Source organism: Rhinoderma darwinii, chromosome 4 (genome assembly GCF_050947455.1).
Source record: "Rhinoderma darwinii isolate aRhiDar2 chromosome 4, aRhiDar2.hap1, whole genome shotgun sequence".
Taxonomy (NCBI): domain Eukaryota; kingdom Metazoa; phylum Chordata; class Amphibia; order Anura; family Rhinodermatidae; genus Rhinoderma; species Rhinoderma darwinii.
The window spans coordinates 273,675,344-273,819,522 of NC_134690.1; the positions used below are offsets into that span (position 1 = coordinate 273,675,344).

Here is a 144,179-nt window from a genome sequence, read left to right on the forward strand (position 1 = left end):
ATTTTGCATTCCTTTCAACTGTGGGAAGCTTTCCTATCCACATTGGCCAATATTTCTGCTGACAAATTTGAACACCTAGTGGAATCTATGCACCAATCAATTGCTGTGGTTCTGAAGACCAAAGGAGGTCCAACGTGCTACTAGATGGGGGGTCTTTAATAAAATGGCCATTCAGTATACGTATATATCTAAATCATATAAAAAACTGATAATGACATGATCGCTACATTTTGCCATCTATTTGAGTCCCATAGGAATGACAAGTTATCTGCATTATTTTTAAATAAATACAAAACATAGTAAAAAAAACAAAAAATAAATAGTGTGAACTCAGCCTCCGTCATTTTCTAAACTTAAAGCAGTTGATTGCTAGGTAGGCAACCAGTACCTCAAAATCTACGGCTAGACTTTTTTTTTTTTTTTTTTTTAAACTCGTTTTATTGAGAACTGTTGCATAAACCTTTCTTGACTGTAGAATAAATCACATGGATATACAAATGTATACATACATAATGTCAAATTATCAAAGTACTTTAGATTACATTCCACCTTGCCAATGAGATGTATGAATATAAAAACATCAGTGGTTGTAATTGTTTACAAGGAAGTATAAACGATCTTGAACAGAAATAATTAAAAAAAAAAGGACCCAGATATTCGACAAGCAGCAGAGAAAGTAAGTAGAATAATAAGTATACTAAAGGATATAGTAAATGTATGGTTCATTTTCACTTTTACACCATAATATCTAGTGGATCAGTGGAGGAGTTGACTGTCAAAGGGAAAGTATTCCAAATATCCCATACCTTAGAAAACTTGGCGTTACAACCACGATTCTGATAGACAATCTTTTCAAAGGGTATCAGAATTTACCAAGCCTTTCCAATGACTAATGGATGGGAGTCGATCATTCATCCAATGTTGTACTATAGTTTTTCTTGCTAAAAATAAAGTATCTCTTAAAAAGATTGTAGTGTGGTGTCTCCATTTCTCCTCATCCAATATACCAAACAAACAAATCTTAGGACAGAAAGGGACATTTTCATGCAACATGGAAGATAACGGATATTATTTCAAGCCAAAAATCCCGGATGAAGTGACATGCCCATATCATGTGCCAAAAATCTGCTTTTGGAGCATGACATCGTAAACAATCTGTAGAGGGCAATTTTCCCATTTTAAATATCCTAACGGGTTAAATATGCCTGGTGTATTATACATAACTATCATTTTATTGTTTGTGGAAGGAGAAACATGTATGTGGGACTCTAAAATATCTCTCGATTCATCTGGTTGAATGTCAGGGATCCATTGGTGCCATCTACTCTCCACAATAAGCGGTGATGAATTTACCGTTCTAGATAATAAGTGAGTATACAGAGTATAGATCAGTCCTTGTGTACCCTGTGATTTAAGAATTCCTATAAGTGGGAAAGAAGAGATTGTTAATTTGTTCCCAAAGCGTTGAAATTGGGTTTGTAGGGTATGACGTATCTGTAAGTACCGATGAAAATGGGTACGTGGTATTTCATATTTAGTCTGTATTTGAGTAAATTAAAGTAGGACATTATTATCATACAGGTCCCCTATAGTCTCAATACTTGGAGATAAAAGTAGTGGCATTGAAGGAAAGTAGGGAGTATTGTGCCATAAAGGCATCTCGGTTATAACACTATCATAACCCAATTGTGTTTTGGCCTGCCTCCAAACAACACGAGCTAGCTTGTGTAAGGGCAAGGGTCTAATAGAGGTACTTAAAGTAGTCACTTCGAGGGAACCAAGCAAACTCTGACTACCAATGACGTGCCAAATGATGTTCCGAATTGGGAAGAGCCTCTCCTGGCATCCACTGACACGTATCCCTCTGGAGAGCAAATCATGGGGAGAACATATTATTCATTAAAACTTTAGCTCGAGGTGAAGCATATATTGTTTGAATCCATTTACTAAAGGCAGGGCCAAAACCAAATTTCCCAAGGCAAGCAAAGCGAAAAGGCCATTTAATTGAATCAAAAGCCTTTGTCACATCTAAAGACGCCAAAGCCCAGTTATTGTCTTGCAATGTACTACACTGAACTATCGTCTGTACTCTCCTAATACTTATAGATGTACTTTTACCTGGATTGAACCCGGTTTGGTCAGGGTGTACCAAGTCAAGGATGAAACCATTTAGTCTTGTAGCAAGAATTTTGGTCAATATCTTCTAATCCTCATTCACCAAAGATATGGGGCGGTAAGAACCGCAGTCCATAGGATCTTTTTCGAGTTTAAGGAGAACTACTATTGTGGCGTCATAGAACATGGGTGGCAATATTCCAGAGGTTGCGGCAGATAACAAGACCTTCTGCAGATGAGGGACTAGGTGGTCACTATAGTTACGATAAATTTCTATAGGGAGGTCATCCGGACGTGGAGCCTTACACTTAGCCATATTTCTAATGGCAAGGTTAGTTTAATCTACAGTTATATCCGCATCTAAAAGTGCACGTTGAGCATCCGTGAGTTGCGGGAAAAATAAGTCTTAAAGATATGCTGATGTATTCACATAGGTTACCTCCAATTTGGTTTCATATAAGGATGTATAATATTTATAAAAGCAATGAGTTAGAAGCTCAGCCTCCGCCAGTATGTCTCCCGAGGGTGCCTTAAGTTTCAAAATCACATTTGAGGTAGAGTATTGCTTCACCCATAAATGCCAATAACTTGCTAGATTGATTTCCGAGTTCAAAATATGATTGTCTAGAGAAAAACAATTTACGTTTAGATTTGACATGCTGGTGGTGTGTGTGTGTGTGTGTGTGTGTGTGTGTGTGTGTGTATAGTCTCTGAAAGCTTAACCAGTCAGTCCTGTGAGCATCACTAGGATCAGATATATAGGTTTGTTCTGCAGATTTCAACCTAGAGGCTAGAATCTCCTCATCCTGGGCAGATATACGCTTTATATATGAAATGGCAGAAGATAAACACCCATGCAAGTATGCTTTAAGAGTGTTACGGCTAGACATTTGAGAGAGTCTACATAGACTGAAACAGAAAAAAAAATTATATAAATGTAAAGCACTCCTGTTTGAATGTCCTAAGGTAGAAATATTAACCAGGGATGTAAGTACAAACTTATAAGGTGTAGGGTTGGTTAGACCTCAATCACTACCATGATATTAAGCGAGGCCACGCAAATCCACAGTAGGGATAAATTGGTCAATCCACACGGAGTTAGGGACTTCCCACAACCATATCCTAGAAACACGTAAATGTTTCGAGAAAGGAAAAGAGTAGAGAATTTAGGCGTAAAAACCAGCAGCTTCAAACTGGGGTTCCTTCGGTCAAGCAGAGGCCTACAATCAAACTGTATGGAAGATACAGTGTGCATGTCCACTTTTATTTACATAGTAAACTTTCTATCTTCTGCTGGACCTTTTAAGTTACATATTGTGTTACGAACTACAGCACTGACCGTGCAATCAGGATAGTGGCCGTATTACACAGCCGCTATCCCACTGTAACCTTGGAGATTGTAGAAACTTCCAATCTCTGTCGTTTAATCCCTTTTAAACAGGATGTAAACTGTGGTGTTCAACAATATAAGAATATAAGGCCGGGCTTCACAGTTGCAATGATATGAAGAGACAATGGATTGATGGTAATTATATCAAAGAGAGTCAAATTCTGCTCTAGATACAATATTTTTTTTGTTCTTTTTTTTTTTGTCCTTGTTTTGAAATCTTCTATGGTTTAATTTGATTAATTTATATAGCCTACAGATTTCAGAGCACTCCGCATGAAATGTACTGCCGTTACTGCCAGACCTCACTGCACTAGGTTTATATCAAGCATTTTCATCAGTTTTGTCTGTAGCATTCAATTCAGTTATTCTCGGGATAAATGTGTGGTCGCAGTCTATGAGCATATACCTTTTTTACCTGACCCAAATGAAGCACCGGTAACCGAGGAGGAAGCTTTGGCTCTTATGAACAGAAACATAGATGTTTTGGAAAATGCAATAGTAACAGCAGCACAGAAGGTAACATTACTGTTTCTGGTAATAATATATATACTCCTATCTATCCTATCTATCTATCCTATCTATCCTATCTATCCTATCTATCTATCTATCTATCTATCTATCTATCTATCTATCTATCTATCTATCTATCTATCTATCTATCTATCTATCTATCGCATATATAAGTAGCCCCTTCGAACATATTTCTATTTTTAAATGATCGATGTTACAATTCATGAAAGGATGAAGCTATATAATTTATTAAACATATACTTAACATAGAAAGACAATTTATTAATATCTGTAAAACATTTGATTTTGTTTTTGGTTTTTTTCTTCTGAATTCGTATTCTATTATGTTTCTTAAGATTCAAACCCTCATGTTATTTCCATTTCTCCAAAATCCTGGAGTGGCCTAACGCTCCTTATTTATTTAGGCCCCTTATACTTGAGTTTTGCAAACAAGATCTAAGCAAGGAAAGGAACAGTGTCCTTGCACCATATGCAATCTTGGCTGTTTTTAACCCATTCCCGCTATGTGACGTAATAGTACGTCACAGGAGTTGTCCTGTTAACGCAAACTGATGGACTATTACGTCAAAGCATTAACAGGGCACTGTGTTGGCAGACACCGTTTTAAAGCAGTGATAGCTTAACACTATCACTGCTTCAAGGCCAGGACCAGAGCTAGCCTCCGATTCGGACGATTAACCCCTTAGATGCAGGCCTCAAAACCGAGAGCTGCATCTATGGTGTTTACAAGCCGATCGGAACCCTGCAATGAAATCCCACAGACGGGACCTAATAGGCTTGCTGTCAGTGAATGACTGACAGCTCTAATGCATTGCACTACGTGGGTAGTGCAATGCATTAGCGTAATCTCAAGTAAGTCTGCTAGTGGGACAAAAAAAAAAAGTTGAAAAAAGTTAATGAAAAAGTTTCAAGTTAATAAAAACAAACACTGCCTTTTTTTCCTATAATAAGCCTTATTATTGGAGAAAAGTGAAAATGTTAAAACCAGTACACATATTTGGTATCGGCACGTCCGTAACGACCCAAACTATAAAACTATAATGTTATTTTTCCTGCACGGTAAACGCCGCAAAAAAAACTTTTTTTTATCATCGCCCATAACAGAACATGGAATAAAAAGTGATCATAAAGTCGCATGTACCCCAAAATGGTACCAATAAAAACTACAACCCGTCCCGCAAAAAATACGCCCTTACACAGCTTTTTTGACTGAAAAATAAGAAAAAGTTCTGGCTCTCAGAATATAGCGACACATAATGTGCAGAGTGTCAAAAAGCGGATATCGTCTGGCCCTGTTTATCAGTGCGACATCGGCCACATATCTGAAATATTATTTATTTACCGCATTATTATACCCTCTTATTATTCCCTGATGTACTAGGCACAGCTTACATATGCCCCCACATTACAAACGGAAATACCAGCAAAACCCCAAACAGAACAACTGCCAAGCAAAATCTGCGCTCCAAAAACCAAATGCTGCTCCCTCCGTTTTGAATCCTACAGCGTGCCCAAAAAGCAGTTTACGTCCACATATATGGCATCGCCATACCCGGGGGAACCAGCTTAGCAGTTTACGAGATGTGTGTCTTTGGTGGCACAAACAAGGCACAACATATTGTGCACTAAAATGGCATATCAGCGGAAAATTGCAATTTTGACTTTGCACCATCTGCTGCGCATTAATTACTGATGGAAAAACACCTGTGGGGGCAAAATGCTCACTACACCCCTTAAAATGCCTCAAGGGGTGTTGTTTCCAAAATAGGGGTCACTACTTGGGGGTTTGTTTTGTTATTTGACCTTAGGGCCCTGCAATTGTGGGCCAATGCTGTGAAAATCACCAAAATGGACATCAAATGCGGATGATGCTCTTCACTTCTGAGCTCTGTCACATATCCAGGCAAACACTAAATGCCTTAAGGGGTGTAGTTTCCAAAATGGGGCCACTTCTTGGGGGCTTCTACTGTACTCTGGTACCTCAGGGTTTTGCAAATGTGACATGGCGCCCAAAAACCAAGCCAGCAAAATCTGCATGCCAAATAGCACTCCTGCCTTTCTGGGCCTTGCCGTGTGTCCAAACAGCAGTTTATTACCACATATGTGGTATTGCCGTACTCGGGAGAAATTGCTTTATAAATGTTGGGGTGCTTTTTCCCCTTTATCCCTTGTGAAAATGAAAAAATGCAACTTTTTAGTAGAAAAACTGCTGATATAAATTTTTACGGCCCAATTCCAATAAATTTTGCAAAAGACCAGTGGGGTCTAAATGCTTACTATACCTCTAGATAGATTCCTTAAGGGGTGTAGTTTCCAAAATGGGGTCACTTTTGGGTGATTCCTACTGTTTTGGTCCGGCAAGCACTTAGCAAATGTGACATGGCACCCGAAAACAATTCCAGCTAAATTTGAGCTCCAAATGGTTCTCCTTCCCTTTTGACCCCTGCTGTGTGTCCAAGCAGCAGTTTATGACCACTTATGGGGTATTGCCGTTATCGCGAAAAATTGTTTTTCAAATGTTGGGGTGCTTTTTCTCCTTTATGCCTTGTAAAAAGAAAAAATGTAAACTTATTAGAAAAAAATGTAGATTTTCATTTTCACAGCCTAATTCCACTAAAATCAGCAAAAAACCTGTGGGGTCAAAATTCTCACTATACCCCTCGATAAATTCCTTGAGGGGTGTAGTTTCCAAAATGGGGTCACTTTTGGGGGATTTCCACTGTTTTGACACCACAAGACCTCTTCAAACCTGACATGGTGCCTAAAATATATTCTAAAAAAAGGAGGCCCCAAAATCTACTAGGTGTTCCTTTGCTTCTGAGGCCTGTGTTTCAGTCCAAGAGGACACTAGGGCCACATGTGGGATATTTCTAAAAACTGTAGAATCAGGGTAATAAATATGGAGTTGCAATTCTTGGCTAAAACCTTCTGTGGTACTATTTTGATTTAATTCCTGTGAAACGCCTAAAGGGTTAAAGTGTAGCTAAACGTTTGACAAACTTCTGATGTCATAGTGACATGTCAGAAGTTTTGTATTTGTGGGGGTCCGAGCATGGAGACCCCCACCAATCGCTAAAACGAAGCAGCTGTAGAGTTTGTGTGAGTGCTCAGCTGCTTCGTTCCTGTTTGGCTTTTTCCGAAAATAAATGTATCGTGTACGGACTCAATAGAAAGTCTGAGCCCGTACACCGATACATTGGCTTTCTGGAAAAAGCCGAACAGACACGAAGCTGCTGAGCACTCACACAAAGGCTTCAGCTGCCTTGTTCTAGCGTTTTGTGGGAGTCTCTGTGCTCGGACCCCCACCAATACAAACTTCTGGCATGTCACTATATATATATATATATATATATATATATATATATATATACAGTGAAGGAAATAAGTATTTGATCCCTTGCTGATTTTGTAAGTTTGCCCACTGTCAAAGACATGAACAGTCTAGAATTTTTAGGTTAGGTTAATTTTACCAGTGAGAGATAGATTATATTTAAAAAAAAAAACAGAAAATCACATTTTCAAAATTTATATATATTTATTTGCATTGTGCACAGAGAAATAAGTGTTTGATCCCTTTGGCAAACAAGACTTAATACTTGGTGGCAAAACCCTTGTCGACAAGCACAGCAGTCAGACGTTTTTTTGTATTTGATGATGAGGTTAGCACACATGTTAGATGGAATTTTGGCCCACTCCTCTTTGCAGATCATCTGTAAATCATTAAGATTTTGAGGCTGTCGCTTGGCAACTCGGATCTTCAGCTCCCTCCATAAGTTTTCGATGGGATTAAGGTCTGTAGACTGGCTAGGCCACTCTATGACCTTAATCTGCTTCTTTTTGAGCCACTCCTTTGTTGCCTTGGCTGTATGTTTCGGGTCATTGTCATGCTGGAAGACCCAGCCACGAGCCATTTTTAATGTCCTTGTGGAGGGAAGGAGGTTGTCACTCAGGATTTGACGGTACATGGCTCCATCCATTCTCCCATTGATGCGGTGAAGTAGTCCTGTGCCCTTAGCAGAGAAATACCCCCAAAACATAATGTTTCCACCTCCATGCTTGACAGTGGGGACGGTGTTCTTTGGGTCATAGGCAGCATTTCTCTTCCTCCAAACACAGCGAGTTGAGTTAATGCCAAAGAGCTCAATTTTAGTCTCATCTGACCACAGCACCTTCTCCCAATCACTCTCAGAATCATCCAGATGTTCATTTGCAAACTTCAGACGGGCTTGTACATGTGCCTTCTTGAGCAGCGAGACCTTGCTGGCACTGCAGGATTTTAATCCATTACGGCGTAATGTGTTACCAATGGTTTTCTTGGTGACTGTGGTCTCAGCTGCCTTGAGATCATTGACAAGTTCCCCCGTGTAGTTTTCGGCTGAGCTCTCACCTTCCTCAGGATCAAGGATACCCCACGAGGTGAGATTTTGCATGGAGCCCCAGATCGATGTCGATTGACAGTCATTTTGTATGTCTTCCATTTTCTTACTATTGCATCAACAGTTGTCTCCTTCTCACCCAGCGTCTTACTTATGGTTTTGTAGCCCATTCCAGCCTTGTGCAGGTCTATGATCTTGTCCCTGACATCCTTAGAAAGCTCTTTGGTCTTGCCCATGTTGTAGAGGTTAGAGTCAGACTGATTAATTGAGTCTGTGGACAGGAGTCTTTTATACAGGTGACCATTTAAGACAGCTGTCTTTAATGCAGGCACCAAGTTGATTTGGAGCGTGAACTGGTCTGGAGGAGGCTGAACTCTTAAGGTTGGTAGGGGATCAAATACTTATTTCTCTGTGTACAATGCAAATAAATATATATAATTTTGCCAATGTGATTTTCTGTTTTTATTTTAATATAATCTATCTCTCACTGGTAAAATTAACCTAGCCTAAAAATTCTAGACTGTTCATGACTTTGACAGTGGGCAAGCTTACAAAATCAGCAAGGGATCAAATACTTATTTCCTTCACTGTGTATATATGTATATATATATATATATATATATATATATATATATATATATATATATATATATATATACTACTTTTAAAAAGAAAAAACCTTTTTGTTAAAAAATAGAAGTTTTGGTTTCACCAAATTCTGAGAGCCAAAACTTTTTTCTTTTTCCTTGGATGTGAGGGCTTATTTTTTGCAGGACGAGCTGTAGTTTTTATTGGTACCATTTTTTGGTACGTACAACATTTTGATCACTTTTTATTTGTTTTTTTGCAAGCAATGGTTATTGTAATAGTTCAGACTTTTACGGACACAGCGATACCAATTTTGTTTATTTTTTTTACAGTTAGAGGAAAAATTGGAAAAGGGTTTGTTTTTTTTTAACTTTTAATATATATATTTTTTTTCACTACTAATAACTGTATTAAACTTTTTTTTTTACACCATTTACTAGTCCCCCTAAGGGACTTAAACCAGAGATCGTTAAATCGCTGGTACAATATACTGCAATACTAATGTATTGGAGTATATCGTTATTTTTACAGGCTTCTGTTAAGCCATGCCAGAGACACGGCTTAAGGCCTTATTCACACGAACGTGTGCGTTTTGCGCTCGCAAATAACACTGCATTTTTTGCGCGTTGCAGTTCCATGTGTCATAAGTGTTTGCTGCGTGATTTTCACGCATATGCCAACCTTATGACTGGCGGTTTTGATGTTTAGAAAAAGAAATGAAGGAAGCGGTTCCATTTTTGCCTTAATTTCTTGATCTACTGTTGCGCAAATCACGCTTCCGTGTGCTGCGCATGATTTTCATGCACCCAATCACTTCAATGGGTGCGTGATGTGCGAAAAACTGCCAAGTATAGGACATGTGAGTTTTACGCAGCGGACACACGCTGCGTGAAAATCACGGAATGTCTGAACAGCCCCATTGACTAACATAAGTCCGTGCTACGTTAAACACGTTCATGTAAATAAGACCTAACTGAGGCAGACAAAAGGGGGCCCTCATTAGGCCCCCGGCAGTGTGGGGGCGCCGATGAGCTGTCGGAGGGGGGCGCCCCCTCTCTAACGCCTCAGATGCTGCAGTTGCGATTGACAGCTGCATTTGAGGGGTTAAATTGCCAGGAACAGTGCGATCGCTGTTCCCGGCAGTTAGTCTGGGCTGTCAGCTGTACAACACAGCTGACACCCGTAGGGTATGGAGGGCGCTCAGCCCGTGAGCACCCTCCATACCTCCCTTTGACACTTATCATGTGCATGTACGTGATAATGCGTCAAGGGGTTAATAGATCAGTGATAAAGTTTATTTAACCCCTTTAGGACGCAGCCTGTTTTGGCCTTGTGGGACAGCCGATTTTTTCAAATCTGACGTGTCACTTTATGTGGTAATAATTCCGGAATGCTTTTACCTGTCCAAGCGATTCTGAGATTGTTTTCGCGTGACATATTGTACTTTGTGTTAGTGGAAAAATTTGGACGATAAATTCAATATTTGATCGTGAAAAACACCAAAATTTAGAGAAAATTTGCAAAAATGTGCATTTTTCTAAATTTAAATGTATCTGCTTGTAAAACAGATGGTAACTAGTGACTATTTTGCATAGCATTACTATTTCCCATATGTCTACTTTATATTTGCATCGTTTTTTGAACATCCTTTTATTTATTTATATGAAAATGCACCCCAACATTTGTAAAGCATCTTCTCCCGATTACGGAAATACCCCATATGTGGTAATAAACTGCTGTTTGGACCCATGGCAGCACTCAGAAGGGAGGGAGCGCCATTTGGATTTTGGAGCGCAGATTTTGCTGGATTGTTTTTTAGTGCCATGTTGCGATTGCAACGCCCTGGAGGGAACAAAACAGTGGAAACACCCCAAAAGTGACCCCATTTGGGAAACTACTCCCCTCAAGGAATTTTTCTAGGGGTATAGTAAGCATTTATACCATACAGGTTTTTGCAGAATTTAGTAGAATTAGGCCGTAAAAATGAATATCAACATTTTTGTCCACTAAAATGTTGCATTTTTTCATTTTCACAAGGGATAAAGGAGAAAAAGTCGCCCTAAGTTTGTAACACAATCTCTCCCGAGTATGACAATATCCCACATGTGGTAATAATTAATTTCATGCAACTTTTTGATTACCTTTTATTACATTTTATTTAGAGCTTTGGTGACCAAAAACAGTGATTTTGGCGTTTTAAATTCTTTATTTCTTACGGCGTTCATAATGCGCTATAAATGACAATTTTACTTTATTCTGCGGGTCCATATGATTACGGCGATACCAGATGTATATTGCTTTTTTTATGTTTTGTAGCGTTTGCACAATAAAATCACTTCTTTATAAAATAATTTATTTTCTGTGTCACCATATTCTGAGAGCCGTAACTTTTTTATTTTTCCAGTAAAAAAAAAGCTCTGGGAGGTCTTGTTTTTTGCGGGACGGGTTGTAGTTTTTATTGGTACTATTTCCGGGTACATGCGACTTTTTGATCACTTTTTATTCTATATTTTGGGAGGGGTGGTGACCAAAAAATAGTGATTCTGGCATTCTTTTTAGTTTGTTTTTTTTTTGCAGCGTTCACTGTGCGGTAAAAATAACGTTATACTTTTATAGATTGGGCCGTTACGAACGCGTTGATAACTAATATGTGTACTGCTTTTTAACGGTTTAAATTTTTCCCTATAATAAGAGACTTATTATAGGAAAAGAAAATCTTTTATTTTTACACTTTTGTAAAACATGTTTATTAAAAAAGTAAAAAAAAAGTTCTTTACTTTTTACACTTTCTTTTTTTACCTGCAGCTCTGATCGCTGCTAGAATATATTACACTACCTAGGTAGTGTAACGTATTCCAACTGTCAGTGTGACGTTACAGTCACTCTGACCGTTAGTCTAAGAAGACCAGCAAGAGGCTGATCCTCATAGGCTTCCATACATGGCAGACCTGGGGCCGTTGTCTGGCCCCCGGGTGCCATCACGTGCATCAGCAGCCCCCACAATTGCTGATGTGCTACAAACCCACTACATGCGGAAATCGCAATCGAGCCCAGCATGTAACGGGTTAATTGCCGAAATCAGCGGCAATGAGCCGCTGATCGGCAACAGTGGAGTGTCAGCTGTCAGGGACAGCTGACCTCCCGGTTCCCGATGCACACTGTTACCGACACTGTCACAGACACGGTCGCCGACAGTGTGCATCGCGAATGACAGTGACGTTCTGTCACTCTGACAGGAAGTCTATCATGAGGCTGATCCTGATAGGCTTCCGTACATGGCAGACACGGAGGCCATTAGTTGGCCTCCGATCGTCATGCTAGCCATCTGCAAATCTCACGATTTCATTGTGAGGTCTGCCGATGTGCTAGAAACCCCTGAATGCAGTGATTGCAATCGATCACCGCAATTAAGGGGTTAATTGCTGAAATCAGCGGAAATAAGCGGCTGATCGGCATACAGTGGAGTGTCAGCTGTCAGGGACAGCTGGCCTCCCGGTTCCTGGTGCACACTGTTGCCGACAGTGTGCACCGGGAACCACGCAGTAACTGTACGTCCCTGTGCCTTAAGACTCTGGCCACATGGACGTACAGTTGCGTCGTGGTGCGCCTAGGGGTTAATTTGTTTATGCCGGTAATACAGAAATTCTCCACCAGGTGGCAGGCAGTCCATGCTTCTCCTATTTATTCACTATTCAGCTATAACAAAACCACTGACAGGTGAAGTGAATAACATTGATTATCTCATTACAATGGCCCCTGTCATAGGGTGGGATATATTAGGCAGCGAGGGAACAGTCAGTTATTTAAGTTGATTTTTTGGAAGCAGGAAAACCTCTGAAAAGCGTAAAGGACCTGAGTGACAAGGGACAAATTGTGATGGGTTCTCATTGATGCGAGTGGTGAGTGAAGGCTGGTCCGATTCCTCAGTGGAGTTCCTGTAGCACAAATTGTTGAAAAAGTAAATGCTGGCTATGATAGAAAGGTGTCCGAATACACAGTGCATCACAATTTGACCGGTCTGCGGCTTTGCAGCCTCAAACACAGCAGAGTGCCCCTGCTTACCCCTGTCCATTGCCGAAAACTCCCACAATGGGCACGTGAGCATCAGAACTGGACCATGGTGCCAATGGCGGATTATAATATGGGCGTTTCGGGCGGTCGCCCAGGGCCCGAGGCTGCCAGGGGGCCCATCGGGGCCCGAGGCTGCCAGGGGGCCCATCGCGGCTCAAACCGCCCATCGCGGCCTGAACCGCGCTGCCCGCTTCCAACTGAATCTGCATCTGCAGGACGCAGATTCAGTTGGGTTGAATGCTGGAGCCTCGCTCCAGCATTCACTCTGTCGTGAGCGGGCAGGCGCGATGTAGTGACGTCATCGCGCCTGACTGCACGGCGTCACTCACAGCACAGTGCAGAGGAGGAGAAGCATCGCATCCCCCACCGTCGTGGGAACCGGGATAGGTAAGTAATTATGTTTTCTTTTTTATTAGGTACGCACATATGGGGCATTATGCTGTGTCAGCTATGGGGCATTATGCTGTGTCAACTATGGGGCATTATGCTGTGTCTTCTATGGGGCATTATGCTGTGTCTTCTATGGGGCATTATACTGTGTCAGCTATGGAGGCATTATGCTGTGTCAGCTATGGGGCATTATACTGTGTCAGCTATGGGGCATTATACTGTGTCAGCTATGGGGCATTATACTGTCAGCTATGGGGCATTATACTGTGTCAGCTATGGGGCATTATACTGTGTCAGCTATGGGGCATTATACTGTTTCACCTCTATGGGGCATTATACTGTGTCAGCTATGGGGCATTATACTGTGTCAGCTATGGGGCATTATACTGTGTCAGCTATGGGGCATTATACTGTGTCAGCTATGGGGCATTATACTGTGTCAGCTATGGGGCATTCTACTGTGTCACCTCTATGGGGCATTATACTGTGTCACCTCTATGGGGAATTATACTGTGTCAGCTATGGGGCATTATACTGTGTCAGCTATGGTGCATTATACTGTGTCAGCTATGGGGCATTATACTGTGTCAGCTATGGGGCATTATGCTGTGTCAGCTATGGGGCATTATGCTGTGTCAGCTATGGGGCATTATGCTGTGTCAGCTATGGGGCATTATACTGTGTCAGCTATGGGGCATTATACTGTGTCAGCTATGGGGCATTATACTGTGTCAGCTATGGGGCATTATACTGTGTCAGCTATGGGGCATTATACTGTGTCACCTCTATGGGGCATTATACTGTGTCAGCTATGGGGCATTAGGGTATGTTCACATGGCGGGGGTCCGTAACGGCTGAAATTACGGGGATGTTTCAGCCTGAAAACATCCCCGTAATTTCAGCCGTAGCGGCATGTGCAGGCGCTTGAACGCCGCGTCAATTACGGCCGTAATTAGCGCTGCTATTCATTGGAGTCAATGAATAGCGGCTCCAATTACGGCCAAAGAAGTGACAGGTCACTTCTTCTACGCGGGCGTCTATTTACGCGCCGTCATTTGACAGCGGCGCGTAAATATACGCCTCGTGTGAACAGACAAACGTCTGCCCATTGCTTTCAATGGGCAGATGTTTGTCAGCGCTATTGAGGCGCTATTTTCAGACGTAATTCGGGGCAAAAACGCCCGAATTACGTCCGTAAATAGGCCGTGTGAACATACCCTTATACTGTGTCAGCTATGGGGCATTAGGGTATGTTCACACGGCCAAATTTCAGACGTATACGAGGCGTATTATGCCTCGTTTTACGTCTGAAAATATGGCTCCAATACGTCGGCAAACATCTGCCCATTCATTTGAATGGGTTTGCCGACGTACTGTGCAGACGACCTGTTATTTACGCATCGTCGTTTGACAGCTGTCAAACGACGACTCGTAAAAATACAGCCTCGTCAAAAGAAGTGCAGGACACTTCTTTCAGACGTTTTTGGAGCTGTTTTCTCATAGACTCCAATGAAAACAGCTCCAAAAACGGCCGTAAAAAACGCAGCGAAAACGGCGCGAAAAACGCCGCGAAAAATGCGAGTTGGTAAAAAAACGTCTGAAAAGCAGGGTCTGTTTTCCCTTGAAAACAGCTCTGGATTTTCAGACGTTTTGGTTGACTACGTGTGAACATACCCTTATGCTGTGTCAGCTATGGGGCATTATACTGTGTCAGCTATGGGGCATTATGCTGTGTCAGCTATGGGGCATTATACTGTGTCAGCTATGGGGCATTATACTGTGTCAGCTATGGGGCATTATACTGTGTCAGCTATGGGGCATTATACTGTGTCAGCTAACGGGGCATTATACTGTGTCAGCTAACGGGGCATTATACTGTGTCAGCTATGGGGCATTATACTGTGTCAGCTATGGGGCATTATACTGTGTTGCAGCTATAGGGGCATTATGCTGTGTCAGCTATGGGGCATTATACTGTGTCCGCTATGGGGCATTATACTGTGTCAGCTATGGGGCATTATACTGTGTCAGCTATGGGGCATTATGCTGTGTCAGCTATGGGGCATTATGCTGTGTCAGCTATGGGGCATTATACTGTGTCAGCTATGGGGCATTATACTGTGTCAGCTATGGGGCATTATGCTGTGTCAGCTATGGGGCATTATGCTGTGTCAGCTATGGGGCATTATGCTGTGTCAGCTATGGGGCATTATGCTGTGTCAGCTATGGGGCATTATGCTGTGTCAGCTATGGGGCATTATGCTGTGTCAGCTATGGGGCATTATACTGTGTCAGCTATGGGGCATTATACTGTGTCAGCTATGGGGCATTCTACTGTGTCAACTCTATGGGGCATTCTACTGTGTCACCTCTATGGGGCATTCTACTGTGTCAGCTATGGGGCATTATACTGTGTCAGCTATGGTGCATTATACTGTGTCAGCTATAGGGCATTATGCTGTGTCAGCTATGGGGCATTATGCTGTGTCAGCTATGGGGCATTATACTGTGTCAGCTATGGGGCATTATACTGTGTCAGCTATGGGGCATTATGCTGTGTCAGCTATGGGGCATTATACTGTGTCAGCTATGGGGCATTATACTGTGTCAGCTATGGGGCATTATACTGTGTCAACTATGGGGCATTATGCTGTGTCAGCTATGGGGCATTATGCTGTGTCAGCTATGGGGCATTATACTGTGTCAGCTATGGGGCATTATACTGTGTCAGCTATGGGGCATTATACTGTGTCAGCTATGGGGCATTATACTGTGTCAGCTATGGGGCATTATACTGTGTCAGCTATGGGGCATTATACTGTGTCAGCTATGGGGCATTATACTGTGTTGCAGCTATAGGGGCATTATGCTGTGTCAGCTATGGGGCATTATACTGTGTCCGCTATGGGGCATTATACTGTGTCAGCTATGGGGCATTATACTGTGTCAGCTATGGGGCATTATGCTGTGTCAGCTATGGGGCATTATGCTGTGTCAGCTATGGGGCATTATGCTGTGTCAGCTATGGGGCATTATGCTGTGTCAGCTATGGGGCATTATGCTGTGTCAGCTATGGGGCATTATGCTGTGTCAGCTATGGGGCATTCTACTGTGTCAGCTATGGGGCATTCTACTGTGTCAACTCTATGGGGCATTCTACTGTGTCACCTCTATGGGGCATTATACTGTGTCAGCTATGGGGCATTATACTGTGTCAGCTATGGTGCATTATACTGTGTCAGCTATAGGGCATTATGCTGTGTCAGCTATGGGGCATTATGCTGTGTCAGCTATGGGGCATTATACTGTGTCAGCTATGGGGCATTATACTGTGTCAGCTATGGGGCATTATGCTGTGTCAGCTATGGGGCATTATACTGTGTCAGCTATGGGGCATTATACTGTGTCAGCTATGGGGCATTATACTGTGTCAACTATGGGGCATTATGCTGTGTCAGCTATGGGGCATTATACTGTGTCAGCTATGGGGCATTATACTGTGTCAGCTATGGGGCATTATACTGTGTCAGCTATGGGGCATTATACTGTGTCAGCTATGGGGCATTATACTGTGTCAGCTATGGGGCATTATACTGTGTCAGCTATGGGGCATTATACTGTGTCAGCTATGGGGCATTATACTGTGTCAGCTATGGGGCATTATACTGTGTTGCAGCTATAGGGGCATTATGCTGTGTCAGCTATGGGGCATTATACTGTGTCCGCTATGGGGCATTATACTGTGTCAGCTATGGGGCATTATACTGTGTCAGCTATGGGGCATTATGCTGTGTCAGCTATGGGGCATTATGCTGTGTCAGCTATGGGGCATTATACTGTGTCAGCTATGGGGCATTATACTGTGTCAGCTATGGGGCATTATACTGTGTCAACTATGGGGCATTAGGGTATGTTCACACGGCCAAATTTCAGACGTATACGAGGCGTATTATGCCTCGTTTTACGTCTGAAAATACGGCTCCAATACGTCGGCAAACATCTGCCCATTCATTTGAATGGGTTTGCCGACGTACTGTGCAGACGACCTGTTATTTACGCGTCGTCGTTTGACAGCTGTCAAACGACGACTCGTAAAAATACAGCCTCGTCAAAAGAAGTGCAGGACATTTCTTTCAGACGTTTTTGGAGCTGTTTTCTCATAGACTCCAATGAAAACAGCTCCAAAAACGGACGTAAAAAACGCTGCGAAAACGGCGCGAAAAACGCCGCGAAAAATGCAAGTTGGTAAAAAAAACGTCTGAAAAGCAGGGTCTGTTTTCCCTTGAAAACAGCTCTGGATTTTCAGACGTTTTGGTTGACTACGTGTGAACATACCCTTACGTCCGTTTTTGGAGCTGTTTTCATTGGAGTCTATGAGAAAACAGCTCCAAAAACGTCCAAAGAAGTGTCCTGCACTTCTTTTGACGAGGCTGTATTTTTACGCGTCGTCGTTTGACAGCTGTCAAACGACGACGCGTAAATAACAGGTCGTCTGCACAGTACGTCGGCAAACCCATTCAAATGAATGGGCAGATGTTTGCCGACGTATTGGAGCCGTATTTTCAGACGTAAAACGAGTCATAATACGCCTCGTATACGTCTGAAATTTGGCCGTGTGAACATACCCTTATACTGTCACCTCTATGGGGCATTATACTGTGTCAGCTATGGGGCATTATACTTTGTCGCAGCTATAGGGGCATTATACTGTGTCAACTATGGGGCATTATACTGTGTCAACTATGGGGCATTATACTGTGTCAGCTATGGGGCATTATACTGTGTCAGCTATGGGGCATTATACTGTGTCGCAGCTATAGGGGCATTATACTGTGTCACAGCTATAGGGGCATTATACTGTGTCACAGCTATAGGGGCATTATACTGTGTCGCAGCTATGGGGGCATTATACTGTGTCGCAGCTATGGAGGCATTATACTGTGTTGCAGCTATGGGGCATTATACTGTGTCGCAGCTATGGAGGCATTATACTGTGTCGCAGCTATAGGGGCATTATACTGTGTCGCAGCTATAGGGGCATTATACTGTGTCGCAGCTATGGGGCATTATACTGTGTCACAGCTATGGAGGCATTATACTGTGTCACAGCTATGGGGGCATTATACTGTGTCGCAGCTATGGAGGCATTATACTGTGTCGCAGCTATGGAGGCATTATACTGTGTCGCAGCTATGGGGGCATTATACTGTGTCGCAGCTATGGGGGCATTATACTGTGTCGCAGCTATGGGGGCATTATACAGTGTCACATCTATGGGGCATTATACTGTGTAGAGGCAGCTATGAAGGGCATTATACTGTGGGGGCAGCTATGGGTGGCAATATACTGTGGGGGCAGCTACGGGGGACATTATACTGAGCAATTACAAGAGCTTCAGGTCCAAGGGGGGAGACGCTGTGTAGCACTGTATAGAAGGGAGCGCTGTGTATCACTATATCTAAGGGGGATTGCTGTGTAGCACTATATACAAGAGGGGGAGGGCTATGTGACGCTATTTACAGAGGGGGAGGACTGTGTAGCGCTATTTACAGGGGGCTGTGTGTGGTGCTATCTACAGTGTTTGACACAATTATATTCAGGGGCGCAGTCTATGGTGCTATAATATTTAGGGGCACAGTGTTTGTACTATTTTATTCAGGGGCGCAGTGTTTGGTGCTATTATATTTAGGGGCACAGTGTGTGGCACCATGATAATATTATCTTTGTTTATAGGTGTGGAAATGTTGGAAAAGTGAGGAGCCAAAGACATCTGAGTGGCAAATTCTGCAGAAATGGGTCATGGCCGGGAAAAGTCGTCATGAAGTCTGGACTGGATGGAGAAGAGGAAAAAAACTACGTCGTCACCTGTGAGTCACTAGATTTATAGAGAATCTGTCACCTCTCCTGACATGTTTGTTATAGGAAATCCTTGTATTTCACAAAAAGTCTTTCTGCAGTCCAGGACTGATAGACAATTCCCCTTGTCAGGAGGATGTGTCCCTGCACAGTGTGATACTGTCAGTATGTAGGGACACAGCCCTGTGACAAGGGGAATCGTAACACTGTTAATGCTTGCCCAAAAAAGTAGTGTTAAAAATAGTTATGGTGCGGCAGGGGGGCCCAAGTTTGGGTAACAGCCCAGGGCCCATGGTCTACTTAATCCGCCACTGCATGGTGCCATGAAAGGAGGTGGCTTGGTCCGATGAATCAAATTTTGTTTTGCGTCATGTGGCTGGCCGGATACGTACGTACACAGGCACGCACGCACGCATCGCTGACCTGTGTAATAGCTGGCACTAGGATACACTATGAGAAGAAGGAAAGCCAGCTGAAGTGGTGTGAGGCTCTGGGCAATGTTCTGCTGCAAAACCGTAAACGGCCGAAAAATCGGAAGCCGAATGTCTCCAAATATCTGAAAACGGCGTTCTGTTCCGATGGGTCATTTTTTGAAAAACAGCCTCATACAAAAACGGCCGTGAAAAAGAAGTCTGTGTCATTTCTACAGCCGTTTTTGGAATCGTTTTTCAATAGGCTCTATAGAAAAATAGATCCAAAAACGCAGCGAAAAATGTGAGTGGCTTAACCCCTTCCCACCGCAGCCCTTTTTCAGATTTTAGTTTTCGTTTTTTCCTCCCCACCTTCCAAAAGCCATAACTTCTTTATTTTCCCCTCTATATAGTACTATGAGGGATTGATTTTTGCGGGACGAGTTGTAGTTTTTCGTAGCAGCATTTATTTTGCCATATAATGTACTAGGAAATGGGAAAAAAATTATTTGTGGGGTAGAAAATGAAAAAAAATCAGCGATTCCTCCATGGCTTTTTGCGTGCCGTTTTTACGGAATTCACTGTGCGATTAAACCAACATGTTAACTTTATTCTGTGGGTCAATACGATTATGGCGATACCAAATATATATCGTTTTTTCTATATTTTACTACTTTTACAAGTAAAACCCTAAGTGTAAAAAAGAAAATTAATTTTGTGTCGCCAAATTCCGAGAGCCATACGTTTTTTATTTTTCCGTCTTATTTTTTGCGGGATAAGCTGTAGTTTTTAATACTATTTTGGTGTACATGCAACGGTTTGATCACTTTTTATTTAATTTTTTGTAGGAGATTAGGTGACCAAAAAATTGAGATTCTGGCATTTACAATTTATTTTTTTACGGCGTTCACCGTGCGGGTTAAATAATGATATATTGTAATAGTTCAGACTTTTACGGACGCGGCGATACCAATTATGTCTATTTATTTTTTTACTATGCTCTAGGAGGGAAATGGGAAAAAGGTTTTTTTTTAAACTTTTAATTTGTTTTTTTTTACACAAAAAAAACAACTTTATTTAACTAATTTTTACTTTTTTTTTTATTAGTCCCCCTAGGGGACTTCAACCAGCGATCGTTAGATCGCTTGCACGATATACTGCAATACTAATGTATTGCAGTATATCGTGATTCTGACAGGCACCTATTAAGCCCTGCCGGAGGTGCACAAAGTAGGTGGACCTGGGGGCCTTCATTAAGCCCCCAGGCAGCCATAGCAACCATCGCCCCCCCCCCCGCGATTGCTTTGCAGGGGGCACGATGAGCTGTTAGAGGGGGTCGCCCCCCTCTTTCGAACAAATTGACCGCAGCATTTAACGAGTGTAACATACAGCCGACACCCGCATCGTATGGAGTGGGTTCACTCCGTGAGCCTGCTCCATACTTCCCCTACCTGACTTTGGCATATGGATATGTCAAATGTCGGGAGGGGGTTGAAAAAAAGTCTGAAAATCAGGATCTGTTTTCACTTGAAAACAGCTCCGTATTTTCAGACGTTTTTGATTTTGTTTGTGCACATACCCTAAGGGTATGTTCACTTGCGTAGCTATAGGGGTCGCAGCGGTCGCAATTGCGACCAGGCCCCGAAGCCAGGGGGGCCCATAGGCCCCCGCACCACATCAATAAAAAGTTACTATAGTAACTCGGGCCACGGGCACCTGTTACTATAGTAACAGACTGTACTTACCTTCCTGGTTCCGGATCGCAGCGGATATCCTGACGTCAAGCGCTGTGCGCAGCGCATGACGTCACAGCGCTATGCGCCGCGCACAGCATCGAGACGACAGAACTTCCGCCGCGGCTGAAGAGGAAGGTAAGATTAGCCCTGACTGGCGGGGTCCGACTCCCGGGACCCGCCAATCAGCTGTTTTGAAGGGGCCGCAGCGTATCCTGTGGATAGGCCATCAATGTTTAGGGACTGGACAACCCGTAAGCCTACGATGTAGCAGATTGTGTGATCCTGTCTGCTGGGCCCTGTATCTAAGCCAATCACATGGTAGGCTTAGATACATGGCCCATGTGTGATCCTGTCTGATGGGCCCTGTATCTAAGCCAATCACATGGTAGGCTTAGATACATGGCCCATGTGTGATCCTGTCTGATGGGCCCTGTATCTAAGCCAATCACATGGTAGGCTTAGGGTATGTGCACACACACTAATTACGTCCGTAATTGACGGACGTATTTCGGCCGCAAGTAGTGGACCGAACGCAGTGCAGGGAGCCGGGCTCCTAGCATCATACTTATGTACGATGCTAGGAGTCCCTGCATCTCCGTGGAACTACTGTCCCGTACTAAAAACATGATTACAGTACGGGACAGTTGTCCTGCAGCGAGGCAGGGACTCCTAGCATCGTACATAAGTATGATGCTAGGAGCCCGGCTCCCTGCACTGTGTTCGGTCCGGGACTTGCGGCCGAAAATACGTCCGTCAATTACGGACGTAATTAGTGTGTGTGCACATACCCTTAGATACATGGCCCATGTGTGATCCTGTCTGATGGGCCCTGTATCGAAGCCAATCACATGGTAGGCTTAGATACATGGCCCATGTGTGATCCTGTCTGATGGGCCCTGTATCGAAGCCAATCACATGGTAGGCTTAGATACATGGCCCATGTGTGATCCTGTCTGATGGGCCCTGTATATAAGCCTACCACACTGTAGGTTTAGATACAGGGTCCAGCACACAGTAATCTTATACAGTATTAGATTACTGTCTGCTGGACCCTGTATCTAAGCCTACCTTGTGGTAGGCTTAGATACAGGGTCCCACAGACAGTATCACACATGGGCCCTGTATCTAAGCCTAACACATGTATTACTAATCGTTTTTCTTGTGTGTTTTCTTACAGGTTCGGTCGTTGGACTACGGCGGATTCCAGGACTACTTCGATGACGGCTTTTTTTAAATTATCAATAAAATGGTTAATGAGGGTCGTGTGGGTTTTCTTTTATTTCAATAAAATATTTTTTTCTGTCTTTGTTTTTTTTTTAAACTATATTACTACCGCCTTAGTAATGTCTGCCGGCTGATTGACAGCATCCATTCCTAAGGCGGGGCTTAGTGTTAGCCGGTGCAGAGGCTAACACTAACCCCCTTTATTACCCCGGTACCCACCGCCACCAGGGGTGCTGGGAAGAGCCGGATACGATCCAGTACCCGATCATCTGTAGTGATGGTCGGCCACTGGGGCGGCCGCAGGCTGGGATTATCAGGAGGGGAAAAGCCAGATACAGTGGCCCTTCCCACCCTGGTAATGCTAGGCTGCTGCTGCTTTATTGTATCTGGGTGGTTATGAAAAATGGGGGAGACCCCACGTCATTTAAAAAATAAATGGAAAGAACGATGTGGGGTCCCCCCCCCAATATTCATAACCAGCCAGATACAACACAGCAGCAGGCAGCATTACCAGGGTGGTAGGTGCCACTGTTTTTGGCCTTCCCCAGCCTAATACTACCAGACTGCGGCCACCCCGCTGCCTGCCCGTCACTACAGATGGACGGGTACTGGTTCGTACCCGGCTCTTCCCAGTACCCCTGGTGGCGGTGGGTACCGGGGTAATAATGGGGGTTAGTGTTGGACTTTGCACCGGCTAACATTAAGCCCCGCCTTAGTAATGGAGGTTGTCAATCAGCCAGCGGCCATTACTAAGGTGGTGATAATAAAGTTTAAAAAGATACAAGCGCATAGAAAAAATGTTTTATCTAAATAAAAAAACACAACCCCCATTAACCATTTTATTGAGAATTAAAAAAACACCGTCATTGAAATCCTCGTATCCGAAGTCCAACAACTGAACCTGTAAAAAAACACAAACACACAAAAATAATCAGTAACAAATAAAGAAGCAGAATTAGGCTGGGTTCACACGAGCACATCAACGTCCGTAATGGACGGACGTATTTCGGCCGGAAGTCCCGGGCAGGAAGCCGGGCTCCTAGCATCGTAGTTATGTACGACGCTAGGAGTCCCTGCCTCTCCGTGGAACTACTGTCCCGTACTGAAAACATGATTACAGTACGGGACAGTTGTCCTGCAGAGAGGCAGGGACTCCTAGCATCGTACATAACTATGATGATAGGAGCCCGGCTCCCTGCACTGAGTTCGGTCCGGGACTTCCGGCCGAAATACGTCCGTCCATTACGGACGTTAATGTGCTCGTGTGAACCCAGCCTTATTTATACCTCTCCTGGGTCCAGCGCTGGGGCCGCAATGTCAGCGAGCTGTGTATCTAATCCTATCATGTGTGATACTGTCTGCTGGGCCCTATATCTAATCCAATCATGTGTGATACTGTCTGCTGAGTCGTGTATCTAATCCTATCATGTGTGATACTGTCTGCTGAGCCACTGTATCTAATTCTATCATGTGTGATACTGCTTTCCGAGCCACCGTATCTAATCCGATCATGTGTGATACGGTCTGCTCAGCCACTGTATCTAATCATATCATGTGTAATACTGTCTGCTGAGCTGTGTATCTAATCCTATCATGTGTGATACTATCTGCTGAGCCAATGTATCTAATCCTATCCATAGTTTATAGGGTCGTAGTGCTATAGATATGCTATGCTGTCTCCTATACACACATCTTTTTTTGGGCGGACACATATGTATTGGGGCTATTTCCCCTGACATTTTAAGCCCTGCGGTTATGTTCACACGGCAGCGTCCGTTACGGCTGAAATTACGGTGCTGTTTTCAGGAGAAAACAGCACTGTAATTTCAGCCGTAATGGCATGTGCAGGCGTCTTTCGCTGCGTCCATTACGGACGTAATTGGAGCTGTTTTTCCATGGAGTCCATGGAAAACGGCTCCATTTACGTCTGAAGAAGTGACAGGCACTTCTTTGACGCGGGCGTCTTTTTTACGCCCCGCCTTTTGACAGCGGCGCGTAAAGAAAATGACCGTCGGCACAGAACATCGTAAGACCCATTCAAATGAATGGGCAGATGTTTGCCAACGCTTTTGAGCCGCATTTTCGGACATAATTCAATGCTAAAACGCCCGAATTCCGTCCCTAAATAGGGTGTGTGAACCCAGCCTTAGTGACGCCCCGGCTGCTAGTGCTGCATTGTTGGGTCACTTAGGAGACCCAGCGATGCAGCTGAAAGCTGCGGACCGTCGGCAATTAGGAGTTTGCGGGGGGGGGGGCAATAAGAACTTTTGCATCGGGGCCCATGAGCCTTTAGCTACGCCCCTGGGTATGTTCACACGCAGTGACCAGAAACGTCTGAAAATACGGAGCTGTTTTCAGGCGAAAACAGCTCCTGATTTTCAGAAGTTTTTTAAGCCACTCACGATTTTCGCTGCCTTTTTTTTACGCCCGTTTTTGGAGTTTTTTTCAATGGAGTCAATGAAAAACGTCCCAAGAAGTGTCCTGCACTTCATTTGATGAGCGGTCATTTTACGCGCCGTATTTTGACAGCGACACGTAAAATAAAGGCACGTGGGAACAGAACATCGTAATTCCCATTGTAAGCAATGGGCAGATGTTTGTAGGCGTATTAGAGGCGTTTTTTCAGGTGTAATTAGAGGCGTAAAACGCCCAAATTACGTCTGAAAACAGTGCGTGTGAACTTACCCTAAGGGTATGTGCACACGCTAGCTGGCTTTTACGTCTGAAATGACAGACTGTTTTCAGGAGAAAACCGCTCCATCGTTTCAGACGTAAATACTCCTTGCATTTTGCGAGGCGTCATTGACGCCCTTAATCTTGAGCTGTTCTTCATTGAATTCAATGAAAGACGGCTCAAATTACGTGACGAGGCAAATGACGAGGCAGTCATTTTACGCGTCGTCGTTTGACAGCTGGGTTCACACGACCTATTTTCAGACGTAAACGAGGTGTATTATGCCTCGTTTTACGGCTGAAAATAGGGCTACAGTACGTCGGCAAACATCTGTCCATTCATTTGAATGGGTTTGCCGACGTACTGTGCAGACAACCTGTCATTTACGCGTCGTCGTTTGACAGCTGTCAAACTACGACGCTTAAAAATACAGCCTTGTCAAAAGAAGTGCAGGACACTTCTTTCAGACGTAATTTGAGCCGTTCTTCATTGAAGTCAATGAAGCACAGCTCAAAATTTACGGCTGTCAGAGAAGCCTCGCAAAATGCGAGGAGGAGCAATTACGTCTGAAACGAGGCAGCTGTTTTCTCCTGAAAACAGTCTGTCTTTTCAGACGTAAAAGCCTGCTACCGTGTGCACATACCCTAAGAGTTCAAGGTGTTAACCTGGCCTCCAAATTCTCACATATCATTCTGATCGAGCATCTGTGGGATATGCTGGAAAAACTAGTCCAATCCACGGAAGCCCCACCTCGCATCTTACTGGACTTAAAGAGGTTGGCCGCTTTGCCAAGAATATATTTAATAAAAAATCTATTAATATTTTATGTATGAAAATAATATTATATTTATAAATATAAACTTACCTATATAGCTTATGTTTCAATTCTAGAGCACTTCATGCTTACCTTTGCTGACAAGCTTTATGGAGATGCTGATTTAATTTTCCAGCAGGACTTAGCACCTGTCCACATTGCAAAAAGTACCGATACCTGGTTTAATAACCACGGTATCACTGCGCTTGATTGGCCAGCAAACCCGCCTGACCTAAACCCCCATAGATAATTTATGGGATATTGTCAAGAGGAAGATGAGACACCAGACCCAACAATGCAGACGAGCTGAAGGCCAGTATCAAAGCAACCTGGGCTTCCATAACACCTCAGCAGTGCCACAGGCTGATCGCCTCCATGCCACATTGATGCAGTAATTCATGCAAAAGGAGCCCCAACCAAGTACTAAGTGCATATATGGTACCTATATTTCAGTAGGCCAACATTTCGGTATTAAAAATAATTTTACAAATTTGGCTTATATTATATTCTAATTTTCTGGACACTAAATTTTGGGTTTTCATTAAGGGCTTATTCAGACGAAAGTATAATACGTCCGTGCTACGCGCGTTATTTTCACGCGCGTCGCACGGACCTATGTTAGTCAATGGGGTCGTTCAGACTGTCAGTGATTTTCATGCAGCGTATGTCCGCTGCGTAAAACTCACGACATGTCCTATATTTGCCCGTTTTTCACGCATCACGCAACCATTAAAGTCAATGGGTGCGCGAAAACCGCGCACAGCACACGGACGCACTTCCGTGTGCCCCGCGTTATGCGCGCTACAGTAGTCAAAACTATTAATGAAAACAGAAAAGCACCACCAATATGGAATTCAGTTTTGGGCTCCACATTGTAAAAAGGACATAGGGGAACTGGAGAGGTTTCAAAGGCGGGCAACTAGATTATTAAATGGGATGGGAGGTGTCACTTTCAATGAAAGGCTAGAAAAATTGGGCTTGTTCAGCATCGAAAAAAGACGTCTTAGAGGTGATCTCATTAACCCCTTCCCACAAAATCATGTAAGTGAAGGAGATGGAGCTAGCTCAGGAGCTGAGCCAGTGCCATCACCGCCGGGTGCCAGCTGTATGTTACAGCTGGCACCCTGATGTAATGGCCAGGACCGGAGCTAGCCTCCGATCCGACCGATTAACCCCTCAGATGCTGCATTCAATAGGGATCGCAGCATGTGAGGAGTTTTTAGCCACCGGCACCCCAGCAACATGATCGCTGGGTTGCCGGTGACTGCAATGGCAACGGGAAGCCTAATACTGGCCTCCTGGTCTGCCAACAACGGAAGCTTCCTATGCCCCACTGCGATAGCAAGGCTGACGACTGCTACTACGGCAATAGGAGGCCTAACAATGGCCTGTCTGCCATTACGGAAGCCGATTAGGCCCCGCCCAGAGGCGGAGCCTGATGGGCTTGCTGTCCATGAACAACTGACCGTTCTAATACAGTTGGAGCTCAAGTCCCCTAGTGGGACTAAAGAAAACTGTAAAAAAAAAGTGGTAAAAAAATACAATAAAAATTTCAAGTAATAAAGGGAAAAAGGGCGGTTGTTTTATTTTATCAAGTCATTTATTATTGAAAAAAATAATAAAGCCATACATATTTGGTATTGCAGCGACCATAACGACCTGAACTATAAAAATATTATGTTATTTATCCCGCGCAGTGAACGCCGTAAAAAAAACCTAATAAATACTGCCATAATTGCTGTTTTTTTTGGTCACTTTCTCTTCCAAAAATTTTAATAAAAAGTGATCAAAAAGGTGCATGTATCCAAAAATGGTACCTATAAAAACTAGAACTCATCTTGCAAAAAATAAGCCCCGCATACAGCTCAGTCGACGAAAAAATTAAAACGTTATGGCTCTCACAACATGGCGACAGAAAAAATACATTCTCTTTACAAAAGTAATTTTATTGTGCAAAAAGTTGTAAAACATAAAAAAGTGCTATAAATTAGGTATCACCAGAATCGGACTGACCCGCAGAATAAAGTTAACATGTAATTTATTATGCGTGGTGAACAAAAAAAATGCCAGAATTGCTGTGTTTTTGTCAATTTGCATCCCAAAAAAAAAGGGATAAAAAGTGATCAAAAAGTTGCATGTACCCCAAAATGGTACCAATAATAACTACAGCTCGTCCCATGAAAAAAAAACAGCCCTCATACCACTACGTCTATGAAAATATAAAATAAGTTAAGGCTCCAATAAGTCCGGAAATTAAAATATCCAGTTGTGCCGACCCGAGGGGAACATTTCTTGTATTTCAAGAGGCGAATTATCAAGGCACTAAAATTAGGAAACTAGGAAGGGGAGGGCCCAAACATATCTGCTGGAAGTGAGGTATTATACCAGGACAACACTTCCCAGTAAAATTCCCCAAACTGCAAATGTGCAGAGTGTGGAACAAAAGGGGGATAAGTAAGGAAATGTATCAGTGCGACACCGGCCTGTGCAGAAAGCATTGTGTCACATAACCGTAAGAATCCAAACAAGACTGCATGTATACCATAACCCTTAGATAACATAGCTAGGGATAGCCTAATAGTAAATTGACACAGGACAACATGAACGTTCCTTTAACGTGGGTTGACTCGGGGTCGGCCACAGCTTTTATTATAAATATAACAAATATAATTTAACATTTTTTAAGGTAAACACCCGTATGCCGGCCTACCGACATAGGTGGGCATGTAGGTAATTCACCTTACCAAACCGCCAGCTGTGACAAAACAACATTTCACCCATGAACAGAACATAAATGAATAAACACAAGATGCAAAATACCACTCAATAAAATTGTAGAAAAACCCCCGCTCTGAAGGCAGTGCCATCTGCCACTTTGAAGTATTGCTAACCGCAAGGCAAACCAGCTATCCTGCACCTACGAATGCCTGTGCTGGTACAAATATTATTATTATTTTTTTTTTTATTAATTATTTTTTTTTAAATGTATTAATTTATTATTATTTTCTATTTTTTTTTATATAACACCGAATATTAATTTTCAAAAGGGGCGGGAGGGAGGGAGATTGCAATGTAACGGCCAAAAGAGGCAGAGACCCGGAAGACAGCTCCTTAAATCCACTAGGAAGGAGGGAGAAAGGAGAAGGACCATAACCCCTTCCCCCGGATGGAGGGGGCTAAGAGCAGCAGCCAGAGGTAAGAAACTTATTAACCCCTACCCTTGCTGGGCATACAACAAATAGCTGAATCCCTAGCTGGGGCCCTATTAGTTTTTCACCCACATTACCTGCAGTCAAAGACCCAGCGGTTAGACACCTATGGGTCTACTAAACTACTGCCAAGCAAAATCCACGCTCAAAAAGCCAAATGGCGCTACCTCCCTTCTGAAACCTACAGCATGCCCAAACAGCAGTTTACTTCCACATATATGGCATCGCCATACCTGGGAGAACCCTTTTAACTATTTTTGGGGTGTGTGTCTCCAGTGGCACAAGCTGGGCACGACATATTTGTCACTGAAATGGAGTAAATGAATGGAGAGGAGTGCATGATGCTGATTGGTCACTGATTTGTCAGCATCATACACTTCTATTCACAACGCCCAGTTAGTAAAACAAGTGAACACGCACAGTTAAAAACACAATACACGCCCAGTTGTCCATTTCAAAGCTCATTTGCATATATATAAAATAGCTCATAACTTGGCCAAAAATGAAAGTTTTTAACAAAAAAAAAAAACGTTACTGTTATCTACATTGCAGCGCCGATCACATGCAATAGGAGATTTAAGAATCTGGTGACTGAGCCTCTTTGAAGACACAGCCTGTTTTGGCCTTCAGGACACAGCCAATTTTTTCAAATCTGACATGTTTCACTTTATGTGGTAATAACTTCGGAATGCTTTTACCTATCCAAGCGATTCTGAGATTGTTTTCTCGTGACACATTGGACTTTATGTTACTGGCAAAATTTGCTCGATACATTAAGTATTTAATTGTGAAAAACACCAAAATTTAGCGAAAAATTGCAAAAATTGGAATTTTTCTAAATTTATATGTATCTGCTTGTAAGACAGATAGTAATACCACACAAAATTGTTGCTAATTAACATCACCCATATGTCTACTTTAGATTGCCATTGTTTTTAGAACATCCTTTTATTTTTATATGACATCACAAGGCTTAGAACTTTAGCAGCAATTTCTCACATTTTCAAGAAAATTTCAAAAGGCTATTTTTACAGGGGCCAGTTCAGTTGTGAAGTGGATTTTAGGACCTTATATATTACAAACCCACAATAAGTCACCCCATTTTAAAGACTTCACCCCTTAAAGTATTCAAAACAGCATTTAGAAAGTTTCTTAACCCTTTAGATGTTTCACAGGAATTAAAGCAAAGTAGATGTGATATTTTCAAATTTCTTTTTTTTTTGTTGCAGAAATTCATTTTTCATCTATTTTTTTTGTAACACAGAAAGTTTACCAGAGAAACACAACTCAATATCTATTGCCCAGATTCTGAAGTTTTTAGAAATACCCCACATGTGGCCCTAGTGCACTTATTGACTGAAGCACAGGCCTCAGAAACAAAGGAACACCTAGAGGATTTTGGGGCCTCCTTTTTATTAGAAAATATTTTAGGCACCATGTCGGGTCTGAAAGGCTCTTGCGGCGCCAAAACAGTGGAAATCCCCCAAAAGTGACCCCATTTTGGAAACTATACCCCTTGAGGGTATAGTGAGCATTTTGACCCCGCAGGTTTTTTGCAGAAATTATTGGAAGTAGGCCGTGAAAATGAAAATCTACATTCTTTCAAAGAAAATGTAGGTTTAGCTAATTTTTTCTAATTTCCACAAGGACTAAAAGGAGAAAATGCACCACTACTTTTGTAAAGCAATTTCTTCCGAGTAAAACAATACCCCACATGTGGTCATAAACGGCTGTTTGGGCACACGGCAGAGCTTAGAAGGGAAAGAGCGCCATTTGGCTTTTGGAGCTCAAATTTAGCAGGAATGGTTTGCAGAGACCACATCGCATTTGCAAAGCCCCTAAGGGACCAAAACAGTGAATTCACCAAAAAAGTGACTCCATTTAGGAAACTACACCCCTTGAAGAATCCATCTAGGGGTGTAGTGAGCATTTTGAACCCACAGGGGTTTCATATATTTTATTAGAATTGGGCAGTGAAGATAAAAAAAAAATCCTTTTTTTCCAATAAGACGTAGCTTTAGCTCAAAACTTTTCATTTTCTCAACAAATAAAGGAACCCCAACATTTGTAAAAACTTCTCTGGAGTACGGCAATACCCCATAAACTGCTGTTTGGGCATAGAGTAGGGCTCAGAAGGGAAGGAGCGCCATTTGGCTTTTGGAGTACAGATTTTGCTGGATTGGTTTCTGGGCGCTATGTCGCATTTGCAAAGTCCCTGTGGGACCAAAACAGTGGATCCCCCCCCAGAAGTGACCCCATTTTGGAAACTACACCCCTCAAAGTATTCACCTAGGGGTGTATTGTGCATATTAACCCCACAGGTGATTGGAGAGAAATTGGTGTGCACTTGATGTTGCAGAGTGAAAATGGGATTTTTTCCATAGATATGCCAATATGTGGCGCCCAGCTTGTGCCACTGGAGACACACACCCCAAAAATTGTTAAAAGGGTTCTCCCGGGTATGCCGATGCCATATATGTGGAAGTAAACTGCTGTTTGGGCACAATGTAGGGTTCAGAAGGGAGGTAGCGCCATTTGGCTTTTGGAGCGTGGATTTTGCTTGTAGTAGTTTTGTTTGGAGTCTTACTGGTGTTTCCGTTTATAATGTGGGGGTACATGTAAGCCGGGCGGAGTATATAAGGGGCATAGTCAGGTGGTATAATAATGGGGTAAAAAAAAACAATAAAATAATCCATAGATGTGTGTTACGCTGTGACACAATCCTTTCTGCACAGGCCGGTGTTGCACTAATAAATGGTCTTTACTTATTCCCCTTTTGGTCCACACTCGGGATCTTTGCAGTTTGAGGAATTTTGCTGGGAAGTGTTGTCCTGGTATAATACGGGCACTCTCGCTTTCAGCAGATATGTTTGGGCCCTCCCCTTCCTGGTTCCCTAATTTTGCAGGTAAGTAGCTACATCGATTTACCTGCAAACGCCGATGCTGCTGCAGAATCAACTGTAGCCTCTGGTGCCGATGTGGCCGACACGATGCAGGACCTGTGAGTGACGTCACAGATCTGCACTGCCAGAAGCTGGGCGTTCTGAAGAGAAGTGGATGATACTTCTCTTCAGAGCGCCCAGCTAGTAAAAGTATTAAAAACGCCCCGATGTACGCACATAATACACGCCCACTTGGACTTTTACTTTTAAACACACCCACTTGGACTTTTGCAAGCCTCATTTGCATAACTACAAAAATCGTCATAACTTGGCCAAAAATGCTCGTTTTTAAAAAATAAAAACTTTACTCTTATCTACATTGCAGCGCCTATCTGCTGCAATAGCAGATAGGGGTTGCAAAATCTGGTGACAGAGCCTCTTTAATTTCCCTTGTGGTGCTGCTGCAGGAGAATTGAACACTTAGTGAACACTTAGTGCCTGGTTTCCCCCACAGATGACAGTTGATTGCTAGGGGTCCCAGTAGAGGGATACTTTGAAGGTTCCCTTTGCAATAACCAGATCAGAAACAAGTAGAGATTGTCTGAAGCAGACAACCTATTTAAGAAAATCTAAGCTATTACAAGGTCTATGTTGCCCCCAAACATAGATATTAACCTATATTCCAAACTACGGATGTAGCCATCTTTAACTCGATTCTGATAACTTGCTGCAGCGTGATATCACACACCAAAAGCCATTGAAAAGTCATTGAAAAAGTCAAGATAAGAGACCTAGTCAGTATTTATTTAATGCGTTGACAGGTTCCCGACCGCTGGCTGTATTTTTACGGCCAGCGGTCAGGGTCTCTGAAGTCCGCCGTATAGACTAATTATGGCGGCACTTCAGAGAGTGTACACGCGCGATCGTGTGCACACAACAGCCCCAGCCCTGGGCACTGGGCAGAGTGTCAGGGTGCCAACCTTTTGGTCCCTGAACATGTGATCGCTGTGACAACCAATCACAGCGATCACATGCATTTCAATGGAAAATATAGTGTTCATGCAATCGCGTGCACACAGCCCTGTGCCCACGCTGTTACCATCAGCTCTGGGCACTGGGCAGGGTATCAGGGACCAATCTGATGTACCCTGAACATGTGATCGCTGTGAAAACGATCACATTTGTTTTTATTTGGAAAGTTCTGGCAGCAAATCTCCTGCCTCTCTTCTTCTCCTCACACATTGTTTCAGTGTGAGGAGAAGAAGAGACTTAGAGAGAATTACTGCCAGAAGAATACTGTGGGGGGAAAAAAAGACAGTGTTACACATCAATAGATTTCTATCTATCTATACAAACTATCCATCTATCTTTTGTTCTATCTATCTACTTTCTATCTTTACTAGAATATTAGAATAGGCAGGTAGGGAGTGTGTGTGTGTGTATATATATATATATATATATATATATATATATATATATATATATATATATATATATATATATAATATTATACATATATACACTACCGTTCAAAAGTTTGGGGTCACTTAGAAATGTCCTTATTTTTGCAAGAAAAGCACAGTTTTTTTCAATGAAAACAACATTAAATTAATCAGAAATACACTCTATACATTGTTAATGTGCTAAATGACTATTCTAGCTGCAAACGTCTGGTTTTTAATGCAATATCTACATAGGTGTATAGAGGCCCATTTCCAGTAACCATCACTCCAGTGTTCTAATGGTACATTGTGTTTGCTAACTGTGTTAGAAGGCTAATGGATGATTAGAAAACACTTGAAAACCCTTGTGCAATTTGTGGGTTTGATTAAACTCTCAAAATGGCTAGAAAAAGAGAGCTTTCATGTGAAACTCGACATTCTATTCTTGTTCTTAGAAATGAAGGCTATTCCATGCGAGAAATAGCCAAGAAACTGAAGATTTACTACAACGGTGTGTACTACTCCCTTCAGAGGACAGCACAAACAAGCTCTAACCAGAGTAGAAAGAGAAGTGGGAGGCCCCGCTGCACAACTGAGCAACAAGACAAGTACATTAGAGTCTCTAGTTTGAGAAATAGACGCCTCACAGGTCCTCAACTGGCAGCTTCATTAAAGAGTACCCGTAAAACGCCAGTGTCAACATCTACAGTGAAGAGGCGACTCCGGGATGCTAGCCTTCAGGGCAGAGTGGCAAAGAAAAAGCCATATCTGAGACTGGCTAATAAAAGGAAAAGATTAATATGGGCAAAAGCACACAGACATTGGACAGAGGAAGATTGGAAAAAAGTGTTATGGACAGACGAATCGAAGTTTGAGGTGTTTGGATCACACAGAAGAACATTTGTGAGATGCAGAACAACTGAAAAGATGCTGGAAGAGTGCCTGACGCCATCTGACAAGCATGGTGGAGGTAATGTGATGGTCTGGGGTTGCTTTGGTGCTGGTAAAGTGGGAGATTTGTGCAAGGTAAAAGGGATTTTGAATAAGGAAGGCTATCACTCCATTTTGCAACGCCATGCCATACCCTGTGGACAGCGCTTGATTGGAGATAATTTCATCCTACAACAGGACAATGACCCAAAGCACACCTCCAAATTATGCAAGAACTATTTAGGGAAGAAGCATGCAGCTGGTATTCTATTTGTAATGGAGTGGCCAGCGCAGTCACCAGATCTCAACCCCATAGAGCTGTTGTGGGAGCAGCTTGACCGTATGGTACGCAAGAAGTGCCCATCAAGCCGATCCAACTTGTGGGAGGGGTTTCTGGAAGCATGGGGTGAAATTTCTCCAGATTACCTCAGCAAATTAACAGCTAGAATGCCAAAGGTCTGCAATGCTGTAATTGCTGCAAATGGAGCATTCTTTGACGAAAGCAAAGTTTGAAGGAGAAAATTATTATTTTAAATAAAAATCATTATTTCTAACCTTGTCAATGTCTTGACTATATTTTCTAGTCATTTTGCAACTCATTTGATAAATATAAGTGTAAGTTTTCATGGAAAACACAAAATTGTCTGGGTGACCGCAAACTTTTGAACGGTAGTGTGTGTGTATGTGTGTATATATATATATATATATATATATATATATATATATATATATATACACACACACAGGCAGATTAAGTAGACCATAGGCCCTGGGCTGTTACCCAAACTTGGACCCCCCTTCCGCCCTGCCGCGCCGTAACTATTTTTAACACTACCTTTTTGGGCAAGCATTAACAAATGGGTGTTACGATTCCCCTTTTCACAGGGCTGTGTCCCTACATACTGACAGTATCACACTGTGCTGGGACACATCCTCCTGACAAGGGGAATTGTCTATCAGTCCTGGACTGCAGAAAGACTTTTTGTGAAATACGATTTCCTATAATAAGTATGTCAGGAGAGGTGACAGATTTTCTATAAATCTAGTGACTCACAGGTGACAAAGTCTCAGATTCGAGTAGTTTTTTTCCTCTTTTCTTCTCCATCCGGTCCAGAACTCATGACTAATTCTTCCGGCCATGACCCATTTTGACAGAATTTGCCACTCAGATGTCTTCGGCTCCTCACTTTTCTAACATTTCCACACCTATAAACGAAAATAAAATTATCATGGTGCCCAGGGCCGCCATCAGAAATTTCTGGCCCCATACAGCCAAAGAGTCGGGGGCCCCCCTCACTATTGGGGCAGGCACAAAGTAAAGGGGTGGGAGGTAAGGCAGCGATAAAAAGTAAACTAATAGGGTCTCTTTGGAGGGGCAGGGCAGAGACAACTGGTGGGTATCAGGGGGCAAGGCGGAGAGACTAAGTGCCAGGGTTCAGTGGGGGAAGGAGGAGGGGATTTCTAGGAGAACAGGAAACGGCATGGATGGCGACACCGGGCATGAGGACGCCCGTCAAAACGGGCCCCCCCCCCATGGCCGGCGGCGTACTACAGCAGAGCAGGGAGGTATCCCCCTGCTCTGCAATCTACTAGCGCCACTGTAGCTCCCTGAAGGAGCGAAATCCCTGTGTGGCCGGGGGTTCCACTCCTGGTGCACTCCTCTTGATATCTCTGTCCGTATATGGACAGTGACATCAAGGGAAACTCCTGAAGGGGAATCCCCATCCACAGTGTTGCCGATTCTGTGACCGGGGATTCCACTCCAGGAGAAGCCCTTGACGTTACTGTCCATAAATGGACACAGACGACAGGCGCTTTCTAGGGGTGCACTCGTACTTACCTCTCCCCTGGGGCAACACAGGAACACGGGCTCGTCGGGCGGCACAGCAGTCGGCTCCGGACGGAGGAGTGTCTTGGGCGTCATGGCAACGGCCGCGCTGCCGACAGCCATGACGCATGCGCCCAAACAGGGCGAAGTCCCGCAACGCCGGGACTTGGAGAGAGAGGCAGAGGACCGGATGTAGAGGGGAGCGGGTGCGTAGAAAAAGAGGCGCGAAAAGGAGAGGGAGAGAGCGGGAGCGAGTGGGGAAAGGAGGAGCACGGTCAGGTGACCGCACGGAAGAAAAAGGAGAAAGCAGGAGAGAGGAGCCGGGTCATAGAGAGAGAAGAGGAGAGGCGGTAGAGGCTGCTGGATTCGCAGCTGCCGAAAAGAGGGTTAACAGTGTGGCAGCAGGAGGACATAGAGAGGAGGAACGTGCCTCCCTGCAGTGGAAGGGAACAACAGGAGTGCACCAAACGGAGGACTGCCTGAGCAAGAGTGGAGTGGAGCATCAGCATCCACTACAGGTACCAGTCACACACACACGTAGCCTAACTAGGACCCTCAGACCTCCCCAGGCAAAGTCCCATTAGCCGCAGTACAACCTGACTCTCCAAGCGTAGTACGGTCCACGCCTACCCTGGTCACAAAGTACGTGAAAGACTAGCCTTACACTAACTTCGACTGTTGTAGCCTGAATTAGGCCTAGTACCGGCTCGCAACCTCCGTAACCGCGCCAGGGTCCCTGCGTGTCCGCCAGAGTGAGCATCGCCTGTAACCCTGCATGGAACTGTTATTGCTAAAACACCGCATGTAACCCTGCATGGAACGGTTATTGCTAAAACACCGCATGTAACCCTGCATGGAACTGTAAGGGTATCTGCACACACACTAATTACGTCCGTAATTGACGGACGTATTTCGGCCGCAAGTAGTGGACCGAACTCAGTGCAGGGAGCCGGGCTGCTAGCATCATACTTATGTACGATGCTAGGAGTCCCTGCCTCTCCGTGGAACTACTGTCCCGTACTGAAAACACGATTACAGTACGGGACAGTTGTCCTGCAGAGAGGCAGGGACTCCTAGCATCGTATATAACTATGATGCTAGGAGCCCGGCTCCCTGCACTGTGTTCGGTCCAGTACTTGCGGCCGAAATACGTCCGTCAATTACGGACGTAATTAGTGTGTGTGCACATACCCTTATTGATTAAGCACAGCATGTAACCTTGCATAGAACTGTTATTTATGAAGCTTGTTGGAGCAGGAGCAGACAGAAGGAATGGTCGGGTTGACGGGACTTTGTTGGACTATTAGCTGGACTTCGTGTAACTCGTAGCCTCAGCCCGCCAGTTCAGTTGCGTCCTAGGGGGTCCACCGTTCGGACCACCGACTGAGGAGAGAGAGGGTTTGTCATGAAAGGTAGCGGATAGCTCCGCAAGGACCCGTGACGGTGCTAGTAGGTACGTTAGTCGCTGATTCCCCCGACGCGATCCGTGGGCCGAGAGTGTGACTCTTACCCTAGGGTAGGCTGTCAGTAGCGGGTAGCTCCCGCCGTGACTGACAGCGGCGTATCCTTAGCCAAGCCGGCAACGTGGGGTCAGGCACAACCTCTCTCCGGGGGACTTCCAGCGGGATCGAAGTCCTCAACCTTAGGCTTCCTGTCTGCTCCATAGAGAAGAAGTTATTGTTAATTGCTCTCCGCAGTAAAGAAGTTGCCCAAGCAGAAGGTGTGTCTTGTTCATTGTGTACCAACCACGGTAGTTCCTCCTACACGCTTCTCCTGGAGTGGAATCCCCGGTCACAGCGTCGGCAATGCTCAAGGAATCGCCATCTCCTGGATAAGGCGAGCACTTCAGGCACAACAAGAAGACAGTTCAGTCCAGACAAATGAGGTGCAACTGGCCGCAACCAGTTTTACTTGTTCTTCAGGCAGTTAAAGAAACAACATAAACAGGTATAAAAGTAAATCCTAGGCTGTCTGGCACCAGCTACACATAAGAGGTGCTGTCTCAACAGAGCTGATCCTAGTGCTCAGATTCCCTAACAAAACACACCAGTTACTCACAGAAGTTTTTTTGTCCCAGGAGCAGAGAGAGATCAGCATGTGAACTCTCTGCCTTTGTAAAGCACACCTCAGCTTTTGCAGGTAATTAGCTACAATCACTCGAAACACCCGGAGTGGCTAAATTGAGTGGGAACCCACCCAACTCTCCCTACTCCAACAGTCAGGCCCTTTTCACGGGTCTTACATAAAGTCCTTAAAGAGGCTCTGTCACCACATTATAAGTGCATAATGTGATCGGCGCTGTAATGGATATGAATGGAGAGAAGTGTATGACGCTGATTGGTCAGCGTCATACACTTCTCTTCACAACTCCCACTTGATCAAAAGTTAAAAAACGCCCAGATGGGCATTAAGAAAGTAATTAGCATAAATCTAAAATTGCTCATAACTTGATAAATGATCGCTTTTCAAAATAAAAAACACTGTTGCCATCTACATTACAGCGCCGATCACATTATGTAGGAGATAGGGCACTTCCCTTGCTACAAAAACCCCTGGCTACTTTTTAAAACGTATAAAACATACACACACACATATATATGAAAACATATATTCTATATAAATACTTTTAATGCATTAAATACACTGTGGCAAGATCCCTTATCTTGACTTTTTCAATGACTTTGCAATGGCTTTTGTTGTGTGATATCACACTACAGCAAGTTATCAGTCAAGCTAAAGATAGCTACATCCGTATACACACATTTTCTCTTCGTCCTATGACAGCACAACATGGATATTTTGTTTCCCAATCCCCATATTAGGACCGCCCACCTAGCAAAAACAATCTAAAAAAAAAACAGCCATTAGCTCATTAATTGCATTCACAGGAAGTATAAGAGACAGGCACGCACAGAACTACGTGTTTTATTTTTTCCTCATTCCTGGCAGGTGCAGGGTTACTCAACTGCTTGCCCACCTTAGTTTTTTCTACCTAATGGATCTCAATCCCAGAGGGATGGCTCTGGTTGCTCCCTGCCTTATTACGCAGAACTGGAGAATGTCGCACAGTACTAGAGGGGATCTCTGGTAAAGTTTACCCTATGCCGCACAGTACTGGAGAATGTCGCACAGTGCCAGAGGTGTCTCTAGTCGGGTATGTTATATGCCAATAAATACCAGTATGGCGCACAGTACTATAGAATGGTGCACAATACCGGAGGAGCCTCTGGCCTGGTATGTCATATGTCTACATAATGTTGCACAGTACTATAAAATCACGCACAATACTATAGAATGGCGCACAGTACTAGAGGATTCTCCGGTCAGGTATGTTATATGTCCCACAGTACTACAATGGCGCACAGTACTAGAGGAGTTTAGTACTATAGAATGGCGCACAGTACTAGAAGATTTTCTGGTCAGGTATGTTATATGTCACACAGTACCATAGAATGCCGCACAGTACTGGTCAGGTATGTTATATGTCACACAGTACTATAGAATGACGCACAGTACTGGTCAGGTATGTTATATGTTGCAGAGTACTATAGAATTTCACACAGTACTAGAGGAGTCTCTGGCCAGGTATACAAGATGTTGCACAATAATGTTATATGCACTCAGTAACAGAAGAGCGTGCCTCCTATGCCAGAGGGCTTCTCTGGTTACATTTATTTTCATCTCCTAATACTGGGAAACAGTATGATGCCATCTAAAGACAGAACGTTAGTTTTGGTCAATCTTTACTGTACAACCTATTTCAAGAGAGGATTCTCTGAGTTACTTTCCTTTTACCTCGTAGTGCCAGTTTATGTGAGAACATGCATGATACCAGAAGGACAGATTACAAAGTTGTTTCCTCTGGACTTCTATTTAGAACCTGTGTACCTGTTTCTGAGGTCTGTGCTGTGCTGAGCTGCAGCTACTAAGCAGTTAAGGGGTTAAATAGGTATTATAGGGGTCAGGGTGCTCTGATGGAGCAGCCTCTGCTGATTATTTACCTGAGGAAACCTGTGATCTGTGCATGTCTCAGCTGGAGGCCTCCTCTCAAAGGAGTCATAAGAAGAACTACAAGTCCAAGCACATTATATGCATCAGTTGTATTCAGCCTCTGCTGTTGATTTACCTGAGTAAACCTGTGATCTGTTCAAGTCTCAGTTGAAGCCTCCTCTCAAAGAGTCATAAAAAGAACCACAAGTCCAACCACAGTTTAGGCATCAGTTGTATTCAGCAGCTGCTTGATGGTTTTGACTCTAAGATCTGTGCTGATTGTTCTTTTCCTGGCAGTGATGCAGCCAAGAAATATGGAGCTAAAAAGTTTTTTAATGGCTCAAGACACAGATGAAGCCATCTACATTTAAGGCCCCAAGCACACGACAGCAAAAACGCCCGTAATACGGGCCCATAGACTTCCATTGGCCATGGGTACCTTACCGTTTGCTTTTGGGAAGGTGCCCGAGCAGGTGAAAAATATAGAACATGTCCTATTTCAGACCGTAATTACGGCACGGGCAGGCCCATAGAAGTCTATAGGGATCCCGTAATTACGGGTGGCTACGTGTGTGCACCCGAAATTACTGGAGCGTTGCTAAGCGACGTCATGGGATAGTCACTGTCCAGGGTGCTGAAAGAGTTAAATGATCAGTGCTGGATAGAGAGAAGGGGCTGCACTGGTCGGCAGTAACTCTTTCTGCACCCTGGACAGTGACTACCGCTGGACAGTGAGTACCATGCGCGGCGCTCACAATATAGATGTCTATTTCCTTCAAAAACCCGCAACAAAAAAAAATTAATACTTACCCAGAACTCCCTGCTTCTTCCTCCAGTCCGGCCTCCTGGGATAACGTTTCAGCCCATGTGACCGCTGCAGCGGTCACATGGACTGCTGCGTCATCCAGGGAGGTCAAAAGAGGGACGCGTAACCAAGACAATGGCCGGGGTACGTATGAACTTCTTTTACTTTATATCGCTGTGTTCCGATGCAGAAACTCTGCCCAAAAGGTCTGCCCCTTCTCTCTATCCAGCACTGATAAAGAGAAGAGGCTGCCGATCAGAGCTAGATAGAGAGAAGAGGCTGGTGATCAGTACTGTATAGAGAGAAGGGGCTGCCGATTAGTGCAGTGCAATATAGTAGAGAAAACGGGTCCGTAAATACGGATGACAACGGACCCGTATTTACAGGCACGGGTCCGTAAATATGGGTGGAATACGGGTGACAAAGGACCCGTATTTATGCCAGTATTTATGGGAGGGAAAAAATATGGTCGAGTGCATGGGGCCTTAGGAGGTAAAATAGAGGCTATGACTTGTACGCCACTCCCTCTGTATCTGACACTGAATTACCAGAGGATAAAGTAGTTTCCTCCGAGGCGGAGACGTCGGTGTCTGAAAAGAATTTTCTTTTAAAATGACATCCAAGATGGGGTTCCTAAAGACGGCCTTCTTTACCAGGTCTGAACAATAAAATTGATTATATGTGCGTTTTTCCTTTTAGATGTTCTCCGTGGTTCTTCAAAGAACCTGGTCCTAGCCAATTTGGTTAGAAAAGCGATTTGGCTCAAACCCTGGAAAAGAGAAATAGAATCTAAGACCAATTTTGTTTCCTTGACCTTTGAGTCAGAAAGATTATTTAGAACTGCAATTGACGACATGCTAAAAACTAACAAGGTTGGTAAGGTGCTAGTGTTTTCTAGTCTTCCTACAGAAATGTCATCCCTTTCATTTCAGAGAATATGGAGCCGGAAGCCGAAGATGCCCTGAACATGTTAGACTTGGCGGTAGATACCGCAAAAGATTCTATAACAGGTCTAGAGGGAAGCTGTAATGACAGGGTAGGGAGACAGACAGGTGAGCCCTAATCTACCCGCCACTCAGTCCCTGCCTACTTGCAACGACCCGCCCTAGGTGACGGGGTACAACTGGGCGACGGTCAATACACTCAATAGGTGCACGACTGACAAACAGACAAAGGTACAAAGAAGCCAGGGAAATGGGGAAGTTGCCCACGGGAACACCGTGAGCAACAAGCGAGGTGAACGAGCCGAGTAAAACCAGGAGATGAGCGAGGTACAAAAACGCAGAGCAGAAGAATGGTCAGTAAAGCCAAGGTCAATAACAAGCAGAGGGTCAGTAGTTCAAGAAGCTGCAGCAGGGCCAGGAAACCAGCAGAGAAGAATCACAAGCAAAGGAGGAACAGGAAAGGCAGGTATAAATAGACAGGGCGGGAGCTAGCTCTGTCTGGCCAGGCTGTGATAGGCTCTCCCACTCCTAAGCCTGCCATCCTGGGTGGTGGAAGATGGAGTCAGTCTCACAGACATAGAAGCAGGTGCAGACTGATTACCTATGGGCGTTGACACAGAAGCTGTGTCTGGCAGATCCTTTACAGAAGCCGAATGTTCCCCGAAAGCTAAACAGGAATTCTGACGCCAACATTTTGTCTGCTGCAAGCACAAAATTATTACATTTCTTTAGTTTCTGGCAGATTACTACAGACAAGTGGGGCCTGCAGGTTGTTAAAAAAAAAAAGGGTCCTAGATTTTCTTCACCTACTAGCAGACAGATTAACAGTTTCCTCCTAAATCTCAATGTGTCAAAAGCTTATAAGAGAATTCATGTTAAAAGAGGCTCTAGAGTTGGTACCCCAGGAACAACAGGGTTTTGAGGTATATTCAAGGGTGTTTCCTGCACCCAAACCTGGCGGGGCTTGACACCCAATCATAGATCTCCGTTACCTGAATTGTCACCTAAAGAAGACAAAGTTCAGAATAGAGACAATAATATCTGTCACGCTGTTCCTGAAACCAGAAGATTTTATGGCGCCTTTAGATTTAACAGATGCGTATCTTCAGATATCAATCAGAGAGGAAGGTAAAACATTCCTAAGAATATTAGATATTGTACATCAGGGAGCATTTCTTCACCTGCAGTTCAGGGCCATGCCTTTTGATATATCTTTGGCTCCCAGAGTCTAAGGTGGCTGTAGCTGCATTTGTTGCCCTCGGCTCCAGGGGAGCCAGATTATTCTGTATCTGGATGACTGGTTAGTCATCGCATCGTACAGAGATCCTACTGTCTCACCTCCACTCTACTATAGAGCTCCTGAAAGACCTGGGTCTCCAATCTAAAGAAATCCGATCTGGTTTCAGGTACCAGGAAGCGTTTTCTGGAGTTTTTCATAAAATGACACTTTTTCTTCCATCAGACAAGATGGCCACAATGAAAGAGGTAATTATTCACCTGATCAGAGCGCCTATGAGAATGCTATGGCATTTCTCAGCATCTATTGAGGCCGTGCCTTGGGCAAGGGCTCACATGTGGGAACTCCAGCAAGAGATCCTATCAGTTTGAGATCACAACCCTCTCAACCTCCAGATAAGTTCCTATATTCAAGATACTCTTCAATGATGCTTAATAGATAACAATCTTGCCATAGAGAGATGCTTTATAATGTTGGACCAAGTTGTCATCACTACAGATGCCTTAAGTGGGGACTCAGAGACTCATTACAAGAACAGATGACTCTCTTCCAAACTGAAGGAGCTGAAGACCATTAAATTGGCTCTTCATAATTTCTGAAAGAGTGCAAGAAGATACTGCATTTTCTAGATCTAGGTGCTCTCTACATCAGAGGTTCTGTGAATGTTCTGCTTTGGATAACGCTGAGTCCTGGAGAAAGCAAATTAAACATGAAGTATTTTCTGCAGTTGATGCACAAATGAGACATTCCTCAGATAGACCTGATGGCCATCAGGTCGAAATGCAAATTAGAATACTTTTGCTACCTGAAAAGATCCAACTCTAGTCATAATAGTGGTGTTCTCATTCAGCAGGAAGAACCACTATCACTAAAAAAAATTCCGGTGTGTCTTCTAAACAGGATTTGGGCCATGATATGTTAGGGAAGTCAACTAATTCTACAGCCTCCTTTTTGGCCCTGAAGTGTCTGGTTTTCCATTTTGTTACGTATTTCGAAGGTAAAATACTGGAGAATGCGCCTACACAAAGATCTATCGTTAGAGAGGTCTGTTCCTGGACAGACTACACCTGACGGCCTGGTATCTGAAGAATTCTATCTAAAAGAGAAAGGGCTTTCAGAAATAGTTCTTTATCTTTCTTGTAGCCAGGAAACTTTCCATTAATTCGCCCTATTCAAGAATCTGGAAGAAGTTTTCTTCTTGGATAAAGCATTCTTCCTGTCTTGAAGCCAACACCGTGAGAGTCCATATGACTGCCTTAAACTCTTTCACTAATGGAATGTTTTCATTACCAGCATCTAATTGCAAGATTCTTTAAGGCTCTGAGAATTCTTAGACCTAGTATTAGACATCCAGTGGCTACCTAGGACTTGTGTCTAGTATTAAACAGATTAACCCTGTCCCTCTTTGAACCACTGGAAGACGTAGAGAACAAGAGGCTCTCGTTTTTTTCTGAAGATGGTGCCTGATAGAGTTCTTCTTAAGACACTTTGTCCCCAAAGTGGCTTAAAGAGGCTCTGTCACCACATTATAAGTGCCCTATCTCCTACATAATGTGATCGGCGCTGTAATGTAGATCGCATTAACGTTACTGAAGTGTCTTGAGAGTGAATAGACATCACCTCCAGCCAGGAGGTGATGTCTATTCCCAATCCCGACACTTCGGTAACGTTTGTGTGGGACTTAATGACGGCAAGTGTGATCTTGCGAGTTCACGCTGTAAATGACAGCACAGCGTGATCTCGATGTTCTGTGCTGTAAGTTCCACACAATAGACATTGCGTCCTGGCTGGAAGCGATGTCTATTCACTCTCAAGGCACTTCAGTAACGTTAATGTGTGAGTAAGTGACAGCACATCATGATCTCGTGAGATCATGATGTCTGAGTACATGAATGGAGAGAAGTGTATGACGCTGATTGGTCAGCGTCATACACTTCTCTTTACAACTCCCACTTGGTCAAAAAGTAAAAACACGCCCAGTTGTCTATTAAAAAAGTAATTAGCATAAATCTAAAATAGGTCGTAACCGTCAAAATTGATTGTTTTTCAAAATAAAAACCACTGCTGTGATCTACATTACAGCGCCGATTACATTATGTAAGAGATAGGGCACTTATAATGTGGTGACAGAGCCTCTTTAAACAGAAAATATCAACAAAAGCCTTCCTGCCGGTGTTCTTCCCTCATCCAGCTAACGAATAAGAGAAAGCCCTTAACCAACTAGATTTTAAAGGGCTGTAAATTGTTACCTGTCCAGAACAAAAGATTTCCAACACTATGACATCTTCAATCTTTCCGGATCCAGGAAACATAAGCATATAAATTGGAAGATCTGCCTCCTCGTTTTCTTTAAGAGCCCATTCTACTAGATCAAAATCCACTTTTTGGGCAGATAGACGCATGTTCTTCCTCAAGATTTCTGTAATGCAGCCTCCTGGTTATCACCCTCTACATTTGCAAGGTGTTACAGGTTTGATGTTGTAGCCTCCAGGGTTTCAGCCTTCGGCATAGATGTTCTCAAATCCTCCCCTAGGTTCTGCTATTCAGATTCCCTGTTGTGCTGCTGTAGGACAAAGAGGATTTTTTTACACATGTAGTGCTGGGCGTGCCTGTCTCTTTTACTTCCTGTAAGTGCAATCAATGAGCTAATCGCTGTTTTTTTAATTTGTGTTTGCTAGGTGGGCAAGGTGTGCTGCCTTGGATTCGAGGAAATGAAAATGACAAGGTAAGAACATAATTACTACACACACAGACAGACACACACACACACACACACACACACACACACACACACACACACACACACACATAAATGTGTGTGTGTGTGTGTATATATATATATATATGTATATATGTATACTGAATATTTATATAAACACACACACACACATATATATATATATATATATATATATATATATATATACATATATATATATATGTGTATAAATAGCCAGTATCTGTTCACTTTCTCTTTCTCAACCCTCACTGTCAGCAGTCAGGTGACATGCAAGGAAATGTGACCGTTGAGAGCCTGATACAACTTATATCCTCAGTCTACAAGAAATACATAACCTGTGAAATCTTTACTGCATATTCATACCTGAAAGGGTAATGTTATCTCTTTGATCTACAGTTCAGGTACACTACGCAGCTTGAATAAAATAGCAGACATAGTTGCCAACATTTGACATTTTTTTCCAGGGATACTTAGGATGTGGCTTCTTTGGTGGGTGTGTCTTATGGGACTTGGCTTATCTGATGGGTGGGCGTGGTTTTCTAGAATTTCTGCATACAAATAAACAAACAAAAATTTCTGCAATAGTTTGGCTGACAACCACTACGGCGGCCGGTATCTCTCTCTGGTTATCTGGTTGTTTACAGGCAGGTGATGTCTCACTTTTTCACTATTGCTAGGTAATATGTGCTGACCACTACTGGTAGCATAAAAACCAGCGTAGATTGTGCCAAACTTAGTGCCCCTTGTAAATGGTGCTCCACACTGCCCCCAGTAGATAGTTCCACATACTGCCCCCTGTAGTTATTGCCACGCACTGCTCCTTGTAGTTATTGCCACGTACTGCTTTCTGTAGCTAATGTCACAGTGCCCCTGTAGATCGTGCCACTTGGCCCCCCTGTGGATAGTGCCACAGTGCCCTCTGTAGATAATACCACAGTGCCCTCTGTAGCTAGTGCCACACATCCACCTTGTATATAGTGCCACACAGCCTCCTGTAGGTAGAGCCACACAGCCCCCTGTAGATAGAACCACACAGCCACCCGTAGATAGTCACACAGCCCCCCCTGTAGACGATACCACACAGCCCCCTGCAGATGATGCCACACAGCCCCCCTGTAGATGCCACGCTTGGCCAGGGATTCCTCTGCTGGAGGAGCTCCTGACATCACTGTCCATAGAGAGTGATGCAAAAGAAATAGATCCGGAGTATGTATAAAATATAACTTTTACTAGATTCTGTTAAAACATACGTAACATACGATGTATATAGATGAGGGTTTCATATGCCAATACTGCATGCAAATTCTCGTATAAATTCTATGATTTGTATTTAAATCAGGATTTTGAGACAGCAGAAAATCAGTCCATCTTTGTAAGATTTCTTAATCTGTAATGTATTATGGTTATCATCTTCAGGGGGTTCCTCCACATTTCTCTCCTTCACATGGACCACATATATGGGTAATATAAAGATTGTGGGGCAGTTGCACTCCTACCCCTTTTTTTTGTTGGTAGTCCTTTTAACAGATGTGTCCAAAAGTAAGTGGTGAACCTCTCCTGGATAATGAATGATAAATGGATGTTCTCCCAACGCGTTTCTTGCTGACCAAGCGATTCCTCAGGGGAGATGGGTCAAAAAGGCAGCTGCATCAAGGTTCAGAGCAAGCTGCTTTAACTGTCGTTCCATGTAGAAAAAATGCTTCCAGAAGCGGCCGTACTGCCGACCGCAGGGAATGAGGGGAGGCCGCCATGACAGGATAGGAGGGAACAGGTGAGGAAGGGGTTAAGGTTACGTGCAGGGAGTGAAAGGGAGGGGATTGGAAGGGAGGATGGAGGGGGAGTAGGTCTCGGGCTTCCCGCTGTTTTCCTCAGTGCGAGGGAGACAGCGGGAGGTGAGACATCACAGGAGCAGCAGCAGCAGCAGCGTGTGTGTGTGTTCTTACCTGCTCGTGGAGATGGCGTCCTTCGGTGAGCTGGTGGAGCGGCTCCGGGTGGCAGCTGATCAGCAGGATTCCGGCTGGTTTGAGGAGCAGGTGACGAGACTTGTGGGGCTGACTGGGCCCCGGCGCTCTCATCGCGCGGTGTCCAGGGAGGGGGGAGGAACGGCTTCTTCCTTATCGTCCCCTCCTGTTATGAGCCTAGATTTAGGCAGCCCTCTACTGCTCAGCCCTCCGGATAGTGGAGTGAGCAGGCCCGAGGTCGTTACGCCGGGGGTGGTGCCTGCTCGAAGGTCACGGCGTGCACGACCCCCAGCGAGACTTAGCCCAGAAGAGATCCCGTGGGTACGGCGCCGCAGGGGAAGCCCCTCCAGGGTCGCTGCAGGCCGGTCTCCAGGGAGAGCGGCATCCCCTAGGAGGTCCTGGCCTGGCAGAAATCCCCAGCCGCGGTGGTGCTTGGCGGTCAGGGGGGGGTTGGCTCCTGGCTTCCCCAATACCCCCCCATCTGGTGTGGTGCAGGATGCGGTGATGTCGGCAGCCCCGCCTGGTGAAGTGCCAATCAGGGGGCTGGCTGCTGCGAGATCTGAGTCCGGAAGGATGGCGAGTCAGGTGGGATGTGGAGTACGGTCAGAACTGTGGATACCGCATAACGGGCAGCAGGCAGCTGGCCCTATCAGCGTCAGGGCTACTATGGAGGCCGGCCCTTCGGGACAGTCTGGTCGGGGATCTCCGTGTTCGCATTGTAGGTGCGGGCAGCGGTCGCAGACAACGGGTGACACGGACGAAGGAGACATGGTTGAGGATCGGCGTGTGCAAGTTCGTCCGGCTGACGGGATTACAGCGCCTGAGCAGCCAGGTGGGTGCTCTTCTTCTTTCTTTTCTCTTACTCCGCGCATGTTGGGTGGCGCGGGGGATACGGCGGGTGCAGGGGCAGTCGTCGGGTCTTCCGGGGGAGGTGGTAGCGGTCTCGATGACTTAGTGGGATGCTTGCGCGAGCTGGTCAGCAGATGGGATAGGTCGCAGTCCCAGGTATTGGCGGGGGTGTCCCCGGTTGCGGTTTGGTCAGCGCCGCAGTTGGTAGTGCAGCCTCAAGATACGGTGCAAGTGGGGGGCTCGGCGGGGGCGGTGGCTGTGTCGGTGCAGACAGACGGGGCTCAAGAGGGTGATAGGGTGCGGTTGGATGATAGAGCAAGAGGGGAGGTGTATGTCTGTTTTGAGGGCCCGTTGGGGGCGCATTTAAAACAGGAAGTTCGGGAGCGTATTTGGAAAGACAAATATGTGGAGATATTTTCCCTTCTTCCGTTGGTAAAATTTAATCTGGATAAAGGGAAGAGGGATGAGAGTAAGAGGAGGAACGTCGGCGTTATCGTCTCATCCCGCAAACGTTTGTGAATTGGCTGCAGGCCTTTGCGATCTTGGCTAGTGTGGTGGGGGAAAAGGCGCCGGAAAATTGTTCCGCGCTTTTTTGCTATATGGATGCTATCGGTGAGGCGCATCGGGCCTATGGCGGTATGGCGTGGCTGCGTTATGATGAACAATTTCGGCAGCGGAAGGCGGTGCGGCCCGGCATCAGATGGGATCAGAAGGATATCGCATTGTGGTTGAGGGTGACGGCTCCAGTTAAGCTGGGACAGTCCTTTCCAGGGAGCGGAGGGTCTGCAGGGCAGGTCGGTCAGTCCGGTCAAGGTTCCGGTTCAAAACTCGGTTTCTGCTGGCAGTTTAACAACGGCCAGTGTAAATTTGGGGCAACGTGCAAGTTCAAGCACGTGTGTTCCCATTGCAGCGGGTCATCTCATGGCGCGTCAAAGTGTTTGCGAAAAGGTAGGAAGGGAGGCGGAACAGGGGGTTCAGCTGGTCAAGGGGGTGACGCCGGTGAAGCTGGAAAGGATGACCCCCTTTCTAAGTAGATATCCGGATAGGGAGGGGGCGCAATTGATTGCGGATGGGTTTAGCATGTGCTTTGTAATTCCTTCTCCTCCTTATGATATTCCAGTGACTCGTCGGAATCTCCGGTCCGCTTACCAGCATGCCGGGGTGGTGACTGAAAAACTTCGTAAAGAAGTGGGTTTGGGTCGCATGGCTGGGCCTTTTGTGGAACCACCTGTGTCGGATCTTGTTGTTTCCCCGTTGGGTGTGGTGCCGAAGCGTGAGCCAAACAAGTTTCGGTTGATACATCATCTTTCTTTTCCCCGGGGTGCATCGGTTAATGATGGTATTGATCCGGAGTTGTGTTCGGTGGTGTACGCGTCGTTTGATAAGGCGGTGGCGCTGGTTCGAGAAGCGGGTGCAGGTGCTTTGTTGGCAAAAACCGATATTGATGCGGCTTTTCGGTTGCTGCCGGTTCATCCCAAGAGTCAACGGTTGTTGGGTTGTTTTTGGGAGGGAAATTTTTTTGTGGATCGCTGTTTGCCAATGGGTTGTTCCCTGTCTTGCGCCTACTTTGAGGCTTTTAGTTCATTTTTGGAATGGGTAATTAGGGACGTCGCAGGTGTGAATTCAGTTATTCACTACCTGGATGATTTTTTGTGTGTTGGCCCAGGCAGATCAGCGGTGTGCGCTAATATTTTGTTTGCATTGCAAGGAGTCATGAAGGAGTTCGGAGTCCCGCTGGCTCCTGACAAAACGGAGGGGCCTGTTACGGTTATTCGTTTTTTGGGCATCGAAATCGACTTGGTTTTAATGGAATGCAGGCTTCCGGAGGATAAGTTGGTGGCCCTTCGTTTGGAGGTTCAGGCGTTGTTTCGGCTTAAAAAGGTCACATTATGTAGTCTGCAGTCGTTGTTAGGGAAGTTAAACTTTGCATGTCGGATCATGCCTATGGGCAGGGTGTTCAGTAGGCGTTTGGCGGCGGCGACTGCTGGTGTGGTGGCTCCGCATCACTTTGTCAGATTGAGAGGGGAGCATCGGGACGACTTGGAAGTGTGACATCGGTTTTTGGGACAGTACAACGGCAGGTCCCTGTGGATGGCTGGGGCTTTAGATTCCGTGGATCTGGACTTATTTACGGATGCGGCTGGAAGGGGCGGTTTTGGTGCGTATTGTGGTGGCCAGTGGTGTGCTGGGGGGTGGCCGGTTAACTGGGTGGAAAACGGTTTGACAAAGAACCTGGCCCTGCTCGAGCTGTTTCACATCGTGGTCGCAGTGACCATTTGGGGGGATAGGCTCAGGGACAAGAAGATTTGTTTTCACTGTGATAACCTAGGGGTGGTGTTGGCTATAAATAACATCTCGGCGTCTTCTCCTCCGGTGGTTCAACTGTTGCGGCATTTGGTGCTGGTTTGTTTGTCATTAAATGCTTGGGTGGTGGCGGTGCATGTGCCGGGGGTTGAAAATTGTGTTGCTGATGCCCTTTCTCGCTCACAGTGGGATCGTTTTCGTCAGCTGGCGCCGGGAGCGGATCGGATCGGCATGGTGTGCCCGGATCATCTTTGGGAGTTGGTCTCTCTGCGGCAGGAGCATTGATTGAGCGATCCTTGGCAAGTTCTACGTGGGCAGCATATAGGGCTGGCTGGGCTCAATGGGAGCTTTGGTTGAGCGGTTTGGGTGACGTCCGGTCAGACCGGGACAGGCTGGTGGCCTTTTTGTATTGGTTGGGGGATGCGTATGAGTCTGGTGTGTCTGTAGCTAAAGTGAATACGTTTGTGTCCGCAGTGGCATTTGGCTTGAAATTGCATGGCGAAAAAGACGTTACCAAGGAATTTTTGGCAATGCAAGCGTTAAAAGGTATTCGCAGGGGGAGAGGGTCAGTAGATCGGCGGCGGCCAGTTTCTTAACGAATTCTTTGCCTGTTAGGGACGGCAGTGGAGGTGGTTTGCAGTTCGGCCTTCGAAGTCCGATTGTTTCACTTGGCTTTTTCATTAGCCTTTTTTGGGGCTTTTAGAGTGGGTGAATTGGTGTCGCCGAGTGGGTTGCGAGCGGGGGGACTGAGTCAAGAGGATGTGGAGTTGTTTGCCGATAGAGTGGAGATATTGCTGTGCAGGTTAAAAATGGACACGGCAGGTAAGGGGACGCGAATTGTGTTATTTGCGATCAGGGGCTCGGCGGTGTGTCCGGTACAGTGTATGTCCGCTTTTGGGGTACAGGTGGGGGGAACGGAGGTTCCGTTATTGCGGCATGAAGACGGGTCCTTTTTATCCAGGTTCCAATTTGGTGCAGTGTTTAAACGCTGTTTGCTGGCAATTGGGTTGCAGTCAGCTGAGTATTCTTCCCATTCGTTTCGTATTGGCGCAGCAACTGAGGCGGTGCGATGGGGGTTGGATGAGGCTGGGGTCAGGCGTATCGGGAGATGGGAGTCTAACCGGTTCCGCACTTATGTTCGGCCTCACTTGCTGTCAGACTGTTAGAAAGCTGCTGGGAGGTTTGTTGTCTGGTGGAAGATGGAGTCCGAATGGGATTTGTAAGATGTGTGTGCTTATTTCTTTCACAGGTTCGCGTCCTTTGCTGGTGTGGATCCTGGGGCACTCCTTTGTGCATTACGGGCGGAGGTTCGCCCGGATGGTCGTCAACTGAGGATTCCGCGGGAGGATGCTATCCTGCATTGGCTGGGTTTTCGGGGAATGGTTTGGTCAAGGGTGTTACCGGAATTTCAGGTGTATACGCAGCTAGACCGGGTTCCCGAGATTTTAGTTTTGCATGTTGGGGGGAATGACTTGAGTGTGCGCCCTTTTCGAGATTTGGTGAGGGATATTAAGCACGACTTGTTGTGTTTATGGGCATTACACCCGGGCCTGATTATAGTATGGTCAGATATTGTACCCAGAAAGACGTGGCGCTTGGCCCGATCCGTGGAGAGGCTTAATAATGCCAGGATAAAAGTAAATAGGGCTGTGTCGGCATTTGTGGCAAGAAATGGAGGTGTGTTGGTCAGGCATAGGGATCTGGAAGCGGGGGTAGGTTGTTATTGGAGACCGGATGGGGTACATTTGAATGAGGTGGGGATGGATTTGTGGAGTTTGGCCCTGGCAGACAGGATTGAAAGAGGTGTGTTGGTGTGGAGGAGCTCACGGCCTTGAGGTGGTCAAGGTCCATGTCGCAGTGGCGGGGGGAGTCCTTGAGGTTGGTCAGTAAAACTGGTGGGGGGGTCGCATCAGGGGTATGCATCCCCCAAAAATATGTGGAAGGCTTCTTAGGGTGTTACCCCTTTGAAGTGCTTTATGGAAAAGCCATCTGCAAGAAGGTGCCTTCGAGCCGGGTTACGGCTGGAGGTAAAAACTAGTGGTGGTGGCAGATGGCTACGTTTTTATAAGTTGTGGTAACCTCAAGGGCGTCCCCTGGTCAATTTATAAAGTGTAATTTATATTGACCCTGTTAAGGGTTTTGGTATGTGTATTCTGGTAGAATTTCCAATGTTTGGGAATTCTAGGTTATTTACAGTTTTGGTTATAAAATTTCTAAGTTTATGAAATTTATAATAAACGGCTGCTGTGGCCATTAAAATCCATCCTTGGTGTCGTGTGTATTATTCTTAAGGGGTAAGGAATAATTATGGATCACTCGACTCCATAGATAGATAACCGTAACGTTTTTATTTTTAAAAGACGTAAACACGCCCAGATGTAACACACATAATACACGCCCAGTTGGACTTTAGAAAGCCTCATTTGCATAAATACAAAAATGGTCATAACTTGGCCAAAAATGCTCGTTTTTTAAAAATAAAAACGTTACTCTTATCTACATTGCAGCGCCGATCTGCTGCAATAGCAGATAGGGGTTGCAAAATCTGGTGACAGAGCCTCTTTAAGCCTTCCTTTGGGAAGTGAATAGAGAACGCCTGTTCCTGGCGTGTATCGTCACTGTACTGAGGGATTCCCTGCTCCTTTTATAGCCGGTTACTCCCCCGGATCCTCCCTCACCTCCCTGTGACGTATATGGGGGCGTATGTCTAGTGTGAAGCGATAATCCGCCCCGCGACCGCAGACCCACTGAACATAAACAAACTGTCCGTGTCAGCCAGGTCCGCGATCGCGCCGCGGGTCACCGCCACACTCCACTATAAGTCAGGCTCCCTGCAATCTCAACAACCGGAGATATGTTTTGAGTCTGCAGGCAGCGATCCTTAGTTCGCATTGTCAAGGATACAGAGAAACTCCGCCCCTGGTAGAGTGACGTAGCAGCCAGTCACTGGCTGTAACGTAACCTCAATAGCCCTCTCATTGTTCAGGTCCGCGTCGTCTGACTGGCGCTGCGAGTCTGTATCAGAGTGGGTACATAGACATAAGCATGTCTATGTGTAAAAGCAAGAAGTCCGACCGGTGAGTGGAAATGGGAAGGGGGGGAAGGGGGAATTTTCAAACAGGCCAACAGTTGTGTGTATGGTACAAGGAAGCCGATCAAGAAAGGGGGAGGCTCTCAACCGGCACTCCGAGGTACCCACACCCACAAATAAGGTCTTAGAAAGCAAACGGAGTAAGCTTGTTTATTTTTAAAGTAATCCATTTATTACGTAGTCATGTGACTGTATATTAGGGATATTTAAATGGCAAGCAAGGGATAGTGATCAAGCTATCTTTAAAGCAAGTATAGGTTGCAAATGCTAGGGAGCACTTTATTGCTTCATTATGATATTTTGTATCTTTTGCCTAGTGTGGTTATTATTGTAGGAGTCTACTTTATTATTAGAGAACATATGCGAAGTGAGTTTAAATAAAACATCCAAAATCGAGTTGTTCATTTAGCCCGTTTGGTGCAGTTGAGCCTAATTTAAGAATCCACTTCGATTCCATTTGTAATAGACTTCTATCAATGTCGCCACCTCTTATAGATGGTCGCAAACCATTCTATTATTGTGAATTTTAGGCAATCTGGGTCTCCCTTATGTTTGAGATGAACATGACGGGATATTGGTTTGTCTATTTCATGTCGGACATCACCTATATTCTCCAGAACTCTCCTTTTGAATTCTCTTGTGGTCTTTCCGATATAGTATACGTGGCATGGACATGTAATTTTATACACTACGTTGTTTGTTCTACAGTTGGAGAAGCTTTTTATAGGGTAATGAATTCCTGTATGGGCACTATGAAAAACTTTTGTTGTTTTGTATATATGTGCATGCCTTACAGTATCCACATCTAAAGCATCCATCAGTTTAGCCAGCACCCTTCGTTTTTTTATAGTGTCTAGATGACTATGTGTTACTTGATCCCCTATGCTTCTTCCCTTCCTATAGGTTATTTGTGCCATTGGTGTTACTATCTCTCTGAGGTTAGCGTCCATCTGAAGAATTTTTCAATCTTTTTCTAAAATACTTTTAATTGTATAATCTGCCATGTCATATGTTCCTATTAGTCGTATAGGCTGTTTAATAGTTTCTTTCTTTTTAGGAATTATGATGAATGCAAGGTGGAAAAAATTAGGATCTATTTAGGCGCTTCTGCGTGGTGTAAACGGGATATAAATCCAGAAGCCAGGTAAACGTAAATGGTTTATTGCTATGCAACGCGTTTCAACGCCGAACTGGCGTTTTCGTCAGGCATGGTGAACACAAAAAGAGACATGTATTTATACAGAAAGTAAATCATCTGCTTTGGGCCAGTACAGACTGGACAATTAGGCAAAAAACCGCCAAAACCCCGGGGGGGGAGGGGGGTCAAAGTTCAAAAGGTACAGTCTATTGTAATACATTTAGTGGTATTTAATCAATAAAACGTAAATACACAGTAAAATCAATAAAAACAGTAATAAAAGACGAGTTGTCACGATAAGAAATTCTCTTTTTGTTGTATATCGATGTAGAGGGATAGCTGAAAACGTTGTGTATGGGGGACGGCAGTATTTTGTTGTTAAATAATTAGCAAATGACATCTGATTTGTTATTTATTTATTTAATTGTTTGTTGTTTGAAACGTAAGGAGTTGTATGTCTGAAACATAAGTGGTTGCGTGTGAAAGTTAAACTTGTTGTTTGTTGCCAAGGAGACCACCTATGTTACGGTGGCCGACGTGGTCCAGAGCAGGATGGAACGCACGGTGACCCGCAAAACGCCAGGGGTCGCCGAGCTGTGTTGCAGGAAAGATGGGGAATGAACAAATGGTGAATGAACAGAGAAGGGATTACCGAAAAAAAGGGGGGGAGGTAAGTATAAATGAAATGCAAGTAATGGAGCTGGAAGTAATGTTTTTATAGAAATAACACAGTGTTCTATATAGTGGTTATTTTTATTTTTATTTTAATTAGTTGATTTGAGGAATCACTTGAAAAGGTTAGAGTAATTATAGAGGGTGAGGATGGCATGGATGAATTTTGTTGGGGCAGTAACTGAATTCTTTAAAATGAAAGGTTGGTTCTAATGTTTTGAGAAAGGGGTGCATACATTTTTAGATTTGCTTTTAGATTTACTTCAAGGGAAAAAAGTCCCTATTAGAGATCGTTAGCGCATTAGGGTTTATCAAACAGAACCACAAATGCAGGACGGGTGGTTGTCTAGTTATTGTTAAAGTACAGGGGCGGAGGATTAGCTGTTATTATAATAATATTTAGTGGGAAATGCGGGAGTATTAGTGTCAAAGAGGTCTCATACTTCCCTATAAGGGCTATTTCATTGAACTGTATAGGTTTGTGAATATTGAATTTTAGGTATATATTCGAGTGGGTGCTGGTAGGATCCGGAGGTTGTTTCAATGTTTGGGATTAGTTCAATAGTTAGTCTAGGGATGACTCTGTGATGTCGTTTAAACCCAATGGGTATAGTGTGTTCATTTTAAAAATCCAGTAGTTTTCCCTTTGTTTTAATTTGTTGATGTGTTCAATAGGTGTGATTGTAATTTTATTGAAATGGCACTCGTGTGCCTGAGAGAAGTGACGGGAAACACTGTGTTTGAGATATCCAGTGTTAATATTGAACCGGTGGTTATTAACTCGAGTTCTTAGGCATTGGGTGGTTCTTCCGATGTACTGTAATTGGCACGGGCACTCTAAAAGGTAGATGACATATGAGCTGCCATAGTTGAGGAGTGTTTGGATTGTGAATGTTTCATTGGTGACGGTGGATGTGTAGGTGTATTTTTTTGTGGCTTATGGTATTGCAGCAGAGGCAGCGTGAATGTCCACATTTATAGGAACCTTTGAGGTTGGAAAGAAAATTTGTGGGTATTGTTGAATGTTTCTTTGGTCTGCTGGGGGCCAGAATATTTTTGAGGGTTAGGGATCGTCTGAATGTAATGTTTGGTTTGTCTGGTAGTGTGTCCTTTAGGTGCGGATCATTTTTTAGGATGTGCCAATATTTGGAGAGAATGTTCCTAATCGTTTTATTGCCTCTATTGTAGGTGGTGATGAAGTTGATGTTGGAGTTACTCGGGCCAGATTTGGGTTTCTTGAGGGAGGGGTTTAGACAGGATTTTTGTGTGAGTTCAGAAGCTTGTGATTTTGCGCCTTTTATAAGGTTTATGGGAAAATGTTTATCTTTGAATCTTTTTTCTAAAATTAGGCACTCATTATTGAAGTCTTTGTCGGTGCTGCAGTTCTTCCTTATCCTCCTGAATTGCCCAAACTGAATGTTTTTGAGCCATGGGCGGTAGTGGGCGCTTCTAAAATCAATGTAACTGTTAACGTCTACTAATTTAAAATGTGTTTTTGTCGTAAATTTATTGCTGTCATTGTCGTAATTGATGGTAAGATCTAGGAAATCTATGGAGGTGGGGGAAAAGGTGTGTGAAAATGATAGGTCCGTAGTTGTTGTTGTTTAAAGTTTCAATGAAGCGAGCAGCTTCCTCCTCAGTGCCTTTCCATATTATAAACAGGTCGTCGATGTACCGTTTGTATAGCATTATGTTATTTTTATAGGGATGTTCGCCATGGATGTGTGTTTTTTCGAAGGATCCCATGTATAAATTAGCATAGGAGGGTGCGAAGCGGGTGCCCATAGCACAACCTTTAATCTGATGGTAAAAGCTACTATTGAAGCTGAAGATGTTGTGTTTGAGGATGAATTCGATGCAATTGATTAGGAAAACTACTTGGGGTTCGGGGATTGTGTCATTGGATGAGAGGAAAGAGTGGGCTACTTCTATACCTTTATTATGGGGGATGTTGCTGTACAGTGCAGTTACGTCTGCTGTTAAAAAACTGATTGGGGATGTTGAAGGGTCAAAATTTAGGTAGGTTAGGTCTCTAATTAGTTGTGTGGAATCCTTGAGGTGGGATGGTAAGGTGAGGACAAGGGGTTGCAGGTGAAGGTCAATGAAATGTGAAAGGTTACTCGTGAGGGAGTCAATTCCCGAGATGATGGGGCGTCCGGGCGGATCAATTAGTGATTTATGAATTTTTGGCAGGTGGTAGATGAAGGGCATATTTGGAAAAGTGACAGATAGAAAGCGCTTCTCTTTTTTATTAATCAGTCCTGATTTGGCAGCTGACTCAATAAGGTCTTTATATTCTTGTGTGTAAGTGGGTAATGGGTTGGTAATGAGTTTTCTGTAGAAAGTGGTGTTGCTGAGGATCCTCATGGTCTCATCGAAATATTTATTTCTGTCCTGGATGATTATGCCCCCCCTTTGTCAGCTGGGCGAATTATGATTTCTTGATTCTTTTGGAGATTCTTCATGGCCCTTCTTTCATGGGTAGTTAGGTTGTCAATATAATGGGATGGTGGGTCTAGTGTCCTGAACTCATTGCTAACCAGGGACGAGAAGGTTTCTACCATTCGGCCCTGGTGATGGGTCGGGTAAAAGTTAGACTTAGGATGGACTTCCACTGAGATGGCATTGAGTGTGGGAGAATTTTCAGGTGGTTCAATAATTGGGCCTGGTGTGGTGGTGGATTTGATCATAGCAAAGTGTCTGGTGAGTGTGAGTTTTCTTATGAACCTGTTAAGGTCCATAAAAAGTTCAAAATTATCAGTTGATGCTGTGGGGCAGAAAGAGAGGCCCCTATTCAGAAGGCTGTGCTCGGAACTGTTTAGGATATGTAGTGACAAATTGAATAATTTTACTGTTGGACCAGGTTCCTCTTTTTGTTGAGTGATGGATGTTGGTTTGGTGCGTTTGGTGCCTCCTCTCCGTCCTCTAGGTCTATGTCTAGTTTTCTTTTGGTCGAAATCTTTTGGATTTTTGGAAAGAAATGAGTTATGGTCTGGGCTTTGGGACTCATGATGTAGGGGATCAGGATGTCTTGGCTTACCACAGTGGAGGTTAATGGGGGTCTGACTAACTGGGAGGGTAGTCCTAAAAAAGACGTTGTTGCGTAAGTGAAGTCCAGAGCAGACGTGGCCAGATCCATATTGGGGTTTGTGGACCCCTGGGTGGTATTTTGGTTATCTGGCGGGCTGTGGAAATGGTCCTCGGGTGAAATTGGGTTGGTGAAATAGGGAGTATTGTGTATTGATAACTGAAGTAGGGATGAGAGATTGTTGTCGTCATCCTCATCAACGGCATCTGTGGAGTCATTGGTCAGAGATATGGGGGAATGGGTGATGGAGGGTGGGGGGACTTCCATGGGTTGAGAGGTAGAGGGTAACCGAGATAGATGAATAGCTAGGTCGGAGGATTTGAAGGCGTTCATTGGTACCCTGGGACTGAAATGTCTATGTAAGGAAGGGTAGTTGGGTTGTGGCAGGAGGTTCAGGGTGGAAATTGGAACTATGTCGTGACAACTAGATTTGGGGATGGGTGTTGGAGTTTTAATTCTCAATGGGTGATTATGAGTCTCTGAATAGTTTCTTGGTTTTCTTTGTGGTGTTGTCTCGTTTATTCTAACTGCGAGTCTGGACTTGGAGCTGTTCCTGAAGGACCTGCTGTAAGTCATGACTCGTGGGGTTGCAGAATTGGGTTTGCTCAAAATGTTCTTATTTTGAGTGTTGACATGGTCAGGCAAAATGGTATCTTGGTGAGGGATAGGTAAGGTGCTGGATTTCCAGTCACCTGCAGGATTAGTGGCATAGTCTGCCTGATCTCTTTTTAGTTTTTTCACTTTTCTTAAAATGAGATCTCTTTCATAAGCGATCAGTCTCCTGCTGGTGGATTCCTCTAGTTTAGAGAAATCACAATGATCGCTGAAGTGTAGTAGTTGCTCCTTAATCATGAGAATGTCCAACAGGAGGGCATTGCTAAGCATTGTGCGTTTAGTGTGCAGTCTTTCTAGGAAACCTACATGGCATACATCTATAAAAGACTTCCAGTCGGTGCTGAAAGTCAGGTCTGTGGGGTACGGGTTAGTGATTAGTAACCTCAGACCTCTAGGAGTGATGTTACCAGAAATATACAGTGACAAAAATTGACAGTCAATGTTCTGCAGAGCCTCCTTTTTCAGGAGGTCTTCCAAAGATAAGTATAGGTTAGTCATCTTTTGAGTTTCTGCAAGTGATGAATTGTTACTCACTATGTGAGAGAGTCCTGGCATGGTGTCGGTCCCGATGGATTCAAGGATGAGCCGTTCGCGTAGTCGGTTCCTTTCGTTGGTGAAATCCAACATCGTAGGTGTAGGTTCCAGATGTTTGTAAGATGTTGCAGGGAGTCGTTTGATGTGGTAGATACAAAACAGCGGCTGCCAGTGCAGGAGTCGACTTTCCAACCAAAAGAACTCCGGGGGGGGTCACCGGGGGTTGGTGGTAGGGCGCACCTGATATCGGAGTATCAGCTTTGCGGAGTGGATGCAGTCCGATCTGAAGTAGAGAAAGGGCAAGAAGCCACGGCGCCACTTGGTGTGGATCAAAGAAGGTGGAGGTGAGAAATAAATAAATAAATGCTCACCGTGAGGTTAGAAGAGTTGAATGGAGAAATCCACGAAATAGCTGCTGCCAGATCCGGGCCGGTTACCAAGGTAACCGCTTGGTTATGATGAATGCAAGGTGGAAAAAATTAGGATCTATTTAGGCGCTGCTGCGTGGTGTAAACGGGATATAAATCCAGAAGCCAGGTAAACGTAAATGGTTTATTGCTATGCAACGCGTTTCAACGCCGAACTGGCGTTTTCGTCAGGCATGGTGAACACAAAAAGAGACATGTATTTATACAGAAAGTAAATCATCTGCTTTGGGCCAGTACAGACTGGACAATTAGGCAAAAAACCGCCAAAACCCCGGGGGGGGGGGAGGGGGGTCAAAGTTCAAAAGGTACAGTCTATTGTAATACATTTAGTGGTATTTAATCAATAAAACGTAAATACACAGTAAAATCAATAAAAACAGTCCTCATCTTACCATCCCACCTCAAGGATTCCACACAACTAATTAGAGACCTAAACGACCTAAATTTTGACCCTTCAACATCCCCAATCAGTTTTTTAACAGCAGACGTAACTGCACTGTACAGCAACATCCCCCATAATAAAGGTATAGAAGTAGCCCACTCTTTCCTCTCATCCAATGACACAATCCCTGAACCCCAAGTAGTTTTCCTAATCAATTGCATCGAATTCATCCTCAAACACAACATCTTCAGCTTCAATAGTAGCTTTTACTATCAGATTAAAGGTTGTGCTATGGGCACCCGCTTCGCACCCTCCTATGCTAATTTATACATGGGATCCTTCGAAAAAACACACATCCATGGCGAACATCCCTATAAAAATAACATAATGCTATACAAACGGTACATCGACGACCTGTTTATAATATGGAAAGGCACTGAGGAGGAAGCTGCTCGCTTCATTGAAACTTTAAACAACAACAGCTACGACCTATCATTTTCACACACCTTTTCCCCCACCTCCATAGATTTCCTAGATCTTACCATCAATTACGACAACGACAGCAACAAATTTACGACAAAAACACATTTTAAATTAGTAGACGTTAACAGTTACATTGATTTTAGAAGCGCCCACTACCGCCCATGGCTCAAAAACATTCAGTTTGGGCAATTCAGGAGGATAAGGAAGAACTGCAGCACCGACAAAGACTTCAATAATGAGTGCCTAATTTTAGAAAAAAGATTCAAAGATAAACATTTTCCCATAAACCTTATAAAATGCGCAAAATCACAAGCTTCTGAACTCACACAAAAATACTGTCTAAACCCCTCCCTCAAGAAACCCAAATCTGGCCCGAGTAACTCCAACATCAACTTCATCACCACCTACAATAGAGGCAATAAAACGATTAGGAACATTCTCTCCAAATATTGGCACATCCTAAAAAATGATCCGCACCTAAAGGACACACTACCAGACAAACCAAACATTACATTCAGACGATCCCTAACCCTCAAAAATATTCTGGCCCCCAGCAGACAAAAGAAACATTCAACAAAACCCACAAATTTTCTTTCCAACCTCAAAGGTTCCTATAAATGTGGACATTCACGCTGCCTCTGCTGCAATACCATAAGCCACAAAAAATACACCTACACATCCACCGTCACCAATGAAACATTCACAATCCAAACACTCCTCAACTGTGGCAGCTCATATGTCATCTACCTTTTAGAGTGCCCGTGCCAATTACAGTACATCGGAAGAACCACCCAATGCCTAAGAACTCGAGTTAATAACCACCGGTTCAATATTAACACTGGATATCTCAAACACAGTGTTTCCCGTCACTTCTCTCAGGCACACGAGTGCCATTTCAATAAAATTACAATCACACCTATTGAACACATTCACCCTGACGTCCCGAACAGATTCAACAAATTAAAACAAAGGGAAAACTACTGGATTTTTAAAATGAACACACTATACCCATTGGGTTTAAACGACATCACAGAGTCATCCCTAGACTAACTATTGAACTAATCCCAAACATTGAAACAACCTCCGGATCCTACCAGCACCCACTCGAATATATACCTAAAATTCAATATTCACAAACCTATACAGTTCAATGAAATAGCCCTTATAGGGAAGTATGAGACCTCTTTGACACTAATACTCCCGCGTTTCCCACTAAATATTATTATAATAACCAGCTAATCCTCCGCCCCTGTACTTTAACAATAACTAGACAACCACCCGTCCTGCATTTGTGGTTCTGTTTGATAAACCCTAATGCGCTAACGATCTCTAATAGGGACTTTTTTCCCTTGAAGTAAATCTAAAAGCAAATCTAAAAATGTATGCACCCCTTTCTCAAAACATTAGAACCAACCTTTCATTTTAAAGAATTCAGTTACTGCCCCAACAAAATTCATCCATGCCATCCTCACCCTCTATAATTACTCTAACCTTTTCAAGTGATTCCTCAAATCAACTAATTAAAATAAAAATAAAAATAACCACTATATAGAACACTGTGTTATTTCTATAAAAACATTACTTCCAGCTCCATTACTTGCATTTCATTTATACTTACCTCCCCCCCTTTTTTTCGGTAATCCCTTCTCTGTTCATTCACCATTTGTTCAATCCCCATCTTTCCTGCAACACAGCTCGGCGACCCCTGGCGTTTTGCAGGTCACTGTGCGTTCCATCCTGCTCTGGACCACGTCGGCCACCGTAACATAGGTGGTCTCCTTGGCAACAAACAACAAGTTTAACTTTCACACGCAACCACTTATGTTTCAGACATACAACTCCTTACGTTTCAAACAACAAACAATTAAATAAATAACAAATCAGTTACTACCTGCTCACCACCTATCCCTTCCCGATGTCATTTGCTAATTATTTAACAACAAAATACTGCCGTCCCCCATACACAACGTTTTCAGCTATCCCTCTACATCGATATACAACAAAAAGAGAATTTCTTATCGTGACAACTCATCTTTTATTACTGTTTTTATTGATTTTACTGTGTATTTACGTTTTATTGATTAAATACCACTAAATGTATTACAATAGACTGTACCTTTTGAACTTTGACCCCCCTCCCCCCCCCCCCGGGGTTTTGGCGGTTTTATGCCTAATTGTCCAGTCTGTACTGGCCCAAAGCAGATGATTTACTTTCTGTATAAATACATGTCTCTTTTTGTGTTCACCATGCCTGACGAAAACGCCAGTTCGGCGTTGAAACGCGTTGCATAGCAATAAACCATTTACGTTTACCTGGCTTCTGGATTTATATCCCGTTTACACCACGCAGCAGCGCCTAAATAGATCCTAATTTTTTCCACCTTGCATTCATCATAACCAAGCGGTTACCTTGGTAACCGGCCCGGATCTGGCAGCAGCTATTTCGTGGATTTCTCCATTCAACTCTTCTAACCTCACGGTGAGCATTTATTTATTTATTTCTCACCTCCACCTTCTTTGATCCACACCAAGTGGCGCCGTGGCTTCTTGCCCTTTCTCTTTTTAGGAATTAATAATTCTTCTCATTTTTGGGATTGTGCGTATCTGTATGATTCCTTTAAGATTCTGGACGGGTAGCCTCTTTCAGCAAATCTTGCCTTAAGATCCTTGGCTTTCTCCTCAAAATCACCTGTGTCAGAACAGTTCCTTCTGAGGCGGTGATATTGTCCCTTGGGTATACCCTTTTTAAGTGGGTAGGGATGATAACTCTCCCACCTCAGAAGGCTGTTTGTGGCCGTGGGTTTCCTATAGATTGAGGTTTTCAATTTGCCATTATTTTCTATAGATATGAGCACATCTAGAAAAGGAAGTGAGTTCGGGTGAGATTCAAAAGTAAATTTCAACCCGATGTCGTTTTGATTTATAGACTGGACAAACTCCCTGAACATATCGATAGGTTCAGTCCACAGGACGAAAATATCGTCAATATAACGCGCCCAGATTGAGACTGGTAGATTGGATAAATATCGTTCATCGGTAAACACTATGGTTTCTTCCCACCAGCCCAGAAATAAGTTGGCGTATGTGGAGGCACATGACGGTGCCTCTGAGCTGGTGGTACATGCGTCTGTTGAACAGAAAGTAATTTTTGGTTGGAACAAACTCCAACAGCCTCAACGTGAGTGCGCTATGAACCCTAAAGTGTGTCCCTCTAGTTTCTAAAAAATGACGTACTGCCTCAAGTCCCATTTCATGGAGAATTGACGAGTATAGAGCCTCCACATCTATACTACATAGGGTAGTGCCTTGTTCGATGGGTAGACCATCAATTTTGGCCAACAGATCCATCGTATCCCTTGTATAAGAGGGTAGGGTTTCTACATAGGCTCTCAAGACCCTGTCAATATTTTGTGTCAATCCCAAAATACCAGATACAATAGGGCGTCCTTTTAAGGTATTCGTGCCCTTGTGTATTTTGGGGAGAGCATAAAAGGTGGGGGTCTTTGGTTTATCAATCATCATGAATTTGCATTCATGTTCATTGATGAGATTACTTCTTAGCGCGTCATTTAGTATTTTAAAGAGATCCCTTTTAAACTTCATAGTGGGATCTTCTGTTAGAATCTCATAACTAGCAGGATCATTCAGGATGTTGTGGCACATTTCTGTAAAGGATCTGCCAGACACAGCTTCTGTGTCGACGCCCGTGGTTAGTCAGTCTGCACCTGCTCCTAAGTCTGATCGAGTGACCCCTTCTTCTACCAGCCAGGCTGGGAGGCTGAGGAGTGGGAGAGCCTATCGCAGCCTGGCCAGATGGAGTTAGCTCCCGCCCTCTGTCTATTTATACCTTTACTTCCTCCTCCTCCTTTGTCTGTGATTCTGTCTGTTTCCTGGCGCTGCTGCTGCTTGTACTTTTGTCCTCTGCTCCATATAGACCCTGGCTTACTGACTACTCTCCTGCTCTGCGTTTGGTACCTAGTACACTCCTGGTTTGACTCGGCTCGTTCACTACTCTCCTGCTCTGCGTTTGGTACCTCGTACACTCCTGGTTTGACTCAGCTCGTTCACTACTCTTGTTGCTCACGGTGTTGCCGTGGGCAACTGCCCCGTTCCCCTAGCATCTGTGTACCCTTGTCTGTTTGTCTGTCGTGCACATAGTGAGCGTAGGGACCGTCGCCCAGTTGTACGCCGTCGCCTAGGACGGGCCGTTGCAAGTAGGCAAGGACTGAGTGGCGGGTAGATTAGGGCTCACCTGTCTGTCTCCCTACCCCGGCATTACAATTTCTATATATTTTTTCCTCTCCAGGATTACTACATTGCCCCCCGCGTCGGATGACTTGATCACGATGTTCTCGTCTCTTTCTAGGGAAATTAATGCATTGTTGTAATTTCTAGTTAAATGTGTACATTTTCTTTGTATATTAATCTTCATCAGGTCATTTATGACCAGCTCTTGGAATACATCTATGACTGATGTTTCTCCTGTAGGGGGCATTTTCTGATGTTTAAGTGTGCAAGTTGTAAAGGGACCTGTCCCTCTTTGTTTATCATTTGAGGCTAACAGATTCGCCAGGTCTCTTGCATGTGGTAATTCCTCAAGCGTTATTCCTAATTGTTGACACTCATTTTCATCTTTAATACTATACAACTTGTGCCATTTCAATTTTCTTGTGAACAAATGGATGTCCTTGACCCAGTTGAAAATATCGAAGCCAGTGGTCGGTATAAAAGATAAGCCTCTGCCAAGAATGGAAATTTCAGTATTGGTTAGTTTCCTTTCAGATAAATTAATAACCGTCAGTTCTTTCTTTTCTATTTCCGGTTGTTTGGTTTGTTCCGTAGCTGATAAGGGGTTCTTGGATCCTCCCTGTCTAAAAAACAAGGTGTTTCTATATTGAGTCCCGAATTTTGACTGGTTCCTGCAAAGCTGGAGATACCTGAATTTTGCGATAAGTCCCATAGTTTTTGAGGGTTCCTATTTCTCTGGGAGCCTCTTCCCCTACTTGATCTGATGGGGTTTCTCCCTCTGTTGCCTCTGGACCAACTCTGATAATTGGATACCTCATCTGTGTGATCAGTGTCCGTTGAGGATTGATCTGTTTCAAGTTTTGATCTTCCTTTTTTTGCTTCAAACGTATATATTTTATTGTCTTTGAAGTCTTGCAGATCCCGAACAAATTGATTGTGCTTTCTTTCTGTTAAATTAAATTGAAACTTCTCAAAGATGTTTTGCAATTGGAGTTCTTTCGCAGTATATTCCGGTTCAGTTTTGAACTTTAGAACTATTTCATTTTGTTCTTTTAGATTTTTAGTTGTGATGTCCAGAATTTGCTTTTCCTCGTCCAACAGGATTTGTATTAATCTCAAGGAGCTGTTTGTTGTCTCGGTTTCCCACTTATGCATTAATTCAGGGGTCTGTAATCTCGCTGCAGGCATAAGCATAATTCTCAGACCTCTCGGAACTATATTGCTTTTGAGGTAATTTTCAAACGACTGAACTTCCCACCATGATGTTGCTTGTTCTTTATAACATTTGGTCAATTCAGAAAAGGCTGATTTTAAAGATGGCATATATTTCTTTTGGGAGAACTCTTTCTCCGAAAAAACTTCCCTAGCTTGATGCAACCATGCCTCTGTGTTGATGGCACTTGGAATAAAATTTGCCATATCCTTTTACAAAATTCATATTAGATATTTGTGGTATTGTAGCGCCCATGGCCGCGGGCCGTCGGGTTTACTCACCTCCCGACGCCCGCAGCCATGGATCTGTGAGCGCTGGCCTCCGTCTCCCTCCTAGGAGATGCCAGCGCTCACTTCCGCTCCGTTCGGCTGGGTCCCGTAGGGTGCGCGCGCACGCTCGCGCCCAGCCTTAAAGGGCCAGCGCGCGCAATTAGGAAATCGTCATCACCATCAACTGCCACGATTTCCTGGTCTATAAGAAGGCCCCTGGCCTTCTAATCCTTGCCTGAGCGTTGTTAGTCTTTCCCAGTCTGTCTCGCAAATGGTTCCTTAGTGTCTCCCGTTCCAGCTGTTACCCGTGCCCTGTTACCGTTCCTGTATTCCGTATTGTTCCTGTGCCTACCCGCGTTCAAGTGTCTTCTGCCACGTCAAGTGCCACCTGCCACGTCAAGTGCCACCTGCCACGTCAAGTGTCATCTGCCACGTCAAGTGTCTTCTGCCACGTCAAGTGTCTTCTGCCACGTCAAGTGCCATCTGCCACGTCAAGTGCCATCTGTCACGTCAAGTGTCATCGGATACTGCCCGCCACGTCTAGCGCCACTTGCCGCACCTGCCTCCATCCGTGCTGAAGCCACAGCCACCGCCCGGACTATTTCAGGTACCCAAGCATTACTGTCTACCATTTACTTCTGCTTAGACTGTGACCTGGTCAGCTGCCTCCCCGCTACGGCGGAGCGGCCTAGTGGGTCCACAAACCCTGTGTCCGTGACAGGTATTATTTATCCACCACCTGGATAAGAATAAATTTGTTCTCCGTAATATTATAATGCAAAAGAAATAGATCCGGAGTATATATAAAATATAACTTTTACCAGAATCCGTTAAAACATACGTAACATACGATGTATGTAAATTCTCGTATAAATTCTATGATTTGTATTTAAATCAGGATTTTGAGACAGCAGAAAATCAGTCCACCTTTGTAAGGTTTCTTAATCTGCAAATATGAGGTCCATGTGAAGGAGAGAAATGTGGAGGAACCCCCTGAAGATAATAACCATAATACATTACAGATTAAGAAACCTTACAAAGGTGGACTTATTTTCGGCTGTCTCAAAATCCTGATTTAAATACAAATCATAGAATTTATACGAGAATTTGCATGCAGTATTGGCATATGAAACCCTCATTTATATACATCGTATGTTACATATGTTTTAACAGAATCTAGTAAAAGTTATATTTTATACATACTCCGGATCTATTTCTTTTGCATTATAATATTACGGAGAACGAATTTATTCTTATCCAGGTGGTGGATAAATAATACCACAAATATCTAATCATAGACAGTGATGTCAGGGGATCCTCCTGGACCGGAATGTGATTTCAAGGGCAACCCCACAGCAGGAGTACTGGACAGAGCGCTGCTAGTACTCTGCCTGGGACGCCAGCTCTGCTCCTGATATCACAAGCCCCGAGACATACATCCCGTCCCGAAAAATATATATATTTTTTACATATATATCGGAGATAGCATATCTATAAGATTAAGACTCCTATAGCTACACCGCTGGATAGAATTGGATGCATTGTCTCAGCAGACAATATCGCACATGATAAACTTAGGTCTCATTCAGACGTGCATGAATCTTGTCTGTGTGCTATATGTTGAAATAATGCACAGCACACGGACCCATTAATTTCAATGGGGCTATTCACACATGCATGAGTTTTCACGCAACAGGTGTCGCTTGCGTGAAACTCACTGCATGTCCTATATTAGTGTGTGTTCACGCACCTAGTCAACCATTGAAGTCCATGGGTGCGTGAAAACCAAGGACACCACACGGAGGACATTTGTGTGCTGTCCGTGTTTCACGCATCAATTACATTGAAAATATATATACATTTTAAAGTGTGTGAAAAACACATTCCACACGCAAAGCACACCGATGCAAAACGCAACGCACACGAGCAGCTTTACGCACGTTTTTTACGCGTATAAATCTGTCACGCTCGTGTGAATATAGCCTTAGATACAGGGCCCCAGCAGTAAGTATCCTTGTACTAACCCTCAGGGGAAAATTTGGCATTTCTGGGGCCCCAAGCAAAGTTATGTTTGGGGGCTCTAATCAAAGACACCTGTAGAGCGTTCCCCACACAATGCCCTCGGTATATAGTATCAAAACCCCCCTGTATGGTTCCACACACAGTCCCCCTGCCATACATACCCCTTGTAGACAGTGCCATGGAGTCCCCTGTGGGTAGTCCAACATACCCTCCTTTTCTCAGCAGATAGTATCATACATGATAGGCTTAGATACATGCCCCCAGCAGACAGTATCACACATGATAGGCTTAAATACAGGGCCCAAGCAGTAAGTATCCTTGTACTAAAATATGTACACTTCCCCCAAAAAATTTGTGCGTGTATGTATAGGTGTGTATATATAAATAAATATATATATATATATATATATATATATATATGAGACAGCATATCTGTAGCACCCTGACCCTATAGCTATAGAAAGGATTAGATACAGTCGATCAGCAGACAGTATCACACATGATAGGCTTAGATTTAGTGCCAAGCCCGCTGACATTGCGGCTCCAGCGCTGGACCCAGAAAACGTATAATAATTGTTTTGTTTTTTGGTTTTTTTTGTGTTTTTTTTTTTTTACAGGTTCGGTTGTTGGACTACGTCAGATTTGAGGACTACTTGCATGATGGATTTTTTTATTCTCAATAAAATGGTTAATGAGGATTGTGTGTGTTTTTTTTTTTTTTTTATTTGAATAAAATATTTTTTTTATGTCCTCTTAAACTTTATTACTACCGCCTTATTAACAGCTGCTGGCTGATTACTAAGGCGGGTCTTAATTTAATGTTAGCTGGTGCAGAGGCTAACACTAACCCCATTATTACCCTGGTACCCACCACCACCAGGGGTGCCGGGAAGAGCTGGGTACGATCCAGTACCCGATCATCTGTAGTGATGGTCGGGCACTGGGGTGGCCGCAGGCTGGTGTTATTAGGCCGGGAAAGGACAAAAACAGTGGCCCTTCCCACCCTGGTAATGCTAGCCTGCTGCTGCTATGTTGCATCTTGCTGGTTGTGAAAAATTAGGTGGGGCATGTCATTTTTTCCCATTATTTATTTAAAAAAATAAATAAATATGTGGGGTCATAACCAGCCAGATCCAATACAGCAGCCTTTCCCAGCCTAATAATACCAGTCTGCGGCTGCCCCAGTGCCAGACCGTCGCTACAGATGGTCAGGTACTGGATTGTACCCAGCTCTTCCCAGTATCCCTAGTTGCGGCAGGTACCAGGGTAATAATGGGGGTTAGTGTTAGCCTCTGCACCGGCTAACACTAAGCCCTGCATTAGTAATTGATGCTGTCAATCAGCCAGCGGCCATTACTAAGGCGGTAGTAATAAAGTTTATAGAGGCTCTGTCACCACATTATAAGTGGCCTATCTTCTACATAATCTGATCGGTGCTGTAATGTAGATTACAGCAGTGTTTTTTATTTAGAAAAACTATAAATTTTGACGGAGTTACGACCTATTTTATATTTATGCTAATGACTTTCTTAATGCCAAACTGGGCGTGTTTTTACTTTTTGACCAAGTGGGCGTTGTGGAGAGAAGTGTATGACGCTGACCAATCAGCGTCATACACTTCTCTCCATTCATTTACTCAGCACATAGTGATCTTGCAAGATCATGATGTGCTGTCACTTACTCACACATTAACGTTACTGAAGTGTCTTGAAAGTCTATATTGCCCAAGGGCCCAAACCTGGAGCCGACCCTGGTAAAAGGGCCTTTAGATAGAGAAACTGGCTGTATTATTTTGTATATTTCATTTAAAGGTACTTTTTCCTGGTATCTTTATTTCACATAATTCTGACATGATAGAAATGTATGGGGATGAGCGATTGTAGTAACGTTCGCTTGGCCCCATGCATTGCTGCTAGTGAAAGGAGCAAATGAGCGCCGATCAATGAGCTGTCTAGTTGATTGTCGCTCGTTTACATGGCTCATGCCAGCCGTGTAAAAGGACCCTTATGCTACATATATGTATACTTTGCCTCTAAATAGTGTTTTATATAGTCTTGCTAGATTAGGTTTGTTCTTAAATGGTATTCTCTGAATATCAGACTGCTTGCCGCGTTAACCAGGCCTTCAAGGCCATTCTGAGATAAGATTGACAAGTTTACTTGAGACAGACATGATATTCTAAACAACATAAATCTTGTAAACAGAATGATGTGTTATTAGTACGCATTTCTTCTGTGGACAATAACTTGCAAGACTGTTCCTTGATGGCCAGATAAGACCTTCCAAAGGCTCACAAAAGCCAATCCTTAGATCTTCTGTCTAAGGCCTTATTCACACGAACGTGTTATACGTCCGTGTGACGGCCGTTGAAACTACGGTCGTCACACGGACCTATATAATTCAATGGGGCCGTTCACACAGCTGTTGTTTCAATGGTGCATGTGAAGGGTCCATGAAAATAGGACATGTACTTTTTTTGCGCTTCACGCATCCCTCCATAGACTCTAGTCTATGGGGGATGTGTGATAACGCGACCCGCAGCGTACAGCACTGATGCACCTCGGAAGTTTTTCACGTTCGAGGTTCGCAACATTTGTGTGAATCCGGCCTAACTAAATTTTTACTTCTCTCTCTTAAACTTTCTTTATTGTAACCTTACTTCTTAATAAACTTTCATGTACTTTCGCCATGCGACAAGAGAGTTTGTTCAAGATTTTCTTATCATATCACTGTAACAAAATTGATATCAGACATAATATTTAGAAGCACTTTCAATACTGCTGAACTTAAAGGGGTTTTCCCACAAAACACATGTATCCCCTATCCACAGGATAGGGAGATACTTGTGTGATGAGGAGAACGAGGGACCGAAAGTCCCCCGAAGTGCTCCATGAGAATGGAGCACTGGCGCGCATGCTCGACCAGCGCTATATTAATTTCTATGGGACTTCTGGGACTCCATTCTCATGGAGTACTTCGAAGGACATTCAGTCCCTCATTCTCCTCATCTATGGGGTTCCCAGTGGTCGGACCCCCAGCGATTACACCTGTATCCCCTATCCTTGTTGAAAAACCACTTGAATAGTAAAGATTCCTTATATTAGCAGTGATAGGGTGGATGGTTATTCATCCCATTGTATAAAAAATTAATAAGCAATATTTGTTGCATTCTCTGGCACATTCACTAATAGATCCTCAATGATGACAGAACTCCATTATATAAATATATTTTAACATTATTTGTAAAAAATAGTACTTACAATAATCCTAGTTTTCAAATATAAACTTGTAGATACTGTCACTTTGCACAAAACTCTTCTAACAAATAATAAATTATCCAGCCTGCAATATCATCCCCAAAAAAACATAAAAGTGTTCTGTTTTGCAATGTTAGTGCAGTTGAGGTGTACACAAGTATAGTAATAGGAGTACCAGTGTTCATCACTGTTGCTTTTTTTGTATTCACACTACGCCTGTGTTGTGCTGTTGGTGTATACCCTCGGAAAATCTCTGAACGTATACGTCGACGAGCCCATAGACTTTTTATTTTATTTTAAATTTAGATCAAGTTTATTGAGAAAAGTTTCTCAATACATTGTTCATCAAAGAATAATAGTAGCAATCTGTGAGATAACACATATGGAACATATCAATAATCCAAACATATCAAACACCCCCCCCACCCAAACTTCCCGCCCTCCCAGCATAGTCCCGTACCAATAACCTATACGCTCTGCTAGTACCAGAAAATCGTATAGGACATGGAAATAGTCATAACATATTGGATGTCCCAAGCAATCCACAGTCATCCCCTTAGTATGACTCGGAGTATGTTTACAATCTCTCGACATATGGCATAGTCCAAATAAATCATGACCCAGAGCATCATATTATCTATACGGCCTCGTACTCTGAAATATTTATGAACTCCAGCACCTCCAGACCTTCACATACACCAAGCACTCCCAACCGCCCCTTATACTAACGTTCGGAGCCTGAGCACTTCAATAGACCCCAGCCCTGGGCACTTAATCCACTTACCCCATTGTTTGTTACATTTTTTAGGATTCCCTCTCTTGGAATATATTCTGTGCTCCATTAAGATGGTGTGATTTATTGCCCTGGTGATTTTCCTCAGTGTCAGCCGTTCAGCATCCAACCAATGCCTAGCTATAGTTTTCCTAACCTGGAATAAAACCTTCACAATTGCCAAACATTCCATTCTATCCCCTTCCAAATCACCGACATAGCCTAGAAGCATCACTAGTGGGTCTGCTGGGAGAGTCACATCATACACCTTTCCAACCAAGACAGCTATCTCCCCCCATAACGTTCCCAGAGCCCCACAAGTCCAGAACATGTGTAGGATATCTACCCTTTCCTCCGTACATCTGGGACACCTAGCATCCTCTCTCACCCCCATTGGCCCATAGACTTTAATAGCCACAAACAACCATTGTCTATGTCCTAGCTGATAGGTTTGCAGGTATTAAGGGTAGTATGGATGGTTGCATGTGCTTATATCATGATGGTAAAATATACCAATATTTAGTAGCTAAGGCGTTCGTCTTATGTTAATCACGATTGTAAGAGGCTAGCATAGTCACATTAGAATACCGCTCTAATAATAATAAAATAAGACTCTAACAGATGATAAAGTAGCATAAAAATCTTCAACTAGAGATGCCACCATATTAACTGTGGAAACGGAACACAGTGCAAGCCAATAGAGACAGCAAATACATCTGATATGGGGCCTCCAAATAGTCAAGTTATCCTTGAGACCATTGTCACAATAGGAAGAGTCTCTATTAAAGAAAGGTATGTCTTTTATTTCCATAAATAAATGTGATCCTTTTACATGGGTCAAGACCGTACAGTTGTTTGCCAGAAGACACAAAGGGCAGATATTTTTCAAACTACGTGACCATAGGCAATGCTGGGAACTAGGCAGATTTCCCATGGGTCCAACAACTAACAGACCCATTTAAACATTGTGAACGGGATCTGGGTATGGGTCCATTTACCTCCTTGAGACCTCATAGCAATAAAATGACTCCTATGTTTGAGAACACAAGTATTGATATCTTTCTACAGATTGTATTAAGAGTTGATTTAGTTGTAATCAAACCCTCTACTAAAGAGGAAACCTTAACATGTATTATTTGTGGCATGTCTATACATACCTCATTTTGACCTACTACCTTTCATGTATGAGACCCTATGCATTGATTTTTAAACCATATGTTAATTTCCCAAATCCATATGTGAACTGTATGTAAAAAGAACACACATTGCTCATTTATTTTCATGATATAAACCACAATGAAAACCAGATCCTTTTCCACCGGTTTAATATTACAATAAAAGTTTACTAAATGAAGATAAGTGTATACATACAGGTGGCAGAGTTGTGTAGTTTTGGACAGCTTTCCTAAACAGTGAAATGAGATTGGTTGAAAACCTTTCACCTAGTTAGTTGCTTGAAACCTATTGCATAATACAGTTTATCTTGTGCAATAGCAGCTCGAATATCGTTCATGTAAGCTGTTTACCATATAGATAAGAGGTCTAAGATAGTAAAACTTTCAAGACTTAAAGTATTTGTGTTTCAGGTCTACCCATTGCTCCACCATGGTCACTGCAAGAATCATACTTTCCATCTTACTTTGGGCTTCAAACTGCCAAGCTTTGGATACATTCATTGGTGCAGTCTATGAACATGCAGTTATACTTCCAGACGAAACAACTACACCTATATCAACACGGGAAGCCCTAAATTTAATGAATAAAAATATGGATATCCTCGAAGAAGCAGTGAAGACTGCAGCACAGCAGGTATTATGAGATATAATTGTCTAGTTAAAAGATAAAATCCTATTTAAAAAGCTAACAATAATAATTTGGGTTTTTTCTAGGGTCCTTCATACTTGTTTGTACTTAATTAAAGGGGTTCGGAATTAAAAAAGGGTTTCTTTGTTTTTTTCCCCCAGAAGTAGCGCCACTCCTGTCCATAGATTGTGTCTGGTATCACACAGCTCAGCTCAATTTACTTTTTATATTTTACAATCATAATCCCTGTAATGCGTTATTGCCTTGTATAGAACAACTGTCAGTTTTATTTTCTACATTCAGAATATTTAGGTACTTGTATTTAGTGTTGTCTGGATAAGTAGCAGCCTGGTGAAACTTATGTCTCTATAGTTACAAACAATAAATAAAATGCTCTTGATGAAGGGTGCACATTTTGCCTTTCAGCTCTAGCCTCGGGAGATTTTAAAACAAGTGCCCTGCTTTCCTCCACCCCCTCCCTATATCACACTATGTATGGGTCTCCAATAGATTACATAGACACTATGTTTTCCCCTTTATCGAATCACAGAGCTTCTATGATTAGTTGAGCTGCTCTGTGATTCGCTGATACTCAATAAAAAGTCTGCAGACAAGCCCTTCACCATTAATCCTGTTAATACCAATAACCTTTACCTTACTACCTTTAACCCCTTAGTGACCAGCCAATTAGGATCAAGCAATTATTTTCTTTCTTCCATTGTTGCCATTGACATAGCTGTATAATGGCTTGTTTTTTTGCAAGACGAGTTGTAATTTTTATTGGCACCATTTTGGGATACATATAATTTAGGGATTAACGTTTATAATTTTTTTTGGGGGGTAATGGAAAAAAAAGCTGCATTTTTAAATTTACGCCATTTACCGTGTGGTATAATTAAAATAGTAACTTTATTCAGTGGGTCATTACGATTGCTGTGATCCAAAATGTATATAGTTTTTTTTGTTCTACTACTTTCGCACAATAAAAACTTTTTTGGGGAAATTATTCATTTTTGTATTGCCATATTTTAAGAGCCATTACTTTTTTTTATTTTTATGCCGATGTAGCTATATGAGGGCGACTTTTTAGTGGTATCATTTTGTGGTACATACGACTTTTTGATGGCTTTTTATAAAAAAAATTTGGAAGGCAGGATTAACAGAAAACAGCAATTCTGGCGTTTTTTTTTAAATTTTATTTTTTACGCTGTTCACCATGCGGGTTAAATAATCTAATACTTTTATACCAAATATGTGTGGCCATATCAAATATCTGTAATTTTAATCATAATAAAGCATTTTTTAAGAGGAAAAGGTAGGTTTTTCATATATTTTTTTAAACTTTTTCTTTATTAAATATTATTATTATTATTTTATTACTTTTTTTTTAGTCCCAATAGTGAATTTTACTGTGCAATATTTTGATTGCTTTTATAATACACGGCAATAATCCTGCATTGCAGTGCATTATGTCTGTCAGTGGCAGGGCCTAATAGTCATTCACTAAAGGCAGAGCTGTGGACCTTTGTTACGCCCCCGACTGCCATAAAAACCATTGGCACCCTGCAATTGTGTTACGGGTGTGCCGATGGGGTAAGAGAAGAAGCCCCCTCCCTCTAAAGCCACTTAGATGGTGCCTGGCCCGGCATAAGTACCTTTAATTACTGCTGTGAAAACACGTATCGGCGGTTATTAATAGATTAAAGGGGATTCAGCAAATTTATTTTATTCTTTGTATAATAGTATAATAAAAAGTTATATCATTTTCTAATATACATTCTGTATATTTCTCTTCTTGCTGTCATTCATCTTCCAGTGGATAAAAATCTGTCCATTGTCATGTGACAAACACACAAGTGGACGGCTCGTTAGAGTTAAGGGGGTTATACACTGGGCGATTATCGGGCAGACAAGCGTTCATAGAACGCTCGTTACCGATCATTGCCTTGTGTAAACAGGGCAGCGATCAGCAGATGATTGAGCAAACGCTTATTCATCTGCTGGTCGTATCGTTTTAAAAAGAGACCCGATGCCGACATGATAATAATGTATGGGGACGAGCGATCGGAGTAACGACCGCTCGTCCCCATCCATAGCCCCGTGTGACAGGAGCAAACGAGCACCGATCAACTATGTCTGTAATAGGGCCTTTACAGTACAGTTATCAGAGCTGTGTCTTCTAACGACCTGAGCACCTGTGTGGTCATTACATGACCGCAAGGGGCTGGCGATCTCACTCTGCTCAGTCCCTTGCGGTCAAATGATCGGTGACAAGCCGACACCAACAAGAGGGGAAGGCAGCCCTTAGTCATGTGGTACTGTGTCGATGTGTCACAACACAGAAAGAAACTTCCTGTGCCACGTGACTGATGACTGTATTGGTGCAATGGGGCATATTTTATAAAACATGTAAATTAGTAAGTGCACTATTTTTTTTTAGAGATTAACATATAAGTAAAACATTTTTATCTCTTTAAGCCCTTCTCACCACCCTGGACTATAGGGATTTAAAGCAAACCTGTCATTCACATCATGCAGCCCTCACTGATGTCGTAACAAACAACCTGATTTCAGCGGTCTGTCACTTATGTATTAATGTGGACCCTTTTATTAGAACTTACATTCAGAGCCCAGACAGTGTTCCTAGAGATGAGTCCAGCGTATTCATAAGCAACCGCTAGCTCCGCTCACTTTCTGCTAACACTACCCACTTTCTGCTGATTGACAAATGTCTCCTCATTACTGTGCAGAGGGATGCGTTTGTCAATCAGCAGAAAGTGGGCAGAGCTAGCAAAAAGTGGGAGAAGCTCACAGCAGCTCATGAATACGCCACACTCATCTTTGACGGCACTGGCTGGGCTCTAAATGTAAGTTCTCATAAAAGAATTCACATTCGCAAATACAGAGGCGTAGCTAGGTTCTCCAGCACCTGGGGCAAAGATTCAGTTTGGCGCCCCCCCCAACCTCTTTCCCGACATCTCCTTCCCCCTCGCCGTGTTTTTTTTCTCTACCAATCGACGTGTCATTTCTTTTTATGTAACGCGAGCATAAAATTATTTGTACATTTCACAAGCAATATGGTTCTATACACAACACCAGAACCAAGCTCGGTACATATATACAGCCCCAGAACAAATACAGCTCAATTTAGTGCAACCCCTGCCGTATAGGTTTGTACGGCGTAAAACTACAGCTCCCAGCATAGCCCGAACAATGGTAAGGATATGCTGGGAGATGCCGTTTCACAAAAAATAAATCCTATCATAATCATACCACCCATTATCTCGCTGCAGATCATACAGTGACTACAGTGCTGAATAGAGGCAGAGTGAACATTTACATTAAGTGAAGACCTCTATGACGACTTCTCCCAGTCACAGCCCATTTCTGCAGTTTGCCGCTCAGATTTCTTCAGCTTCTCACTTTTCCAACATTTCTGCACCTATAAATAAATATAAAGTTATCATTATACCACACACTACGCCCCTAAATATAATAGCGCCAAACACTGCACCTCTAATTATAATAGCACCTTACACCATGTCCCCCACACACACACACTGTGCCCCCTGTAGATAGTGCCTGCCATAGAGCCCCCTGTAGATAGTGCCTGCCATAGAGCCCCCTGTAGATAGTGCCTGCCATAGAGCCCCTGTAGATAGTGCCCCCATATAGACCACCCCTGTATATAGTGTCCCACAAATAACTCCCCCTATAGTACTCTACAGATAGCCCACCCCTGTATATAGCCCCCTGTAGATATAGCCCACCCCTTTATATAGAGCTCTACAGATAGCCCAACCATGTATGTAGCCCCCCTGTAGATATAGCCCACCCCTGTATATAGTGCTCCACATATAGTCCACCCCTGTATATAGTGTTTCAAGGATAGCCCACCCCTGTATATAGCCCCCCCTTGTACTTATAGTCCACCCCTGTATATAGTGCTCCACTAGATAGTCCACCCCTGTATATAGTGCTCCACAGAGAGCCCACCCCTGTATATACTATATACAGGGGTGGGCTATCTGTGGAGCACTATATACAGGGGTGGACTATATGTACAAGGGGGCTATATACAGGGGTGGGCTTTCTGTGGAGCACTATAGGGGGAGCTATTTGTGGGATGCTATATACAGGGGTGGGCTATATCTACAGGGGGACTATATATAGGGGTGGGCTATATCTACAGGGGGACTATATCTACAGGGGGACTATATACAGGGGTGGGCTATCTACAGGGGGACCATATCTACAGGGGGACCATATCTACAGGGGGACCATATCTACAGGGGGACCATATCTACAGGGGGACCATATCTACAGGGGTGGGCTATACACAGGGGGGCTATATCTACAGAGGGGGGCTATATACAGGGGTGGGCTATACACAGGGGGGCTATATCTACAGAGGGGGGCTATATACAAGGGTGGGCTATACACAGGGGGGCTATATCTACAGGGGTGGGCTATACACAGGGGGGCTATATACAGGGGTGGGTAATATACAGGGGGAATATATCAACAGGGCTGGGCTATATCTACAGGGCTGGGCTATATACAGGGCGACTATATCTACAGGGGGGCTATATACTGGGGTGGGCTATCTATGGAGCACCATATACAGGGGTGGGCTATATCTACAGGGGGCTATATACTATATAGTCCACCCCTGTATATGGTGCTCTATAGACAGCCCACTCCAGTATATAGCCCCCCTGTAGATATAGTCCCCCTGTATATAGCCCCCCTGTAGATATAGTCCCCCTGTATATAGCCCCCTGTAGATATAGTCCCCCTGTATATAGCCCAGCAGATATAGTCCCCCTGTATATAGCCCAGCCCTGTAGATATAGTCCCCCTGTATATAGCCCAGTCCTGTAGATATAGTCCCCATGTATATAGCCCAGCCCTGTAGATATAGTCCCCCTGTAGATATAGTCCCCCTGTATATAGCCCCCCTGTAGATATAGCCCCCTGTAGATATAGTCCCCCTGTATATAGCCCAGCAGATATAGTCCCCCTGTATATAGCCCAGCCCTGTAGATATAGTCCCCCTGTATATAGCCCAGCCCTATAGATATAGTCCCCCTGTATATAGCCCAGCCCTGTAGATATAGTCCCCCTGTATATAGCCCAGCCCTGTAGATCTAGTCCCCCTGTATATAGCCCAGCCCTGTAGATCTAGTCCCCCTGTATATAGCCCAGCCCTGTAGATCTAGTCCCCCTGTATATAGCCCAGCCCTGTAGATATAGTCCCCCTGTATATAGCCCCTCTGTAGATATAGTCCCCCTGTATATAGCCCAGCAGATATAGTCCCCCTGTATATAGCCCAGCCCTGTAGATATAGTCCCCCTGTATATAGCCCAGCCCTGTAGATATAGTCCCCCTGTAGATAGACACCCCCCCATAGATAAAGTCCCCCGTGTAGACAAAGTCCCCCCCCCCGTGTAGACAAAGTCCCCCCCCGCAGATACAGCCACACACTTCTATTACAATTTTTAAAAAAAATTAAAAAAAATTTCAAACTCACCTTATTCCCACTCCCACGCCGTCCGGCAGCCATGGAGACCTGCTCTCTTCTGCGCAGGTCTCCTGGGGGTTGAACGCAGCGTCTATGAAAGGCGCTGATTGGCTGGGCAGGATGACTTTCCCTGTCAGTCAGTCATTGCCTTTCATCGACGGAAGCTTCACTGGTACAAAAGGTACCAGTCGCTTCATTCGCGGAAAGGCACTGAATGGCCGGGCACGGAACGTGCCCGGTTATTCATTGCTTCTAATTGTACCTGTGTCCTTGCGACACAGGTACAATTATAGTGCAGGAGGAGGTGGCGCTGGCGCCCCCCTCTGAACTGCGCTCGGGGCACATGCCCCGCCTGCCCCCCACTAGCTACGCCCCTGGCAAATAAGTCACAGACCGCTGTATGTCAGCTTGTCTGCCACCTTGGGTATTGGCATTAAACCCTTCTCCCCACCCTGGACTTCAGGGATTTAAAGGGAACCTGTTATTCACATTATCATCTGTTATTGGGAAAAAGGGTGTTTTTTTTTTGTTTTTGTTTTTTTATGTATATTTAAACATTTTTTTTTTTTTATTAGTCTCACTAGGGACTATGCAACCATTTTATCGCTGGTATAATACACTGCAATACTTCTGCACTGCATTATATTATGCCTGTCAGCGTGCCATTTGGTGACAGAGAGAACCCCTCCCTGTCTAACCACTTAGATACCTCAATCTGCAATGTGAGGTGTTGGTTGTATAATATAGCAAGTAACGGCAAGTAATGGCGAGGGCACAGCTCCTGTCCCAGCGCCATAAACATGACGTACATTTACATCATATTTGGGAACTGTTTAGTTTCCATAATGTAAATGTAAATTATGAGGTAGAAAGGGGTTTAACAACCCTCAATCACCACACGGAATATTAGGGCCTGCACTGCAGGGGTATATTTGAAATTAAACTAAAGGTACAGTTTTAGGCCGTGTTCACACGGGCGGATACGCTGTGTAAAAGCACGCAGCGTATCCGCCCTGTGCGCTGCAGGGAATTCCAGGTGAAAAGGCGCACCAAACTGTGGTGCAGTTATTTGCCCGATATGTCCACTGCGGAAAACTGCTGCATTAACCGGCCTGCTAGCAGGTCAGCCTCATGGGATGACGTTTCATCCTAGGAGACCGCTGCGCTTGGCTGCAGTGATGGTCACATGGCATAAACCGTCATCCCTCTGACATCATTCAAGCCAGCCTCCTGGGATGATGTTTCATCCATGTGACCGCCGCTACAGCCTGTGATTGGCTGCAGCGGCGGTCACTCGGGATGAAGCGACATCCCTGGAGGCTAGCTTGGAGGAAGAAACACAGACTCTAGCTAAGTATAGTGGTATTTTTTATTCAGAGTTGCGTTTTTCCGGTGGAATCGCTGCGAACCTGCCGCAAAAAAACGCAACATCTGCTATTTATTCTGGGTTTAACCTCCCATTGAATTCAATGGGGAAAACCCGCAGCAAATGTGCAGAGATGACGCAAATACAATCGACATGCTGCGGAATAAAATTCTGCACCGCTGGTCCATTTCTGAGCGTTTTTTCCGTACAGTATTTACGCAGAGTGTGGATGAGATTTCTTCAAATCTCATCCACTTTGCTGCTACTGTATTCTGCTGTGTTTTTTCCGTCCGCAATTCCTGATGGATAAAACGCAGCAATTCTGCCACATGTGGACAAGCGCTTATACTAAGAAAATATTTTTAGATAGGTAACAATGTACATGAATTCAATATTAATTCAAATATGCTTTCGTTTGTTTTGCAATTGATTTTTGTTATGTTTTTCTGACTTCTACCATTTATGAATGTCTCAATATAAAAATTCTAAATCAGAGCTCAGAGGGCATCCCTTTTTAGTAATATGTGCCGCAAACACTGCCTTCCATCCTGCGGTGTAATCACTATTTCATCATAGCAACTGCATTATTTGTAGCACAAACTACACACCAAGGGCATAGCTAAAGGATTAGGGGCCCTGATGCAAAAATCCTTCTTGGGTCCCCTCGAACTTCACTTTATAGCTGGCGGCACACAGCTTTTACCTGCATCGCTGGATCTCCTAAGTGACCCATCGATGCAGTAATAGCAGCAAGCGGCTTTACCAAGGTTTTGAGACATCGGGGGCAAAAGCCCCAACACATATGTTTTGCCCTATCCCAAAAATGTGTGTGTGTGTGTGTATATATGTATATATATATTTATTTCTATATATATATATATATATATATATATATATATATATATATATATATATGTATCTGCAGTATAAGACTACGACCCCTATAGCTCTGCCACTGGATAGGACTAGATACTGGGTTCTGCAGACCGTATTGCACATGATAGGTTAGATACATTGCCCAGCATGTCGTATCATAAATGAGAGGATTATATACAGGACACAGCAGACAGTATTGCACATGATAAGCTTTGATACGGGGTCCAGCAAACAGTATCACACATGATAACCTTAGATATAGGGCCCAGCAGACAGTATCCCACATGATAGGCTTAGATACAGGGCTCAGCAGACAGTATCACCCATGATAGGATTAGATACAGGGCCCTAGCAAACAGCATCACACACGATGATACAGACAATATTCTTATACTCTGCTCAGTGACTTGACCTGACTCAGGAGCGAGGTGAGTAAGTACACTGTTTTTGTAGTAATGGGGGCCCATGTAGTTTACTACATAGGCCCAGTTACTACAGTAACTGTGGATCGATGTGGCTGTAATGTCATTTCAGTTTTCCCTTTCAGAGATAATTCTTCTCAATCACTGCAGTTTGCCGGGCAACATTTGAGAGAGGATGCAGCTGCAGGATCAATCACTGGACGGCAGTGTAGTTTCTACTGATAGAACCTGACTACAGAGGGAACTATTTGTAGTCAGAATCCACTAGTTAAATACATAATTCTATATACCAGTATCAAATACACCCATGAATGAAACAGGACTTAAGAGGGAAAATATGTAATTAACATATGTTACATAGTGGTATATTTCTATATTTTATAGCTATTAGCCCCAACGTTTCTAAAGGTGAACTAGTACTTTAACCTCACGAACAGCCCTAAACTATGAAAAATGTTAGGTATAAACTCATATATTTAACTTTTTAAAGTTTTTAAGTACCTAACTTTTCAAGATTGATGTCAGGGTAAATGAAAACTAGGCGGTTACTTTACCTTGTGTTAACAGATGGTTGCAGGGAATCCCGGCAGTTTACCATCCAAGGCATAGGGGATGTTCAAACCAGACAAAGCCTTTAAAAATAGAATCAAATTGATGAACAAATATGAATATTTTTTATAGTCATTATTAATTTTAGGAAATGGAAAGATGTAATGTTGAACTTGACGGACCTGTGTCGTTTTTCAACCTTAACTATGTATCTATGTAACTAAGTTTGTGTGTCTATGAGTATGTCAAGGGAAGTGGGACTCTCACAGAAGTGGGACAATAATTAAATGATTAGCAAATTCTCTCCTTACTAAGGCTCAATTGGCTCAGTATACTGTATGTGCGACAATTACCTAATAGTCTTTATCTCACTGGAGCTCTAGCTGCTAGTACTGTAGTTTTAGTAGTAGTCTACTTATAGTAAAACTAGTGCAATTTTTTGTTGTTGTTGTTTTTATGTTTTAGTATTTTCTTTTTATCTTGAATTAGTTGCATAGTTTGCTTTAGATAGGTTGATCATTATTTCAAATTCACATAAACTTTTAACACTGAATGTTTTTTCAAGGGTGCTCATTTAATTGTTACACCAGAAGATGGTATTTATGGTTGGAGATTTACAAGAAAAACCATTTACCCTTTCCTGGAAGATATTCCTGACCCCGCTGTTAACTGGATACCATGTTCTGACCCTGAAAGGTACGCAAATGTTCTGCCTAAAATAAATTTGTTTTCAAATCAAAGAAGAATTTCTTAGCAAAGATTTAAGGGAGTTACAGAGGTTCTTCAGAGTTAGAAAAAACATGGCTGCTTTCTTCTAAAACAAAGTGCAACACTTGTCCACAGGTTGTGTGTGGCATTGTAGCTCCACTCCAAAACCTGCAAAACCAGATGCAACCCATGGACATGTGTGATGCTGTTTCTGGAAGAAATCAACCATGTTTTTCTAAGACTTTACAACCCCTTTAAGATTAGGGCATGCTTTAACCCGTTAGTGACCGCCAATATGCCTTTTCACGACGGCCACTAATGGCCTTTATTCCAATACATACGCCTTTTCATGGTGGTGCATTGGAATAAATAAACAGAGCAGGGAGCCATTAAATCTCCCTGCTCTCAGCTACCTCCGGTAGCTAAGGGCTGGGAGCAGCCCTGCTCAAATGGGCGAGATCATTATCGGTATCGATCTTGCCAGTTTAACCCCTCAGATGCGGCGATCAACAGCTAGGTTTTGGAGAGAGGGAGGGAGCTCCCTCTCTCACCCCACCGGCACCCTGCGTAAGATCGCAGGGTGTCGGTAGTTTCTATGGCAGCTTGGGGCCTAATAAAGGCCCCCAGGTCTGCCACTAGTTATGCCAGAGGCATGGCCTAACAGATGCCTGTCCGTTTTACACGAACAGGCACTAATACACTGCAATACAAAGGTATTGCAATGTATCATAAAAGCATTCGGATGATAGCATAGAGAAGTCCCCTAGTGGGACTAGTAGAAAAAAAGTTTAATAAAGTTAGTAAAAAACAGAAGTGAAAAGAAAATGAAAAACCCACTTTTTCCCCTTACAAAATGCTTTATTATTATTAAAATAAAAAAGGAAAAAAGTTACACACATTTAGTATTGCCGAGTCCGTAACGACCCCAACTATAAAGTTATTACATTATTTAACCCGCTCGGTGGACACCGTAAAAAAAAAACAAAAAAACAATGCAAAATCTGTTAAATGTTAAAAATAAATAAATACACCCAAATGCAAGTTTTTTACAATAAATACATTTTATTAAATATAAGTCCCAAAACATAAAATAATATAGACGTATTTGGTATAGTCACAACCGTAAAAACCTGCACAACAATTTTTTTGCGTTATTTATGATGATCGGTGCATGCTTTATAGAAAATATAAATGAAAACTGCAATGGAACTGCTTTTTTTCTGCATTGTTGCTAAAATAAAAACTTATATAAATTAAACGATAATGTAAATGTAATGTGCCAAAAAATACCACCTTCATAAATTACAGCTTGCCCCATAAAAACTCAAAAGTCTCATACAGCTACGTTGAATAAAAAATAAAAAAGTTATGAGCGCCGAGATGCAAAGAGGAGGAAATAAAAAAATGTTTCTTTTTTTGAAAAAAAGTCTATTGTCTGAAAGTTTATTGACTCTGTATTGTGCAGGTTTGGTGGAGCTCCTGTTCAGATAAGACTGAGTTGCATGGCAAAGCATAATTCCATCTATTTGGTTGCAAATATTGGTGATAAAAAATTATGTAACAAATCTGATGTTGGATGCCCAGATGATGGCCAATATAACTATAACACTGCTGTTGTATATGACTCCAGTGGAAAGTTAATAGCACGTTATCACAAGGTATGTCTCTTTGATTTCTTTCTAATTTTCAGTGGTTTTATTTTTAAATGGCACTCTCCGTTTACATGATACACTATATGGTCAAAACTATTGGGACACCTTCACATTACACCTACAGGAACTTTTATGACATCCCATTCTAAATCAATAGGTATTAATATGAAATTGATACCACTTTGCAGCTAAAAAAAATATATCCATTTTTCTGGGAAGGCTTACTACAAGATTTTGGAGTGTGTCTGTGGGAATTTTTGCCCTTTTATTCAGAAGAGTATTCATGAGGTCAAACGCTGAAGTTGGACGAGAGGACTGGCTCGCAATCACTATTTGAGTTCATTCCAAAAGTGTTTGATGGGCTTGACGTCAGGGCTTCTGTGCAGGCCAGTCAAGTTCTTCAACACCAAACCCACCCAACCATGCCTTTATGGACCTTGATTTGTGCACTGGGGCACGGTCATGCTGGAACAGAAAAGAGCCTTCCACAACTGCACTTACAAAGTTGAAAGCATACAATTGTCCAAACTGTCTTGGAGTGCTGAAGCATTAAGATTTCCTTTCACTAGAACTAGGGGGCCTGGGCCAAGCCCTGAAAAAAAACTTCATAGCATTATCCCTCATCCACCAAACCTTAGAGTTGGCACTATGCAGTCAGGCAGGTAATGTTCTCCTACATCCACCAAACCAAGACTCATCCATCAGACTGCCAGATAGAGAAGCGTGATTCATCACTCCACAGAACACAATTCCACTGCTCCAGAGTCCAGTGGTGGCATGCTTTACCACTCCATCCGTCATTTGGCATTGTGCTTGGTGATGTAAGACTTGCATTCAGCTGCCAGGTCATGGAAACCCATGCCGTGAAGCTCCTGGCGCACAGTTTTTGTGCAGATGTTAAGGTCGGCGGAGGTTTGGAACTCTGCAGTTATTGAGTCCGCAGAGTGGTGACTTTTATGCACTATGCGCCTCAGCACAGAGGCGTAGCTAGGTTCTCCAGCACCCGGGGCAAATATTCAGTTTGGCGCCCCCCCCAACCTCTTTCCCGACATCTCCTTCCCCCTCGCCGTGTTTGTTTTCTCTGCCAATCAATGACGTGTCATTTCTTTTCCACATTTATTTTTATGTAACTCGAGCATAAAAAAAATTGAAAATTTTACAAGCAATATAGTTCTATACACAACACCAGAACCAAGCTCAGTACATATATACGGCACCAGAACCAAGCTCAGTACATAAATACAACACCAGCACAAATACAGCTCAATTTAGTGCAACCCCTGCCGTATAGGTATGGACGACGTAAAGCTACAGCTCCCAGCATGGCCCGAACAATGGTAAGGATATGCTGGGTTATTCTGTTTCACAAAAAATAAATCATATCATAATCATAAGCACCCATCATCTCACTGCAGATCATACAGTGACTACAGTGCTGATTAGAGGCAGAATAAACATTTACATTAAGTGACTCACCGGTGACATCTCAGATTCTAGTTCTTTTTCTATGATGACTTCTCCCGGTCATAGCCCATTTCTGCAGTTTGCCGCTCAGATGTTTTCAGCTACTCACTTTTCCAACATTTCCACACCTATAAATAAAGATAAAATTCTCATTATACCACACAATACGCCCCTAAATATAATAGCACCATACACAGCACCTCTAATTATAATAGCACCATACACTGTGTCCCACACACACACACACACACACACACACACACACACACACCGTGCCCCCTGTAGATAGTGCCTGCCATAGAGCCCCCTGTAGATAGTGCCCCCATATAGCCCACCACTGTATATAGTGCTCCACATATAGTCCTCCCCTGTATATAGTGCTCCACATATAGTCCACCCCTGTATATAGTGCTCCACAGATAGCCCACCCCTGAATATAGCCCCCCTGTAGATGTAACCCAACCCTGTATATAGTGCTCCATAGATAGCCCACCCCTGTATATAGTGCTCCACAGATAGCCCACCCCTGTATATAGCCCCCCTGTAGATATAGCCCACCCCTGTATATAGCCCCCTGTAGATATAGCCCACCCCTGTATATGGTGCTCCATAGATAGCCCACCCCAGTATATAGCCCCCCCTGTAGATAGAGCCCCCCTGTAGATAAAGCCCCCCTTATAGATAAACCTTCCCTGTAGATAAAGCCACACACTTTTTTTATTACAATAAAATAACAAACTATTCAAACTCACCTTAATCCCGCTCCCACGTCGTCCGGCAGCAATGGAGACCTTCTCTCTTCTGCGCAGGTCTCCTGGGGTTGAACGAAGCATCTATGAAAGGCGCTGATTGAATGGGCAGGATGACTTTCCCTGTCACTCAGCACCTTTCATAGACGGAAGCTTCACTGGTACAAAAGGTACCAGTCGCTTCACTCATGGAAAGGCGCTGAATGGCCGGGCACGGAACATGCCCGGTCATTCATTGCTTCTAATTGTACCTGTGAGCTCCTTAGAATAACCCGTTCTTTAACAAATGTTTTCAAAGGCAGACTGTATGGCTAGGTGCTTGATTTTATACACCTGTGACAATGGGACTGAATAAAACACCTGAATTCAATGATTAACCGGTTCCCGACCGCTCACTGTAAATTCACGTTGATGCTTGCTGGGCTCAGTGCAGCGCCGACGTGAATTCACCATGAGTGTTAACAGCGCGATCAGGTGTCTCAGAGTGGTGCTGACACACGGATCACACTGTTAACACCTACCTCTGGTCCACGAGACATGATCGGGGCCTGATTGTTTCAGGTCCCGACCATGTGACATCGCAGGGCAAGTTTGTTGTAGCAACAAACTTTCCCGGGGACCGATTGCGGATGTTAGCGTTGGTTGGTTGGTTAGCGTTAGCGGGTGTTGGTTGTTATGGCAACCGGAGGCCATATAATGGCCTCCTGGTCTGCCATGCACTGAAGCCTATGAGGACCAGCCGAAGGCTTCCTGTCAGTGTGACCTTCAGCGTCACACTGACAGTTTATAATATATTACACTACCTAGGTACTGTAATGTATTATAGCAGCTCTAAGGCTATGTTCACACGGAGTATTTTGCAGGAGGAATATCTGCCTCAAAATTCCGTTTGGAACTTTGAGGCAGATTTTCCTCTCCCTGCACGCGGGCATAAAACACTGTGAAATACACTTTCTCTGCCTCCCATTGAAGTCAATGGGAGGTCAGAGGCGTAAACGCCCGAAGATAGGGCATGTCGCTTCTTTTTCCCGCGAGGCAGTTTTACTGCTCGCGGGAAAAAGACGCTGACGCCTCCCATTGAAATCAATGGGAGGCGTTTTCGGGCCGTTTTTGCCGAGTTTTGCGACGCGGTTTCCGCGTCAAAAAACTCGGCAGAATACTCCGTGTGAACATAGCCTAAGTGCTGCAGGTTTTCAAGTCCCCTAGAGGGACACAAAAAAAAAAGTTAAAAAAAATTATAAAAATGTTAGAAGTTCCAAAAACAAAAAATGTTTTTTTTTTTCCTATAATAAAGACAACCTATAAATATATGAAGGTACATGCCCTGAAATACTAACTAAATGAACAGAAAAAAACAGGCACTAATAAATTATGAAACCAAAACCAAAAGCCATGGTCTCAAAAAATGTAGATATCCATAAAGTAACACTAGAAAAATTACTTTATTAATACATATTCGACAGAAAACAGTTGACCACAACTGCAAACATACAACATATACACAATAGAAGTATAAAATGATAAAATCAGAGTGTGGTAGAGCAGTGGAGGACACAGCAGGTTGCAATATCTACAGAAAGTACAAAGAGACTACAAATGGGAGACATAGTAGTGCATGTAGACAGTATAGTATAGAGGAGTATAATACAAATGAGCAGTAAATACTGACACTCCTCCAGTTCAGTCGATCCTTTTGAAAAAAGTAACACAACACATATCAGTGTAGATGTTTCAAACTACTTGGAAGGTAAGCCCAAACCGAAAATATTGCTGATAATCCCATATATTTATAGTCCCATATAGAGAAAGAATGATATTAGTCCAAAGTTCAAAAACATAACAATGTAGAATGCAAGTATTACGGACCTGAATTGGTCATACTGCAGACAAGTCTCCTGCCGTGTCCTCTCACCGCACCCTCCAACGTACGTTTCGCAATCCTTCTCAGTAAGGTGAGTGGGCTGAGAAGAGGTATTTAGATGGGCAAATATTCAAATTACTTAACTTACCACTTAGTGGTATTATGAATGTTTTCCTATAATAAGAATTTTCTTTTAGGAAAAAAATGAACACGTTAAAAAGAGTACACATATTTGGTATCAACGCATTCCTAACGACCCAAATTATAATGTTATTTTTGCCGCCCGGTGAACACTGCAAAATAAATAAGTAAAGAACAATGCCAGAATCACTATTTTTCTTGGTCATCACCCCTCCCAAAATATAGAATAAAAAGTGATCAAAAACGTGTATACAACCCAAAATAGTACCAATAAAAACTACAACCTGTTCTGCAAAAAAAAAAAAAACCCTTACACAGCTCTTTTTTTAACTGAAAAATAAAAAAGTTATGGCTCTCAGAATATGGTAACACAAAAAATTTATTATTTTATAAAAAAATTATTTTATTGCGCAAACGCTGCAAAACATAAAAAATATATACATATGGTATCGGCGTAATCAGATCGACCCGCCTTTGGTGTCTTTTTTCCCCTTTATCCTTTGTGAAAATGAAAAAATGCAACATTTTAGTGGAAAAAATGTTGATATTCATTTTCACTGCCTAATTCTAATAAATTCTGCAAAAGACCTGTGGGATCTAAATGCTCACAATACACCCTGGAAAGTTTCCTTAAGGGTTTAGTTTTCAAAAGGGGGTCACTTTTGGGGTGTTTCCACTGTTTTGGTCCCTCAGAGGCTTTGCAAATGCAACATGGCACCCGAAAACCATTCCAGCTAAATTTGAGCTCCAAAAGCCAAATGGCGCTGCTTCCCTTCTAAGCCCCCTCTTGTGTCCAAACAGCCATTTAGGACCACATGTGGGGTATTGCCGTAATCAGGAGAAATTGCTTTACAAATGTTGGGGTTCTTTTTCTCCTTTATTCCATGTAAAAATTTAATATTTCTATGTTTTTTCAGAAAAAAAGTAGATATTCATTTTCATGGACTGATTCCACTAAATTCAGCAAAAAACCTGTGGGGTCAAAATGCTTCATTGAGGGGTGTCGTTTTCAAAACATTGTCACTTTTGGGCAGTTTCCACTGTTTTGGCACCACAAGACCTCCTCAAACTTGACATGGTGCCCAAAATATATTCTAAAAAAAGAGGCCCCAAAATCCACTAGGTGCTCCTGTCCTTCTGGGGCCTGTGTTTCAGTCTATTAGCGCACTAGGGCCACATGTGGGATATTTCTAAAAACTGCAGAATCTGGGCAATAAATATTGAGTTGTGCTTTTCTGGTAAAAATGTCTTTGTTACAGAAACAAATGTATTACAAAAGAATTTCAGCAAAAACGTTTGTAAATTTCCCCTCCACTTTGCTTTAATTCCTGTGAAACGCCTAAAGGGTTAAGAAACTTTCTGAATGCTGTTTTGAATACTTTGGGGGGGGGGGCTACTGTTTTTCAAATGGGGTGATTTATGGGGTCTATCGAATATATAAGGCCCTCAAAGCCACTTCAGAACTGAACTGGTCCATAAAAATAGATTTTTGAAATTTTCTTGAAAATGTGAGAAATTGCTTCTAAAGTTCTAAGCCTTGTAACATAGAAAAATAAAAGAATGTTCAAAAAATGATGCAAACATAAAGTAGACATATGGGAAATGTTAACTGTTAATAGTAACTATTTTGTGTAGTATTCTTATCTGTTTTACAAGCAGATACATTTAAATTTAGAAAAATGCTAATTTTTGCTAATTTTCTCCAAATTTGGTGTTTTTCACAAATAAATACTGAATTTAACGACCACATTTTTCCACAAACATAAAGTACGATATGTCACGAGAAAACAATCTCAGAATTGCTTGGCATTTCATAGAGAATACAGAACAGCTGTTAATAAAAATGTAAAACAATTTTTTTATAAAAACGAATTAAGAAGTTACACTAAACATTCTGACTGATCTATTTTAAAAAAAAGGCCCTCAAAGGTGTATATAGCATTTAAGTCCATATAGTTCAACCTATTCTCCTGCAATTTTTATTTAGAGGAAGGCAAATATCTGCTTTTTAGGGGAAAAATTCCTTTCCACTCCAATCAGAATAAATCATTGGATCAATAACCTACAGTGAAGGAAATAAGTATTTGATCCCTTGCTGATTTTGTAAGTTTGCCCACTGTCAAAAACATGAACAGTCTAGAATTTTTAGGCTAGGTTAATTTTACCAGTGAGAGATAGATTATATTTAAAAAAAAAAAAAAGAAAATCACATTGTCAAAATTATATACATGTATATTTATTTGCATTGTGCACAGAGAAATAAGTATTTGATCCCTTTGGCAAACAAGACTTAATACTTGGTGGCAAAACCCTTGTTGGCAAGCACAGCAGTCAGATGTTTTTTTGTAGTTGATGATGAGGTTTGCACACATGTTAGATGGAATTTTGGACCACTCCTCTTTGCAGATCATCTGTAAATTATTACGATTTCGAGGTTTCCGCGTCAAAAAACTCGTCGAAATACTCCGTGTGAACATAGCCTTAATATCACAAATTCCCCTGGCAGAGAGTTCCATAGTCTCAATATTTTTACAGTAAAGAAACCCTTCTACAGTATGTTAGTGTAAAAACCTTCTTTTCTCTAGACCTAAAGTAATGGTTCAGTCCTGGGTATAAATAGCTCATTAGATAGATCTCTTTGTTGAGCGTTGATATATTTATACATAGTTATAAGGTCACCCCTTAACCCCTTACCGCACCTTGCCGTTAATGCACGTCGAGGTGAGCAGTCACTTCGCGCACCTCGACGTGCAGTTAAGTCTGTGCTTTGACAGTTAACCGCCGTGCGGCGCTACACCGCAGCTGCGGTTAACTGTGCAGGGTGTCTGCCCTGCATTGCCTGTTGCCGATCAGCGGCCCATCGCCGCTGATTTCGGCAGTTAACCCCTTCGATGCGGCGGCCGATTCCGATCGCCACATCTAAGGAGTTTAGCGGTGATCGGCAGCCCCCACGTGAAATCACGGGGGCTGGCAATGGTACCCATGGCAACCGGACGCCAGACAATGGCTTCCGGATTGCCATGTACAGAAGCCTATGAGGACCACCCGGAGGGTGGTCGTCGTAGGCTTCCTGTCAGTGTGACTGTCACAGTGTGTAGTGTAATGTATTCCAGCAGCGATCAGAGCTGCAAGTCTAAGTGTCCCCTAGTGGGACAAGTAAAAAAAATAATAAAAATATTTAAAAAAAAGTGTAAAAATAAAAGTTACAGTGAAGGAAATAAGTATTTGATCCCTTGCTGATTTTGTAAGTTTGCCCACTGTCAAAGTCATGAACAGTCTAGAATTTTTAGGCTAGGTTAATTTTACCAGTGAGAGATAGATTATATTTTAAAAAAAAACAGAAAATCACATAGTCAAAATTATATATATTTATTTGCATTGTGCACAGAGAAATAAGTATTTGATCCCCTACCAACCATTAAGAGTTCAGCCTCCTCCAGACCAGTTACATGCTCCAAATCAACTTGGTGCCTGCATTAAAGACAGCTGTCTTAAATGGTCACCTGTTTAAAAGACTCCTGTCCACAGACTCAATTAATCAGTCTGACTCTAACCTCTACAACATGGGCAAGACCCAAGTGCTTTCTAAGGATGTCAGGGACAAGATCATAGACCTGCACAAGGCTGGAATGGGCTACAAAACCATAAGTAAGACGCTGGGTGAGAAGGAGACAACTGTTAGTGCAATAGTAAGAAAATGAAAGACATACAAAATTACTGTCAATCAACATCGATCTGGGGCTCCATGCAAAATCTCACCTCGTGGGGTATCCTTGATCCTGAGGAAGGTGAGAGCTCAGCCGAAAACTACACGGGGGGAACTTGTTAATGATCTCAAAGCAGCTGGGACCACAGCCACCAAGAAAACCATTGGTAACACATTACACCGTAATGGATTAAAATCCTGCAGTGCCCGCAAGGTCCTCCTGCTCAAGAAGGCACATGTACAGGCCCGTCTGAAGTTCGCAAATGAACATCTGGATGATTCTGAGAGTGATTGGGAGATGGTGCTGTGGTCAGATGAGACTAAAATTGAGCTCTTTGGCATTAACTCAACTCGCCGTATTTGGAGGAAGAGAAATGCTGCCTATGACCCAAAGAACACCGTCCCCACTGTCAAGCATGGAGGTGGAAACATTATGTTTTGGGGGTGTTTCTCTGCTAAGGGCACAGGACTACTTCACCGCATCAATGGGAGAATGGATGGAGCCATGTACCGTCAAATCCTGAGTGACAATCTCCTTCCCTCCACCAGGACATTAAAAATGGCTCGTGGCTGGGTCTTCCAGCACGACAATGACCCGAAACATACAGCCAAGGCAACAAAGGAGTGGCTCAAAAAGAAGCACATTAAGGTCATGGAGTGCCAGTCTCCAGACCTTAATCCCATCAAAAACTTATGGAGGGAGCTGAAGATCCGAGTTGCCAAGCGACAGCCTCCCAATCGTAATGATTTACAGATGATCTGCAAAGAGGAGTGGGCCAAAATTCCATCTAACATGTGTGCAAACCTCATCATCAACTACAAAAAACGTCTGACTGCTGTGCTTGCCAACAAGGGTTTTGCCACCAAGTATTAAGTCTTGTTTGGCAAAGGGATCAAATACTTATCTCTCTGTGCACAATGCAAATAAATATATATAATTTTAACTATGTGATTTTCTGTTTTTTTTTTTTAATATAATCTATCTCTCACTGGTAAAATTAACCTAGCCTAAAAATTCTAGACTGTTCATGTCTTTGACAGTGGGCAAACTTACAAAATCAGCAAGGGATCAAATACTTATTTCCTTCACTGTATAAGTGACATAAACAAGAACTGCTTTTTTTCCTATAATAAGTATTTTATTATAGGAAAAAAATGAACACGTAAAACAAAGTACACATATTTGGTATCACCGCGTTCGCAACGACCTCAACTATAAAACTCTAATATTATTTTTCCCGCACGATGAATACTGCAAATAAAATAAATGAAAAACAATGCCAGAATCACTGTTTTTTGTTCACCACCCCTCCCAAAATATACAATAAAAAGTGATCAAAAAGTCGCATGTACGCCAAAATAGTACCGATACAAAATACAACCCGTCCCGCAAAAAACAAGCCCTTACACAGCTTTTTTGACTGAAAAATAAAAAAGTTATAGCTCTCAGAATATGGTAACACAAAAATAGTTTATTTTATAAATAAGTTATTTTATTGCGCAAACGCTGCAAAATGTAAAAATAAATATATACATATGGTATCGCCGTAATCGTATCGACCCGCAGAATAAAGTATAATGGTCATTTATAGCCTAGGGTGAACGCCGTAAAAAATAAATAAAAAACATTGTCAGAATTGATGGTTTTTGGTCACCTTGCTTGACGAAAAATGGAATAAAAAGTGATCAAAAAAATTGCATGTACCCCAAAATGGTACCAATGAAAAGTACAGATTGTCCCGCAAAGAATAAGCCCTCACACTGCTCCAGTGGTGAAAAAATAAAAAAAGTTCTGGCTCCCAGATTATGGCGATGCAAAATGTGCAGTGTTCCAAAAGCGGATAAGATCGGGCGCCATTTATAAGTGCAACTCTGGCCACATATCTGCAGATTATTATTTGTTTACCCCATTATTATACGCTCTTATTATGCCCCTGATGTACTCTGCCCAGTTTACATATGCCCCCACATTATAAACTGAAATACCAGCAAAACGCCAGAGCTACTACCAAGCTAAATCTGTTCTCCAAAAGCCAAATGGCGCTCCTTCCCTTCTGAGCCCTACAGCGTGCCCAAACAGCCGTTTACGTCCACCGATATGGCATCGCCATACCCGGGAGAACCCTGTTAATATTTTATTTGAGGTATTTGTGGCACAAACTGGGCACAACATATAGTGCACTAAAATGGCACATCAGTCGAAAATTGTAATTTTCACTTTCCACCATCGGCTGCGCATGAAACCTTTCGCGCACCATGACTTAATAGCATGTCGTGGTGTGGGGGGTGATGTATGGAGCGTCTCACTCACTGAGCCCATGCCATACGCTGGGGGTGTCATCTGTGTATTACAGCTGACACCCGGGACTAACGGACAGAAACAGCGATCACGCTGTTACAGGAGCATGCACAAATGACAATATACTGTAATACATTAGTATTGCAGTGTATTCTACCAGTGTTCTAACGATCGCTGGTTCAAGTCTCCTATGGGGATTAATAAAGTTTGTAAGAACAAAAGTAAATAGTTATTATGAGTGGAAAAAATTGAATAAATATTTAAAGTCCAGAAAAACAATCTTTTCACATTTTTTCTCTAAAGTAATGTAAAAAAAATACACAAAATTGGTATCGCTGCATCCATAAAAGTCCAAACTATTACAATATACCATTATTGAACTCGCACGGTGAACGCCGTGAAAAATAAAGAATTTAAAACGGCAAATCCGCAGTTTTTTGGTCACCTTGGCTCTACCAAAAAATCTAATAAAAAGTGCTAAAAAAGTTGTATGTACCAAAAAATGGTACCAATAAAAACTACAGCTCGTCCCTCAAAAAATAAGCCCTCACAGCGCTCTATTGATGGAAAAATAAAAAAGTTATGGCTCTCGGAAAGCTGGGAATGAAAAATTAAAAAGAAAAAGAAAAACATGGATCAGTCCGGAAAGGGTTAATTACTTTCTAATGAAAAAGCATTTATGACCACATGTCGGGTATAGCCGTACTCTGGAGAAATTGCTTTACAAATATTGGGGTGCTTTTTCTCCTTTATCCTTCGTAAAATTGAAAAAATTCTACATTTTAGTGGAAATAATGTTGATATAAATTTTTACGGCCTAATTCTAATAAATTCTGCAAAAGACGTGTGGGGTCTAAATGCTCACTATACCCCTAGATAGATTCCTTAAATGAGGAAGTTTTCTAAATGGGGTTACTTTTGGGGGGCGTCCACTGTTTTGGTCCCTCGGGGGCTTTGCAAATTTGACATGACACCCAAAAACTATTCCAGCTAAATTTGAGCTCCAAAAGCCAAATAGCACTCCTTGCTTTCTAAGCCCCGCTGTGGGTCCAAACAGCACTTTATTACCACATATGGCGTATTGTCGTAATCGGGAGAAATTGTTTTACAAATGTTGGGGTGCTTTTTCTCCTTTATTCCTTGTAAAAATTAAAAATGTCTAAGTTTTTTCAGCAAAAAAGTAGATTCCTACCTTTACAGACTAATTCCAATGAATTCAGCAAAACAACTGTTTGGTCAAAATGCTAACTTTACCCCTAAAAAAATTCCTTGAGGGGTGTAGTTTCCAAAATGGGTCACTTTTGGGGTGTTTCCACTATTTTGGTTCCTCGAGTGCATTGTAAACGCGACACGGCACAGAAAACTATTCCAGCAAAGTCAGAAATTCAAAATTCAAATGGCGCTCCCTCCCTTCTGAGCCCTGCTGTGGGTCCAAACAGCAGTTTATTACCACATATGGGGTATTGCTATAATCGGAAGAAATTGCTTTTCTACTTTATTCCTTGTAAAAATTTAAAATTTCTATGTTTTTTCAGAAAAAAAGTAGATTTTCATCTTCACATACAAATTCAAATAAATTTAGCAAAATAACTGTGGGTTGAAAATGCTAACCATAGATAAATTCCTTGAGGGGTGTAGTCTCCAAAATGGGGTCACTTTTGGGGGGTCTTTACTGTTTTGGTACCACAAGACCTATTCAAACCTAACATGGTGCCTAAAATATATATTCTAAAAAAAGGAGGCCCCAAAATCCTCTAGGTGCTCCTTTGATTCTGAGACCTGTGTTTTAGTCCATTAGCGCTCTAGGACCAAATGTGGGATATTTCTAAAAATTGCAGAATCTAGGCAATAAATATGGAGTTGCATTTCTTGGGTAAAACCTTCTGTGGTATAGAAAAAATGTATTACAAATGAATTAAAAAAATAAAATAATGAAATTTGTAAATTTCACCTCTACTTTGCTTTAATTTCTGTGAAACACCTAAAGGGTTAAAACACTTTCTGAATGCTGTTTTGAATACTTTGAGGGGTGCAGTTTTCAAAATTGGGTGATTTATGGGGACTTTCTAATATATAAGGCCCTCAATGCCACTTCAGAACTGAACTGGTCCCTGAAAAAATAGGCTTTTGAAATTTTCTTGAAAATATGAGAAATTGCTGCTAAAGTTCTAAGCCTTGTAACGTCCTAGAAAAATAAAAGAATGTTCTAAAAACTATGCAAACATAAAGTAGACATATGGGAAATGTAAACTAGTAAGTATTTTGTGTGATATTACTATCTGTTTTACAAGTAGATACATTTAAATTTAGAAAAATGCTAATTTTTGCTAATTTTCTCTAAATCTTGGTGTTTTTTACAAATAAATATTGAATTTATCAACCAAATTTTTTCCCTAACATAAAGTACAATATGTCACGAGAAAACAATCTCAGAATCACTTGGATAGGTAAAGCATTCCGGAGTTATTACCCCATAAAGTGACACATGTCAGATTAGAAAAATCGGCTTTGTTCTGAAGGCCAAAACAGGCTCAGTCCTGAAGGGGTTAAAGAGAACCTTTTACCTCCCCATACAGGTGCAGCTGAGTGCAGAATGTAATGGGAAGGGCTGCACAAACCCTGGGGCACTTTAAAAAAAAATGTTCTATCTCCCACCGTTATTTAGATATCGCTGCCGTTATATTTGGCACCCGATATTTAAATAACCCCCTGAACATTCAACGGGGCGTGTACTGGCAAGGGGGCGTGTTACTATGGCTGTGACACTGTCCAATCAGATATTGATATGCCACAGCAGGAGAGAGTGTGCGATTGCAGTCTCTTCAACCGAACAGGCAAGGGGGCGTGTCAGTGCTACGGACAGTGTATGAGCTGGGGAGCGATTGCACTATCCGTAGCACTGAAACGCCCCTTTGCCTGTTTGGGTGAAAAGACTGCAATCGCACACTCTCTCCTGCAGTGGCACTGTCCATATCTGCCCTCCCCATTGCATGCTGCACTCAGCTGCACATGTATGGGGAGATGAAAGGTTCTCTTTAAGTAGTCCAACCCCTATAAGGGGTTGGACCACAATAAGCCCTATTTTTCTAGATACTGCAGTCCACTCATTTCATGTATTACCTTGGTCCACATTTAATTTATCACTTTGGCTGCCCACCTTGAACCCATTCCAGCTTCCTATATCCTTTTGTCCATAGACGAGCATATGCGATCAACATTGTCCCCATGCAGCCACAGTCTCCATCAATAGCTCTTGAAGATCACAATAATGGAGCTGAATCTAAAGTAGATGGATGTATCATGCATCTGATATAAAACAGTGGGTTCAACTTTGGAGTTAGAGCAGATCATGGGAGTTCTATAACATGTGCAGACTTTGTATGAGGGTGTTCTGAGGTATAATATTGATTATTAGCATTTTATATCTACTTGTGTAGCATGTCTTTCTCTAAGCTCCTCCAATTGTAATACTTATTTCACTACATGGTATATTGCGTTGCAGCTATTTCCATACTGTATGTTAGTGGAAAATGATACAACATGTATTTGCAATATTATATCTTCTGTCTAATGGTACATTTCTCTTACAGTATAACCTGTTTCTTGGGGAGGTCCAATTTAATGTACCCAAAGAGCCTGAGATTGTGACCTTTGACACTCCATTTGGAAAGTTTGGAATTTTTATCTGCTTTGATATACTTTTTTACAACCCAGCTGTTGCACTCGTAGTAGAGCACAATGTGGACACTATTATTTTCCCAACTGCATGGATGAACCTTCTCCCTCATCTCACCGCTATAGAATTCCACTCGGCATGGGCCATGGGAATGGGTGTAAATTTACTCTCTGCTAACACCCATAATACAAACAATAGAATGACAGGTGATTCCAAATTCAATCTCTCACAAATATAGTCTAGCTCAAATTAATAAAATTAGTAAGAGCGAGATACTGTAAAACATTCAGTTCTAGTGGAATATGTATCTTATAGTGTATCTTTGATAAGAAACACTTACCTCGTATCTAGTGATATGAAGAACTCCGAACTCTTCCTTCCTTCCTGCCTTCTTTGTATGTTGCCTAACATAAGACTAGACAAACCCTTTGTTTTCTATTAGAAAAGCAGAACTGCTTTTTTCCAGAAAAAACAAGGCACCTGTCCATAGGTTGTGTCTGGTATTGCAGAACATCTCCATTGAAGTGAATGGGGTTGAGCTGCATTACCTCTCACAAACTGTGGACAATTGCAGCACTGTTTTTAGAAGAAAGCAACCATGTTGTCGGGAGTTACGGAGCTTGCTGAGCTACGCTATGTCCGTAACTTCCATAGAAGTGAATGGGAGTTACGGAAACGGCATAGAATGGCGAGCTATGCTGTTTCCGTAGCTACCGAGTTCCGGAAAACAGCGTAGCTCGCCGTGCTACGCTGTTTCAGTATCTCCCATTCACTTATATGGGAGTTATGGAAACAGCGTAGCTCAGCGAGCACTCAGCTGTTTCTGTAACTCCTCAACACCTAAACAGGAAGTGGCTGGGCGGCATCGGAGCCAAGTAAGCTAGAGCGGGGTTTAGGGGGCCCCATTCTAGGGATAGTTGTGGGTCCCAGAGGTGGGACCCACATTTATCGGACTTTTATGGCATATCCTGTGGATATGCCATGATTGTCCATGATGGGAAAACCCCTTTAACTCTGGGAGCTGTCTGTGACTCAGATGTGCTGGCTCATTATTAGCTGAACCTATCTATTACATCTGTCCTCTATAAAATCCTGCCTTTTCCTGTAATTTTTGACAGCTATTGAGTTTTCGTCCTGGTTACTTCTGCTTCTGCTCTTGCTCTGTGTTTGATTAGTGTCTTCAACTTGTTTTTTATTTTTTTTCCCCTACAGCTACTGTGTATGACCTTGGACTGTTTGACCATTCTCTTGTCTGCTGATTTGGCACTGTTTTGACTGTCTTAGTTTTGATGCGGCTTTATTCTGTTTATGGGGTTGGTTTTCGTTTTGGCTCTGACACTACTGCTCCATTACTGACATTCGTTAGTTTGACATTTCTACCTGTCCGCTCCACCTGCCAGCAGCTGCCTTGTGAAAGCAACATATTCCTTACCACCAGCAGGGATACTCAGGGTTTACTAGTTAGGTTCCTGATAGTGGGTTCAACTTAGCAGGATGGTTTATCTTCTTCTTTAGGCAGGGCCCTAGTGCTTTTAAGGAGGGTAGCAGGGCTAGATTGCCACCCCTTACTGAGTCGGGTAGTTTGCGCCAACTCTTGCAGTGGTTGCGCATTTGCTGGATGGTTCTTTCATCAGTCACGTTACAGCATTTATTTCTAATCCTGGACAGCGCTTTTAAGGAGATACTAAAGAAGTTATGGATATTTATATGGCTAATATGAAATGTACATGAAATCTGTTACTTCTCAAAGATACATTAAAAAACAATAGGTGTTTTAATAAGCTTTTTTCCTACGGTTTTTCTATTTATAGGGAGTGGAATATTTTCCCCAGATAAAGTTGTACCATACTACTATAACATGAATAATGAGTCAGGACACCTACTGATCTCAGAACTTAATTCACAACCTCGGAATTCTTCAACATACTTTCCGATCACATGGAACCTATATGCCTCTCAAATTGAGAACTCTCCTTCTGGAAACAATATATTTAATGGCCAACTTTTTGCTGATGAATATACTTTTATTGAACTCAAAGAGATGCATGGAGAGTATTCCACTTGTCAAAATGAATTCTGTTGCCACTTAAAATATTCAATGGCTGAAAAGCACAGTGACGAGGTCTATGTATTTGGTGTCTTCAACGGTCTTCACATAGTTGAAGGAGAATACTATCTACAGGTATTTTTTTTTCACTACTACTTAAAAAAAATATATTAAGTTAGATTTAAGGTCATACTGAGTAGATCAATGTAGTTTTTAAGTTATTAAATTAAAATATTTTATTATATTTAAATTGAAATCTACCTTTCAACACCATGTCATTTTAGGTCTAACATTAGAGCTCAGTTTTTCTGATACAGAGCTCCAAATCTTCTACAAAGTCAGAAAATTGAATGATACAGAGAGGAGCTTATGAGTTTACTGCATACTGTTTTATTATTGCATTCAATATATTAAAAGCATGCATTAAAGGGGTTTTCCAGTCCCTAAAAATTTATGGCCTAATCTCAGGATAGGCCATCAATATCAGATCGGTCAAGGTCTGATTCCTGGGACCCCTGCCGATCAGCTGTTTTGAAGGGGGTGCATTGCTCGTATGAGCTCTGCTTCCTCTTCATTTGTACTTGCTCACTGTGAATCGTCGACACACATGCAGCAGTGATTCACAGTATTGCAGCCTTCTCCCATTAAAGTGAATGGCAGAAGGCTGCAATACTGTGAATCGCCGCTACATGTGTGTTGACAAGTTAGGGTATGTTCACACGCCCTATTTACGGACGTAATTCGGGCCTTTTACGCCTCGAATTACGGCCGAAAATACCTGCTCCAAAGCCTCGGCAAACATCTGCCCATTCATTTGAATGGGTTTTACGATGTACTGTGCAGACGGACTTTATTTTTACGTGCCGCTATCAAAAGACGGCGCGTAAAAAAGACGCCAGCGTCAAAGAAGTGCATATCACTTCTTGAGACGTAATTGGAGCCGTTTTCCATTGACTCCATAGAAAAACAGCTCCAATTACGTCCGTAATGGACGCGGCGAAAAACGCCTGCACATGCCATTACGTCTGAAATACAGGAGCTGTTTTCTCCTGAAAACAGCTCCGTAATTTCAGCCATAACGGACGTGCACATGTGAACATACCCTTGTAGTGAGCAAGTAAAAATGAAGGGGAAATAGTGCTCGTTCAAAACAGCAGATCGGCAAGGCTTCCGGGAGTCGGACCCCGACAGATCAGCTTTTGATGGCCTATTCTGAGGATAGGCCATCAATATTTAGGGACTGGAAAACCCCTACAAACTTCCAGGATTTGATTATTTAATTCTATGTCCATGCAGGGGATTTGGAGCTTTGTAATAGAAACATTTTGCTCTAGCTGCGAAAAATATATATCAAAATTTAATCAGCACTGAATTGTGGATCTATTTTTAGAACAAATAAAAAGCAAATTGTTGTTTAAGGTTGGCGCCTTACTTAACACTTTTGATTCCGGGGCTTTTAGGACAAATTTTACACTCTTTTCACATACACAAATGAAACCTAAACAATTAAATAGAAAAAATAATAATATTATACCTAAATATTTTCTGAAGGTAGATTGGCACATTATGAAAATCTGACCAACACTTTACATTCTTGGGCACTTTTATGCAGTTTTGCATCACAACTTAAAGCTTTGTAGAAAATGCATAAAAAAAATGTATGTTTGTGGCTAAAAGTCTGAACCTGAGACACTCAACACCTCCTAAAAATAAAAGTTGATGATGTGCAGAGTTCACACATCTCACATACGTCTATGTAAACCTGCAAATATCTTCACATAATCAGCAGAACTGAAGAGATCACAAATTTCAGCAATCCAAATACTGATAAACATTTGAGTTGACAAATTGCTTGATGGGACTTGAGGGGGTGATTAGATGTGTAACGTCCCATTTTCTCACTCCTTTAGTTGATAACAGACACCCCTAAATATGACCATTTGGAGCACATATCCTCTCTTATTGGTAAGAAGGGCAATAACATGAAGGAAAGTTCCTGCATCCCAACCCTTGGATTACTAGAAGACATTACAGGGGGAGAGATGACAGTAACTACGATTCTCATTTTATATTGATGACCAAACCTTAGGGTAGGTTATCAATATTAGATAGGCGGGGGTTCGAATCCCGACACCCCGCCCATTAGCTGATTGATGGGGCAGCGGCATTTGTTTACCAGGCACAGCGTCGTACACATCCTTGAATGGGACTGAGCTGCAATCCCAGGCATAGCGGCTATGGATGTGTGCACCGCTGTGCCTCATAAACACTGAAGAGACTGCAGCGACAAACACTGTGGCCCCTTTAGTCAGCTGATAGGTGGGGGTTCTGTGTGTCGGACCCCCACTGATCGGATATTGATGACTTATCCTAAGGATAGACCATCAATATAAAATGCCCAGGGAACCCCTTTAATATAATGACAAGATCTAAGATTTATATCTATATAAGGCTTCCTTCACATCTGCATTGGGGCTCCATTCATGGGTTCCGTTGGACCTTTCCGTCAGGGGAACCCATGAACAGAATCCAAACTCAAACAAACAAACGGAAACCATAGGTTTTTGTTTGCATCCCCATTGATTTCAATGGTGACGAATCGGGTGCAAATGCTTTCCATTTGTCACCTTTGTGTAGGGGTTCCATTGTTTTGACAGACTCAATACCGTAGTCAACTGCGCTATTGATTCCGTCAAAACAACAAAACTCTAACACAACTGTGACAAACGGAAACCATTTGCACCGGATCCATCACCATTGAAATCAGTAGTGATGCAAAAGGAAACCTATAGTTTCCGTTTGTTTCAGTTTGGATTTCTTTCATGGGTTCCCCTGACGGGAAGGTTGAATGGAGTCCCGATGCAGATGTGAACAAAACCTAAGCTCTAAGATCTGTATTTCAGCAAAATATGTTATTTTTTTCTTTGTATAAGAAAAAAGATATTCCATTTTCTAAGAAACATTCTGTACCAATTTCTTACGGTTTTCAAGATCTCTTCTTGTAGTTATTCAATAGGAACTTTCATTATTTACTTTCAGGAGAATATCTATCCTGGCTATATGATGATCACACAGGTGCACAGCTCGTTGCAGTACAGTTATCAGAGCTGTGTTATGTAACAAGCCAAGCAACTGTATGATTAGCACATGACCGGGCAGATTTTAATCCACTGGTAGTAAACAATGAAAGTTCCTTTTGAATGAAAGCAAACAAAGTTCTAAAAGAACTATGAGAATACTTTATACAGAAAGTATATAAAAAAAATGTACTCTTCATTATACAAAGAATAACCTTTATTTCTTCCGTCCTACCCCTTTGAGAACTAGGTAAAGAAATAATTCTAAAAAACTTCTACAATTAAATGTTTTAGGTGTTAGTTTTGCTAAATCAGGGTGTTTACTAGTGGGTTTTAGGACCAGAGGTTTTCAAGACATTAAGGCCCTGTTCACACTGAGTTTTTCTACACGTTTTTTGATGCATAAACCGTGTGGAAATCGCATCTGTAAAAAACGCTTGCGGTAAAAAGAAGCGACATGCCCTATCTTCTGGCGTTTACGCTTCTGACCTCCCATTGACATCAATGGGAGGCAGAGAAAGCGCATTTCACTGCTTTTTTGCCCGTGGCACTCAAAGGGCGCGAGTGAAAAATTCCAAACGGAATTTTGAGGCAGAATTTTCTGCCTGCAAAAAACTCAGTGTTAACTCAGCTTAAGGCTGGGTTCACACAGAGTTATTTTTGCAGGAGGAAAATCTGCCTCAAAATTCTGTTTGGAATTTTGAGGCAGATTTTCCTCTGCCTGCACGCCGATTTTCGCAGTGTTTTTCGCAGCGTTTTTCAACCGCGGCCATTGAGCGCCACGGGCATAAAACGCAGCAAAATATGCTTTCTCTGCCTCCCATTGATGTCAATGGGAGGCCAGAGGCATAAACGGCCGAAGATAGGGCATGTCCCTTCTTTTTCCCGTGAGCCGGTTTTTCTGCTCGTGGGGAAAAACTGCCTCCGCCTACCATTGAAATCAATGGGAGGCATTTTCCACGTAAAAAAACTCTTTGTGAGAACTGGACCTAATACTGTATTCAATGTTGATTCACAACCAATCCATGGCATAGCACAGCTACAAAAAGCATTGGCAACTAATAATAGGAATTTAAAGACTGTTTCCTCCTATTTCCAGGTATGCACAATGCTGAAATGTCAAAGTATGGATTTTAAGTCATGTGGGGAATCTGTAGAGACAGCCGCAACCAGATTTGACTTTTTTTCCATAAGTGGCAATTTTTCCACATCCTTTGTATTTCCGGAAGTTTTGCTGACTGATATTCATTTGGCTGCTGATATGTTCCAGGTAAGTAAGACTTTATTTGAAATTTACTGTAAAATTGTATATTCATAGAGATAGTCATATAGAGGAAGACTAAAACAAGAAGTGTTAGTATTCATTAACAATAAGGTCAATGCCTCATATGGTCAATGCCTCATATGGTCAGACGTGCTCCATAACAAGAGATATAGACTTTGCCAGGGCAAAGATAACCATCAGAGAATACTCTGTATTAACAGCTGACAGACAGATAATAGGAATCAAAGAACAGAATTAGTACTGATTCAGACGAGCGTATATGTAGTCCATGTGACGGCCGTTAAAACAACGGCCATCACACGGAGTCATGTACTTCAATGGGGCCATTTACATTACCGTTGTTTCCACAGAGCGTGTGAAGGGTCCGTGACTCTAGTCTATGAGGGATGCATGATAACGTGTCTCGCACGGGTGCACCACGGATGCACCTCGGACGTGAAAAACAGTAGTTTTTCACGTCCGAGGTTGGCTACATTCATCTGAATGTAGCCTAAGAAGACAGTGTGATGGTTTCCTATAAGTGCAGGTCAGAATAGAGTACAGAGACAAAATTGAGGCAGAAATCCTCCAGCTCACCATTAGCAGATCTTCAGTGCAGGCTGGATCCCCGTGACGGCACACAGTGGGGTCAACAGGAAGAAAGGCAGCGAGTTAGCGCAAAATAGTTTAAAAGGAAGCACAATTCCAATTTTATTTAAAAACTTCTTAAAAATGAATATGGCTTATCATCATGATATGCCATGAATAAGGACACAGGATTTGTCCGAAACGCGTAGGCATCATCGAACATCGCTAACCATCCTTGACATATTCATATTTAAGAAGTTTTGAAATAAAATTGGAACTGTGCTTCCTTTTTTTGAAATTCTTTATTTTGTTGACCCAAGAGGTCCATTTTATAACATAAAGGGTACATAAAACAAAGCATTGCACATATGAAGTACATAATCCAACCGTAAATGTACAAAAATAATAAATACAGTGTTATACATCATTGTTCTGAGTGAAAAAGAGAAGATAATGAAGGGGGATCTCAAATCTCCAATGTGAGGCTGGAGACGAGTTCCCAAGCTGAAGAATAAAGGAAGAAAATGAAGCGAAAAGGAGAAAGCGGGGATCCTCAACAGCATCCCAGAGGCAGAGGTGCTATTCAGACTGACTAAAGGAGTGTGGCTCTCGTATGATGTCTTTATAGGAGTCCGAATCCTGAAAAACTATCCATTGAGACCAAGTTTGACAGAACCTGGAGCTTGAGTCGTGAATAACGGATGTCAAGTCCTCCATATGCATGATATCGTTAACCTGTTAGACCCAGAGGGATAGCGTGGGGGGAGATGGATCCTTCCAACGTAATGGGATGCAATGACGTGCTGCCATCATTAGAAAGTGGAGCAGAGAACGCTTATATTTGTTTGCTGAAATGTCGCAGTGATGAAGAAGGAAGAGAGACGCATCCAAATTTATACTTGTATCTGTAACTTCAGTTATCACCCGTTTTATTCCTTCCCAGAATGGGGTAAGAAGGGGACATGACCAGAAGGTGTGAAGGAGGGTACCAATGTCTTGCCCACATCTCCAGCACATAGGGGACGCTGTGGGGAAGATGCTATGTAGGCGAGCTGGAGTCCTATACCAGTGAGAGAGTAGTTTGCTTCTTGGTATCTTGAGCAGATGGAGATTTTTTGGGCCATAAGGAGTATACACTGGCCTTGTGTGGGAGAGAAGGATATCTCCAGGTCCTCTTCCCATTTTGAAATGTATGCAGGGGTGGGCATATCGGGGGGATCCATAAGGATTTTTTAGATTGCGGACAATGTATGTCTAGCCAATTCAGAGCCTGTACAAAGGATCTCTAGTGGGGTCTTGACCACTTGGTAGGACGTGGGAGCTGAGATAGAGGCTAAAAAGTGTCGTAGTTGCCAATGTCCCAACGGAGGAAGATCAGGAACCTGGGCCAGATCCGCAACAGAGAGCCATTCGTCGTCCGTCAAGAACCGATCTGCACGAAACCATCCCGAGGTCTGCCATATACGGAAAATTGGGTCTGTCATGCTAGTGGAAAAGGATGGGTTGCCCAGTATCGGATACATTGAAGAATGGAGTGGCAAGCAAGATGTCCTTACCGAAGGGAGAGAGCAGCACACTAGTGTTGGGCCTATAGTAGGGTGATGGTGGAGATGTCTGAGTTGGCTACGGTGTAGCCAAGGGAGAACCGATAATGGAATAGAATGGAAGCTCTGTTCCAGAATCACCCAAGACTTAAAGGCCGCATGTCTTCACCAGTCAACTACCCGAGCGAGATGAGATGCAATGTAGTAGGTGCGGACGTCAGGGAGTGCTAGCCCTCCCGATGTCCTGAAACGACACAATAGTGTGCGGGAGAGTCGCAGGGTTTTACCATTCCAGACAAACGCAATCTGAAGAGAATTGACCGTTTTAAAGAACTGTGTTGGGATAGCTATGGGAATGGTCTGAAATAGATATAGTAGCCTGGGAAGTGCATTCATTTTGAAGATGGTACAGCGACCCATCCATGTAAAGGTGCCTTTGGACCGTCTGGCACAGTCTGCCTTAAGTTCAGCAAGGAGTGGAGGAAAGTTCAATTGAAAGAGATCTCTCAGATCTGCTGATAAGCGAAACCCAAGATATTTCATAGCTGTCGGAGTCCATTTAAAACTGAAAGAGTGTTTCAGGGCTGCAGTAAGATGGGGTGGGAGAGAAACATTCAGGGCTTCTGACTTAGAAAAATTAATTTTAAAATTGGATAAACTTGAAAAGCGTTGGAATTCCCACATAAGATTAGGAAGGGAGACGGTTGGATTAGTCAGACAAAAAAGCAGATCGTCCGCGTACGCAGCTACCTTGTTAGCTGAGGTATTCGTTTCTAGTCCCGTCACATCCGGGTTCGACCGTATATGGCGTAGAAAGGGCTCTAGTGTCAGTACAAAGATCAAGGGTGATGGGGGCAGCCCTGTCTGGTGCCATTATGTATAGAAAATTCCTCTGAGAGCAGTCCATTCACTCGAACTCGGGCGGATGGGTATGAGTACAGGGACATTATCCAGCCCATCATATGGGATCCAAGGCCAAGACGTGAGAGGGTTTCTTCCATAAAGGTCCAATTGACTCTATCAACCGCTTTTTCCGCGTCCGTAGATAAAAGCATAAGGGGTACATTGGAGATTTTGGCCTTGTGGATAAGATTGATGGCTCTAGTTGTATTGTCACGTGCCTCTCTACCTGTCATAAACCCTGCCTGGTCTGTATGCACAACTCCTCCAATCAGTGGCGCAAGACGAACCGCCAGAATCTTGGCAAACAGTTTGATATCCGTATTTAGGAGGGATATTGGTCTGTAGCTAGCACATTGTGTAGGGTCTTTCCCCGGCTTGGGGATCACCGCAATATGAGCCCTAAGGGCATCTGGAGGGATGGGGGAGGAGGCAGAGTAGGAATTGAAGGAGGCTAAGAAATGCGGTCCTAGAGCCGACAGAAACTTTTTATAATATTGGATTGTAAATCCATCTGGGCCAGGTGCCCTGCCTATTCGGGATTGTTTTAAAGCGTATGCGAGTTCTTGTGTAGTAAGTGGTTCTTCCAGGCTAGTGATATTATCTTCCGTTAGTGCGGGTAGACCAGAATCTGCGATGTAAGTAGAGATATTAGACCTGAATTCCCGGGATGCCACGGACGGATTAGTAGAGTCCGTATTATACAGAGCGGCGTAGAAGTCCCGGAATGCAGAAGCTATATCCAACGGCAAACGAAGCCGTGTTTGTAAGGGGGATACTATAGAGGGTATGTAATTTTGGGTTTGTTGAATACGCAAAGCTCTAGCCAGAGATTTACTACTTTTGTTGCCATATTCATAGTAGTGACGTTTACATTTAGAAAGCGTAGCCTTGGCTCGGGCCATCAGTAAGGTATGAAGTTCCTCTCTTTTGCGGAGGAGGGCAATTCTACATTCCGGGTCACGAGAACGTTTATGTGAGATCTCAAGGATCTCGATCTCGGACAGCAAGCGGGCCGTGGCCACCGCCCTTTCACTCTTCAGGCGGGCTCAATGTTTGATAAATATCCCCCTGATCACGCATTTATGAGCCTCCCAAATAATGCGAGGATTGGTGGTCTTAGTGACATTAGTTGCGAAATAGTCAGCTATATTGCGCTGAATGTCTGCAATAACAACTGAGTCCGAAAGAAGCGTTGGGTTCAATTTCACTGTGCTTCCTTTTAAACAATTTTGCGCTGGATCACTGCCTTTCTTCCAGAATAGAGTACAATCAGAGTTAGGATAAGGCAAAAGTAAGGGCAGGCCTATAGGCAAACATGGTTCTACTGACAAGCGAGGACATCACAAAAATTACAAATTACAAATCAAACCTTTACAAACTAACACGAGCTACAGGACTTTGGTATTCAGGCACAGGTGTAATGCACTGAGCAGTGAATGTCCAGAGAAGCTTCAGATGAGCCATAATTATTCACTTACAGTAAAAGATGGTGAGAAAATAAATTTTAGGTGGGTGCGCAGTGTGGCTGGCCACAAATCTTATAAAAAGGGGCCCCATGCTGCTGCAAATTGAGTTGCATTGCCAAAGCGAGGTCCAAAAAGTTTTGTGTGGATTAACTTTTCTGGCCCGCACAGAGATCTGACCTCAACCCTATCGAACACCTTTGGGAAAAACTAGAACTGAAATTGTGAGCTAGGCCCTCTCGTCCAACATCAGGGTCTAACCTCACAAATACTCTTCTGGATTAATAGGCCAAAATTCCATCTTAATGCCTTTGGATTTGGATTGTGATATCATAAAGGCTCCTGTAGGTGTAATGTGTAGGTGACCAAATACGTTTGTCCGAATGGTGTGTGTGTGCGTGTGTGTGTGTATGCACACAATAAATATAACTGATGATTGCAGTTGTCTCGACATGCTGTTGGAAGCACATCCACCTTCATGTAACTTTGTGACAAACAGTGAATGTAAGCAAACATTGCATTAAAATTCAACTGTGCAACTAAAATGCACATTTAAGCAGACCCTTTATGCAAAGAAAATGTAGGAATATTTAAAAAAAAAAAAAAAAAAAAAAAAGATGCATTAAAACATTAATTTGTACCTAAAGCTCAAAAGAAACAGAAGTTTACACGCATGTAAAATAATAGATCAAGGTGTGCAAAGTTCATATATACTACATAAGTCTACATCAAGAAAATATAAAACTATACACTGCACAAGTCAAATTACTATACCACTGAAATATAAATTTTTTGAAAGTGCATAGAATGTGAAAAAAAAAATACAACTAAATTATTTATACACACAGCCACCTTCACGAAACTTTGCTTCAAAAAGGGGAATGTAAGCAAAAATTGCATTCAAATTCAACTTTGCAACTAAAATGCACACTAAGGCCTCATGCACACGGCCATAGCCATGTGCACGGCGGTGATTTTCGGATCGGCCGGCAGCGGAGTGTCACTCGCGGGCCGTGCACACGGCCGCGTCCATTATTTTCTATGAGGCTGGAAATCAAGGTCAAGTGCATGGCCGCATAGAAATGAATGGGGCTGCAATTCTCCCATGGATTTTTGGGGGAATTGCATCCGCAAAAGCACTTTTGTGTGCATGGGGCCATAAGCAGACCCCTTATGCAAAGAAAATGTACACATTGCTATGTTCAAATGCCATTTTTGTATGCAAATCAAATTCCGGATTACATAGGTATATAATTTTGATCCCCCTATACAAACTTTGAAACAAAGGCTGTGTTCACATGTTGCAGTCAAAGTGCATTTTCCGCTGCAATTTTAAAAAAAATGCAGCAACATTCTTTGCCATTCTTTTTTTGCAGCAAAAAACACAAATTGACCTAAATGTATGAACACAACATAACCTTAATCAATAGTCTCAAATCCTAAAACCTATTTTAATGCTTTAACTAATACTACTTTTTGTGTGGAACTAATTGGAAATGATCATTAACCCCTTAATGACCGCCTATACGTGTTTTCTCGGTGGCCATTAAGGGTACTTATGCCAGAGCGCCGCCTTTTCACGGTGGCGCTTTGGCATAAGATAGCGCCCCCGGGAGGTGCTTAAACTCTGTGTACTCTGCTACGGAGGTAGCTGAGGCCTCGGAGCACAGACCGAGGACCGTTTTGTCCGGTCCCCGGTCACATGATCACCGTTATTCCAAGCAAATACATTTAAATTTCGAAAAATGCAAATTTTTGAAAATTTTCTCCAAATCTTGGTGTTTTTTTAAAATAAATATTGAATTTATCGACCAAATTTTTTCACTAACAAAGTACGATATGTCAGGAGAAAACAGACTCAGAGTCACTTATATAAGTAAAAGCATTCCGAAGTTATTACCACATAAAGTAACACATGTCCGATTTGAAAAAATCAGCTGTGTACTGAAGGCCAAAACAGGCTGGGACCTGAAGGGGTTAAAGAGGCTCTGTCACCAGATTATAAATGCCCTATCAATTACATAATGTGATCGGTGCTGTAATGTAGATCACAGCAGTGGTTTTTATTTCGAAAAACAATCAATTTTGACAGAGTTATGACCTATATTAGCTTTATGCTAATTACTTTCTTAATAGACAAATCGGCTTCGTCATGTAGGCCAAAACAGGTTCAGTCCTGAAGGGGTTAATGGTGACCATCCGTGGATGAAAAAGTATTTTCTGACTGATGGACATCTTTTCCATTCCATTAGACATTCCTCTAGTGATATTCATAGACGCTATGACTGTAGCATGTAACGAATATCACGAAATAAGTTCTCAGTGGATTTTACGCTAAAGATGGGGTACAGACAGTTTAGGGACAGTGTAAAATGTATAAACTTTATTAATGTTTGTTTGTGTGCATGAGCATTTGGTGTGACTTATTTTACACCGCGATCTGGATACTAGTAAACAACCAGGTCGTGGAGTCAATAAGTGGCCTAATAAGCTACAGATGAGTAATTTTCTGGAAAAACAAAAGACCCTCATATGTGACAATCAGAGAGAAAGTATGCTCTCTGATTGATAAAGGGAAAGGATTACATAAACAAAAGTTCATGTTACCCCTTGCCCTGGGGTCATCTACAGCTACACAGGGAACGGAGTAGGATTACAGATTCTCCTCTTCTACATGCACAGTGCCAGTACATCTCCCACTGGCCCCTCTCTCTTTCAACACACAGAGGAAAATCCAAGATTCAAAGCTTTAAAACAAGACCTAGATTGCAGCCATAGCTAGAGCCATTAGTAACAAGGATGTATCATATATATCCTTGGCTACTGAAGTGACTCCCTGCCACATATGAGATAGGTCCTTGGCAGGTAAAGGTGTAAGTCTAAGAAGCCTTAAAGGGGTTGTCCAGGATTAGAAAAAAAGTTTGACACTTGAATGGGGATTAGCTGCAATACCAGACAAAACCCATGGACAAGAGTGGTGCTGTTTGTGGAAGAAAGCAAGCAAGCCCTACTTTCTAATCCTGGACAACGCCTGTAAACATAGGATACATCCAAGATCCAAGAAGTGAGCAGAGCATGGGAACAAGGGAGCAGTTTACATTTATTGTAACATTTGATTTAAGTTTTTTGTTATAATTTGTGTTTTTCCAGGTGTTGAAGGATGGACGCCTTATAAGTAAATCTGGAATTTCTGTGCATCCACTATTAAGTGCAACTCTTTTTGGAAGATGGTATGAAAAAGACCCAACTTCAAAGTGATGTAGATTCAATATTGGATGTAGGAAGAAACATTCCATAACATGTCACAAATGTGATTATATGTATAAAATATATTTGGTTTCCCCTTTTGGCAAAATCCTCTTTTCATTGTTATTTTTGTATTTTACATACTGTTAGTATCTGAAAGTCAATGAAGCTATCACTGCTACAGTAAGGAACACTTGTGTGATTGCTAAAATGATCATTTCTATATGACCAATTACCTTTTAGCAGCATAAGATAATATGAGAATTTATGATTCATCTAAATTTATGATCACTAAACTTTAATGCACTGTCTAAAAAAACGTTATCATAGGCAGCAGATATAACAATTAACTTCACTATCGTTCAAAAGCCTTTATATACCCTTGTGGCACAACACATTTATGTGTTCATTTACAGCAAAGCCATTGTATCAAACAAAATGATTTTTCACGATAAACAAGCTTAGGGTCTTCTTATAAAAATAATTTATATAAGTGATAAATGACTGATCACTAGGGGTCCGACATCAGGACCCACACCGATTCCGAGAACGAGCATCCCCGAGTCCTCTATGTGAATAGAGAAGCAGTGCACGTGACCAGCCACCGCTCCATTCACTGTCTATGAGACTGCTGGAGATAGCTGATTTAAGCGCTCGGCAGCCCCATAGAAAGTGAATGGAGTGGTAGCCGAGCATGCACAGTACCACTCCAATCACATGGGGGGGGGGGGGGGTTCCCAGTAGTCTGAGCCCCACTGATCAGACATTTATCACCTACCCTGTGGATAGTTGACAAATGATGTTTATGGGAAAATCCCTTTAAAACTCTGATGACACTAATCCACAATAGGTAGGAACAGAACAATAAAAAAATGCAGCGTTTTGAGCTATAAGTCCAATAGGGTCTTTCTCAAACATACAAACATAGATAAACCACCCCTTTTATAAAGTTGAAACATCTAATCATGTTATTATGATATTAGAAACAAACCATATTTTATTGAAAGACAAAATCGTTAAAAACAAGTACATTGGCAGTAACATTACCCATAGAAAAAGGATCCCCACATAGGTCGGGTCCCACAGCCTCTATAATAAAGTGCAAATAGTGCATGCAGAAACTGGTACATAAATCATACAGTGAATATGGATAGAAACCATCCAAGACAAAATGGTGTTATTAAAAAAACAGACTGCAAAAAAGTACAATTTAAAGAGGCATACAGACCAGAGCTATGGGGGGTGGGATCAACCACAACACGTGTTTCGCACATAGCTTCTTATGGAGGCTATTTTATTATACTATTTTGTCTTGGATGGTTTCTATCCATATTCACTGTATGATTTATGTATCAGTTTCTGCATGCACTATTTGCACTTTATTATAGAGGCTGTGGGACCCGACCTATGTGGGGATCCTTTTTCTATGGGTAAAGTTACTGCCAATGTACTTGTTTTTAACGATTTTGTCTTTCACTAGAATATTGTCTATTTTTCGCTAGAAAGGGTTCATGTGTGATTTCTTATATAGGTGTTCGTATTCGTATGTCACACAGTTCACTTGAGTTGCTATATGCATGTATTAGCCCAACTATCTTAGTAGGTGTTATATTAGAAACAAAGTCTACACAGTTAAAAATTAAAAGCAGTGACTTACTTTTGATGTCCATTCTTTCGCACTGTACCCATAGATGGTGGGTGGCATGTAATGAGTGTGTGTTCGTCTTTGCTAAGTGAGAAATAAAAAAATAAGATACCATTACACTCAGTGCTGGCTTGGAATATTATAAACAAAGTCTACAAAGTTAAACATTAAAAGCAGTGGCTTAGATTTGATGTCCATCATTGTTCGCTCTGTCGCACTGTACCCATAGATAGTGGGTGGCATGTAATGAGTGTGTTTTCGTCTTTGCTAAGTGATAAGAAAGTGATAAGAAACGAAGATACCATTACACTCAATGCTGGCTAGGTGGATTTCTCTCCATGAGACATTAGCGTGATCAAACCTGGTGCCTCAAAAAGGATTGTATTGCTGACAAAACCATAGGAGAGAAACCACAACCTCTGCCGTGGCTCTGCTCTGGCACTAAAAGAAAATGGCGGCCAGAAAAAATAATTCAAATATGTCTATGTCTGATGCGGTGCTGGCATCATTACGCTAGGGAGGGTGCAGGACTATGCCTTGTGTATTTCTGGCATCATCAGGCTGAGAATGACGCCGGCCTATGTTTGGTGCGATGCTGGCGTGTTCATGCTGGGGAGGATGCTGGCCTTTGTCGCATAGGCCAGAGCCTTCCCCAGTGTGATGACGCCAACACGCACCATTTCTTGAAGGAACCATGGCACTCGAAGTCAAGGTCCTCGGATAGGGTTCAAATCTGTTAGATATAATAGAAAATCCGGCACTCAACAAATCTTTCATCAATCAATGGTATTTTTATTAGCAATCCACAAACATAAAGATAAAATTTTGGTCAATATAATATGACCTTCCTATAATCCTCCATAACATCAATCAAAAGAATAATTTTTATAAACGCATTTTAATAAAGGTAATAATAATAATAATAATACATGTCTTGAGAAATACAATTTCTATTTCCTAGATTTCTGACTAAGTATTACATAACAACTGTATCCACATTCCCACATCATTAACTTCATGTATATATGGTACTAATCTGACATCCTGTAAAATATATTCGTATATCAAAACATCTTCTATGCAATTATGCAGATTATAAAGCAACATTTAGTGCAACAAGATAAACATTTGAAACAGTGTGTCCTTATTAGATTGCGTTTGTATATAAGAGAACGTGCTACACGTGCTACATGTGACATCCGCCGCCAGAAGGGAAATGAGTGCTACGAACCCATATCCCATGGGGTCTTATAAAACATTAATTAATGCTCAGCTGCTGGGATTATGACGTAATATCCGTTTGAACTCGTTTTGCATCGACATCGCCAGCACGCACCAAGCATAGGCATCCTCCCCAGAGATAAGAAGCCAGCTCCGCACAAGGTACAAAACGTCTGTGCCATATGAAACTTCAACACACCCCTCCACTCCTAGGCGTCAGGAAGCGCAGCGAAAGCGTCTTTTAAGTGACAAAACAGGGCAGGGCTTATGTCAAATGAGCACTTGCGGCCTGTGACGAGGCCTGGCGGAAGACTATGTATAGGTACATAATGTGTATCTATACTAGGGGTGTTGCTAGGGTCTTAAAAGATCAGTGGAACATGCCTCAAGACATATGTTTACTTCCCAAAAAATGCAATATCTATCTATCTATCTATCTATCTATCTATCTATCTATCTATCTATCTATCTATCTATCTATCTATCTATCTATCTATCTATCTATCTATCTATCTATCTATCTATCTATCTATCTATCTATCTATCTATCTATCTATCTATCTATCTATCTATCTATCTTGGAGACAGCATATCTATACGACTACAACCCCTTTAGCTACATCACTGAATATAATTAGATACATTGTCTCAGCAGACAGTATCAGACATTATAGGATTAGATACAGCAGCTCAGCAGACAGTATTACACAATAGACTTAGATACCACGGCTCAGCAAACAGTATCACACATGATAAGATTATATATAACCGCTCAGCAAACAATATCACGCAATAGGCTTAGATATAGTGGCTCAGCAGACCGTATCACACATGATAGGCTTAGATACTGGGCCCCAGCAGTCAGTATTTGAAAAACAAATGCCAGAGGCAAGGAAGCCTTATTTCCCAGCTACCATTCGATTGATTAGATTTTTAAATTTTTAAATTATAATCTTTATTATGCTATTGTAGCAAACAGACATACAGACAAACCAACATGAATAGTTAAAATTTCCAATGCATGGATAGGGGCAGTGGCCGTTAGTGGCTATAACAATGTAGATGTGTTCCTGCCGTCTGTAACTGCAGACAGGCAGATTCAGGAGGTCACCGATATAGCTGAGAACTCCTAAGTAGTTAGATTGTTAAATTAAAGATGCCCTAATACCAGCATGTATTAAAATTGTAAGGAGAGCCCCCCTTACAATTTTAATACATGCTGGTATTAGGGCATCTTTAATTTAACAATCTAACTACTTAGGAGTTCTCAGCTATATCGGTGACCTCCTGAATCTGCCTGTCTGCAGTTACAGACGGCAGGAACACATCTACATTGTTATAGCCACTAACGGCCACTGCCCCTATCCATGCATTGGAAATTTTAACTATTCATGTTGGTTTGTCTGTATGTCTGTTTGCTACAATAGCATAATAAAGATTATAATTTAAAAATTTAAAAATCTAATCAATCGAATGGTAGCTGGGAAATAAGGCTTCCTTGCCTCTGGCATTTGTTTTTCAATTGTTGTATTAGGCCTGCCAACTACCAAGGGTCCTAACTCCTTCTATTTTCCAGCAGTCAGTATCACACATGATAAGCTTAGATACAGGGCCCCTACAGACCGTATCACACATGATAGGCTTAGATACAAGGCACCAGCAGTCCGTATCCCACATGATAGGCTTAGATACAGGGTCCCAGCAGTCAGTATCCTTGTACTTATCCTCAGGGGTAGATTTGACATTTCTGGGGCTCCAAGCAACGTTATGTCTGGTGGCCCTAATCAAACACATATGTAGAGAGTGTCCCACACAGTGCCCACTGTAGATAGTGTTTATACCCCCTGTATAATGCCACACACCGTTCCATTTGTCGATAGTGCCACACACAGTGCCCCCTGTAGATAATGCCACACACAGTTCCCCCTGTAGATAGTGCCACACCGTGCCCCTGTAGATAGTGCCACACTGTGCCCCTGTAGCTAGTGCCACACACAGTGCCCCCTATAAATAGTGCCACATAGTGCCCTCTGTAGATGGTTCCCCACACCCCAGTAGATGGTGCCACACAGTGCCCCCTGTAGAGAGTGCCACACTCCCCTGTAGTGTGGGCCACACCTCCTGTAGATATGGTATGCTGTATTATCTGGCAACAAATATCATATCAAATTCATTCCCTGGTGTGTACAGTAGATCATTCTCAGAGGAGGCTTGTACATCCAACAACCGATAAATGTAGCTAGACAACACCATGTCAACAGTGGCGGATCATCATTGGGGCACTCCGTGCGGCCGCCCCGGGACCCAAGGCCCCGAAGTGGGCCCCATTCACTTGTATCTGCAGCCTATAAGGCCACATTAGTACTGCAGCCTACAAGGCGCTGGTAAGGCTCCCTGTGCAGGCCGGCGTAAGGACATACTGCATCACGCCGGTCTGTGCGTGCATGCGGTCCAGAGAATGCGCATGTGTCCGGCCAGGGCGGCCGTCACCGGAAATAGGCAAGGTAAGTACAAGATTTTTTTAGGGGGGGTAGCGCTGTGTGGCCCTATATACATGGGGTGAGCGCTGTGTGGCAATATATACAAGGGGGGAAGCGCTCTGTGGCCCTATATACAAAGGGGGGAGTGCTGTGTAGCCCTATAAGCATTGGAGGGAGCGCTGTGTGGCCCCATATACAAAGGGGGAGTGCTATGTGGCACTATATACAAGAGGGAGAGTGCGGTGTGGCCCTATATACAAAGGGAGGGCACTGTGTGGCACTATATACAAAAGGGGAGTGCTGTGTGACACTATATGCAGGAAGAAGAGCGCTGTGTGGCTCTATACACAAAGGGGGAGCGCTGTGTATCACTATATACAAGGGGGGATGTGTACCACTATATTCAATGGGGGGGGGCTGTGTGGCACTTTATTCAGGGGGGGCTGTGTGGCACTTATTTACAAGAGGCTGAGGGCTGTGTGGCGCTATCCACAGGGGTATGTGTGTGGCGCCCTCTACAGGGGGGTGCTGTGTTGCACTCTCTACAGGGGGTGCTGTGTGGCGCTATCTATAGTGGGCTGTGTGTGACGCTCTTTACATGGGAACTGTGTAACATTATAGGGGGCTGTGTGTGATGCTCTCTACAAGGAAGCTGTGTGACGCTATCTATAGGGGCTGTGTGTGATGATCTCTACAGGGGGGCTGTGTGGCGTAATCTGTAGGGCGCTGCGTGTAACACTCTCTATGTGTGAATGTGTGTGGTTCTAGCTATAGGGGGATGTGTGATATCTCCGGGGGGTGTGACGCTATCTACAGGGGGCTGTATGTGTGGCGCTATCTATGGGGGTTTGTGATATCTACAAGGGGCTGTGTGTGGCACTATGTACAGAGCGCTGTATGTGGCACTATGTACAGGGGGCACTGTGTATGTGGTGCATTACTTTACAGTGTTTGACACAATTCTATTCAGGGTTACAGTGTATGGTATTATTATGCTCAGGGGCACAGTGTTTGGTACTATTTTAATCAGGGGCACAGTGTGTGGTGCTATTATATTTAAGGGCACAGTGTGTGGCACCATGATAATTTTATTTTCGTTTATAGGTGTGGAAATGTTGGAAAAGTGAGGAGCCGAAGACATTTGAGTGACAAATTCTGCAGAAATGGGTCATGGCCGGGAGAAGTCGTCATGAACTGGATGGAGAAGAACTACTAGAATCTGAGAAATCATCACCTGTGAGTCACTAGATTTATAGAGAATCTGTCACCTCTCCTGGCATGTTTATTATAGGAAATCCTTGTATTTCACAAAAAGTCTTTGTGCAGTCCAGGTCTGGTAGACAATTCCCCTTGTCAGGAGGATGTGTCCCTGCACAGTGTGATACTGTCAGCGATGGTTGAAGACTGTCAGTATGTAGGGACACAGCCCTTTAACAAGGGGCATCGTAACACCCATTTGTTAATGATTGCACAAAATGTAGTGTTAACAATAGTTACGGCGTGGCAGGGCGGTGGTGTGGAAGGGGGGCCCAAGTTTGGGTAACAGCCCAGGGCCTATGGTCTACTTAATCTGCCACTTCACGTCACTATTAATATACATATTATGCGATCATGTCCCACCTGTCATAAACTATCTATGGCACGCTGTAGCTAGTTAACAAGGCATCACACAATCACATGACTTTAAACCATGCATTAGCATACATTGCTTATCCTAGTTACTTAGCAACACTATGTATACCAGATTTATTAAATATTACATCACCTATAATAGTATTTGGGGAGGAGGAGAAAGGATAGACCGTACCGAGATCCCTCTCAATTATGAGAAGGTCCCCAACACAATACATATCTGTGCGAGCTTCGCTCCCCATCCAAAAAGATAGGATTGTGGTCCGCGCAACCCCCCAAGTATTAGCTTCACTTTTCAAAGGAAGTTATTCAGTGATTTCATATACACACAGTCGAGTCACATTATTATGACCAACCCCTACTTTTGTAGCCCATGAAGGAAGTGATGTGCCGTGGGCTGACTCAGTGGGTATATAAGGTGGCGATAGGCTGTCTGAACACATATCACTCATTGTTGCCATGGGTAAAAGGGGCGATTTATCAGAGTTCCAAAGGGGGATGATTATTGGCTTTCGGCCAAAGGTGGCAGTATTTCTCGAACAGCGAAATTTGTGAACTGTTCGCGTGCTACTGTGGTGAAAGGGTACCCTGAATGGACAAATGGCACCATTGGGAATAGCCGACGTGGAAACTGCGGAACACCACGTGCCATTGATGTTAGAGATGAACGTCGGATACGAAGGCGTGCAAGGGCTGAACGACGCGCTACAGTGGAGCAGCTCACAGTGAAAATCAACCAGGGGGCTACCAGACGTGTGTCTAAAGCAACAGCTCAGCAAACTCTACTGCCTGTGGGGCTCCGAAGCAGACGGGTGGTCACTACTCCTATGCTAACAAAGGTGCATCGGGAAAAAAACGCTTCAATGTGCACGGCAGTATCGGAATTAAACCACCGATGATTGGCAAAGGGTTGCCTTCTCTTATGAGTCACATTTTCTGCTTCATTGAACGGATGGACGTTGGCCTGCCAGACGAGAAACTTCAGAGAACAAACAACCTGCAACCATTGCTGGAAGAACACAAGCTGGTGGTGGCAGCGTTATGGTCTTGGGATTTTTTTCATGGCATTCTTTGGGCCTACTCATAAATTTGGAAGGCACCCTAAACCGATTTGGGTATGAAACCATCATTGCAGATCACGTCCAACCATACATACTGTTTGTCTTCTCTGGGGCAGATGGAATCTTCCACCAAGACAATGTGACATGTCACACGGCTAGAAATGTCCGACTGTGGTTGGAAGAGCATGACCAAGACTTCCAGGTACTTCTCTGGCCCCTAATTTGCCAGACTTGAACCCAATTGAGCATCTGTCGGACCACCTCGATCATCTCTTTCGCTCTATGGAACCTCCCCATCCACCGTCCAGCAAATGTGAGATGCACTGCAGTCAGCATGGCTCCAGATACCTGAGACAACATATCAGCACCTTATTGAGTTACTCCCAGCCCGTCTAGCTGCTGTCCATGCTGCACACGGCGGTTACTCTGGATATTAGCTGGTGGTCATAATAATGTGACTCGATTGTGTATATTTGCCCCTTCATAACTGATTCTAAATCACAGCAACCCACATATACACTGTATGGAAAAAGTATTGAGACACCTACACATTACACCTACAGGAGCTTTTATAACATTCCATTCTAAATCCATAGGCATTAATAGGGAGTTCCCCCTCTTCCTTTGTAGCTAACACAGCTTCCACTTTTCTGGGAAGGCTTTCTACAAGATTTTGGAGTGTGTCTGTGGGAATTCTTGTCTCTTTGTCTAGAAAAACACTTGTCAGGTCAAAACCTGATATTGGACGAGACGGCCTGACTCGCAATCTCTGTTTTAACTCATCTCTAAGGTGTTTGATGGTGTTAATGCCAGGGCTCTGTGCGGGCCACTCAAGTTCTTCCACACCAAATTTACCCAACCATGCCTTTATAGACTTGCCTTGTGCACTGGGGCACGATCATGCTGGAATAGAAAAGGGCCTTCCCCAAACTGTTCCCACAAAGGTAGAAGCATACAATAAAAAATGTCTTGGTTTGCTGAAGCATTAAGATTTCCCTTCACTGGAACTAAGGGGCCTAGGGCAACACCTAAAAAACAACCCCATAGCATTATCCCTCCTCGGCCAAACTTTACAGTTGGCACAATGCCAACCCAGACTCGTCCATCAGACTGCCAGATAGAGAGCATGATTTGTCATTCCACAGAACACTTTTCCACTGCTCTAGAGCCCAGTGGTGGCGTGCTTTACATCGCTCCATCTCACACTTGGCATTGTGCTTGGTGATGTAATGCTTGCATGCAGCTGCTTTGCCTGGGAAACCATTCCATGGGACCCAGTTTTTGTGCGGATGCTAATGTCATAGGAGGTTTGGAATTCTGCAGTCAGCAGAGCGTTGGCGACTTTTATGCACTATGCACCTCAGCACTTGGAAACCCCGCTATATAACTTTACGTGGTTGATGCGGTTCCTAAACGCTTCCAGTTTGTAATAATATCACTCACAGTTGATCGTGAAAAATCTAGGAGTGAAGACATTTCACAAACTGACTTTTTGTAATGGTGGCATGCTATAATTCAGTGAACTCTTTGGAATGACCTGTTTTTTCACAAATGTTTATAAAGGCAGTCTGCATGGCTAGATGCTTGATTTTTTACACTTGTCGCAATGGGACTGAAGTAAATACCGGAATTCAATGATTAAGAGGTGTTTCCCATTACTTTGTCCACAAAGTGTATATTGTAAGGAGCATGTAGGTATATCTCTTTATCCAAAGCCTGAGAGCAATAAAATGTTCAGCAATTTGTTATTCCAATATAGTGAGCCCATCCCTCCAAATGCACCATCTAGTAAAAAAAACGAAAAAAAACAAAAACCATATATAAATACCACAGTAATCACACATAAAAAATACAACTCCAGCTGTATTATACAATGTATATATAAAAAAAATATATACTAGTATTGTAAGACTAGACATGGACCACAAATCCACATTATATACTTGGATCTATAGCTGCTAGGCAAAGAATTATAAAAGTTTTTTATGAAATTGTATAAGCCCACTTGTCACTTCACGGCCACCTTTTTAAAGTGGGTTCCTACTCTATTGGTTGCAGCACTGCATAGCAGCCACTGTTACTGCAACACCGTTCCCGCGGTGGTGGTTTCTGATGTTTCATCCCATGTGATGGCTGCAGCCAATACCAGGCTGCAGCAGTCTTAATGAATGAAACATCATCCCAGGCGGACGGGCTGCAGGACGGCGGAGGGAAGCGTCGCCATGCCTACGTAAGTATGAAACTTTAGCGGACATTCCTACTGAAAAACTGCACCACAATTTGAGGTTTTTTTTGGCCGAAATTCCCTGCGGCGCACAGGGCAGATACGCTGTGTGGTTTTATGAAGCCGTGTGAACATACCCTTTGCATGCACTTTAATAGCCAGTGTGAAAACTGGAATATTGCATAGTCATGTAAAAAAATAAAACTAAACAGCATCAACAATAATTTACTATTGAAAATGTGCCAGAATTCTAGCGCACAATACATGCGCCGTATTTATGAACTATTTTGGACTTTTTTGCGCTTTTCTTGTTAAGGGCGTGGCTTAAAGTCAAAAGAGTGTGGTCTAGCGAAAATGTGGATGTGGTTTAAATGCGGCAAGGCACGCCAAAATTACGCCACAAAAACCTGGTGTAAACTAAGCCAACCAAGAAGTGGTACAAGGAAGAGAACAGAGTTTGAACATGTCTAGCAAGATATTTAACTAATTTATCATACAGCATGGGCAACTTTGATAAATTTGTCTCTTCTTTTGACTGCCTGGTCTAAATTTACGTTGTCTAAATTTTAGACAGTATTAGTAAATCTGTAAATAGGTAAATTAGTAAATAAAAACCTGATTCAAAGAAGTAATTTTCTGAAGATACATTGTGGCAGTGTAATGCCCATGGCCATGGGCCGCCAGCTTTACTTACCTCCTGACGGCCGCAGACATGGATCAGTGAGCGTTGGCCCGCATCACCTCCTCAGGAGATGCCAGCACTCACTTCCGCTTCACTCTGTTGTGTCCCGTAGTGTGCACGCGCATGCTCATGTCCGCTCTTAAAGTGCCCCGCACGCGCACCTGAATTAAAGAACCAAATTAGCCTATGAGCACCCTGGACTATAAGAAGGGCCCTGCCCTTTCCTGCATTGCCTGAGCGTTGTTGTCATTTAACTGTGTTCGTCTCTGCAAATGGTCCTGTTAAGGATCTGCCAGGCTCAGCTTCTGTGCCCATAGGTAATCAGTCTGCACCTGCTTCTATGTCTGTGAGACTGACTCCATCTTCCACCACTCAGGATGGCAGGCTTAGGAGTGGGAGAGCCTATCACAGCCTGGCCAGACGGAGCTAGCTCCCGCCCTCTGTCTATTTATACCAGCCTTTCCTGTTCCTCCTTGCTTGTGATTCTTCTTGTTTTATTTCCTGGCCCTGCTTCAGCTTCCTGAACTATTTGACCCTGCTTCATATTGACCCTGGCTTACTGACTACTCTTCTGCTCTGCGTTTGGTACCTCGTACACTCCTGGTTTGACTCGGCTTGTTCACTACTCGCCTGCTCTGCGTTTGGTCTGGGTTGCCTAAAGACATTAAGGCCTATGTCGCCGCTTGTGAGGTTTGTGCTAGGTCCAAGACTCCCAGGTCCCGACCAGCGGGCTTACTACGTTCTTTGCCCATTCCCCAGAGACCTTGGACCCATATCTCCATGGATTTTATCACCGATTTGCCTCCATCTCAAGGCAAGTCGGTGGTGTGGGTTGTAGTAGACCGCTTCAGTAAGATGTGCCACTTTGTGCCCCTCAAGAAACTACCCAATGCTAAGACGTTAGCTACCTTGTTTGTCAAACACATCCTGGGTCTCCATGGGGTCCCTGTCAATATTGTTTCTGACAGAGGGGTACAATTTGTTTCTTTGTTTTGGAGAGCCTTCTGTAAAAAGTTGGAGATTGATCTGTCCTTCTCCTCTGCCTTCCATCCTGAAACTAATGGCCAAACTGAGAGGACTAATCAGTCTCTAGAACAATATTTAAGGTGTTTTATCTCTGACTGTCAATATGATTGGGTCTCATTCATTCCCCTCGCCGAATTTTCCCTTAATAACCGGGTCAGTAACTCGTCAGGGGTCTCCCCCTTTTTCTGTAATTTTGGGTTTAATCCACGGTTCTCCTCCGTTTCACCTGGTAGTTCCAACAATCCCGAGGAAGAGGTCGTCAATCGGGAACTGTGCACAGTCTGGGCCCAGGTTCAGAAGAACCTAGAGGCGTCCCAGAGCATACAAAAAACTCAGGCAGATAGAAGACGTTCTGCTAACCCCTTGTTTATGGTCGGGGATCTGGTGTGGCTATCGTCAAAGAACTTGCGCCTTAAAGTCCCGTCCAAGAAGTTTGCTCCCCGGTTTATAGGGCCGTACAAGGTCATTGAAGTCCTCAATCCTGTCTCCTTCCGACTGGAGTTGCCCCCATCTTTTCGAGTACACAACGTGTTTCATGCCTCCCTCCTTAAACGCTGCTCCCCGTCCTTGGCTCCCTCGAGGAAACCTCCTGTCCCCGTTCTCACCCCTGAGGGGGTAGAATTCGAGGTGGCCAAGATTGTGGACAGCAAGATGGTCCAAGGCTCCCTCCAGTACCTGGTCCATTGGAGAGGATACGGGCCTAAGGAGAGGACTAGGGTACCCGCCCGGGATGTTCACGCTGGGGTATTGGTCAGGAGGTTCCACCTTCGTTTTCCCAATAAACCGGGTCCATCTAGAAAGGGTCCGGTGGCCCCTCATAAAAGGGGGGTACTGTTAAGGATCTGCCAGGCTCAGCTTCTGTGTCTACGCCCATAGGTAATCAGTCTGCACCTGCTTCTATGTCTGTGAGACTGACTCCATCTTCCACCACTCAGGATGGCATGCTTAGGAGTGGGAGAGCCTATCACAGCCTGGCCAGACGGAGCTATCTCCCGCCCTCTGTCTATTTATACCTGCCTTTCCTGTTCTTCCTTGCTTGTGATTTTTCTCGTTTTATTTCCTGGCCCTGCTGCAGCTTCCTGAACTATTTGACCCTGCTTCATATTGACCCTGGCTTACTGACTACTCTTCTGCTCTGCGTTTGGTACCTCGTACACTCCTGGTTTGACTCGGCTTGTTCACTACTCTCCTGCTCTGCGTTTGGTACCTCGTACACTCCTGGTTTGACTAGGCTCGTTCACCACTCTGTTGCTCACGGTGTTGCTGTGTGCAACTGCCCCTTTTCCCTTGCTTCTGTGTACCCTTGTCTGTTTGTCTGTCGTGCACTTATTGAGCGTAGGGACCGTCGCCCAGTTGTACCCCGTCGCCTAGGGCGGGTCGTTGCAAGTAGGCCGGGACTGAGTGGCGGGTAGATTAGGGCTCACTTGTCTGTTTCCCTACCCCCATCATTACAGGTCCCTTAGTGTTTTCTAGTTCCCAGTGCTGATCCCCGATTTTCTCTGCCGCTACCTCATCGCTATGATGGAGACGTGAAGACCTGCAGGGGATTTTTGAACCAGTGCCAGATCCACTTCAGTCTGTATGCTAGGGCATTTTCTACTGATGGCGAAGGGTCGCTTTCATCGTGTCTCTCCTCACTGGCAGGGCCCTTGCATGGGCGAAGCCTATCTGGGAGAGACAAGCACCAGAGACCCGTGACTTCCAGGGGTTTCTATGGACATTTCGCATGGTGTTTGAGGAGCCTGGACGTGTCTCGTCGGCAGCTGCCTCCTTGCTGAACCTTCGCCAGGGAGACACTTCCGTGTGCGAGTACGCCATCCACTTCCGCACCATGGCGGGAGAGGTGTTGTGGAACAACGAGGCCTTGGTGGCTACATTCTGGCAGGGACTGTGCACTGAGATTAAGGACGAACTTGCCGCCCGAGATCTGCCATCCACCCTGGATGATCTCATCCTTCTGGCCGCCCGGATTGATATAAGGACTCGAGAACGATTCTAAGAGGTCTGTCGGGAGGGAGGACCCCCTAGCCCGGCTCCTACTTTGCAACAACCCTTGCTTTCATCATCAGCTGTTCCTCCAGAGGAGACTTTGTGGATGGACAATTTCAAGCTGTCTACTCAGGAGAGACAACGCAGACACATTTCGGGACTCTGTCTGTATTGCGGCCTCGGAGGCCATCTTGTGCGTCTTTGCCCCCAAAAGCCCCAGAGCCTAGGGTTGGTTGGAGAGACAACCCTGAGTGAAGAAGGACTTTCTTCTAATTTGTCCATTCCCGTGAACATAGTGTCCGGCGAGAAAACGCACCGGGTCTCTGCTTATCTGGACTCTGGATCCGCAGCTAACTTCATTCGAAGAGACCTGATCGATCTTCTTCAGTTGCCCACAACCCCTCTGGAGAGGCCTTTGATGGTTGCATCGGTGAATGGACTACCTCTACCAGACCCATTGTAGCTGTGAACAAGCCACTGAAGTTCCAAGTGGGAGCTTTTCATTCTGAGCTCATCTCATTCTTTGTCCTGTCTAAGGCCATCAACCCTGTGCTGCTGGGCCTGCCCAGGCTCCGACTACATGCCTCAGTCCTGGACTGGAATTCTGAAGAGGTCCTCCAGTGGGGTTTCGAGTGTCTCAATCGCTGTCTGGTACAGATTCATCCGGCTCAGCCTACTCTGCCTCAGTCCTTGGCAGGATTGCCTTATCAATATTCTGCATACTCCCCCACACCGGGCGTATGACTGTCCTATCGAGCTGATTCCTGGAGCATCCCTTCCCCGTGGTAGGGTATATCCTCTATCCTTGCCAGAGACTTAGTCCATGTCCGCCTATGTTAAGGAGAATCTGGAGAGGGGCTTCATACGGAAGTCCTCCTCCCCGGCAGGAGCCGGGTTCTTCTTCGTCAAGAAAAAGGATGGTTCTCTGCGACCCTGTATCGACTACCAGGGTCTCAACCAGATCACGGTAAAAAATAGATATATTTTGCCATTGATTTCAGAATGGTTTGACGAGGAGCCCAAAAAATTTCTAAGCTAGACCTGCGGGGGATTTATAATCTAATCCGGATTCACCTGGGTGACGAATGGAAGACGGCATTTAACACCCGTGATGTACACTATGAATATCTAGTAATGCCCTTCGGCCTGTGTAACGCTCAAGTGGTCTTCCAGGAGTTTGTTAATGACATCTTCCGTGACCTCCTCTATGTTTGTGTTGTGGTCTATCTTGATGACATCTTGATTTTTTTTCTTCCAGATCTGATGACTCATCAGAGACATGTCCATCAAGTTTTGCTGTGATTAAGGGAGAATCACTTGTACGCCAATTTGGAGAAGTGCATGCTTAAGAGAAATGCTCTACCCTTCCTGGGCTACATCATCTCGGATCAAGGCCTCAAGATGGATCCTGAGAAGGTAAAGGCCGTCCTGGAATGGCCACATCCTCAAGGATTGGGGTCCATACAGCGTTTCCTGGGATTCTCCAATTTCTACAGTACATTCCAGACTTCTCCTCACTGACAGCTCCTATCTCTACCCTCACCAAGAAAGGCATGAATGCCAAGGTGTGGACACCAGAAGCGGAATCCGCATTTAATAGCCTGAAGAGTGCCTTCACTTCAGCCTCTATCCTCCATCATCCAGATTTATCTCGACAGTTTTCGTTGGAGGTGGACATCTCCTCTGTTGGTGCTGGTGCACTCCTGTTCCAGAGAGGTTCCAAGGGCAAAACAATGGTATGCGGCTACTACTCGAAACTCTTCTCTTTCACAGAACGCAACTACTCGATTGAGGATCGGGAGTTACTGGTCATCAAATTGGCCCTGGAGGAATGGAGACATCTACTAGATGGCGCAGTTCATCCCATCTTGATATTCACTGACCACAAGAGTCTTATCTATCTCCAATGGCTGAACACTCGTCAGACCAGGTGGTAGATGTTCTTTGCCCGGTACCAGTTTGAGCTCCACTAACGTCCGGCCGACAAGAATGTGGGAGCCGATGCCTTGTCCAGGTCGTTCGAGATAGAGGACACCATGGAGTGTCCACAAAGTATTATTTACCCGTCTTGCATTGTCTCGGTCAATCCTCTGCAATTTAGAGACATCCCTCCGGGGAGGCCTTTTGTGCGCCTGGCAGACAGAGGGAGAATCCTCCGCTGGGGACACAGCTCCAGACTGGCAGGTCACGCGGGTACCCGTAAAACCCGAGACCTTATTGCCCGTCATTTCTGGTGCATCTGCGGGATGCATTGTGGTCTGGGTGGTGGTGAAGATGGCTCACTTCGTCCCGCTGACCGTTCTGCCTTCTGCTTCTCGACTGGCCGCCCTCTTCATCCAATACATATTCCGCCTGCATGGCTTGCCTCGGCATATCGTGTCTGACCGGGGAGTTCAGTTCACCTCAAGGTTCTGGAGAGCCCTCTGTAAACTCCTCAATGTAAAGTTGTACTTTTCCTCAGCATACCATCCTCATTCCAATGGTCAAGTCGAGAGGATCAATCAAATCATGGAGAACTTTCTACGACACTTCATCTCCAAGCAACATGATGACTGGGTGCAGCTTCTTCCTTGCGCCGAGTCGACAATAAATAAACCGTTCTTCATAGTCTACGGCCAACACCCACAAATTCCTCTCCCGGTGTCTGTTATGTCCGAAGTGCCCGCAGCTGATTCTGCTTTTAGGGACTTCCTGCAGATCTGGCAGCAGACCCGATCCTCCATTCTGCTCACGGTGGACTGCATGAAACGTAAGGCAGACACAAGGAGAAGGGAACCTCCCCAGTTTTCTCCAGGTACCAAGGTCTGGCTGTCCTCCAGAAATATCTGGCTGAGGGTGCCATCATACAAGTTTGCTCCCAGGTTCCTCAGAACTTCGAGATCTTGCAACAAATTAGCCACAAGCTTCGGCTAGCTCCTACCCTCAAGATCCCCAACTCTTTCCATGTCTCTCTTCTGAAGCATGTGGTCCTGAAACGCTACTCCAAGATTCCTACTGCAGTGGCTTCCAGCGGTTCATTAGATACATTTGAGGTTAAGGAGATCCTGGACACCAAGAGAATGAGTGGTAGAACCTTTTATTTGGTAGATTGGAGGGGGTTTGGTCCTGAAGAGAGGTCCTGGGAGCCAGAAGAGAACCTCAATGCTCCTACCCTCCTGAAGAAGTTTCTCTCTCGCTCTGGTTCCAAGACGAGGGGGCGTAAGCAGGGGTGGGATCCGGCCGCTTTTCCCCGGATCTCCCGAACCGGTTGTTAAAATTACAGCCGGTTCGCAGAATCGGGTGAAGCAGAAAGCCGGAGTCAGTTCCCTGCACTCAATTGTATTTGCGTCCTTAGGACTCGGATACAATTGACTTCACTAGCGCTGCCCTGGCAAGGCACATGATGCCTCGCAATTCAGCACTTTAGTGATGATGCAGTTGGCGCGATGATGTCATCGCGTTGCTGCATCGTTCCGCTGGAGGAGGACTGGCGCCGATGGAGGACGGAGCGGGAACGGGACAGGTAAGAAATGTTTTTTTTCCTTCTTCCTGGGGGTCTTATCTATAGGGGACTATATAAGTAACAGTAACTACAGGGGACTATATAGGTGACAGTAACTACATGGGACTATATAGGGAACAGTAGCTACAGGGGACTATATAGGTAACCGTAACTACAGGGGTCTATATAGGTAAAAGCAACTACAAGGGACTATATAGGGAACAGTAACTACAGGGGACTATATAGGGAACAGTAACTACAGAGCACTATATAGGGTACACTAACTACATGGGATTATATAGGGAACACTAACTACAGGGGACTATATAGGGAACACTAACTACAGGGGACTATATAGGGGCCCTTATCTACAGGGACCACCTCAGGGGGCCCTATCTACAGGGACCACCTCAGGGGGCCCTATCTACAGGGAACGCCACAGTGGGCTCTATCTACAGGGAATGCCACAGGGGGCTCTATCTACAGGGAATGCCACAGGGGGCCCTATCTAGAGGGAATGCCACAGGGGGCTCTATCTACAGGGAACGCCACAGGGGGCTCTAAATACAGGGGGCACTATACAGGGAACGCTACAGTGAATGCCACAGGGGGCACTATCTACAGGGAACGCTACAGTGGAACCTGTCTGCAGGGAACGGTACATGGGGCACTATCTACAGGGAACACTACTGCCTACAGAAGGCTCTATGGGGAGCACTATCTATAGAGTGCTCTACTGGGAGCAGTATCTACAGAGGGCACTATCTACATGGGGCCCTATGAGGGGCACTATCTACAGGGGCACTATGAAGGGCACTATCTACAGGGGGAACTGTGTGTGGTGCATTACAGTGTTTGACACAATTTTGTTCATGGGTACAGTGTATGGTACTATTATATTCAGGGGCACAGTGTGTAGCACTATTATATTCGGGGACACAGTGTATGGTACTATTATATTTAGTGGCATAGAGTGTGGCACCATAAGAATTTGCTCTTCGTTTATAGGTGCAGAAATGTTGAAAAAGTGAGCTTCCGAATACATCTGATTTAGCAAATTGACCCATTTCCGCAGAAATGGGTCATGGCCAGGAGGCATCCTAGAGTTCTGGACCAGATGGAAAAAAAAAAAACACGAATCTGAGAAGTCGTCACCGGTGAGAAACTAAATGTAAATGTTTATTCTCGCTGTGACTGCTCATTACTGTAGCCACTGTATGATCTGCAGCGAGATGATTTGTGTATCGTTCTTTTTTGTGAAACCGCAACTCCCAGCATATCCTTACCAACGTTCTGGCTATATCGGAAGCTGTAGTTTTATTCTGTACAAACTTATATGGCAGGGGTTAAACTAATTTGCAAATTATCTCTGTACTGTGCTGTATTTGTACTGGTGCTGTATATATGTACTGAGCTTTGTTCTGGTGCTGTATGTGTATATATCTATATATATACTGTATACACATATATATATTTATATATATATATATATATATATATATATATATATATATATATATTGCATGTGTTTTGAGCTTAGTTGTTCTGATATATATTTACTGAGCTTGGTTCTTGACTGTATTTCTGTAAGGAGCTTTGTTCTGGTGCTGTATTTATGTACTGAGCTTGGTTCTGGAGTTGGATATATGTTCTGAGCTTGGTTCTGTTGCTGTATATATGTACTGAGTTTGGTTCTGGTGTTGTATATGTGTATGAGCTTGGTTCTGATGTTGTATATATGTACGGAGCTTGGCTCTGATGTTGTATATATGTACAGAGCTTGGTTCTGGTGCTGTATTTATGTACTAAGCTTTGTTGTGGTGCTGAATTTATGTACTGAGCTTTGTTGTGGTGCTGTATTTATGTACTGAGCTTTGTTGTGGTGCTGTATATATGTACTGAGCTTGGTTCAGGAGTTGTATATATGTCCTGAGCTTCTGTTTGGTGCTGTATAGATGTATTGAGCTTGGTTGTTATGATGAATATAACTCCTGAACCAAGCTCAGTACATATTATATATATATAAAGACACCAGACCCAACAATGCAGACGAGCTAAAGACCGCAATCAAAGCACCTCAGCAGTGCCCCCGGCTGATCGCCCCCATGCCACACCATTGATGCAGTAATTCATGCAAAAGGAGCACCGACCAAGTATTGAAAGCAGATACTGGACATACTTTTTAGTAGGACAACATTTTGGTATTAAAAATCATTTTTTGAAATTGGGCTTATATAATATTCTAATTTTCTGAGTGACTTAAATTTTGGGTTTTCATTAACTGTTACCATAATCATCAACATTACAAGAAAAAATAGAGGGGTCCAGCCCCCTAGTTCTATGCCTGAGCATTGTTGTGTTCCCTATAGTTTGTCTATGCAAATGGTCCCCTAGTGTTTCTTGCTCCCAGTGTTTCCTGTTCCTGTACCTGTTTCCTGATCTAGTGCCATTCTTGCTGTAGTCGTGCTGTGCTGGATACTACGCTTGTATGCTTCACCGCACCTGATGTCTACCTGCTGCCTAGCACCTGCCAAGCTACTGTCCGTGCTGCCACAGGTACCCTATATTCTATAGACTCTGACCTGAGCCCTGTTGGCCATCTGCCTTACCGCCAAGGCGGTACGGCCCAGTGGGTTCACAGACCCTTCGTGACACTGAGCTTGGTTCTGGTTTTGTATTTATGTACTAAGCTTGGTTCTGGTGTTGTATTTATGTACTGAGCTTGGTTTTGGTGCTGTATATTTGTACTGAACTTTGTTCTGGTGCTGTATATATATACTGAGCTCTGTTCTGGTGCTGTATATATGTAATAAGCTTGCTCCTGGCACCATATCTCTGCATTAGCCGGGAGAGTTGTCGCGGCTTACTGCGCACGCCGCACTGTCCTCCACCCTTCTCATGTGCACAGCCTAACTAAATGGGCTGAGCACGCTTAGCATATTGAATGTGCGCATATAGGCCTATACGTAATGAGTGAGTTTAATATAATGTGTGGGTAGTCCACTTTAATGTAGGGGATATTTGGAATATCGTAATTGTTTTATTTTATTAGAATAATTTTCAATGGCGCGAAACACCGCAAAACACTGTGACCTCCCCCCCTGCGACACGTATGTCTTTGTCCGAAAAACAGGGAACCTGTTGTTAAAAATTTGAATCCCACCCCTGGGCGTAAGAGGCGGGATACTGTAACGCCCATGGCCACGGGCCGCCATGTTACTTACCTCCTGACGGTCACAGCCATGGATCAGTGAGCGCTGGCCCGCATCTCCTCCTCAGGAGATGCCAGCGCTCACTTCCGCTTCACTCTGCTGTGTCCCATAGGGTGTGTGCGCACGCTCGTGCCCGCTCCTAAATGGCCAGCACGCGCACCTGAATTAAAGTACCAAATTAGCCCATGAGCACCCTGGACTATAAGAAGAGCCCTGCCCCTTCCTGCATTGCCTGAGCATTGTTGTTGTTTACCTATATGCGTCTCTGCAAATGGTCCCTTAGTGTTTTCTAGTTAAAAGTGTTCCCGTTCCTGCTACTCGTATCCTATGTCCCGTGCTATCCAGAACCAAGTGCCGTATAGAGTTGGAGTCGTGCTGTGCTGAGTACTACGCCTGTCCTGTTACACCACGCATTGTGTCTGCCTGCTGCCAAAGTTCCATATCCGAGCCTGTCTTGCTACTGTCCGAAGTTACCACAGGTACACCTATTTGAACTATAGACTTTAACCTGTGTCCTGTTGGCCAGCTACCATACCGTTAAGGCAGTATGGCCCAGTGGGTACACGCACCCGCTTAGAATTAGACTAGATGCACCAAATTTATTACAGTGGCTTATGCTGATGATACATTTGGTACACCTTTAGACACTTTTGGCTTACTTTATACCACTAATTGGTTGTCCTACTTTAAACTTTTTTGCAACAAAAATTGTCTAAAACACTTTATAAATGTAGTGCATGGAATGTGAGCCGGATATGCTGGCACATTTTAATTAGACTGGCAGTATAATAATTAATAAACCCTTAACCCAGCACCTGCATGACATGTACTAAGAATATATACATCAATAATTTATAAAGAAACAAAACTTTATTGTGGGTAAAGTGGGGCTCGGCCACAGCTTTATTAACAAAACTAACATATGGAGAACCTTGCCAGTACATACCGTCTACTACCGTCTGCACTTATGCTGTGGAGGTGTCCCAAGAGACAGAGCAACCTCCAAAGCAGGCTTATATCAGCTAAACAGTTGGACGTCCCCACCAGAGTTGTAACCAATCAATGGTAGGCCCTGGAATAAAGGGAAAACTAGTTAACTAGTTAACACTTAGTGACCACTGCCAGTTAACAGCTCCCTGTTTATGCAACCAGGGAGCAGAGCAGACTGGCGGTATTATAATTAATAAACCCTTAAACCAGTGCCTGCATGGGGGCGTGGCCTGGATGCTGACTGTGGCGGACGCTTGATTCGGAGCTCCGTCCTCAGACCTCTAAGCGACACTAAATAAGCGACAGAAAGCCGACTTACCTGACTTATACCGGAGTCCCGGAGTGCAGGCGAGATGATGACCAGGAAGAGGGGCAATAAAACCGGCCCGAAGCGTCTGACGGACTTCTTCTCCACCCGCAGCATGAGGCGGGAAGAGGTCCAAGATGGCGCCGGCGAGACTTCTCCAGGAGACTCCAGCGCCTGTGGCAGAGGCTCCGGACCAGCTTCTCCTGCAGCTTCTCTGGGTGAGTCACCACACACTCCGGTGTGCCCCAGACAGAGATCTAAGGAGAGAGAAGGAGATGGGGTACTTGCAACTAGCCCTGGGCCAATATCGCATGCTGACAGGGCAGAAGATCAGAGGCTGGAAAGAGAGGAAGACGGGCATATAGCAAACCCTGACAGACAGAGTCTAGGGGTTTTGGAGGAAGGGGCTGCAGGGGACGGTGACCCCATATCTAATCTGCCCACCACAGATCAGGTGGCGTCAGAGAAGTTTATTAAGGACATTGTAATGGCGCTCAGAGGATCTTTGCAGCAGGATATGGCCAAAATCACTGCCAAACTAAATACCTCCATAGAAGATCTAGGTACTAGAGTGGATCACGTGGAAAACAAGATGGGTGATTTCACACAGGCCCATAATGATCTGGTGGATGCGCACTATGTGTTAGAAGAGGAGGTGGAAGCTATAAAAAATAAAATGGCGGATATGGAGGACCGAAACAGATGGAACAATGTTAAGTTTCGAGGCATTCCGGAATCGGTGGCACAAGCAGATCTTCAGGGGTATCTCCAGAAGCTGATTAAAACCTTATTACCCGACACCCATCCTCCGGATTGGATTATTGATCGTGCTCACCGTCTGCCTAAACCCAAAGCTTTGCCGGCGGACATACCACGTGACGTGATCTCCCGCATTCATTTTTATCATGTCAAGGAGGCCTTGATGTTCGCTGCGCGGAAAAGGCAGCCCTTACCAGATCCATTTGGAGGGGTCCACTTATATGCGGATTTCTCGCAAGCTACGCTCCAAGCAAGGAGGGCCTTCTCTCCGGTAACCCTGGTACTTCGGAATCAGAAAATACCTTATAAGTGGGGCTTCCCTACGAAGCTGTTGATAAGGAAAGATGAACGCACCCATGTATTGTTTAAACCTGCTGATGGAGAAAAATTGATGTCAGACTGGGGGTTCCTGCTCCCGGGTCCACAGCGGAAAATATCTCCTAGGGGACCGGCGAGGATCTCCCCAGAGTGGTCAAGGAGCACAGATACTAGATGAAAGACTGGCTTTATTGGCTAAACGAGAGGTCGAGTCTCATCTAGCCGAACTTTCACCCCCGAAACCTTTACGGGATCGCCAAGGTCGATGGGATCCTACTGGAACTGTTCCTGGTTCCGGAGAATGTTGTTCTTCAAAAAAGAATGCATTTTTTTATGTTTCTGTTTTTCCCGGTTGTCTTCCCGGTGGTTTTATCCAAGCAGCTTTTTCAAGAATATCCTTTTCAGTACAGTCCAAAGATGTAATGTAAAAATGATTCAGTGCCTTATGTATGTTATATCGCAGCTTTGTAATAGGGATTATGGCGGTTAAAATAATGTCTCTTAATGTCAAAGGTCTAAATAGCCCTTTCAAAAGGTCGTCAGCCTGGAAGGAGGCTTTGAAATCTGGGGCAGACATTATGTGTCTGCAGGAAACGCATTTTCAGCAATCGAATTGTCCGGCCTTTACAAATGCTAAATTTCCTCATGTTTTTATGTCTAATGCGGGGAAAAAAAAGGCGGGAGTTTTGATAGCTATCAGAGATACAATAGATTTTAAATTGGTGGACTCCCGGGTGGATGAGGGGGGGAGATTTCTTGCTCTGATATGCTCCATTAATGATACCCTAGTCACACTAGTCAATATATATGCTCCTAATGTCTCTCAGATTAGATTTCTAAACAAAACCATAAAGAAAGTTCGCAAAATCCAACAGGGACAGCTTATTTTCTGTGGAGATTTCAATATCATTCCAGACAGAGATTTGGACTCTACCAGTAGGAGCAAGAGGTCTCTCCCTACTTTGTCAGGGTGGATTCAGCAACAAGACATATATGATGTGTTTAGATGTCACAATGCTTCGACAAGAGAGTTCTCCTTTTACTCGCCTTGTCACCATACTTTCTCTAGGATAGACTTGTTTTTGGTAGATAAGTGGTTGCTGAATTCGGTGATAAAAGCTGAGGTGGGAGACATTACGTGGTCGGACCATGCTCCGGTCTCCATGCAGGTAGCGTTGTCACCCTGGAGTCGCCCGCATAGGTCATGGAGGAACAATACTTTTCTGATGGCCTTGACCCAGTATAGAGGGCGTATTTCCTCCCAGATAAAGGACTATTTTGACCTAAACGATTCACCGGACATAGACCCATTTGTGCTGTGGAACGCCCATAAGGCGGTGATACGCGGGCTGTTGATCCAACAAAGCTCTCATTATAAAAAGCAAAAACAGCTGAACACAGACCGCATACTAGCACAGATTAAATCCCTGGAGATGCAACAGCAATCCTCCCCGTCTTTTACGGTTCACGATGCTCTGACTAAACTAAGACGGGAATTGAGAGAAGTACTGATTGCAGACTTTGATAAAAGTTTGACCTCCCTTCGCATGACATACTACACCTCACACAATAAGGCGAGTAAATATATGGCAAACAGGGTGAAACAAAGACGGCAGAAGTCGAGGATACCGTTTTTGATAGCGGAAGGAAGTGAGCCAAAAATCTCGAATCCCCAAGGGATAGCGGATAGGTTTAGCCAGTTCTACTCCAAATTATACAACTTGCGGGGAGACCCCAGTATAGTGCCACCTACAGCAGAGGCAATAGATAGATTTCTAGATCAGATTCAGTTGCCAAAAATAACTTCTCTTCAACTAGAGCAGCTAAACGCTCCTATTTTACCAGGCGAAGTGTCCAAAGTTATAAAATTAGTTAAACTAGGTAAAGCCCCGGGGCCGGATGGGTTTTCATCCGAATATTACAAATTTAACGAATCTATTTTGACCCCTTACTTAGCTCGTATTTTTAATGTAGCTATAGAGAGGGGAAGCCTCCCGGCCGAGATGTTGCAGGCTACTATTGTAACAATACCTAAACAGGGGAAATCCCCGACTATCCCAGCCAATTTCCGACCCATCTCATTGTTAAATTGCGACACAAAGCTTTATGCAAAAATATTGGCCCAACGTCTTTTGACAATACTCCCCACAGTGATTCATAACGATCAAGTGGGATTCACTAAGGGGAGACAGGCGCCAGATGGCACAAGGCGCATTATAAATCTAATTTCCAGGGTGGAGGCAAGTCGAACGCCCTCTGTTCTCCTTACTCTGGATGCAGAAAAGGCGTTCGATAGGATACACTGGGGATTTGCCTTTGAAACTATGAGGAGATTTGGTTTTTCGGGAGCCATCCTAGGAGCAATCGAGGCCCTGTACTCTGCACCTTCAGCCCGGGTGTTGGCTAATGGGATGCTGTCTGAGCCATTTAGTATCACCAATGGAACAAGGCAGGGCTGCCCATTATCTCCTCTGCTCTTCACTATGGTAATGGAGCCGATGGCGGAACTGATACGGATGGATATGGGGGTGCGGGGAATCTCTGTAGGACATAGACAGCATAAGATTGGATTGTTTGCGGACGATGTCATACTGACCCTCACAGAACCATTGTCCTCTCTCCGCAGAGTAGCAGAGATTTTAGCACAATTTGGCAACGTGTCTTATTATAAAGTTAATGCCTCCAAGTCTCAGATATTGGGAGTGGCCATATCATGGACACTGCGAAAAGATATACAGAGGGAGTTTCCGTTTGGCTGGGAGGAGATGTCGATCCCTTATTTAGGCATAAAATTGTGCTCGCCAACATCTAAATTGGCTCATATTAATGTTCTTCCTCTTCAGGATAAATTGCAAGACGAATTAAAGCGTTTGTCAGATACGGAACCATCCTGGATGGGCAGAATAATCCTGTATAAAATGCTTATTCTCCCCAAAATACTCTATGTGTTTAGGACAGTGGTGGCGCCTATACCGGCTTTTATTCTCCGTAAGTTACAAGATCAGTTGATGCGGTTTATATGGAAAAATAAGAAACCTCGGGTAGCCAGACAAAGTCTATACATACATAGACAGAGAGGAGGGATGGGAGTACCGAACCTAGAGGCCTACCATAAGGCCATAGTGTTACGACAATTGCGACACTGGTGCACTGCATCCTCTGGCTCTAGTTGGCCGACGATTGAGCAACACTTGATAGGGGATATTCCCCTGACCTCGCTACTATTAGCTCATGCAAAGTTTCCAAGGAAGGTACTTCCTAAATTTCCTACAGTAAGAGTATCGTTACAAGCATGGAGACATATCCTGACAGGGACACCCTCCTCTAATCCGGGGTACAAACTCTTTTTACCAATAGATGCTCTTGAACTGTTAATTCCTGATCTGAATCTACGTAACTGGGTCAGGTTAGGAGTGACAACGCTGGCAGATCTTTATGGAGAAGATAGCATTAAACCTTTCTCAGAATTAAGAGAAGAATTTGCCTTGGCTCATTCCGAATTCTTTAAATACTTGCAGATTCGACATCTCCTCCCGACAAGGGAACACGCACAGGTTTGCATCCCCTCTAAGATACATCATCTGCTATTCGAGACATCAGTCATAGAATCTAGCTTAACAAAGTCCTTCTATGAAGAACTATTGGGAGATATGATGATGGCCAAAAATAAATATGTGCTACAATGGGAGAGGGATTTGGGATCTACTTATACCATAGAGGATTGGTCCAGGGCCATTAAGTGGACGTTAAGGTCCACCGTGAACTCGAACCTCCTGGAAGTATATCATAAGCTGGTGTTACGATGGTATTATACCCCCCTTCAGATCTCCAAGATATACCCAGGGGCTAACGCGGAGTGCTAGAGGGGGTGTGGAGGACTGGGGACCTTACATCATATATTTTGGGAATGTCCCATTATCGCTCCGGTGTGGGTTTCAGTGTTCAATCTGGCCTCCAGACTGTTGGAGGTTCAAGTGACACCAAATGCAGATCTAGCCCTTTTGTCTCTAAATATGGGAATAATTTCACCAGAAGATAGAGCCTTGTTTTGCCATATTTGTCTGTCGGTTAAATTATTGGTGGCCAGAAACTGGAAGTCAGTCTCGGTCCCGTCTTTGAGGGAAATTATAGAAGAGGTCTCATCCCATTGTGTATATGAAAGATTATTTGCACTTCGTCAGAATAGAATGAATAGATTCGAAGCTCAGTGGCAAAGGTGGACTGACATGTTCCCAGGTTAGGACAGGCGAAGATACAATGGGGACTCACACGTGGATTACAAAGCAATAAGAGGAGAAGGGGTTAATAATAATGGTGGAACACATTAAAGGATATGAGAATGTTCTGAGAAAGCCTTCCCTGTTTCCCTATCCCTCCCTTTCCTCCCCACCTTCCCTTACGAGATAAGGTTTTTCAGGTTGCCTACCTCAGTTGTACAGGATAATATTACTCTGTTTGGTGAACATCTTTTTGATGATATAATTTATTTGCTTCTGTACAAAAATGTTTCCTATGTTTTCTATGTTTAAAATCAATAAAAATTTAATGTTTAAAAAAAAACAAAAAAAAAACCAGTGCCTGCATGACGTGTACTAATAATATATACATCAATAATATAATAAAGACGCAAAACTTTATTGTGGGTAAAGTGGGGGTTGGCCACAGCTTTATTAACAAAATTAACATATGGAGAACCTTGCCCTTACATAGTTCTTCTTGGGGTCACCAAGCATGCCATCGCCACCACAGCCGCGTTGGGCATGTCCTTGTAGTTTTGACAGGTGACCAGTACGTTTCGATCCAGTCTCGATACCATATTCCACAGTAGCAAAGTGTAACCCTACATTGAGCTCCGACCCCCACCTAAAAGAAGTAAAATTGCCCTTTTCGACAGCCCCTGGAGGCTAGAAATAAAAATATCCAAACTGATGTAATTTGAATAAGCACCATCCTGCAGCATGAGATTTCAATCATCGCCCTCTAGCTGTCTGTGGCGAATGACTACCCCTCTCATGAATCTAACTTGAAGAGGAACATGCATATTTAGAATCCATCTAGTTCGCTCTATAGAGGCATGATTTCTGGCATGATTTCGGGCCCCATTCCAGGCAACTCTTGGCACAATCCCGGAACATACTACAGGACCATACTACAATGGCACCCTGGAAGAATGCCGAGAAACGATCCATATTAGAACAAATGACCGAGTTAAATTCCCCCCAGTGTGAACGAGCAAGACAGCCAGGACATGGGTAATTTTATTGACCGCTACCATCTCAGGTAGAACCTGTAGCCATTACAGGCCCTGTATTCCCCCTCAATGCAGGTCTGCATTGGAAAACCCTTAATTCAGTCCTCCAGGATGATTAGAGGCCCTTCTTGCGACCCAATAGATGTATGAATGACCACAATTTGGGCCGACAGAAACCAAATCTAGAAATTAAAAAAGGGGTGGGGAGTGGAAGTGATATCAGTTAATCGAGAAGCAATCAACAAGTCAATAAGTCTGGGCGAATGTAAAGTTTGAAACGGTCAGATTTTCATCTACCCAAATGCTTAACCTCAATGTCCGACATACCCGAGGCGTCCGTGACTTTAGCTGCCCCAATGCGGAAAGAATGGGTACCGAATTCCGACACAGGGATAGCAGAAGCAAGCAAGCATTTTTTTGAAAAGGGATTCAAATTGAAATTCAGTCAAGAGTGCAACCGACGCATGAGCTGAGAAAAAATGGGGCAGGAGGACGGGAAGACGAACACCTTGAAACCACCGATACTGGACAAAACAAGTCATCAATCTTGAATACCATTGCCATGCCTATAAACATCAGATTTTGAGTGTCGAATCCAAACAGAATCGGAAAGAATGACTACATCATCTGAAAGTAAGAATGTAATGAGTAGGTATTTTAACATCGGCCGTTGCGATAGACAACCAGCGGGAAAAAACCCTACCCATTGGGAATATTTTACATGCGAAAACCAATTAGCCCAAAAGTGACTGTAATTGAAAAAGCCTAACTTTTTTAATGTTATCCTACGTCTAAATCATGACGTAAGCGGGCCAGCTTATCCTCTGGTAAGCAAAGTATCATGCGTTCAGTGTCGATCATGATACAAAAAAAGGATATATAATGTAATCATCCCTCTGTCTTCTCCACAGACAAGTGAATACCAAAAAATTTAGCAAAATAACAAAAATAATTCAAAAGAAGTTAACACTTGGGTGAATCAGATGGGCCAAAAGAAAATCATGTAAATAATGAAGTATTGATGGGGTGCCTGTCTCGTACATAATAACCCATTCCAAAAAACAACCTAACATTTCAAAATAACGGCACGATATGAAGCATCCCATCGGCAAACACATGTCGACAAAATATTGTCCCTCAAGCTGACAACCTAGCAAATGGAAACAATCGAGATGCAGCTAGAGGAGGCGGAAAGCGGATTCCACATCCAATTTTACAAGCCAGGCACCCGGGCCGGTGGCAACAAAGTAACAGCCCTGTCAAAGATTGTGTAAGAAACCACCGCATCCTCCCGAGGAATACCGTCGTTCACTAACTCACCCGGGTAAGACAAATGGTGTATGATACGGAATTTACCATTTTCCTTTTTTGGATCAATCACTAACGGAGAAACTCTGAGATTGGGCACCAGCGGGTCAGAGAACGGCCCAGCCATTCTACCCATCTCAACTTCCTTAAACAACT

General features: G+C 43.4%; 1 protein-coding gene across 2 annotated transcripts; it reads left to right on the forward strand.

Annotated features, from left to right (window-relative positions):
• The first annotated feature begins 46,071 nt into the window (after positions 1-46,071).
• On the forward strand, positions 46,072-114,546 carry LOC142761121 (pantetheinase-like). Of its 2 annotated transcripts, none has more exons than XM_075864309.1 (8): positions 46,072-46,167; positions 75,095-75,317; positions 84,615-84,745; positions 86,223-86,415; positions 100,220-100,511; positions 102,117-102,487; positions 106,529-106,699; positions 114,342-114,546. In XM_075864309.1, the coding sequence occupies exons 1-8, from the start codon at positions 46,154-46,156 to the stop codon at positions 114,447-114,449; spliced, it is 1,503 nt and encodes a 500-aa protein (XP_075720424.1). In that variant the 5' UTR covers positions 46,072-46,153; the 3' UTR covers positions 114,450-114,546. The 2 variants fall into 2 exon arrangements, with proteins under 2 accessions (XP_075720424.1, XP_075720425.1); XM_075864310.1 differs by lacking the exon at positions 46,072-46,167 and adding an exon at positions 60,887-60,971.
• Positions 114,547-144,179: the final 29,633 nt, after the last annotated feature.

Bases quoted from the DNA above. Each gene is read 5' to 3' on its own strand.
- LOC142761121 (XM_075864309.1), top strand. The intron at 86,416-100,219 runs GTATGTCTCTTT...TTTCTCTTACAG, and splicing joins TAATAGCACGTTATCACAAG to TATAACCTGTTTCTTGGGGA. The intron at 102,488-106,528 runs GTATTTTTTTTT...TCCTATTTCCAG, and splicing joins AAGGAGAATACTATCTACAG to GTATGCACAATGCTGAAATG.